The sequence below is a fragment of the Spermophilus citellus genome (genome assembly GCF_964194105.1).
Source record: "Spermophilus citellus genome assembly, chromosome: 4".
Lineage (NCBI taxonomy): Eukaryota > Metazoa > Chordata > Mammalia > Rodentia > Sciuridae > Spermophilus > Spermophilus citellus.
The window spans coordinates 75,383,118-75,527,296 of NC_138185.1; positions in this window are offsets into that span (position 1 = coordinate 75,383,118).

Consider the following 144,179-nt stretch of genomic DNA (forward strand, 5'->3'; position numbering starts at 1 on the left):
GAGTGAAACGACAAAATTCAAACTGTTACTGGAAACGAACGCTTCAACATAGAAGAACGAAATTTGGGGAACCAAGTGGGCTTAGTGTACTGATCATTACCTGAAAGTATCATCCAGTTTGGGTGAAAAAATATTTGCTGAGATTTCTGGAGACTCGTAATTTTTGGAAGCTTGCAACCCCTTTCAATGAAAGTGTTTCTCGCCAGTCACTGCTTAGGGCTACAAGAAAAGGTAACAAAACATAGAGTTAGAATGTGAAACTGCTTTACTGTGTCAAGTTTCAAGAAGCTAGCACAAACCGTGTTTGATTTAGAGTTCCAAATACATCTATCAATATAGGAGAAAACAGAGTGAAATGCCAGAATGGAAACTGTTACTGGAAACAAACGCTTCAACATAGAAGAACGAAATTTGGAGAACCAAGTGGGCTTAGTGTACTGATCATTACCTGAAAGTATCATCCAGTTTGGGTGAAAAAATATTTGCTGAGATTTCTGGAGACTCGTAATTTTTGGAAGCTTGCAACCCCTTTTAATGAAAGTGTTTCTAGCCAGTCACTGCTTAAAGCTACATGAAAAGGAAACAAAAAATAGAGTTATAATCTGAAACTGCTTTACTGTGTCAAGTTTCAAGAAGCTGTCACAAACCGTGTTTGATTTAGAGATAAAAATACATCTATCAATATAGGAGAAAACAGAGTGAAATGCCAGAATGGAAACTGTTACTGGAAACGAACGCTTCAACATAGAAGAACGAAATTTGGAGAACCAAGTGGGCTTAGTGTACTGATCATTACCTGAAAGTATCATCCAGTTTGGGTGAAAAAATATTTGCTGAGATTTCTGGAGACTCGTAATTTTTGGAAGCTTGCAACCCCTTTCAATGAAAGTGTTTCTTGCCAGTCACTGCTTAGGGCTACAAGAAAAGGTAACAAAACATAGAGTTAGAATGTGAAACTGCTTTACTGTGTCAAGTTTCAAGAAGCTAGCACAAACCGTGTTTGATTTAGAGTTCCAAATACATCTATCAATATAGGAGAAAACAGAGTGAAATGCCAGAATGGAAACTGTTACTGGAAACAAACGCTTCAACATAGAAGAACGAAATTTGGAGAACCAAGTGGGCTTAGTGTACTGATCATTACCTGAAAATATCATCCAGTTTGGGTGAAAAAATATTTGCTGAGATTTCTGGAGACTCGTAATTTTTGGAAGCTTGCAACCCCTTTCAATGAAAGTGTTTCTCGCCAGTCACTGCTTAAAGCTACATGAAAAGGAAACAAAACGTAGAGTTAGAATCTGAAACTGCTTTACTGTGTCAAGTTTCAAGGAGCTAGCACAAACCGTGTTTGATTTAGAGTTCCAAATACATCTATCAATATAGGAGAAAACAGAGTGAAACGACAAAATTCAAACTGTTACTGGAAACGAACGCTTCAACATATTAGAACGAAATTTGGGGAACCAAGTGGGCTTAGTGTACTGATCATTACCTGAAAGTATCATCCAGTTTTGGTGAAAAAATATTTGCTGAGATTTCTGGAGACTCGTAATTTTTGGAAGCTTGCAACCCCTTTCAATGAAAGTGTTTCTCGCCAGTCACTGCTTAAAGCTACATGAAAAGGAAACAAAACATAGAGTTAGAATCTGAAACTGCTTTACTGTGTCAAGGTTCAAGAAGCTAGCACAAACCGTGTTTGATTTAGAGTTCCAAATACATCTATCAATATAGGAGAAAACAGAGTGAAATGCCAGAATGGAAACTGTTACTGGAAACGAACGCTTCAACATAGAAGATCGAAATTTGGGGAACCAAGTGGGCTTAGTGTACTGATCATTACCTGAAAGTATCATCCAGTTTGGGTGAAAAAATATTTGCTGAGATTTCTGGAGACTCGTAATTTTTGGAAGCTTGCAACCCCTTTCAATGAAAGTGTTTCTCGCCAGTCACTGCTTAGGGCTACATGAAAAGGAAACAAAACATAGAGTTAGAATGTGAAACTGCTTTACTGTGTCAAGTTTCAAGAAGCTAGCACAAACCGTGTTTGATTTAGAGTTACAAATACATCTATCAATATATGAGAAAACAGAGTGAAACGACAAAATTCAAACTGTTACTGGAAACGAACGCTTCAACATAGAAGAACGAAATTTGGGGAACCAAGTGGGCTTAGTGTACTGATCATTACCTGAAAGTATCATCCAGTTTGGGTGAAAAAATATTTGCTGAGATTTCTGGAGACTCGTAATTTTTGGAAGCTTGCAACCCCTTTCAATGAAAGTGTTTCTCGCCAGTCACTGCTTAAAGCTACATGAAAAGGAAACAAAACATAGGGTTAGAATCTGAAACTGCTTTACTGTGTCAAGTTTCAAAAAGCTAGCACAAACCGTGTTTGATTTAGAGTTCCAAATACATCTATCAGTATAGGAGAAAGCAGAGTGAAACGACAAAATTCAAACTGTTACTGGAAACGAACGCTTCAACATAGAAGAACGAAATTTGGGGAACCAAGTGGGCTTAGTGTACTGATCATTACCAGAAAGTATCATCCAGTTTGGGTGAAAAAATATTTGCTGAGATTTCTGGAGACTCGTAATTTTTGGAAGCTTACAACCCCTTTCAATGAAAGTGTTTCTCGCCAGTCACTGCTTAGGGCTACATGAAAAGGAAACAAAACATAGAGTTAGAATGTGAAACTGCTTTACTGTGTCAAGGTTCAAGAAGCTAGCACAAACCGTGTTTGATTTAGAGTTCCAAATACATCTATCAATATAGGAGAAAACAGAGTGAAATGCCAGAATGGAAACTGTTACTGGAAACGAACGCTTCAACATAGAAGAACGAAATTTGGAGAACCAAGTGGGCTTAGTGTACTGATCATTACCAGAAAGTATCATCCAGTTTGGGTGAAAAAATATTTGCTGAGATTTCTGGAGACTCGTAATTTTTGGAAGCTTGCAACCCCTTTCAATGAAAGTGTTTCTCGCCAGTCACTGATTAAAGCTACATGAAAAGGAAACAAAACATAGAGTTAGAATGTGAAACTGCTTTACTGTGTCAAGTTTCAAGAAGCTAGCACAAACCGTGTTTGATTTAGAGTTCCAAATACATCTATCAATATAGGAGAAAACAGAGTGAAACGACAAAATTCAAACTGTTACTGGAAACGAACGCTTCAACATAGAAGAACGAAATTTGTGGAACCAAGTGGGCTTAGTGTACTGATCATTACCTGAAAGTATCATCCAGTTTGGGTGAAAAAATATTTGCTGAGATTTCTGGAGACTCGTAATTTTTGGAAGCTTGCAACCCCTTTCAATGAAAGTGTTTCTCGCCAGTCACTGCTTAGGGCTACATGAAAAGGAAACAAAACATAGAGTTAGAATCTGAAACTGCTTTACTGTGTCAAGGTTCAAGAAGCTAGCACAAACCGTGTTTGATTTAGAGTTCCAAATACATCTATCAATATAGGAGAAAACAGAGTGAAACGACAAAATTCAAACTGTTACTGGAAACGAATGCTTCAACATAGAAGAACGAATTTGGAGAACCAAGTGGGCTCAGTGTACTGATCATTACCTGAAAGTATCATCCATTTTGGGTGAAAAAATATTTGCTGAGATTTCTGGAGACTCGTAATTTTTGGAAGCTTGCAACCCCTTTCAATGAAAGTGTTTCTCGCCAGTCAGTGCTTAGGGCTACATGAAAATGAATCAAAACATAGAGTTAGAATGTGAAACTGCTTTACTGTGTCAAGTTTCAAAAAGCTAGCACAAACCGTGTTTGATTTAGAGTTCCAAATACATCTATCAATATAGGAGAAAACAGAGTAAAATGCCAGAATGGAAACTGTTACTGGAAACGAACGCTTCAACATAGAAGAACAAAATTTGGAGAACCAAGTGGGCTTAGTGTACTGATCTTTACCTGAAAGTATCATCCAGTTTGGGTGAAAAAATATTTGCTGAGATTTCTGGAGACTCGTAATTTTTGGAAGCTTGCAACCCCTTTCAATGAAAGTGTTTCTCGCCAGTCACTGCTTAAAGCTACATGAAAAGGAAACAAAACATAGAGTTAGAATGTGAAACTGCTTTACTGTGTCAAGTTTCAAGAAGCTAGCACAAACCGTGTTTCATTTAGAGTTCCAAACACATCTATCAATATAGGAGAAAACAGAGTGAAATGCCAGAATGGAAACTGTTACTGGAAACGAACGCTTCAACATAGAAGATCGAAATTTGGGGAACCAAGTGGGCTTAGTGTACTGATCATTACCTGAAAGTATCATCCAGTTTGGGTGAAAAAATATTTGCTGAGATTTCTCTAGACTCGTAATTTTTGAAAGCTTGCAACCCCTTTCAATGAAAGTGTTTCTCGCCAGTCGCTGCTTAAAACTCCATGAAAAAGAAACAAAACGTAGAGTTAGAATCTGAAACTGCTTTACTATGTCAAGTTTCAAGTAGCTAGCACAAACCGTGTTTCATTTAGAGTTCCAAATACATCTATCAATATAGTAGAAAACAGAGTGAAACGACAAAATTCAAACTGTTACTGGAAACGAACGCTTCAACATAGAAGATCGAAATTTGGGGAACCAAGTGTGCTTAGAGTACTGATCATTACCTGAAAGTATCATCCAGTTTGGGTGAAAAATATTTGCTGAGATTTCTGGAGACTCGTAATTTTTGGAAGCTTGCAACCCCTTTCAATGAAAGTGTTTCTCGCCAGTCACTACTTAGGGCTACATGTAAATGAATCAAAACATAGAGTTAGAATGTGAAACTGCTTTACTGTGTCAAGTTTCAAAAAGCTAGCACAAACCGTATTTGATTTAGAGTTCCAAATACATCTATCAATATCGAGAAAACAGAGTGAAATGCCAGAATGCAAACTGTTACTGGAAACGAACGCTTCAACATAGAAGAACAAAATTTGGAGAACCAAGTGGGCTTAGTGTACTGATCTTTACCTGAAAGTATCATCCAGTTTGGGTGAAAAAATATTTGCTGAGATTTCTGGAGACTCGTAATTTTTGGAAGCTTGCAACCCCTTTCAATGAAAGTGTTTCTCGCCAGTCACTGCTTAGGGCTACATGAAAAGGAAACAAAACATAGAGTTAGAATGTGAAACTGCTTTACTCTGTCAAGTTTTAAGAAGCTAGCACAAACCGTGTTTGATTTAGAGTTCCAAATACATCTATCAATATAGGAGAAAACAGAGTGAAAGGACAAAATTCAAACTGTTACTGGAAACGAACGCTTCAACATAGAAGAACGAAATTTGCGGAACCAAGTGGGCTTAGTGTACTGATCATTACCTGAAAGTATCATCCAGTTTGGGTGAAAAATAATTTTGCTGAGATTTCTGGAGACTCGTAATTTTTGGAAGCTTGGCAACCCCTTTCCATGAAAGTGTTTCTCGCCAGTCACTGCTTAAAGCTACATGAAAAGGAAACAAAACATAGAGTTAGAATCTGAAACTGCTTTACTGAGTCAAGTTTCAAGAAGCTAGCACAAACCGTGTTTGATTTAGAGTCCAAATACATCTATCAATATAGGAGAAATCAGAGTGAAACGACAAAATTCAAACTGTTACTGGAAACGAACGCTTCAACATAGAAGAACGAATTTGGAGAACCAAGTGGGCTTAGTGTACTGATCATTACCTGAAAGTATCATCCAGTTTGGGTGAAAAAAATTTTTGCTGAGATTTCTAGAGACTCGTAATTTTTGGAAGCTTCCAACCCCTTTCAATGAAAGTGTTTCTCGACAGTCACTGCTTAAAGCTACATGAAAAGGAAACAAAACATAGAGTTAGAATCTGAAACTGCTTTACTGTGTCAAGTTTCAAGAAGCTAGCACAAACCGTGTTTGATTTAGAGTTCCAAATACATCTATCAATATAGGAGAAAACAGAGTGAAATGCCAGAATGGAAACTGTTACTGGAAACGAACGCTTCAACATAGAAGAACGAAATTTGGAGAACCAAGTGGGCTTAGTGTACTGATCATTACCTGAAATTATCATCCAGTTTGGGTGAAAAAATATTTGCTGAGATTTCTGGAGACTCGTAATTTTTGGAAGCTTGCAACCCCTTTCAATGAAAGTGTTTCTCGCCAGTCACTGATTAAAACTACATGAAAAGGAAACAAAACATAGAGTTAGAATCTGAAACTGCTTTACTGTGTCAAGTTTCAAGAAGCTAGCACAAACCATGTTTGATTTAGAGTTCCAAATACATCTATCAATATAGGAGAAAACAGAGTGAAATGCCAGAATGGAAACTGTTACTGGAAAGAACGCTTCAACATAGAAGATCGAAATTTGGGGAACCAAGTGGGCTTAGTGTACTGATCATTACCTGAAAGTATCATCCAGTTTGGGTGAAAAAATATTTGCTGAGATTTCTGGAGACTCGTAATTTTTGGAAGCTTGCAACCCCTTTCAATGAAAGTGTTTCTCTCCAGTCACTGCTTAGTGCTACAAGAAAAGGTAACAAAACATAGAGTTAGAATGTGAAACTGCTTTACTGTGTCAAGTTTCAAGAAGCTAGCACAAACCGTGTTTGATTTAGAGTTCCAAATACATCTATCAATATAGGAGAAAACAGAATGAAATGCCAGAATGGAAACTGTTACTGGAAACGAACGCTTCAACATAGAAGAACGAAATTTGGAGAACCAAGTGGGCTTAGTGTACTGATCATTACCTGAAAGTATCATCCAGTTTGGGTGAAAAAATATTTGCTGAGATTTCTGGAGACTCCTAATTTTTGGAAGCTTGCAACCCCTTTCAATGCAAGTGTTTCTCGCCAGTCACTGCTTAGGGCTATATGAAAAGGAATCAAAACATAGATTTAGAATGTGAAACTGCTTTACTGTGTCAAGTTTCAAAAAGCTGGCACAAACCGTGTTTGATTTAGAGTTCCAAATACATCTATCAATTATGGAGAAAACAGAGTGAAATGCCAGAATGGAAACTGTTACTGGAAACGAACGCTTCAACATAGAAGTACAAAATTTGGAGAACCAAGTGGGCTTAGTGTACTGATCTTTACCTGAAAGTATCATCCAGTTTGGGTGAAAAAATATTTGCTGAGATTTCTGGAGACTCGTAATTTTTGGAAGCTTGCAACCCCTTTCAATGAAAGTGTTTCTCGCCAGTCACTGCTTAAAGCTACATGAAAAGGAAACAAAACATAGAGTTAGAATGTGAAACTGCTTTACTGTGTCAAGTTTCAAGAAGCTAGCACAAACCGTGTTTCATTTAGAGTTCCAAACACATCTATCAATATAGGAGAAAACAGAGTGAAATGCCAGAATGGAAACTGTTACTGGAAACGAACGCTTCAACATAGAAGATCGAAATTTGGGGAACCAAGTGGGCTTAGTGTACTGATCATTACCTGAAAGTATCATCCAGTTTGGGTGAAAAAATATTTGCTGAGATTTCTGGAGACTCGTAATTTTTGAAAGCTTGCAACCCCTTTCAATGAAAGTGTTTCTCGCCAGTCGCTGCTTAAAACTACATGAAAAAGAAACAAAACGTAGAGTTAGAATCTGAAACTGCTTTACTGTGTCAAGTTTCAAGTAGCTAGCACAAACCGTGTTTGATTTAGAGTTCCAAATACATCTATCAATATAGTAGAAAACAGAGTGAAACGACAAAATTCAAACTGTTACTGGAAACGAACGCTTCAACATAGAAGATCGAAATTTGGGGAACCAAGTGGGCTTAGAGTACTGATCATTACCTGAAAGTATCATCCAGTTTGGGTGAAAAATATTTGCTGAGATTTCTGGAGACTCGTAATTTTTGGAAGCTTGCAACCCCTTTCAATGAAAGTGTTTCTCGCCAGTCACTGATTAAAGCTACATGAAAAGGAAACAAAACATAGAGTTAGAATCTGAAACTGCTTTACTGTGTCAAGTTTCAAGACGCTAGCACAAACCGTGTTTGATTTAGAGTTCCAAATACATCTATCAATATAGGAGAAAACAGAGTGAAATGCCAGAATGCAAACTGTTACTGGAAACGAACGCTTCAACATAGAAGAACAAAATTTGGAGAACCAAGTGGGCTTAGTGTACTGATCTTTACCTGAAAGTATCATCCAGTTTGGGTGAAAAAATATTTGCTGAGATTTCTGGAGACTCGTAATTTTTGGAAGCTTGCAACCCCTTTCAATGAAAGTGTTTCTCGCCAGTCACTGCTTAGGGCTACATGAAAAGGAAACAAAACATAGAGTTAGAATGTGAAACTGCTTTACTCTGTCAAGTTTTAAGAAGCTAGCACAAACCGTGTTTGATTTAGAGTTCCAAATACATCTATCAATATAGGAGAAAACAGAGTGAAACGACAAAATTCAAACTGTTACTGGAAACGAACGCTTCAACATAGAAGAACGAAATTTGGAGAACCAAGTGGGCTTAGTGTACTGATCATTACCTGAAAGTATCATCCAGTTTTGGTGAAAAATAATTTTGCTGAGATTTCTGGAGACTCGTAATTTTTGGAAGCTTGGCAACCCCTTTCCATGAAAGTGTTTCTCGCCAGTCACTGCTTAAAGCTACATGAAAAGGAAACAAAACATAGAGTTAGAATCTGAAACTGCTTTACTGAGTCAAGTTTCAAGAAGCTAGCACAAACCGTGTTTGATTTAGAGTCTAAATACATCTATCAATATAGGAGAAATCAGAGTGAAACGACAAAGTTCAAACTGTTACTGGAAACGAACGCTTCAACATAGAAGAACGAATTTGGAGAACCAAGTGGGCTTAGTGTACTGATCATTACCTGAAAGTATCATCCAGTTTGGGTGAAAAAAATATTTGCTGAGATTTCTAGAGACTCGTAATTTTTGGAAGCTTCCAACCCCTTTCAATGAAAGTGTTTCTCGACAGTCACTGCTTAAAGCTACATGAAAAGGAAACAAAACATAGAGTTAGAATCTGAAACTGCTTTACTGTGTCAAGTTTCAAGAAGCTAGCACAAACCGTGTTTGATTTAGAGTTCCAAATACATCTATCAATATAGGAGAAAACAGAGTGAAATGCCAGAATGGAAACTGTTACTGGAAACGAACGCTTCAACATAGAAGAACGAAATTTGGAGAACCAAGTGGGCTTAGTGTACTGATCATTACCTGAAATTATCATCCAGTTTGGGTGAAAAAATATTTGCTGAGATTTCTGGAGACTCGTAATTTTTGGAAGCTTGCAACCCCTTTCAATGAAAGTGTTTCTCGCCAGTCACTGATTAAAACTACATGAAAAGGAAACAAAACATAGAGTTAGAATCTGAAACTGCTTTACTGTGTCAAGTTTCAAGAAGCTAGCACAAACCATGTTTGATTTAGAGTTCCAAATACATCTATCAATATAGGAGAAAACAGAGTGAAATGCCAGAATGGAAACTGTTACTGGAAACGAACGCTTCAACATAGAAGATCGAAATTTGGGGAACCAAGTGGGCTTAGTGTACTGATCATTACCTGAAAGTATCATCCAGTTTGGGTGAAAAAATATTTGCTGAGATTTCTGGAGACTCGTAATTTTTGGAAGCTTGCAACCCCTTTCAATTAAAGTGTTTCTCTCCAGTCACTGCTTAGGGCTACAAGAAAAGGTAACAAAACATAGAGTTAGAATGTGAAACTGCTTTACTGTGTCAAGTTTCAAGAAGCTAGCACAAACCGTGTTTGATTTAGAGTTCCAAATACATCTATCAATATAGGAGAAAACAGAGTGAAATGCCAGAATGGAAACTGTTACTGGAAATGAACGCTTCAACATAGAAGAACGAAATTTGGAGAACCAAGTGGGCTTAGTGTACTGATCATTACCTGAAAGTATCATCCAGTTTGGGTGAAAAAATATTTGCTGAGATTTCTGGAGACTCGTAATTTTTGGAAGCTTCCAACCCCTTTCAATGAAAGTGTTTCTCCCCAGTCACTGCTTAAAGCTACATGAAAAGGAAACAAAACATAGAGTTAGAATCTGAAACTGCTTTACTGTGTCAAGTTTCAAGAAGCTAGCACAAACCGTGTTTGATTTAGAGTTCCAAATACATCTATCAATATAGGAGAAAACAGAGTGAAACGACAAAATTCAAACTGTTACTGGAAACGAACGCTTCAACATAGAAGAACGAAATTTGGGGAACCAAGTGTGCTTAGTGTACTGATCTTTACCTGAAAGTATCATCCAGTTTGGGTGAAAAAATATTTGCTGAGATTTCTGGAGACTCGTAATTTTTGGAAGCTTGCAACCCCTTTCAATGAAAGTGTTTCTCGCCAGTCACTGCTTAAAGCTACATGAAAAGGAAACAAAACATAGAGTTAGAATCTGAAACTGCTTTACTGTGTCAAGTTTCAAGAAGCTAGCACAAACCGTGTTTGATTTAGAGTTCCAAATACATCTATCAATATAGGAGAAAACAGAGTGAAACGACAAAATTCAAACTGTTACTGGAAACGAACGCTTCAACATAGAAGAACGAAATTTGGGGAACCAAGTGTGCTTAGTGTACTGATCATTACCTGAAAGTATCATCCAGTTTGGGTGAAAAATATTTGCTGAGATTTCTGGAGACTCGTAATTTTTGGAAGCTTGCAACCCCTTTCAATGAAAGTGTTTCTCGCCAGTCACTGCTTAAAGCTACATGAAAAGGAAACAAAACATAGAGTTAGAATCTGAAACTGCTTTACTGTGTCAAGTTTCAAGAAGCTAGCACAAACCGTGTTTGATTTAGAGTTCCAAATACATCTATCAATATAGGAGAAAACAGAGTGAAACGACAAAATTCAAACTGTTCCTGGAAACGAACGCTTCAACATAGAAGAACGAAATTTGGAGAACAAAGTGGGCTTAGTGTACTGATCATTACCTGAAAGTATCATCCAGTTTGGGTGAAAAAATATTTGCTGAGATTTCTGGAGACTCGTAATTTTTGGAAGCTTGCAACCCCTTTCAATGAAAGTGTTTCTCGCCAGTCACTGCTTAGGGCTACATGAAAAGGAAACAAAACATAGAGTTAGAATCTGAAACTGCTTTACTGTGTCAAGTTTCAAGAAGCTAGCACAAACCGTGTTTGATTTAGAGTTCCAAATACATCTATCAATATAGGAGAAAACAGAGTGAAACGACAAAATTTAAACTGTTACTGGAAACGAACACTTCAACATAGAAAAACGAAATTTGGGGAACCCAGTGGGCTTAGTGTACTGATCATTACCTGAAAGTATCATCCAGTTTGGGTGAAAATATATTTGCTGAGATTTCTGGAGACTCGTAATTTTTGGAAGCTTGCAACCCCTTTCAATGCAAGTGTTTCTCGCCAGTCACTGCTTAGGGCTACATGAAAAGGAATCAAAACATAGAGTTAGAATGTGAAACTGCTTTACTGTGTCAAGTTTCAAAAAGCTAGCACAAACCGTGTTTGATTTAGAGTTCCAAATACATCTATCAATATAGGAGAAAACAGAGTGAAATGCCAGAATCGAAACTGTTACTGGAAACGAACGCTTCAACATAGAAGAACGAAATTTGGAGAACCAAGTGGGCTTAGTGTACTGATCATTACCTGAAATTATCATCCAGTTTGGGTGAAAAAATATTTGCTGAGATTTCTGGAGACTCGTAATTTTTGGAAGCTTGCAACCCCTTTCAATGAAAGTGTTTCTCGCCAGTCACTGATTAAAACTACATGAAAAGGAAACAAAACATAGAGTTAGAATCTGAAACTGCTTTACTGTGTCAAGTTTCAAGAAGCTAGCACAAACCATGTTTGATTTAGAGTTCCAAATACATCTATCAATATAGGAGAAAACAGAGTGAAATGCCAGAATGGAAACTGTTACTGGAAAGAACGCTTCAACATAGAAGATCGAAATTTGGGGAACCAAGTGGGCTTAGTGTACTGATCATTACCTGAAAGTATCATCCAGTTTGGGTGAAAAAATATTTGCTGAGATTTCTGGAGACTCGTAATTTTTGGAAGCTTGCAACCCCTTTCAATGAAAGTGTTTCTCTCCAGTCACTGCTTAGTGCTACAAGAAAAGGTAACAAAACATAGAGTTAGAATGTGAAACTGCTTTACTGTGTCAAGTTTCAAGAAGCTAGCACAAACCGTGTTTGATTTAGAGTTCCAAATACATCTATCAATATAGGAGAAAACAGAATGAAATGCCAGAATGGAAACTGTTACTGGAAACGAACGCTTCAACATAGAAGAACGAAATTTGGAGAACCAAGTGGGCTTAGTGTACTGATCATTACCTGAAAGTATCATCCAGTTTGGGTGAAAAAATATTTGCTGAGATTTCTGGAGACTCCTAATTTTTGGAAGCTTGCAACCCCTTTCAATGCAAGTGTTTCTCGCCAGTCACTGCTTAGGGCTATATGAAAAGGAATCAAAACATAGAGTTAGAATGTGAAACTGCTTTACTGTGTCAAGTTTCAAAAAGCTAGCACAAACCGTGTTTGATTTAGAGTTCCAAATACATCTATCAATTATGGAGAAAACAGAGTGAAATGCCAGAATGGAAACTGTTACTGGAAACGAACGCTTCAACATAGAAGTACAAAATTTGGAGAACCAAGTGGGCTTAGTGTACTGATCTTTACCTGAAAGTATCATCCAGTTTGGGTGAAAAAATATTTGCTGAGATTTCTGGAGACTCGTAATTTTTGGAAGCTTGCAACCCCTTTCAATGAAAGTGTTTCTCGCCAGTCACTGCTTAAAGCTACATGAAAAGGAAACAAAACATAGAGTTAGAATGTGAAACTGCTTTACTGTGTCAAGTTTCAAGAAGCTAGCACAAACCGTGTTTCATTTAGAGTTCCAAACACATCTATCAATATAGGAGAAAACAGAGTGAAATGCCAGAATGGAAACTGTTACTGGAAACGAACGCTTCAACATAGAAGATCGAAATTTGGGGAACCAAGTGGGCTTAGTGTACTGATCATTACCTGAAAGTATCATCCAGTTTGGGTGAAAAAATATTTGCTGAGATTTCTGGAGACTCGTAATTTTTGAAAGCTTGCAACCCCTTTCAATGAAAGTGTTTCTCGCCAGTCGCTGCTTAAAACTACATGAAAAAGAAACAAAACGTAGAGTTAGAATCTGAAACTGCTTTACTGTGTCAAGTTTCAAGTAGCTAGCACAAACCGTGTTTGATTTAGAGTTCCAAATACATCTATCAATATAGTAGAAAACAGAGTGAAACGACAAAATTCAAACTGTTACTGGAAACGAACGCTTCAACATAGAAGATCGAAATTTGGGGATCCAAGTGTGCTTAGAGTACTGATCATTACCTGAAAGTATCATCCAGTTTGGGTGAAAAATATTTGCTGAGATTTCTGGAGACTCGTAATTTTTGGAAGCTTGCAACCCCTTTCAATGAAAGTGTTTCTCGCCAGTCACTGATTAAAGCTACATGAAAAGGAAACAAAACATAGAGTTAGAATCTGAAACTGCTTTACTGTGTCAAGTTTCAAGACGCTAGCACAAACCGTGTTTGATTTAGAGTTCCAAATACATCTATCAATATAGGAGAAAACAGAGTGAAATGCCAGAATGCAAACTGTTACTGGAAACGAACGCTTCAACATAGAAGAACAAAATTTGGAGAACCAAGTGGGCTTAGTGTACTGATCTTTACCTGAAAGTATCATCCAGTTTGGGTGAAAAAATATTTGCTGAGATTTCTGGAGACTCGTAATTTTTGGAAGCTTGCAACCCCTTTCAATGAAAGTGTTTCTCGCCAGTCACTGCTTAGGGCTACATGAAAAGGAAACAAAACATAGAGTTAGAATGTGAAACTGCTTTACTCTGTCAAGTTTTAAGAAGCTAGCACAAACCGTGTTTGATTTAGAGTTCCAAATACATCTATCAATATAGGAGAAAACAGAGTGAAACGACAAAATTCAAACTGTTACTGGAAACGAACGCTTCAACATAGAAGAACGAAATTTGGAGAACCAAGTGGGCTTAGTGTACTGATCATTACCTGAAAGTATCATCCAGTTTTGGTGAAAAATAATTTTGCTGAGATTTCTGGAGACTCGTAATTTTTGGAAGCTTGGCAACCCCTTTCCATGAAAGTGTTTCTCGCAAGTCACTGCTTAAAGCTACATGAAAAGGAAACAAAACATAGAGTTAGAATCTGAAACTGCTTTACTGAGTCAAGTTTCAAGAAGCTAGCACAAACCGTGTTTGATTTAGAGTCCAAATACATCTATCAATATAGGAGAAATCAGAGTGAAACGACAAAGTTCAAACTGTTACTGGAAACGAACGCTTCAACATAGAAGAACGAATTTGGAGAACCAAGTGGGCTTAGTGTACTGATCATTACCTGAAAGTATCATCCAGTTTGGGTGAAAAAAATATTTGCTGAGATTTCTAGAGACTCGTAATTTTTGGAAGCTTCCAACCCCTTTCAATGAAAGTGTTTCTCGACAGTCACTGCTTAAAGCTACATGAAAAGGAAACAAAACATAGAGTTAGAATCTGAAACTGCTTTACTGTGTCAAGTTTCAAGAAGCTAGCACAAACCGTGTTTGATTTAGAGTTCCAAATACATCTATCAATATAGGAGAAAACAGAGTGAAATGCCAGAATCGAAACTGTTACTGGAAACGAACGCTTCAACATAGAAGAACGAAATTTGGAGAACCAAGTGGGCTTAGTGTACTGATCATTACCTGAAATTATCATCCAGTTTGGGTGAAAAAATATTTGCTGAGATTTCTGGAGACTCGTAATTTTTGGAAGCTTGCAACCCCTTTCAATGAAAGTGTTTCTCGCCAGTCACTGATTAAAACTACATGAAAAGGAAACAAAACATAGAGTTAGAATCTGAAACTGCTTTACTGTGTCAAGTTTCAAGAAGCTAGCACAAACCATGTTTGATTTAGAGTTCCAAATACATCTATCAATATAGGAGAAAACAGAGTGAAATGCCAGAATGGAAACTGTTACTGGAAAGAACGCTTCAACATAGAAGATCGAAATTTGGGGAACCAAGTGGGCTTAGTGTACTGATCATTACCTGAAAGTATCATCCAGTTTGGGTGAAAAAATATTTGCTGAGATTTCTGGAGACTCGTAATTTTTGGAAGCTTGCAACCCCTTTCAATGAAAGTGTTTCTCTTCAGTCACTGCTTAGGGCTACAAGAAAAGGTAACAAAACATAGAGTTAGAATGTGAAACTGCTTTACTGTGTCAAGTTTCAAGAAGCTAGCACAAACCGTGTTTGATTTAGAGTTCCAAATACATCTATCAATATAGGAGAAAACAGAGTGAAATGCCAGAATGGAAACTGTTACTGGAAATGAACGCTTCAACATAGAAGAACGAAATTTGGAGAACCAAGTGGGCTTAGTGTACTGATCATTACCTGAAAGTATCATCCAGTTTGGGTGAAAAAATATTTGCTGAGATTTCTGGAGACTCGTAATTTTTGGAAGCTTCCAACCCCTTTCAATGAAAGTGTTTCTCCCCAGTCACTGCTTAAAGCTACATGAAAAGGAAACAAAACATAGAGTTAGAATCTGAAACTGCTTTACTGTGTCAAGTTTCAAGAAGCTAGCACAAACCGTGTTTGATTTAGAGTTCCAAATACATCTATCAATATAGGAGAAAACAGAGTGAAACGACAAAATTCAAACTGTTACTGGAAACGAACGCTTCAACATAGAAGAACGAAATTTGGAGAACCAAGTGGGCTTAGTGTACTGATCATTACCTGAAAGTATCATCCAGTTTGGGTGAAAAAATATTTGCTGAGATTTCTGGAGACTCGTAATTTTTGGAAGCTTGCAACCCCTTTCAATGAAAGTGTTTCTCGCCAGTCACTGCTTAGGGCTACATGAAAAGGAAACAAAACATAGAGTTAGAATCTGAAACTGCTTTACTGTGTCAAGTTTCAAGAAGCTAGCACAAACCGTGTTTGATTTAGAGTTCCAAATACATCTATCAATATAGGAGAAAACAGAGTGAAACGACAAAATTCAAACTGTTACTGGAAACGAACGCTTCAACATAGAAGAACGAAATTTGGGGAACCAAGTGTGCTTAGTGTACTGATCATTACCTGAAAGTATCATCCAGTTTGGGTGAAAAATATTTGCTGAGATTTCTGGAGACTCGTAATTTTTGGAAGCTTGCAACCCCTTTCAATGAAAGTGTTTCTCGCCAGTCACTGCTTAAAGCTACATGAAAAGGAAACAAAACATAGAGTTAGAATCTGAAACTGCTTTACTGTGTCAAGTTTCAAGAAGCTAGCACAAACCGTGTTTGATTTAGAGTTCCAAATACATCTATCAATATAGGAGAAAACAGAGTGAAACGACAAAATTCAAACTGTTCCTGGAAACGAACGCTTCAACATAGAAGAACGAAATTTGGAGAACCAAGTGGGCTTAGTGTACTGATCATTACCTGAAAGTATCATCCAGTTTGGGTGAAAAAATATTTGCTGAGATTTCTGGAGACTCGTAATTTTTGGAAGCTTGCAACCCCTTTCAATGAAAGTGTTTCTCGCCAGTCACTGCTTAGGGCTACATGAAAAGGAAACAAAACATAGAGTTAGAATCTGAAACTGCTTTACTGTGTCAAGTTTCAAGAAGCTAGCACAAACCGTGTTTGATTTAGAGTTCCAAATACATCTATCAATATAGGAGAAAACAGAGTGAAACGACAAAATTTAAACTGTTACTGGAAACGAACACTTCAACATAGAAAAACGAAATTTGGGGAACCCAGTGGGCTTAGTGTACTGATCATTACCTGAAAGTATCATCCAGTTTGGGTGAAAATATATTTGCTGAGATTTCTGGAGACTCGTAATTTTTGGAAGCTTGCAACCCCTTTCAATGCAAGTGTTTCTCGCCAGTCACTGCTTAGGGCTACATGAAAAGGAATCAAAACATAGAGTTAGAATGTGAAACTGCTTTACTGTGTCAAGTTTCAAAAAGCTAGCACAAACCGTGTTTGATTTAGAGTTCCAAATACATCTATCAATTATGGAGAAAACAGAGTGAAATGCCAGAATGGAAACTGTTACTGGAAACGAACGCTTCAACATAGAAGTACAATATTTGGAGAACCAAGTGGGCTTAGTGTACTGATCTTTACCTGAAAGTATCATCCAGTTTGGGTGAAAAAATATTTGCTGAGATTTCTGGAGACTCGTAATTTTTGGAAGCTTGCAACCCCTTTCAATGAAAGTGTTTCTCGCCAGTCACTGCTTAAAGCTACATGAAAAGGAAACAAAACATAGAGTTAGAATGTGAAACTGCTTTACTGTGTCAAGTTTCAAGAAGCTAGCACAAACCGTGTTTGATTTAGAGTTCCAAATACATCTATCAATATAGGAGAAAACAGAGTGAAATGCCAGAATGGAAACTGTTACTGGAAACGAACGCTTCAACATAGAAGATCGAAATTTGGGGAACCAAGTGGGCTTAGTGTACTGATCATTACATGAAAGTATCATCCAGTTTGGGTGAAAAAATATTTGCTGAGATTTCTGGAGACTCGTAATTTTTGAAAGCTTGCAACCCCTTTCAATGAAAGTGTTTCTCGCCAGTCGCTGCTTAAAACTACATGAAAAAGAAACAAAACGTAGAGTTAGAATCTGAAACTGCTTTACTGTGTCAAGTTTCAAGTAGCTAGCACAAACCGTGTTTGATTTAGAGTTCCAAATACATCTATCAATATAGGAGAAAACAGAGTGAAACGACAAAATTCAAACTGTTACTGGAAACGAACGCTTCAACATAGAAGAACGAAATTTGGGGAAACCAAGTGGGCTTAGTGTACTGATCATTACCTGAAAGTATCATCCAGTTTGGGTGAAAAAATATTTGCTGAGATTTCTGGAGACTCGTAATTTTTGGAAGCTTGCAACCCCTTTCAATGAAAGTGTTCCTCGCCAGTCACTGCTTAGAGCTACATGAAAAAGAAACAAAACATAGAGTTAGAATGTGAAACTGCTTTACTGTGTCAAGTTTCAAGAAGCTAGCACAAACCGTGTTTGATTTAGAGTTCCAAATACATCTATCAATATAGGAGAAAACAGAGTGAAATGCCAGAATGGAAACTGTTACTGGAAACGAACGCTTCAACATAGAAGAACGAAATTTGGAGAACCAAGTGGGCTTAGTGTACTGATCATTACCTGAAAGTATCATCCAGTTTGGGTGAAAAAATATTTGCTGAGATTTCTGGATACTCGTAAATTTTGGAAGCTTGCAACCCCTTTCAATGAAAGTGTTTCTCGCCAGTCACTGCTTAAAGCTACATGAAAAGGAAACAAAACATAGAGTTAGAATGTGAAACTGCTTTACTGTGTCAAGTTTCAAGAAGCTAGCACAAACCGTGTTTGATTTAGAGTTCCAAATACATCTATCAATATAGGAGAAAACAGAGTGAAATGCCAGAATGGAAACTTTTACTGGAAACGAACGCTTCAACATAGAAGATCGAAATTTGGGGAACCAAGTGGGCTTAGTGTACTGATCATTACCTGAAAGTATCATCCAGTTTGGGTGAAAAAATGTTTGCTTAGATTTCTGGAGACTCGTAATTTTTGGAAGCTTGCAACCCCTTTCAATGAAAGTGTTTCTCGCCAGTCACTGCTTAGGGCTACATGAAAAGGAAACAAAACATAGAGTTAGAATCTGAAACTGCTTTACTGTGTCAAGTTTCAAGAAGCTAGTGCAAACCGTGTTTGATTTAGAGTTCCAAATACATCTATCAATATAGGAGAAAACAGAATGAAACGACAAAATTCAAACTGTTACTGGAAACGAACGCTTCAACATAGAAGAACGAAATTTGGGGAAGCAAGTGGACTTAGTGTACTGATCATTACCTGAAAGTATCATCCAGTTTGGGTGAAAAAATATTTGCTGAGATTTCTGGAGACTCGTAATTTTTGGAAGCTTGCAACCCCTTTCAATGAAAGTGTTTCTCGCCAGTCACTGCTTAGGGCTACATGAAAAGGAAACAAAACATAGAGTTAGAATGTGAAACTGCTTTACTGTGTCAAGTTTCAAGAAGCTAGCACAAACCGTGTTTGATTTAGAGTTCCAAATACATCTATAAATATAGGAGAAAACAGAGTGAAATGCCAGAATGGAAACTGTTACTGGAAACGAACGCTTCAACATAGAAGAACGAAATTTGGAGAACCAAGTGGGCTTAGTGTACTGATTATTACCTGAAAGTATCATCCAGTTTGGGTGAAAAAATATTTGCTGAGATTTCTGGAGACTCGTAATTTTTGGAAGCTTGCAACCCCTTTCAATGAAAGTGTTTCTCGCCAGTCACTGCTTAAATCTACATGAAAAGGAAACAAAACATAGAGTTAGAATGTGAAACTGCTTTACTGTGTCAAGTTTCAAGAAGCTAGCACAAACCGTGTTTGATTTAGAGTTCCAAATACATCTATAAATATAGGAGAAAACAGAGTGAAATGCCAGAATGGAAACTGTTACTGGAAACGAACGCTTCAACATAGAAGAACGAAATTTGGAGAACCAAGTGGGCTTAGTGTACTGATTATTACCTGAAAGTATCATCCAGTTTGGGTGAAAAAATGTTTGCTTAGATTTCTGGAGACTCGTAATTTTTGGAAGCTTGCAACCCCTTTCAATTAAAGTGTTTTTCGCCAGTCACTGCTTAGGGCTACATGAAAAGGAAACAAAACATAGAGTTAGAATCTGAAACTGCTTTACTGTGTCAAGTTTCAAGAAGCTAGCGCAAACCGTGTTTGATTTAGAGTTCCAAATACATCTATCAATATAGGAGAAAACAGAGTGAAACGACAAAATTCAAACTGTTACTGGAAACGAACGCTTCAACATAGAAGAACGAAATTTGGGGAACCAAGTGGGTTTAGTGTACTGATCATTACCTGAAAGTATCATCCAGTTTGGGTGAAAAAATATTTGCTGAGATTTCTGGAGACTCGTAATTTTTGGAAGCTTGCAACCCCTTTCAATGAAAGTGTTTCTCGCCAGTCACTGCTTAAAGCTACATGAAAAGGAAACAAAACATAGAGTTAGAATCTGAAACTGCTTTACTGTGTCAAGTTTCAAGAAGCTAGCACAAACCGTGTTTGATTTAGAGTTCCAAATACATCTATCAATATAGGAGAAAACAGAGTGAAATGACAAAATTCAAACTGTTACTGGAAACGAACGCTTCAACATAGAAGAACGAATTTGGAGAACCAAGTGGGCTTAGTGTACTGATTATTACCTGAAAGTATCATCCAGTTTGGGTGAAAAAATATTTGCTGAGATTTCTGGAGACTCGTAATTTTTGGAAGCTTGCAACCCCTTTCAATGAAAGTGTTTCTCGCCAGTCACTGCTTAGGGCTACATGAAAAGGAAACAAAACATAGAGTTAGAATCTGAAACTGCTTTACTGTGTCAAGTTTCAAAAAGCTAGCACAAACCGTGTTTGATTTAGAGTTCCAAATACATCTATCAATATAAGAGAAAACAGAGTGAAACGACAAAATTCAAACTGTTACTGGAAACGAATGCTTCAACATAGAAAAACGAAATATGGGGAACCAAGTGGGCTTAGTGTACTGATCATTACCTGAAAGTATCATCCAGTTTGGGTGAAAAAATATTTGCTGAGATTTCTGGAGACTCGTAATTTTTGGAAGCTTGCAACCCCTTTCAATGAAAGTGTTTTTCGCCAGTCACTGCTTAGGGCTACATGAAAATGAATCAAAACATAGAGTTAGAATGTGAAACTGCTTTACTGTGTCAAGTTTCAAGAAGCTAGCACAAAGCGTGTTTGATTTAGAGTTCCAAATACATCTATCAATATAGGAGAAAACAGAGTGAAATGCCAGAATGGAAACTGTTACTGGAAACGAACGCTTCAACATAGAAGAACAAAATTTGGAGAACCAAGTGGGCTTAGTGTACTGATCTTTACCTGAAAGTATCATCCAGTTTGGGTGAAAAAATATTTGCTGAGATTTCTGGAGACTCGTAATTTTTGGAAGCTTGCAACCCCTTTCAATGAAAGTGTTTCTCGCCAGTCACTGCTTAGGGCTACATGAAAAGGAAACAAAACATAGAGTTAGAATGTGAAACTGCTTTACTATGTCAAGTTTCAAGAAGCTAGCACAAACCATGTTTGATTTAGAGTTCCAAATACATCTATCAATATAGGAGAAAACAGAGTGAAACGACAAAATTCAAACTGTTACTGGAAACGAACACTTCAACATAGAAAAACGAAATTTTTAGAACCAAGTGGGCTTAGTGTACTGATCATTACCTGAAAGTATCATCCAGTTTGGGTGAAAAAATATTTGCTGAGATTTCTGGAGACTCGTAATTTTTGGAAGCTTGCAACCCCTTTCAATGCAAGTGTTTCTCGCCAGTCACTGCTTAGGGCTACATGAAAAGGAATCAAAACATAGAGTTAGAATGTGAAACTGCTTTACTGTGTCAAGTTTCAAAAAGCTAGCACAAACCGTGTTTGATTTAGAGTTCCAAATACATCTATCAATTATGGAGAAAACAGAGTGAAATGCCAGAATGGAAACTGTTACTGGAAACGAACGCTTCAACATAGAAGTACAAAATTTGGAGAACCAAGTGGGCTTAGTGTACTGATCTTTACCTGAAAGTATCATCCAGTTTGGGTGAAAAAATATTTGCTGAGATTTCTGGAGATTCGTAATTTTTGGAAGCTTGCAACCCCTTTCAATGAAAGTTTTCTCGCCAGTCACTGCTTAAAGCTACATGAAAAGGAAACAAAACATAGAGTTAGAATGTGAAACTGCTTTACTGTGTCAAGTTTCAAGAAGCTAGCACAAACCGTGTTTCATTTAGAGTTCCAAACACATCTATCAATATAGGAGAAAACAGAGTGAAATGCCAGAATGGAAACTGTTACTGGAAACGAACGCTTCAACATAGAAGATCGAAATTTGGGGAACCAAGTGGGCTTAGTGTACTGATCATTACCTGAAAGTATCATCCAGTTTGGGTGAAAAAATATTTGCTGAGATTTCTGGAGACTCGTAATTTTTGAAAGCTTGCAACCCCTTTCAATGAAAGTGTTTCTCGCCAGTCACTGCTTAAAACTACATGAAAAAGAAACAAAACGTAGAGTTAGAATCTGAAACTGCTTTACTATGTCAAGTTTCAAGTAGCTAGCACAAACCGTGTTTCATTTAGAGTTCCAAATACATCTATCAATATAGTAGAAAACAGAGTGAAACGACAAAATTCAAACTGTTACTGGAAACGAACGCTTCAACATAGAAGATCGAAATTTGGGGAACCAAGTGTGCTTAGAGTACTGATCATTACCTGAAAGTATCATCCAGTTTGGGTGAAAAATATTTGCTGAGATTTCTGGAGACTCGTAATTTTTGGAAGCTTGCAACCCCTTTCCATGAAAGTGTTTCTCGCCAGTCACTGATTAAAGCTACATGAAAAGGAAACAAAACATAGAGTTAGAATCTGAAACTGCTTTACTGTGTCAAGTTTCAAGAAGCTAGCACAAACCGTGTTTGATTTAGAGTTCCAAATACATCTATCAATATAGGAGAAAACAGAGTGAAATGCCAGAATGGAAACTGTTACTGGAAACGAACGCTTCAACATAGAAGATCGAAATTTGGGGAACCAAGTGGGCTTAGTGTACTGATCATTACCTGAAAGTATCATCCAGTTTGGGTGAAAAAATATTTGCTGAGATTTCTGGAGACTCGTAATTTTTGGAAGCTTGCAACCCCTTTCAATGAAAGTGTTTCTCGCCAGTCACTGCTTAGGGCTACATGTAAATGAATCAAAACATAGAGTTAGAATGTGAAACTGCTTTACTGTGTCAAGTTTCAAAAAGCTAGCACAAACCGTATTTGATTTAGAGTTCCAAATACATCTATCAATATCGAGAAAACAGAGTGAAATGCCAGAATGCAAACTGTTACTGGAAACGAACGCTTCAACATAGAAGAACAAAATTTGGAGAACCAAGTGGGCTTAGTGTACTGATCTTTACCTGAAAGTATCATCCAGTTTGGGTGAAAAAATATTTGCTGAGATTTCTGGAGACTCGTAATTTTTGGAAGCTTGCAACCCCTTTCAATGAAAGTGTTTCTCGCCAGTCACTGCTTAGGGCTACATGAAAAGGAAACAAAACATAGAGTTAGAATGTGAAACTGCTTTACTCTGTCAAGTTTTAAGAAGCTAGCACAAACCGTGTTTGATTTAGAGTTCCAAATACATCTATCAATATAGGAGAAAACAGAGTGAAACGACAAAATTCAAACTGTTACTGGAAACGAACGCTTCAACATAGAAGAACGAATTTGGAGAACCAAGTGGGCTTAGTGTACTGATCATTACCTGAAAGTATCATCCAGTTTGGGTGAAAAAAATATTTGCTGAGATTTCTAGAGACTCGTAATTTTTGGAAGCTTCCAACCCCTTTCAATGAAAGTGTTTCTCGACAGTCACTGCTTAAAGCTACATGAAAAGGAAAAAAAACATAGAGTTAGAATCTGAAACTGCTTTACTGTGTCAAGTTTCAAGAAGCTAGCACAAACCGTGTTTGATTTAGAGTTCCAAATACATCTATCAATATAGGAGAAAACAGAGTGAAATGCCAGAATGGAAACTGTTACTGGAAACGAACGCTTCAACATAGAAGAACGAAATTTGGAGAACCAAGTGGGCTTAGTGTACTGATCATTACCTGAAATTATCATCCAGTTTGGATGAAAAAATATTTGCTGAGATTTCTGGAGACTCGTAATTTTTGGAAGCTTGCAACCCCTTTCAATGAAAGTGTTTCTCGCCAGTCACTGATTTAACTACATGAAAAGGAAACAAAACATAGAGTTAGAATCTGAAACTGCTTTACTGTGTCAAGTTTCAAGAAGCTAGCACAAACCATGTTTGATTTAGAGTTCCAAATACATCTATCAATATAGGAGAAAACAGAGTGAAATGCCAGAATGGAAACTGTTACTGGAAAGAACGCTTCAACATAGAAGATCGAAATTTGGGGAACCAAGTGGGCTTAGTGTAGTGATCATTACCTGAAAGTATCATCCAGTTTGGGTGAAAAAATATTTGCTGAGATTTCTGGAGACTCGTAATTTTTGGAAGCTTGCAACCCCTTTCAATGAAAGTGTTTCTCGCCAGTCACTGCTTAGGGCTACATGAAAAGGAAACAAAACATAGAGTTAGAATCTGAAACTGCTTTACTGTGTCAAGTTTCAAGAAGCTAGCACAAACCGTGTTTGATTTAGAGTTCCAAATACATCTATCAATATAGGAGAAAACAGAGTGAAACGACAAAATTCAAACTGTTACTGGAAACGAACACTTCAACATAGAAAAACGAAATTTGGGGAACCCAGTGGGCTTAGTGTACTGATCATTACCTGAAAGTATCATCCAGTTTGGGTGAAAATATATTTGCTGAGATTTCTGGAGACTCGTAATTTTTGGAAGCTTGCAACCCCTTTCAATGCAAGTGTTTCTCGCCAGTCACTGCTTAGGGCTACATGAAAAGGAATCAAAACATAGAGTTAGAATGTGAAACTGCTTTACTGTGTCAAGTTTCAAAAAGCTAGCACAAACCGTGTTTGATTTAGAGTTCCAAATACATCTATCAATTATGGAGAAAACAGAGTGAAATGCCAGAATGGAAACTGTTACTGGAAACGAACGCTTCAACATAGAAGTACAATATTTGGAGAACCAAGTGGGCTTAGTGTACTGATCTTTACCTGAAAGTATCATCCAGTTTGGGTGAAAAAATATTTGCTGAGATTTCTGGAGACTCGTAATTTTTGGAAGCTTGCAACCCCTTTCAATGAAAGTGTTTCTCGCCAGTCACTGCTTAAAGCTACATGAAAAGGAAACAAAACATAGAGTTAGAATGTGAAACTGCTTTACTGTGTCAAATTTCAAGAAGCTAGCACAAACCGTGTTTGATTTAGAGTTCCAAATACATCTATCAATATAGGAGAAAACAGAGTGAAATGCCAGAATGGAAACTGTTACTGGAAACGAACGCTTCAACATAGAAGATCGAAATTTGGGGAACCAAGTGGGCTTAGTGTACTGATCATTACCTGAAAGTATCATCCAGTTTGGGTGAAAAAATATTTGCTGAGATTTCTGGAGACTCGTAATTTTTGAAAGCTTGCAACCCCTTTCAATGAAAGTGTTTCTCGCCATTCGCTGCTTAAAACTACATGAAAAAGAAACAAAACGTAGAGTTAGAATCTGAAACTGCTTTACTGTGTCAAGTTTCAAGTAGCTAGCACAAACCGTGTTTGATTTAGAGTTCCAAATACATCTATCAATATAGTAGAAAACAGAGTGAAACGACAAAATTCAAACTGTTACTGGAAACGAATGCTTCAACATAGAAGAACGAAATTTGGGGAACCAAGTGTGCTTAGTGTACTGATCATTACCTGAAAGTATCATCCAGTTTGGGTGAAAAATATTTGCTGAGATTTCTGGAGACTCGTAATTTTTGGAAGCTTGCAACCCCTTTCAATGAAAGTGTTTCTCTCCAGTCACTGCTTAGGGCTACATGAAAAGGAAACAAAACATAGAGTTAGAATGTGAAACTGCTTTACTGTGTCATGTTTCAAGAAGCTAGCACAAACCGTGTTTGATTCAGAGTTCCAAATACATCTATCAATATAGGAGAAAACAGAGTGAAACGACAAAATTCAAACTGTTACTGGAAACGAACGCTTCAACATAGAAGAACAAAATTTGGGGAACCAAGTGGGCTTAGTGTACTGATCATTACCTGAAAGTATCATCCAGTTTGGGTGAAAAAATATTTGCTGAGATTTCTGGAGACTCATAATTTTTGGAAGCTTGCAACCCCTTTCAATGAAAGTGTTTCTCGCCAGTCACTGCTTAGGGCTACATGAAAATGAATCAAAACATAGAGTTAGAATGTGAAACTGCTTTACTGTGTCAAGTTTCAAGAAGCTAGCACAAAGCGTGTTTGATTTAGAGTTCCAAATACATCTATCAATATAGGAGAAAACAGAGTGAAATGCCAGAATGGAAACTGTTACTGGAAACGAACGCTTCAACATAGAAGAACAAAATTTGGAGAACCAAGTGGGCTCAGTGTACTGATCTTTACCTGAAAGTATCATCCAGTTTGGGTGAAAAAATATTTGCTGAGATTTCTGGAGACTCGTAATTTTTGGAAGCTTGCAACCCCTTTCAATGAAAGTGTTTCTCGCCAGTCACTGCTTAGGGCTACATGAAAAGGAAACAAAACATAGAGTTAGAATGTGAAACTGCTTTACTCTGTCAAGTTTTAAGAAGCTAGCACAAACCGTGTTTGATTTAGAGTTCCAAATACATCTATCAATATAGGAGAAAACAGAGTGAAAAGACAAAATTCAAACTGTTACTGGAAACGAACGCTTCAACATAGAAGAACAAAATTTGCGGAACCAAGTGGGCTAAGTGTACTGATCATTACCTGAAAGTATCATCCTGTTTTTGTGAAAAAATATTTGCTGAGATTTCTGGAGACACGTAATTTTTGGAAGCTTGGCAACCCCTTTCCATGAAAGTGTTCCTCGCCAGTCACTGCTTAAAGCTACATGAAAAGGAAACAAAACATAGAGTTAGAATCTGAAACTGCTTTACTGTGTCAAGTTTCAAGAAGCTAGCACAAACCGTGTTTGATTTAGAGTTCCAAATACATCTATCAATATAGGAGAAAACAGAGTGAAATGACAAAATTCAAACTGTTACTGGAAACGAACGCTTCAACATAGAAGAACGAATTTGGAGAACCAAGTGGGCTTAGTGTACTGATCATTACCTGAAAGTATCATCCAGTTTGGGTGAAAAAATATTTGCTGAGATTTCTAGAGACTCGTAATTTTTGGAAGCTTGCAACCCCTTTCAATGAAAGTGTTTCTCGCCAGTCACTGCTTAAAGCTACATGAAAAGGAAACAAAACATAGAGTTAGAATGTGAAACAGCTTTACTGTGTCAAGTTTCAAGAAGCTAGCACAAACCGTGTTTGATTTAGAGTTCCAAATACATCTATCAATATAGGAGAAAACAGAGTGAAATGCCAGAATGGAAACTGTTACTGGAAACGAACGCTTCAACATAGAAGAACGAAATTTGGAGAACCAAGTGGGCTTAGTGTACTGATCATTACCTGAAAGTATCATCCAGTTTGGGTGAAAAAATATTTGCTGAGATTTCTGGAGACTCGTAATTTTTGGAAGCTTGCAACCCCTTTCAATGAAAGTGTTTCTCGCCAGTCACTGATTAAAGCTACATGAAAAGGAAACAAAACATAGAGTTAGAATCTGAAACTGCTTTACTGTGTCAAGTTTCAAGAAGCTAGCACAAACCGTGTTTGATTTAGAGTTCCAAATACATCTATCAATATAGGAGAAAACAGAGTGAAATGCCAGAATGGAAACTGTTACTGGAAAGAACGCTTCAACATAGAAGATCGAAATTTGGGGAACCAAGTGGGCTTAGTGTACTGATCATTACCTGAAAGTATCATCCAGTTTGGGTGAAAAAATATTTGCTGAGATTTCTGGAGACTCGTAATTTTTGGAAGCTTGCAACCCCTTTCAATGAAAGTGTTTCTCGCCAGTCACTGCTTAGGGCTACATGAAAAGGAATCAAAACATAGAGTTAGAATGTGAAACTGCTTTACTGTGTCAAGTTTCAAAAAGCTAGCACAAACCGTGTTTGATTTAGAGTTCCAAATACATCTATCAATTATGGAGAAAACAGAGTGAAATGCCAGAATGGAAACTGTTACTGGAAACGAACGCTTCAACATAGAAGTACAAAATTTGGGGAACCAAGTGGGCTTAGTGTACTGATCATTACCTGAAAGTATCATCCAGTTTGGGTGAAAAAATATTTGCTGAGATTTCTGGAGACTCGTAATTTTTGGAAGCTTGCAACCCCTTTCAATTAAAGTGTTTCTCGCCAGTCACTGCTTAAAGCTACATGAAAAGGAAACAAAACATAGAGTTAGAATCTGAAACTGCTTTACTGTGTCAAGGTTCAAGAAGCTAGCACAAACCGTGTTTGATTTAGAGTTCCAAATACATCTATCAATATAGGAGAAAACAGAGTGAAACGACAAAATTCAAACTGTTACTAGAAACGAACGCTTCAACATAGAAGAACGAAATTTGGGGAACCAAGTGGGCTTAGTGTACTGATCATTACCTGAAAGTATCATCCAGTTTGGGTGAAAAAATATTTGCTGAGATTTCTGGAGACTCGTAATTTTTGGAAGCTTGCAACCCCTTTCAATGAAAGTGTTTCTCGCCAGTCACTGCTTAAAGCTACATGAAAAGGAAACAAAACATAGACTTAGAATCTGAAACTGCTTTACTGTGTCAAGTTTCAAGAAGCTAGCACAAACCGTGTTTGATTTAGAGTTCCAAATACATCTATCAATATAGGAGAAAACAGAGTGAAACGACAAAATTCAAACTATTACTGGAAACGAACACTTCAACATAGAAAAACGAAATTTGGAGAACCAAGTGGGCTTAGTGTACTGATCATTACCTGAAAGTATCATCCAGTTTGGGTGAAAAAATATTTGCTGAGATTTCTGGAGACTCGTAATTTTTGGAAGCTTGCAACCCCTTTCAATGCAAGTGTTTCTCGCCAGTCACTGCTTAGGGCTACATGAAAAGGAATCAAAACATAGAGTTAGAATGTGAAACTGCTTTACTGTGTCAAGTTTCAAAAAGCTAGCACAAACCGTGTTGGATTTAGAGTTCCAAATACATCTATCAATTATGGAGAAAACAGAGTGAAATGCCAGAATGGAAACTGTTACTGGAAACGAACGCTTCAACATAGAAGTACAAAATTTGGAGAACCAAGTGGGCTTAGTGTACTGATCTTTACCTGAAAGTATCATCCAGTTTGGGTGAAAAAATATTTGCTGAGATTTCTGGAGACTCGTAATTTTTGGAAGCTTGCAACCCCTTTCAATGAAAGTGTTTCTCGCCAGTCACTGCTTAAAGCTACATGAAAAGGAAACAAAACATAGAGTTAGAATGTGAAACTGCTTTACTGTGTCAAGTTTCAAGAAGCTAGCACAAACCGTGTTTCATTTAGAGTTCCAAACACATCTATCAATATAGGAGAAAACAGAGTGAAATGCCAGAATGGAAACTGTTACTGGAAACGAACGCTTCAACATAGAAGATCAAAATTTGGGGAACCAAGTGGGCTTAGTGTACTGATCATTACCTGAAAGTATCATCCAGTTTGGGTGAAAAAATATTTGCTGAGATTTCTAGAGACTCGTAATTTTTGAAAGCTTGCAACCCCTTTCAATGAACGTGTTTCTCGCCAGTCGCTGCTTAAAACTACATGAAAAAGAAACAAAACGTAGAGTTAGAATCTGAAACTGCTTTAGTATGTCAAGTTTCAAGTAGCTAGCACAAACCGTGTTTCATTTAGAGTTCCAAATACATCTATCAATATAGTAGAAAACAGAGTGAAACGACAAAATTCAAACTGTTACTGGAAACGAACGCTTCAACATAGAAGATCGAAATTTGGGGAACCAAGTGTGCTTAGTGTACTGATCATTACCTGAAAGTATCATCCAGTTTGGGTGAAAAATATTTGCTGAGATTTCTGGAGACTCGTAATTTTTGGAAGCTTGCAACCCCTTTCAATTAAAGTGTTTCTCTCCAGTCACTGCTTAGGGCTACATGAAAAGGAAACAAAACATAGAGTTAGAATGTGAAACAGCTTTACTGTGTCAAGTTTCAAGAAGCTAGCACAAACCGTGTTTGATTTAGAGTTCCAAATACATCTATCAATATAGGAGAAAACAGAGTGAAACGACAAAATTCAAACTGTTACTGGAAACGAACGCTTCAACATAGAAGAACGAAATTTGGGGAACCAAGTGGGCTTAGTGTACTGATCATTACCTGAAAGTATCATCCAGTTTGGGTGAAAAAATATTTGCTGAGATTTCTGGAGACTCGTAATTTTTGGAAGCTTGCAACCCCTTTCAATGAAAGTGTTTCTCGCCAGTCACTGCTTAGGGCTACATGAAAAGGAAACAAAACATAGAGTTAGAATCTGAAACTGCTTTACTGTGTCAAGTTTCAAAAAGCTAGCACAAACCGTGTTTGATTTAGAGTTCCAAATACATCTATCAATATAAGAGAAAACAGAGTGAAACGACAAAATTCAAACTGTTACTGGAAACGAACGCTTCAACATAGAAAAACGAAATATGGGGAACCAAGTGGGCTTAGTGTACTGATCATTACCTGAAAGTATCATCCAGTTTGGGTGAAAAAATATTTGCTGAGATTTCTGGAGACTCGTAATTTTTGGAAGCTTGCAACCCCTTTCAATGAAAGTGTTTCTCGCCAGTCACTGCTTAGGGCTACATGAAAATGAATCAAAACATAGAGTTAGAATGTGAAACTGCTTTACTGTGTCAAGTTTCAAGAAGCTAGCACAAAGCGTGTTTGATTTAGAGTTCCAAATACATCTATCAATATAGGAGAAAACAGAGTGAAATGCCAGAATGGAAACTGTTACTGGAAACGAACGCTTCAACATAGAAGAACAAAATTTGGAGAACCAAGTGGGCTTAGTGTACTGATCTTTACCTGAAAGTATCATCCAGTTTGGGTGAAAAAATATTTGCTGAGATTTCTGGAGACTCGTAATTTTTGGAAGCTTGCAACCCCTTTCAATGAAAGTGTTTCTCGCCAGTCACTGCTTAGGGCTACATGAAAAGGAAACAAAACATAGAGTTAGAATGTGAAACTGCTTTACTCTGTCAAGTTTTAAGAAGCTAGCACAAACCGTGTTTGATTTAGAGTTCCAAATACATCTATCAATATAGGAGAAAACAGAGTGAAACGACAAAATTCAAACTGTTACTGGAAACGAACGCTTCAACATAGAAGAACAAAATTTGCGGAACCAAGTGGGCTAAGTGTACTGATCATTACCTGAAAGTATCATCCTGTTTGGGTGAAAAAATATTTGCTGAGATTTCTGGAGACTCGTAATTTTTGGTAGCTTGGCAACCCCTTTCCATGAAAGTGTTCCTCGCCAGTCACTGCTTAAAGCTACATGAAAAGGAAACAAAACATAGAGTTAGAATCTGAAACTGCTTTACTGTGTCAAGTTTCAAGAAGCTAGCACAAACCGTGTTTGATTTAGAGTTCCAAATACATCTATCAATATAGGAGAAAACAGAGTGAAACGACAAAATTCAAACTGTTACTGGAAACGAACGCTTCAACATAGAAGAACGAATTTGGAGAACCAAGTGGGCTTAGTGTACTGATCATTACCTGAAAGTATCATCCAGTTTGGGTGAAAAAATATTTGCTGAGATTTCTAGAGACTCGTAATTTTTGGAAGCTTGCAACCCCTTTCAATGAAAGTGTTTCTCGCCAGTCACTGCTTAAAGCTACATGAAAAGGAAACAAAACATAGAGTTAGAATGTGAAACTGCTTTACTGTGTCAAGTTTCAAGAAGCTAGCACAAACCGTGTTTGATTTAGAGTTCCAAATACATCTATCAATATAGGAGAAAACAGAGTGAAATGCCAGAATGGAAACTGTTACTGGAAACGAACGCTTCAACATAGAAGAACGAAATTTGGAGAACCAAGTGGGCTTAGTGTACTGATCATTACCTGAAAGTATCATCCAGTTTGGGTGAAAAAATATTTGCTGAGATTTCTGGAGACTCGTAATTTTTGGAAGCTTGCAACCCCTTTCAATGAAAGTGTTTCTCGCCAGTCACTGATTACAGCTACATGAAAAGGAAACAAAACATAGAGTTAGAATCTGAAACTGCTTTACTGTGTCAAGTTTCAAGAAGCTAGCACAAACCGTGTTTGATTTAGAGTTCCAAATACATCTATCAATATAGGAGAAAACAGAGTGAAATGCCAGAATGGAAACTGTTACTGGAAAGAACGCTTCAACATAGAAGATCGAAATTTGGGGAACCAAGTGGGCTTAGTGTACTGATCATTACCTGAAAGTATCATCCAGTTTGGGTGAAAAAAATATTTGCTGAGATTTCTGGAGACTCGTAATTTTTGGAAGCTTGCAACCCCTTTCAATGAAAGTGTTTCTCGCCAGTCACTGCTTAGGGCTACATGAAAAGGAATCAAAACATAGAGTTAGAATGTGAAACTGCTTTACTGTGTCAAGTTTCAAAAAGCTAGCACAAACCGTGTTTGATTTAGAGTTCCAAATACATCTATCAATTATGGAGAAAACAGAGTGAAATGCCAGAATGGAAACTGTTACTGGAAACGAACGCTTCAACATAGAAGTACAAAATTTGGGGAACCAAGTGGGCTTAGTGTACTGATCATTACCTGAAAGTATCATCCAGTTTGGGTGAAAAAATATTTGCTGAGATTTCTGGAGACTCGTAATTTTTGGAAGCTTGCAACCCCTTTCAATTAAAGTGTTTCTCGCCAGTCACTGCTTAAAGCTACATGAAAAGGAAACAAAACATAGAGTTAGAATATGAAACTGCTTTACTGTGTCAAGGTTCAAGAAGCTAGCACAAACCGTGTTTGATTTAGAGTTCCAAATACATCTATCAATATAGGAGAAAACAGAGTGAAACGACAAAATTCAAACTTTTACTAGAAACGAACGCTTCAACATAGAAGAACGAAATTTGGGGAACCAAGTGGGCTTAGTGTACTGATCATTACCTGAAAGTATCATCCAGTTTGGGTGAAAAAATATTTGCTGAGATTTCTGGAGACTCGTAATTTTTGGAAGCTTGCAACCCCTTTCAATGAAAGTGTTTCTCGCCAGTCACTGCTTAAAGCTACATGAAAAGGAAACAAAACATAGAGTTAGAATCTGAAACTGCTTTACTGTGTCAAGTTTCAAGAAGCTAGCACAAACCGTGTTTGATTTAGAGTTCCAAATACATCTATCAATATAGGAGAAAACAGAGTGAAACGACAAAATTCAAACTGTTACTGGAAACGAACGCTTCAACATAGAAGAACGAAATTTGGGGAACCAAGTGGGCTTAGTGTACTGATCATTACCTGAAAGTATCATCCAGTTTGGGTGAAAAAATATTTGCTGAGATTTCTGGAGACTCGTAATTTTTGGAAGCTTCCAACCCCTTTCAATGAAAGTGTTTCTCGCCAGTCACTGCTTAGGGCTACATGAAAAGGAAACAAAACATAGAGTTAGAATCTGAAACTGCTTTACTGTGTCAAGTTTCAAGAAGCTAGCACAAACCGTGTTTGATTTAGAGTTCCAAATACATCTATCAATATAGGAGAAAACAGAGTGAAACGACAAAATTCAAACTGTTACTGGAAACGAACACTTCAACATAGAAAAACGAAATTTGGAGAACCAAGTGGGCTTAGTGTACTGATCATTACCTGAAAGTATCATCCAGTTTGGGTGAAAAAATATTTGCTGAGATTTCTGGAGACTCGTAATTTTTGGTAGCTTGCAACCCCTTTCAATGCAAGTGTTTCTCGCCAGTCACTACTTAGGGCTACATGAAAAGGAATCAAAACATAGAGTTAGAATGTGAAACTGCTTTACTGTGTCAAGTTTCAAAAAGCTAGCACAAACCGTGTTGGATTTAGAGTTCCAAATACATCTATCAATTATGGAGAAAACAGAGTGAAATGCCAGAATGGAAACTGTTACTGGAAACGAACGCTTCAACATAGAAGTACAAAATTTGGAGAACCAAGTGGGCTTAGTGTACTGATCTTTACCTGAAAGTATCATCCAGTTTGGGTGAAAAAATATTTGCTGAGATTTCTGGAGACTCGTAATTTTTGGAAGCTTGCAACCCCTTTCAATGAAAGTGTTTCTCGCCAGTCACTGCTTAAAGCTACATGAAAAGGAAACAAAACATAGAGTTAGAATGTGAAACTGCTTTACTGTGTCAAGTTTCAAGAAGCTATCACAAACCGTGTTTCATTTAGAGTTCCAAACACATCTATCAATATAGGAGAAAACAGAGTGAAATGCCAGAATGGAAACTGTTACTGGAAACGAACGCTTCAACATAGAAGATCGAAATTTGGGGAACCAAGTGGGCTTAGTGTACTGATCATTACCTGAAAGTATCATCCAGTTTGGGTGAAAAAATATTTGCTGAGATTTCTGGAGACTCGTAATTTTTGAAAGCTTGCAACCCCTTTCAATGAAAGTGTTTCTCGCCAGTCGCTGCTTAAAACTACATGAAAAAGAAACAAAACGTAGAGTTAGAATCTGAAACTGCTTTACTATGTCAAGTTTCAAGTAGCTAGCACAAACCGTGTTTCATTTAGAGTTCCAAATACATCTATCAATATAGTAGAAAACAGAGTGAAACGACAAAATTCAAACTGTTACTGGAAACGAACGCTTCAACATAGAAGAACGAAATTTGGAGAACCAAGTGTGCTTAGAGTACTGATCATTACCTGAAAGTATCATCCAGTTTGGGTGAAAAATATTTGCTGAGATTTCTGGAGACTCGTAATTTTTGGAAGCTTGCAACCCCTTTCAATGAAAGTGTTTCTCGCCAGTCACTGCTTAGGGCTACATGAAAAGGAAACAAAACATAGAGTTAGAATCTGAAACTGCTTTACTGTGTCAAGTTTCAAGAAGCTAGCACAAACCGTGTTTGATTTAGAGTTCCAAATACATCTATCAATATAGGAGAAAACAGAGTGAAACGACAAAATTCAAACTGTTACTGGAAACGAACGCTTCAACATAGAAAAACAAAATTTGGGGAACCAAGTGGGCTTAGTGTACTGATCATTACCTGAAAGTATCATCTAGTTTGGGTGAAAAAATATTTGCTGAGATTTCTGGAGACTCGTAATTTTTGGAAGCTTGCAACCCCTTTCAATGAAAGTGTTTCTCGCCAGTCACTGCTTAGGGCTACATGAAAAGGAAACAAAACATAGAGTTAGAATCTGAAAATGCTTTACTGTGTCAAGTTTCAAGAAGCTAGCACAAACCATGTTTGATTTAGAGTTCCAAATACATCTATCAATATAGGAGAAAACAGAGTGAAACGACAAAATTCAAACTGTTACTGGAAACGAACACTTCAACATAGAAAAACGAAATTTGGAGAACCAAGTGGGCTTAGTGTACTGATCATTACCTGAAAGTATCATCCAGTTTGGGTGAAAAAATATTTGCTGAGATTTCTGGAGACTCGTAATTTTTGGAAGCTTGCAACCCCTTTCAATGCAAGTGTTTCTCGCCAGTCACTGCTTAGGGCTACATGAAAAGGAATCAAAACATAGAGTTAGAATGTGAAACTGCTTTACTGTGTCAAGTTTCAAAAAGCTAGCACAAACCGTGTTTGATTTAGAGTTCCAAATACATCTATCAATTATTGAGAAAACAGAGTGAAATGCCAGAATGGAAACTGTTACTGGAAACGAACGCTTCAACATAGAAGTACAAAATTTGGAGAACCAAGTGGGCTTAGTGTACTGATCTTTACCTGAAAGTATCATCCAGTTTGGGTGAAAAAATATTTGCTGAGATTTCTGGAGACTCGTAATTTTTGGAAGCTTGCAACCCCTTTCAATGAAAGTGTTTCTCGCCAGTCACTGCTTAAAGCTACATGAAAAGGAAACAAAACATAGAGTTAGAATGTGAAACTGCTTTACTGTGTCAAGTTTCAAGAAGCTAGCACAAACCGTGTTTCATTTAGAGTTCCAAACACATCTATCAATATAGGAGAAAACAGAGTGAAATGCCAGAATGGAAACTGTTACTGGAAACGAACGCTTCAACATAGAAGATCGAAATTTGGGGAACCAAGTGGGCTTAGTGTACTGATCATTACCTGAAAGTATCATCCAGTTTGGGTGAAAAAATATTTGCTGAGATTTCTGGAAACTCGTAATTTTTGAAAGCTTGCAACCCCTTTCAATGAAAGTGTTTTTCGCCAGTCGCTGCTTAAAACTTCATGAAAAAGAAACAAAACGTAGAGTTAGAATCTGAAACTGCTTTACTATGTCAAGTTTCAAGTAGCTAGCACAAACCGTGTTTCATTTAGAGTTCCAAATACATCTATCAATATAGTAGAAAACAGAGTGAAACGACAAAATTCAAACTGTTACTGGAAACGAACGCTTCAACATAGAAGATCGAAATTTGGGGAACCAAGTGTGCTTAGAGTACTGATCATTACCTGAAAGTATCATCCAGTTTGGGTGAAAAATATTTGCTGAGATTTCTGGAGACTCGTAATTTTTGGAAGCTTGCAACCCCTTTCAATGAAAGTGTTTCTCGCCAGTCACTGATTAAAGCTACATGAAAAGGAAACAAAACATAGAGTTAGAATCTGAAACTGCTTTACTGAGTCAAGTTTCAAGAAGCTAGCACAAACCGTGTTTGATTTAGAGTCCAAATACATCTATCAATATAGGAGAAATCAGAGTGAAACGACAAAATTCAAACTGTTACTGGAAACGAACGCTTCAACATAGAAGAACGAATTTGGAGAACCAAGTGGGCTTAGTGTACTGATCATTACCTGAAAGTATCATCCAGTTTGGGTGAAAAAAATATTTGCTGAGATTTCTAGAGACTCGTAATTTTTGGAAGCTTCCAACCCCTTTCAATGAAAGTGTTTCTCGCCAGTCACTGCTTAAAGCTACATGAAAAGGAAACAAAACATAGAGTTAGAATCTGAAAATGCTTTACTGTGTCAAGTTTCAAGAAGCTAGCACAAACCGTGTTTGATTTAGAGTTCCAAATACATCTATCAATATAGGAGAAAACAGAGTGAAATGCCAGAATGGAAACTGTTACTGGAAACGAACGCTTCAACATAGAAGAACGAAATTTGGAGAACCAAGTGGGCTTAGTGTACTGATCATTACCTGAAAGTATCATCCAGTTTGGGTGAAAAAATATTTGCTGAGATTTCTGGAGACTCCTAATTTTTGGAAGCTTGCAACCCCTTTCAATGCAAGTGTTTCTCGCCAGTCACTGCTTAGGGCTACATGAAAAGGAATCAAAACATAGAGTTAGAATGTGAAACTGCTTTACTGTGTCAAGTTTCAAAAAGCTAGCACAAACCGTGTTGGATTTAGAGTTCCAAATACATCTATCAATTATGGAGAAAACAGAGTGAAATGCCAGAATGGAAACTGTTACTGGAAACGAACGCTTCAACATAGAAGAACAAAATTTGGAGAACCAAGTGGGCTTAGTGTACTGATCTTTACCTGAAAGTATCATCCAGTTTGGGTGAAAAAATATTTGCTGAGATTTCTGGAGACTCGTAATTTTTGGAAGCTTCCAACCCCTTTCAATGAAAGTGTTTCTCCCCAGTCACTGCTTAAAGCTACATGAAAAGGAAACAAAACATAGAGTTAGAATCTGAAACTGCTTTACTCTGTCAAGTTTTAAGAAGCTAGCACAAACCGTGTTTGATTTAGAGTTCCAAATACATCTATCAATATAGGAGAAAACAGAGTGAAACGACAAAATTCAAACTGTTACTGGAAACGAACGCTTCAACATAGAAGAACGAAATTTGCGGAACCAAGTGGGCTGAGTGTACTGATCATTACCTGAAAGTATCATCCAGTTTGGGTGAAAAATAATTTTGCTGAGATTTCTGGAGACTCGTAATTTTTGGAAGCTTGGCAACCCCTTTCCATGAAAGTGTTTCTCGCCAGTCACTGATTAAAGCTACATGAAAAGGAAACAAAACATAGAGTTAGAATCTGAAACTGCTTTACTGAGTCAAGTTTCAAGAAGCTAGCACAAACCGTGTTTGATTTAGAGTCCAAATACATCTATCAATATAGGAGAAATCAGAGTGAAACGACAAAATTCAAACTGTTACTGGAAACGAACGCTTCAACATAGAAGAACGAATTTGGAGAACCAAGTGGGCTTAGTGTACTGATCATTACCTGAAAGTATCATCCAGTTTGGGTGAAAAAAATATTTGCTGAGATTTCTAGAGACTCGTAATTTTTGGAAGCTTCCAACCCCTTTCAATGAAAGTGTTTCTCGCCAGTCACTGCTTAAAGCTACATGAAAAGGAAACAAAACATAGAGTTAGAATCTGAAAATGCTTTACTGTGTCAAGTTTCAAGAAGCTAGCACAAACCGTGTTTGATTTAGAGTTCCAAATACATCTATCAATATAGGAGAAAACAGAGTGAAATGCCAGAATGGAAACTGTTACTGGAAACGAACGCTTCAACATAGAAGAACGAAATTTGGAGAACCAAGTGGGCTTAGTGTACTGATCATTACCTGAAAGTATCATCCAGTTTGGGTGAAAAAATATTTGCTGAGATTTCTGGAGACTCCTAATTTTTGGAAGCTTGCAACCCCTTTCAATGCAAGTGTTTCTCGCCAGTCACTGCTTAGGGCTACATGAAAAGGAATCAAAACATAGAGTTAGAATGTGAAACTGCTTTACTGTGTCAAGTTTCAAAAAGCTAGCACAAACCGTGTTGGATTTAGAGTTCCAAATACATCTATCAATTATGGAGAAAACAGAGTGAAATGCCAGAATGGAAACTGTTACTGGAAACGAACGCTTCAACATAGAAGAACAAAATTTGGAGAACCAAGTGGGCTTAGTGTACTGATCTTTACCTGAAAGTATCATCCAGTTTGGGTGAAAAAATATTTGCTGAGATTTCTGGAGACTCGTAATTTTTGGAAGCTTCCAACCCCTTTCAATGAAAGTGTTTCTCCCCAGTCACTGCTTAAAGCTACATGAAAAGGAAACAAAACATAGAGTTAGAATCTGAAACTGCTTTACTCTGTCAAGTTTTAAGAAGCTAGCACAAACCGTGTTTGATTTAGAGTTCCAAATACATCTATCAATATAGGAGAAAACAGAGTGAAACGACAAAATTCAAACTGTTACTGGAAACGAACGCTTCAACATAGAAGAACGAAATTTGCGGAACCAAGTGGGCTGAGTGTACTGATCATTACCTGAAAGTATCATCCAGTTTGGGTGAAAAATAATTTTGCTGAGATTTCTGGAGACTCGTAATTTTTGGAAGCTTGGCAACCCCTTTCCATGAAAGTGTTTCTCGCCAGTCACTGATTAAAGCTACATGAAAAGGAAACAAAACATAGAGTTAGAATCTGAAACTGCTTTACTGAGTCAAGTTTCAAGAAGCTAGCACAAACCGTGTTTGATTTAGAGTCCAAATACATCTATCAATATAGGAGAAATCAGAGTGAAACGACAAAATTCAAACTGTTACTGGAAACGAACGCTTCAACATAGAAGAACGAATTTGGAGAACCAAGTGGGCTTAGTGTACTGATCATTACCTGAAAGTATCATCCAGTTTGGGTGAAAAAAATATTTGCTGAGATTTCTAGAGACTCGTAATTTTTGGAAGCTTCCAACCCCTTTCAATGAAAGTGTTTCTCGACAGTCACTGCTTAAAGCTACATGAAAAGGAAACAAAACATAGAGTTAGAATCTGAAACTGCTTTACTGTGTCAAGTTTCAAGAAGCTAGCACAAACCGTGTTTGATTTAGAGTTCCAAATACATCTATCAATATAGGAGAAAACAGAGTGAAATGCCAGAATGGAAACTGTTACTGGAAACGAACGCTTCAACATAGAAGAACGAAATTTGGAGAACCAAGTGGGCTTAGTGTACTGATCACTACCTGAAATTATCATCCAGTTTGGGTGAAAAAATATTTGCTGAGATTTCTGGAGAATCGTAATTTTTGGAAGCTTGCAACCCCTTTCAATGAAAGTGTTTCTCGCCAGTCACTGATTAAAACTACATGAAAAGGAAACAAAACATAGAGTTAGAATCTGAAACTGCTTTACTGTGTCAAGTTTCAAGAAGCTAGCACAAACCGTGTTTGATTTAGAGTTCCAAATACATCTATCAATATAGGAGAAAACAGAGTGAAATGCCAGAATGGAAACTGTTACTGGAAAGAACGCTTCAACATAGAAGATCGAAATTTGGGGAACCAAGTGGGCTTAGTGTACTGATCATTACCTGAAAGTATCATCCAGTTTGGGTGAAACAATATTTGCTGAGATTTCTGGAGACTCGTAATTTTTGGAAGCTTGCAACCCCTTTCAATGAAAGTGTTTCTCTCCAGTCACTGCTTAGGGCTACAAGAAAAGGTAACAAAACATAGAGTTAGAATGTGAAACTGCTTTACTGTGTCAAGTTTCAAGAAGCTAGCACAAACCGTGTTTGATTTAGAGTTCCAAATACATCTATCAATATAGGAGAAAACAGAGTGAAATGCCAGAATGGAAACTGTTACTGGAAACGAACGCTTCAACATAGAAGAACGAAATTTGGAGAACCAAGTGGGCTTAGTGTACTGATCATTACCTGAAAGTATCATCCAGTTTGGGTGAAAAAATATTTGCTGAGATTTCTGGAGACTCGTAATTTTTGGAAGCTTCCAACCCCTTTCAATGAAAGTGTTTCTCCCCAGTCACTGCTTAAAGCTACATGAAAAGGAAACAAAACATAGAGTTAGAATCTGAAACTGCTTTACTGTGTCAAGGTTCAAGAAGCTAGCACAAACCGTGTTTGATTTAGAGTTCCAAATACATCTATCAATATAGGAGAAAACAGAGTGAAACGACAAAATTCAAACTGTTACTGGAAACGAACGCTTCAACATAGAAGAACGAAATTTGGAGAACCAAGTGGGCTTAGTGTACTGATCATTACCTGAAAGTATCATCCAGTTTGGGTGAAAAAATATTTGCTGAGATTTCTGGAGACTCGTAATTTTTGGAAGCTTGCAACCCCTTTCAATGAAAGTGTTTCTCGCCAGTCACTGCTTAGGGCTACATGAAAAGGAATCAAAACTTAGAGTTAGAATGTGAAACTGCTTTACTGTGTCAAGTTTCAAAAAGCTAGCACAAACCGTGTTTGATTTAGAGTTCCAAATACATCTATCAATATAGGAGAAAACAGAGTGAAACGACAAAATTCAAACTGTTACTGGAAACGAACGCTTCAACATAGAAGAACGAAATTTGGGGAACCAAGTGTGCTTAGTGTACTGATCTTTACCTGAAAGTATCATCCAGTTTGGGTGAAAAAATATTTGCTGAGATTTCTGGAGACTCGTAATTTTTGGAAGCTTGCAACCCCTTTCAATTAAAGTGTTTCTCGCCAGTCACTGCTTAAAGCTACATGAAAAGGAAACAAAACATAGAGTTAGAATGTGAAACTGCTTTACTGTGTCAAGTTTCAAGAAGCTAGCACAAACCGTGTTTGATTTAGAGTTCCAAATACATCTATCAATATAGGAGAAAACAGAGTGAAACGACAAAATTCAAACTGTTACTGGAAACGAACGCTTCAACATAGAAGAACGAAATTTGGGGAACCAAGTGTGCTTAGTGTACTGATCATTACCTGAAAGTATCATCCAGTTTGGGTGAAAAATATTTGCTGAGATTTCTGGAGACTCGTAATTTTTGGAAGCTTGCAACCCCTTTCAATGAAAGTGTTTCTCGCCAGTCATTGCTTAAAGCTACATGAAAAGGAAACAAAACATAGAATTAGAATCTGAAACTGCTTTACTGTGTCAAGTTTCAAGAAGCTAGCACAAACCGTGTTTGATTTAGAGTTCCAAATACATCTATCAATATAGGAGAAAACAGAGTGAAATGCCAGAATGGAAACTGTTACTGGAAACGAACGCTTCAACATAGAAGAACGAAATTTGGAGAACCAAGTGGCCTTAGTGTACTGATCATTACCTGAAAGTATCATCCAGTTTGGGTGAAAAAATATTTGCTGAGATTTCTGGAGACTCGTAATTTTTGGAAGCTTGCAACCCCTTTCAATGCAAGTGTTTCTCGCCAGTCACTGCTTAGGGCTACATGAAAAGGAATCAAAACATAGAGTTAGAATGTGAAACTGCTTTACTGTGTCAAGTTTCAAAAAGCTAGCACAAACCGTGTTGGATTTAGAGTTCCAAATACATCTATCAATTATGGAGAAAACAGAGTGAAATGCCAGAATGGAAACTGTTACTGGAAACGAACGCTTCAACATAGAAGAACAAAATTTGGAGAACCAAGTGGGCTTAGTGTACTGATCTTTACCTGAAAGTATCATCCAGTTTGGGTGAAAAAATATTTGCTGAGATTTCTGGAGACTCGTAATTTTTGGAAGCTTCCAACCCCTTTCAATGAAAGTGTTTCTCCCCAGTCACTGCTTAAAGCTACATGAAAAGGAAACAAAACATAGAGTTAGAATCTGAAACTGCTTTACTCTGTCAAGTTTTAAGAAGCTAGCACAAACCGTGTTTGATTTAGAGTTCCAAATACATCTATCAATATAGGAGAAAACAGAGTGAAACGACAAAATTCAAACTGTTACTGGAAACGAACGCTTCAACATAGAAGAACGAAATTTGCGGAACCAAGTGGGCTGAGTGTACTGATCATTACCTGAAAGTATCATCCAGTTTGGGTGAAAAATAATTTTGCTGAGATTTCTGGAGACTCGTAATTTTTGGAAGCTTGGCAACCCCTTTCCATGAAAGTGTTTCTCGCCAGTCACTGATTAAAGCTACATGAAAAGGAAACAAAACATAGAGTTAGAATCTGAAACTGCTTTACTGAGTCAAGTTTCAAGAAGCTAGCACAAACCGTGTTTGATTTAGAGTCCAAATACATCTATCAATATAGGAGAAATCAGAGTGAAACGACAAAATTCAAACTGTTACTGGAAACGAACGCTTCAACATAGAAGAACGAATTTGGAGAACCAAGTGGGCTTAGTGTACTGATCATTACCTGAAAGTATCATCCAGTTTGGGTGAAAAAAATATTTGCTGAGATTTCTAGAGACTCGTAATTTTTGGAAGCTTCCAACCCCTTTCAATGAAAGTGTTTCTCGACAGTCACTGCTTAAAGCTACATGAAAAGGAAACAAAACATAGAGTTAGAATCTGAAACTGCTTTACTGTGTCAAGTTTCAAGAAGCTAGCACAAACCGTGTTTGATTTAGAGTTCCAAATACATCTATCAATATAGGAGAAAACAGAGTGAAATGCCAGAATGGAAACTGTTACTGGAAACGAACGCATCAACATAGAAGAACGAAATTTGGAGAACCAAGTGGGCTTAGTGTACTGATCACTACCTGAAATTATCATCCAGTTTGGGTGAAAAAATATTTGCTGAGATTTCTGGAGACTCGTAATTTTTGGAAGCTTGCAACCCCTTTCAATGAAAGTGTTTCTCGCCAGTCACTGATTAAAACTACATGAAAAGGAAACAAAACATAGAGTTAGAATCTGAAACTGCTTTACTGTGTCAAGTTTCAAGAAGCTAGCACAAACCGTGTTTGATTTAGAGTTCCAAATACATCTATCAATATAGGAGAAAACAGAGTGAAATGCCAGAATGGAAACTGTTACTGGAAAGAACGCTTCAACATAGAAGATCGAAATTTGGGGAACCAAGTGGGCTTAGTGTACTGATCATTACCTGAAAGTATCATCCAGTTTGGGTGAAAAAATATTTGCTGAGATTTCTGGAGACTCGTAATTTTTGGAAGCTTGCAACCCCTTTCAATGAAAGTGTTTCTCTCCAGTCACTGCTTAGGGCTACAAGAAAAGGTAACAAAACATAGAGTTAGAATGTGAAACTGCTTTACTGTGTCAAGTTTCAAGAAGCTAGCACAAACCGTGTTTGATTTAGAGTTCCAAATACATCTATCAATATAGGAGAAAACAGAGTGAAATGCCAGAATGGAAACTGTTACTGGAAACGAACGCTTCAACATAGAAGAACGAAATTTGGAGAACCAAGTGGGCTTAGTGTACTGATCATTACCTGAAAGTATCATCCAGTTTGGGTGAAAAAATATTTGCTGAGATTTCTGGAGACTCGTAATTTTTGGAAGCTTCCAACCCCTTTCAATGAAAGTGTTTCTCCCCAGTCACTGCTTAAAGCTACATGAAAAGGAAACAAAACATAGAGTTAGAATCTGAAACTGCTTTACTGTGTCAAGGTTCAAGAAGCTAGCACAAACCGTGTTTGATTTAGAGTTCCAAATACATCTATCAATATAGGAGAAAACAGAGTGAAACGACAAAATTCAAACTGTTACTGGAAACGAACGCTTCAACATAGAAGAACGAAATTTGGAGAACCAAGTGGGCTTAGTGTACTGATCATTACCTGAAAGTATCATCCAGTTTGGGTGAAAAAATATTTGCTGAGATTTCTGGAGACTCGTAATTTTTGGAAGCTTGCAACCCCTTTCAATGAAAGTGTTTCTCGCCAGTCACTGCTTAGGGCTACATGAAAAGGAATCAAAACTTAGAGTTAGAATGTGAAACTGCTTTACTGTGTCAAGTTTCAAAAAGCTAGCACAAACCGTGTTTGATTTAGAGTTCCAAATACATCTATCAATATAGGAGAAAACAGAGTGAAACGACAAAATTCAAACTGTTACTGGAAACGAACGCTTCAACATAGAAGAACGAAATTTGGGGAACCAAGTGTGCTTAGTGTACTGATCTTTACCTGAAAGTATCATCCAGTTTGGGTGAAAAAATATTTGCTGAGATTTCTGGAGACTCGTAATTTTTGGAAGCTTGCAACCCCTTTCAATTAAAGTGTTTCTCGCCAGTCACTGCTTAAAGCTACATGAAAAGGAAACAAAACATAGAGTTAGAATGTGAAACTGCTTTACTGTGTCAAGTTTCAAGAAGCTAGCACAAACCGTGTTTGATTTAGAGTTCCAAATACATCTATCAATATAGGAGAAAACAGAGTGAAACGACAAAATTCAAACTGTTACTGGAAACGAACGCTTCAACATAGAAGAACGAAATTTGGGGAACCAAGTGTGCTTAGTGTACTGATCATTACCTGAAAGTATCATCCAGTTTGGGTGAAAAATATTTGCTGAGATTTCTGGAGACTCGTAATTTTTGGAAGCTTGCAACCCCTTTCAATGAAAGTGTTTCTCGCCAGTCATTGCTTAAAGCTACATGAAAAGGAAACAAAACATAGAATTAGAATCTGAAACTGCTTTACTGTGTCAAGTTTCAAGAAGCTAGCACAAACCGTGTTTGATTTAGAGTTCCAAATACATCTATCAATATAGGAGAAAACAGAGTGAAACGACAAAATTCAAACTGTTCCTGGAAACGAACGCTTCAACATAGAAGAACGAAATTTGGAGAACCAAGTGGGCTTAGTGTACTGATCATTACCTGAAAGTATCATCCAGTTTGGGTGAAAAAATATTTGCTGAGATTTCTGGAGACTCGTAATTTTTGGAAGCTTGCAACCCCTTTCAATGAAAGTGTTTCTCGCCAGTCACTGCTTAGGGCTACATGAAAAGGAAACAAAACATAGAGTTAGAATCTGAAACTGCTTTACTGTGTCAAGTTTCAAGAAGCTAGCACAAACCGTGTTTGATTTAGAGTTCCAAATACATCTATCAATATAGGAGAAAACAGAGTGAAACGACAAAATTCAAACTGTTACTGGAAACGAACACTTCAACATAGAAAAACGAAATTTGGGGAACCCAGTGGGCTTAGTGTACTGATCATTACCTGAAAGTATCATCCAGTTTGGGTGAAAATATATTTGCTGAGATTTCTGGAGACTCGTAATTTTTGGAAGCTTGCAACCCCTTTCAATGCAAGTGTTTCTCGCCAGTCACTGCTTAGGGCTACATGAAAAGGAATCAAAACATAGAGTTAGAATGTGAAACTGCTTTACTGTGTCAAGTTTCAAAAAGCTAGCACAAACCGTGTTTGATTTAGAGTTCCAAATACATCTATCAATTATGGAGAAAACAGAGTGTAATGCCAGAATGGAAACTGTTACTGGAAACGAACGCTTCAACATAGAAGTACAATATTTGGAGAACCAAGTGGGCTTAGTGTACTGATCTTTACCTGAAAGTATCATCCAGTTTGGGTGAAAAAATATTTGCTGAGATTTCTGGAGACTCGTAATTTTTGGAAGCTTGCAACCCCTTTCAATGAAAGTGTTTCTCGCCAGTCACTGCTTAAAGCTACATGAAAAGGAAACAAAACATAGAGTTAGAATGTGAAACTGCTTTACTGTGTCAAGTTTCAAGAAGCTAGCACAAACCGTGTTTGATTTAGAGTTCCAAATACATCTATCAATATAGGAGAAAACAGAGTGAAATGCCAGAATGGAAACTGTTACTGGAAACGAACGCTTCAACATAGAAGATCGAAATTTGGGGAACCAAGTGGGCTTAGTGTACTGATCATTACCTGAAAGTATCATCCAGTTTGGGTGAAAAAATATTTGCTGAGATTTCTGGAGACTCGTAATTTTTGAAATCTTGCAACCCCTTTCAATGAAAGTGTTTCTCGCCAGTCGCTGCTTAAAACTACATGAAAAAGAAACAAAACGTAGAGTTAGAATCTGAAACTGCTTTACTGTGTCAAGTTTCAAGTAGCTAGCACAAACCGTGTTTGATTTAGAGTTCCAAATACATCTATCAATATAGTAGAAAACAGAGTGAAACGACAAAATTCAAACTGTTACTGGAAACGAATGCTTCAACATAGAAGAACGAAATTTGGGGAACCAAGTGTGCTTAGTGTACTGATCATTACCTGAAAGTATCATCCAGTTTGGGTGAAAAATATTTGCTGAGATTTCTGGAGACTCGTAATTTTTGGAAGCTTGCAACCCCTTTCAATGAAAGTGTTTCTCTCCAGTCACTGCTTAGGGCTACATGAAAAGGAAACAAAACATAGAGTTAGAATGTGAAACTGCTTTACTGTGTCAAGTTTCAAGAAGCTAGCACAAACCGTGTTTGATTTAGAGTTCCAAATACATCTATCAATATAGGAGAAAACAGAGTGAAACGACAAAATTCAAACTGTTACTGGAAACGAACGCTTCAACATAGAAGAACGAAATTTGGGGAACCAAGTGGGCTTAGTGTACTGATCATTACCTGAAAGTATCATCCAGTTTGGGTGAAAAAATATTTGCTGAGATTTCTGGAGACTCGTAATTTTTGGAAGCTTGCAACCCCTTTCAATGAAAGTGTTTCTCGCCAGTCACTGCTTAAAGCTACATGAAAAGGAAACAAAACATAGAGTTAGAATCTGAAACTGCTTTACTGTGTCAAGTTTCAAGAAGCTAGCACAAACCGTGTTTGATTTAGAGTTCCAAATACATCTATCAATATAGGAGAAAACAGAGTGAAACGACAAAATTCAAACTGTTACTGGAAACGAACGCTTCAACATAGAAGAACGAAATTTGGGGAACCAAGTGGGCTTAGTGTACTGATCATTACCTGAAAGTATCATCCAGTTTGGGTGAAAAAATATTTGCTGAGATTTCTGGAGACTCGTAATTTTTGGAAGCTTCCAACCCCTTTCAATGAAAGTGTTTCTCGCCAGTCACTGCTTAGGGCTACATGAAAAGGAAACAAAACATAGAGTTAGAATCTGAAACTGCTTTACTGTGTCAAGTTTCAAGAAGCTAGCACAAACCGTGTTTGATTTAGAGTTCCAAATACATCTATCAATATAGGAGAAAACAGAGTGAAACGACAAAATTCAAACTGTTACTGGAAACGAACACTTCAACATAGAAAAACGAAATTTGGAGAACCAAGTGGGCTTAGTGTACTGATCATTACCTGAAAGTATCATACAGTTTGGGTGAAAAAATATTTGCTGAGATTTCTGGAGACTCGTAATTTTTGGAAGCTTGCAACCCCTTTCAATGCAAGTGTTTCTCGCCAGTCACTGCTTAGGGCTACATGAAAAGGAATCAAAACATAGAGTTAGAATGTGAAACTGCTTTACTGTGTCAAGTTTCAAAAAGCTAGCACAAACCGTGTTGGATTTAGAGTTCCAAATACATCTATCAATTATGGAGAAAACAGAGTGAAATGCCAGAATGGAAACTGTTACTGGAAACGAACGCTTCAACATAGAAGTACAAAATTTGGAGAACCAAGTGGGCTTAGTGTACTGATCTTTACCTGAAAGTATCATCCAGTTTGGGTGAAAAAATATTTGCTGAGATTTCTGGAGACTCGTAATTTTTGGAAGCTTGCAACCCCTTTCAATGAAAGTGTTTCTCGCCAGTCACTGCTTAAAGCTACATGAAAAGGAAACAAAACATAGAGTTAGAATGTGAAACTGCTTTACTGTGTCAAGTTTCAAGAAGCTATCACAAACCGTGTTTCATTTAGAGTTCCAAACACATCTATCAATATAGGAGAAAACAGAGTGAAATGCCAGAATGGAAACTGTTACTGGAAACGAACGCTTCAACATAGAAGATCAAAATTTGGGGAACCAAGTGGGCTTAGTGTACTGATCATTACCTGAAAGTATCATCCAGTTTGGGTGAAAAAATATTTGCTGAGATTTCTGGAGACTCGTAATTTTTGAAAGCTTGCAACCCCTTTCAATGAAAGTGTTTCTCGCCAGTCGCTGCTTAAAACTACATGAAAAAGAAACAAAACGTAGAGTTAGAATCTGAAACTGCTTTACTATGTCAAGTTTCAAGTAGCTAGCACAAACCGTGTTTGATTTAGAGTTCCAAATACATCTATCAATATAGTAGAAAACAGAGTGAAACGACAAAATTCAAACTGTTACTGGAAACGAACGCTTCAACATAGAAGAACGAAATTTGGAGAACCAAGTGTGCTTAGAGTACTGATCATTACCTGAAAGTATCATCCAGTTTGGGTGAAAAATATTTGCTGAGATTTCTGGAGACTCGTAATTTTTGGAAGCTTGCAACCCCTTTCAATGAAAGTGTTTCTCGCCAGTCACTGCTTAGGGCTACATGAAAAGGAAACAAAACATAGAGTTAGAATCTGAAACTGCTTTACTGTGTCAAGTTTCAAGAAGCTAGCACAAACCGTGTTTGATTTAGAGTTCCAAATACATCTATCAATATAGGAGAAAACAGAGTGAAACGACAAAATTCAAACTGTTACTGGAAACGAACGCTTCAACATAGAAAAACAAAATTTGGGGAACCAAGTGGGCTTAGTGTACTGATCATTACCTGAAAGTATCATCTAGTTTGGGTGAAAAAATATTTGCTGAGATTTCTGGAGACTCGTAATTTTTGGAAGCTTGCAACCCCTTTCAATGAAAGTGTTTCTCGCCAGTCACTGCTTAGGGCTACATGAAAAGGAAACAAAACATAGAGTTAGAATCTGAAACTGCTTTACTGTGTCAAGTTTCAAGAAGCTAGCACAAACCATGTTTGATTTAGAGTTCCAAATACATCTATCAATATAGGAGAAAACAGAGTGAAATGCCAGAATGGAAACTGTTACTGGAAACGAACGCTTCAACATAGAAGAACGAAATTTGGAGAACCAAGTGGGCTTAGTGTACTGATCATTACCTGAAAGTATCATCCAGTTTGGGTGAAAAAATATTCGCTGAGATTTCTGGAGACTCGTAATTTTTGGAAGCTTGCAACCCCTTTCAATGCAAGTGTTTCTCGCCAGTCACTGCTTAGGGCTACATGAAAAGGAATCAAAACATAGAGTTAGAATGTGAAACTGCTTTACTGTGTCAAGTTTCAAAAAGCTAGCACAAACCGTGTTTGATTTAGAGTTCCAAATACATCTATCAATTATGGAGAAAACAGAGTGAAATGCCAGAATGGAAACTGTTACTGGAAACGAACGCTTCAACATAGAAGTACAAAATTTGGAGAACCAAGTGGGCTTAGTGTACTGATCTTTACCTGAAAGTATCATCCAGTTTGGGTGAAAAAATATTTGCTGAGATTTCTGGAGACTCGTAATTTTTGGAAGCTTGCAACCCCTTTCAATGAAAGTGTTTCTCGCCAGTCACTGCTTAAAGCTACATGAAAAGGAAACAAAACATAGAGTTAGAATGTGAAACTGCTTTACTGTGTCAAGTTTCAAGAAGCTAGCACAAACCGTGTTTCATTTAGAGTTCCAAACACATCTATCAATATAGGAGAAAACAGAGTGAAATGCCAGAATGGAAACTGTTACTGGAAACGAACGCTTCAACATAGAAGATCGAAATTTGGGGAACCAAGTGGGCTTAGTGTACTGATCATTACCTGAAAGTATCATCCAGTTTGGGTGAAAAAATATTTGCTGAGATTTCTGGAGACTCGTAATTTTTGAAAGCTTGCAACCCCTTTCAATGAAAGTGTTTCTCGCCAGTCGCTGCTTAAAACTACATGAAAAAGAAACAAAACGTAGAGTTAGAATCTGAAACTGCTTTACTATGTCAAGTTTCAAGTAGCTAGCACAAACCGTGTTTCATTTAGAGTTCCAAATACATCTATCAATATAGTAGAAAACAGAGTGAAACGACAAAATTCAAACTGTTACTGGAAACGAACGCTTCAACATAGAAGATCGAAATTTGGGGAACCAAGTGTGCTTAGAGTACTGATCATTACCTGAAAGTATCATCCAGTTTGGGTGAAAAATATTTGCTGAGATTTCTGGAGACTCGTAATTTTTGGAAGCTTGCAACCCCTTTCAATGAAAGTGTTTCTCGCCAGTCACTGATTAAAGCTACATGAAAAGGAAACAAAACATAGAGTTAGAATCTGAAACTGCTTTACTGAGTCAAGTTTCAAGAAGCTAGCACAAACCGTGTTTGATTTAGAGTCCAAATACATCTATCAATATAGGAGAAATCAGAGTGAAACGACAAAATTCAAACTGTTACTGGAAACGAACGCTTCAACATAGAAGAACGAATTTGGACAACCAAGTGGGCTTAGTGTACTGATCATTACCTGAAAGTATCATCCAGTTTGGGTGAAAAAAATATTTGCTGAGATTTCTAGAGACTCGTAATTTTTGGAAGCTTCCAACCCCTTTCAATGAAAGTGTTTCTCGACAGTCACTGCTTAAAGCTACATGAAAAGGAAACAAAACATAGAGTTAGAATCTGAAACTGCTTTACTGTGTCAAGTTTCAAGAAGCTAGCACAAACCGTGTTTGATTTAGAGTTCCAAATACATCTATCAATATAGGAGAAAACAGAGTGAAATGCCAGAATGGAAACTGTTACTGGAAACGAACGCTTCAACATAGAAGAATGAAATTTGGAGAACCAAGTGGGCTTAGTGTACTGATCATTACCTGAAATTATCATCCAGTTTGGGTGAAAAAATATTTGCTGAGATTTCTGGAGACTCGTAATTTTTGGAAGCTTGCAACCCCTTTCAATGAAAGTGTTTCTCGCCAGTCACTGATTAAAACTACATGAAAAGGAAACAAAACATAGAGTTAGAATCTGAAACTGCTTTACTGTGTCAAGTTTCAAGAAGCTAGCACAAACCGTGTTTGATTTAGAGTTCCAAATACATCTAGCAATATAGGAGAAAACAGAGTGAAATGCCAGAATGGAAACTGTTACTGGAAAGAACGCTTCAACATAGAAGATCGAAATTTGGGGAACCAAGTGGGCTTAGTGTACTGATCATTACCTGAAAGTATCATCCAGTTTGGGTGAAAAAATATTTGCTGAGATTTCTGGAGACTCGTAATTTTTGGAAGCTTGCAACCCCTTTCAATGAAAGTGTTTCTCTCCAGTCACTGCTTAGGGCTACAAGAAAAGGTAACAAAACATAGAGTTAGAATGTGAAACTGCTTTACTGTGTCAAGTTTCAAGAAGCTAGCACAAACCGTGTTTGATTTAGAGTTCCAAATACATCTATCAATTATGGAGAAAACAGAGTGAAATGCCAGAATGGAAACTGTTACTGGAAACGAACGCTTCAACATAGAAGTACAAAATTTGGAGAACCAAGTGGGCTTAGTGTACTGATCTTTACCTGAAAGTATCATCCAGTTTGGATGAAAAAATATTTGCTGAGATTTCTGGAGACTCGTAATTTTTGGAAGCTTGCAACCCCTTTCAATGAAAGTGTTTCTCGCCAGTCACTGCTTAAAGCTACATGAAAAGGAAACAAAACATAGAGTTAGAATGTGAAACTGCTTTACTGTGTCAAGTTTCAAGAAGCTAGCACAAACCGTGTTTCATTTAGAGTTCCAAACACATCTATCAATATAGGAGAAAACAGAGTGAAATGCCAGAATGGAAACTGTTACTGGAAACGAACGCTTCAACATAGAAGATCGAAATTTGGGGAACCAAGTGGGCTTAGTGTACTGATCATTACCTGAAAGTATCATCCAGTTTGGGTGAAAAAATATTTGCTGAGATTTCTGGAGACTCGTAATTTTTGAAAGCTTGCAACCCCTTTCAATGAAAGTGTTTCTCGCCACTCGCTGCTTAAAACTACATGAAAAAGAAACAAAACGTAGAGTTAGAATCTGAAACTGCTTTACTATGTCAAGTTTCAAGTAGCTAGCACAAACCGTGTTTCATTTAGAGTTCCAAATACATCTATCAATATAGTAGAAAACAGAGTGAAACGACAAAATTCAAACTGTTACTGGAAACGAACGCTTCAACATAGAAGATCGAAATTTGGGGAACCAAGTGTGCTTAGAGTACTGATCATTACCTGAAAGTATCATCCAGTTTGGGTGAAAAATATTTGGTGAGATTTCTGGAGACTCGTAATTTTTGGAAGCTTGCAACCCCTTTCAATGAAAGTGTTTCTCGCCAGTCACTGATTAAAGCTACATGAAAAGGAAACAAAACATAGAGTTAGAATCTGAAACTGCTTTACTGTGTCAAGTTTCAAGAAGCTAGCACAAACCGTGTTTGATTTAGAGTTCCAAATACATCTATCAATATAGGAGAAAACAGAGTGAAATGCCAGAATGGAAACTGTTACTGGAAACGAACGCTTCAACATAGAAGAACAAAATTTGGAGAACCAAGTGGGCTTAGTGTACTGATCTTTACCTGAAAGTATCATCCAGTTTGGGTGAAAAAATATTTGCTGAGATTTCTGGAGACTCGTAATTTTTGGAAGCTTGCAACCCCTTTCAATGAAAGTGTTTCTCGCCAGTCACTGCTTAGGGCTACATGAAAAGGAAACAAAACATAGAGTTAGAATGTGAAACTGCTTTACTCTGTCAAGTTTTAAGAAGCTAGCACAAACCGTGTTTGATTTAGAGTTCCAAATACATCTATCAATATAGGAGAAAACAGAGTGAAACGACAAAATTCAAACTGTTACTGGAAACGAACGCTTCAACATAGAAGAACGAAATTTGCGGAACCAAGTGGGCTGAGTGTACTGATCATTACCTGAAAGTATCATCCAGTTTGGGTGAAAAATAATTTTGCTGAGATTTCTGGAGACTCGTAATTTTTGGAAGCTTGGCAACCCCTTTCCATGAAAGTGTTTCTCGCCAGTCACTGCTTAAAGCTACATGAAAAGGAAACAAAACATAGAGTTAGAATCTGAAACTGCTTTACTGAGTCAAGTTTCAAGAAGCTAGCACAAACTGTGTTTGATTTAGAGTCCAAATACATCTATCAATATAGGAGAAATCAGAGTGAAACGACAAAATTCAAACTGTTACTGGAAACGAACGCTTCAACATAGAAGAACGAATTTGGAGAACCAAGTGGGCTTAGTGTACTGATCATTACCTGAAAGTATCATCCAGTTTGGGTGAAAAAAATATTTGCTGAGATTTCTAGAGACTCGTAATTTTTGGAAGCTTCCAACCCCTTTCAATGAAAGTGTTTCTCGACAGTCACTGCTTAAAGCTACATGAAAAGGAAACAAAACATAGAGTTAGAATCTGAAACTGCTTTACTGTGTCAAGTTTCAAGAAGCTAGCACAAACCGTGTTTGATTTAGAGTTCCAAATACATCTATCAATATAGGAGAAAACAGAGTGAAATGCCAGAATGGAAACTGTTACTGGAAACGAACGCTTCAACATAGAAGAACGAAATTTGGAGAACCAAGTGGGCTTAGTGTACTGATCACTACCTGAAATTATCATCCAGTTTGGGTGAAAAAATATTTGCTGAGATTTCTGGAGACTCGTAATTTTTGGAAGCTTGCAACCCCTTTCAATGAAAGTGTTTCTCGCCAGTCACTGATTAAAACTACATGAAAAGGAAACAAAACATAGAGTTAGAATCTGAAACTGCTTTACTGTGTCAAGTTTCAAGAAGCTAGCACAAACCGTGTTTGATTTAGAGTTCCAAATACATCTATCAATATAGGAGAAAACAGAGTGAAATGCCAGAATGGAAACTGTTACTGGAAAGAACGCTTCAACATAGAAGATCGAAATTTGGGGAACCAAGTGGGCTTAGTGTACTGATCATTACCTGAAAGTATCATCCAGTTTGGGTGAAAAAATATTTGCTGAGATTTCTGGAGACTCGTAATTTTTGGAAGCTTGCAACCCCTTTCAATGAAAGTGTTTCTCTCCAGTCACTGCTTAGGGCTACAAGAAAAGGTAACAAAACATAGAGTTAGAATGTGAAACTGCTTTACTGTGTCAAGTTTCAAGAAGCTAGCACAAACCGTGTTTGATTTAGAGTTCCAAATACATCTATCAATATAGGAGAAAACAGAGTGAAATGCCAGAATGGAAACTGTTACTGGAAACGAACGCTTCAACATAGAAGAACGAAATTTGGAGAACCAAGTGGGCTTAGTGTACTGATCATTACCTGAAAGTATCATCCAGTTTGGGTGAAAAAATATTTGCTGAGATTTCTGGAGACTCGTAATTTTTGGAAGCTTCCAACCCCTTTCAATGAAAGTGTTTCTCCCCAGTCACTGCTTAAAGCTACATGAAAAGGAAACAAAACATAGAGTTAGAATCTGAAACTGCTTTACTGTGTCAAGTTTCAAGAAGCTAGCACAAACCGTGTTTGATTTAGAGTTCCAAATACATCTATCAATATAGGAGAAAACAGAGTGAAACGACAAATTTCAAACTGTTACTGGAAACGAACGCTTCAACATAGAAGAACGAAATTTGGAGAACCAAGTGGGCTTAGTGTACTGATCATTACCTGAAAGTATCATCCAGTTTGGGTGAAAAAATATTTGCTGAGATTTCTGGAGACTCGTAATTTTTGGAAGCTTGCAACCCCTTTCAATGAAAGTGTTTCTCGCCAGTCACTGCTTAGGGCTACATGAAAAGGAATCAAAACTTAGAGTTAGAATGTGAAACTGCTTTACTGTGTCAAGTTTCAAAAAGCTAGCACAAACCGTGTTTGATTTAGAGTTCCAAATACATCTATCAATATAGGAGAAAACAGAGTGAAACGACAAAATTCAAACTGTTACTGGAAACGAACGCTTCAACATAGAAGAACGAAATTTGGGGAACCAAGTGTGCTTAGTGTACTGATCTTTACCTGAAAGTATCATCCAGTTTGGGTGAAAAAATATTTGCTGAGATTTCTGGAGACTCGTAATTTTTGGAAGCTTGCAACCCCTTTCAATTAAAGTGTTTCTCGCCAGTCACTGCTTAAAGCTACATGAAAAGGAAACAAAACATAGAGTTAGAATGTGAAACTGCTTTACTGTGTCAAGTTTCAAGAAGCTAGCACAAACCGTGTTTGATTTAGAGTTCCAAATACATCTATCAATATAGGAGAAAACAGAGTGAAACGACAAAATTCAAACTGTTACTGGAAACGAACGCTTCAACATAGAAGAACGAAATTTGGGGAACCAAGTGTGCTTAGTGTACTGATCATTACCTGAAAGTATCATCCAGTTTGGGTGAAAAATATTTGCTGAGATTTCTGGAGACTCGTAATTTTTGGAAGCTTGCAACCCCTTTCAATGAAAGTGTTTCTCGCCAGTCACTGCTTAAAGCTACATGAAAAGGAAACAAAACATAGAATTAGAATCTGAAACTGCTTTACTGTGTCAAGTTTCAAGAAGCTAGCACAAACCGTGTTTGATTTAGAGTTCCAAATACATCTATCAATATAGGAGAAAACAGAGTGAAACGACAAAATTCAAACTGTTCCTGGAAACGAACGCTTCAACATAGAAGAACGAAATTTGGAGAACCAAGTGGGCTTAGTGTACTGATCATTACCTGAAAGTATCATCCAGTTTGGGTGAAAAAATATTTGCTGAGATTTCTGGAGACTCGTAATTTTTGGAAGCTTGCAACCCCTTTCAATGAAAGTGTTTCTCGCCAGTCACTGCTTAGGGCTACATGAAAAGGAAACAAAACATAGAGTTAGAATCTGAAACTGCTTTACTGTGTCAAGTTTCAAGAAGCTAGCACAAACCGTGTTTGATTTAGAGTTCCAAATACATCTATCAATATAGGAGAAAACAGAGTGAAACGACAAAATTCAAACTGTTACTGGAAACGAACACTTCAACATAGAAAAACGAAATTTGGGGAACCCAGTGGGCTTAGTGTACTGATCATTACCTGAAAGTATCATCCAGTTTGGGTGAAAATATATTTGCTGAGATTTCTGGAGACTCGTAATTTTTGGAAGCTTGCAACCCCTTTCAATGCAAGTGTTTCTCGCCAGTCACTGCTTAGGGCTACATGAAAAGGAATCAAAACATAGAGTTAGAATGTGAAACTGCTTTACTGTGTCAAGTTTCAAAAAGCTAGCACAAACCGTGTTTGATTTAGAGTTCCAAATACATCTATCAATTATGGAGAAAACAGAGTGTAATGCCAGAATGGAAACTGTTACTGGAAACGAACGCTTCAACATAGAAGAACAAAATTTGGAGAACCAAGTGGGCTTAGTGTACTGATCTTTACCTGAAAGTATCATCCAGTTTGGGTGAAAAAATATTTGCTGAGATTTCTGGAGACTCGTAATTTTTGGAAGCTTGCAACCCCTTTCAATGAAAGTGTTTCTCGCCAGTCACTGCTTAAAGCTACATGAAAAGGAAACAAAACATAGAGTTAGAATGTGAAACTGCTTTACTGTGTCAAGTTTCAAGAAGCTAGCACAAACCGTGTTTGATTTAGAGTTCCAAATACATCTATCAATATAGGAGAAAACAGAGTGAAATGCCAGAATGGAAACTGTTACTGGAAACGAACGCTTCAACATAGAAGATTGAAATTTGGGGAACCAAGTGGGCTTAGTGTACTGATCATTACCTGAAAGTATCATGCAGTTTGGGTGAAAAAATATTTGCTGAGATTTCTGGAGACTCGTAATTTTTGAAAGCTTTCAACCCCTTTCAATGAAAGTGTTTCTCGCCAGTCGCTGCTTAAAACTACATGAAAAAGAAACAAAACGTAGAGTTAGAATCTGAAACTGCTTTACTGTGTCAAGTTTCAAGTAGCTAGCACAAACCGTGTTTGATTTAGAGTTCCAAATACATCTATCAATATAGTAGAAAACAGAGTGAAACGACAAAATTCAAACTGTTACTGGAAACGAATGCTTCAACATAGAAGAACGAAATTTGGGGAACCAAGTGTGCTTAGTGTACTGATCATTACCTGAAAGTATCATCCAGTTTGGGTGAAAAAATATTTGCTGAGATTTCTGGAGACTCGTAATTTTTGGAAGCTTGCAACCCCTTTCAATGAAAGTGTTTCTCTCCAGTCACTGCTTAGGGCTACATGAAAAGGAAACAAAACATAGAGTTAGAATGTGAAACTGCTTTACTGTGTCAAGTTTCAAGAAGCTAGCACAAACCGTGTTTGATTTAGAGTTCCAAATACATCTATCAATATAGGAGAAAACAGAGTGAAACGACAAAATTCAAACTGTTACTGGAAACGAACGCTTCAACATAGAAGAACGAAATTTGGGGAACCAAGTGGGCTTAGTGTACTGATCATTACCTGAAAGTATCATCCAGTTTGGGTGAAAAAATATTTGCTGAGATTTCTGGAGACTCGTAATTTTTGGAAGCTTGCAACCCCTTTCAATGAAAGTGTTTCTCGCCAGTCACTGCTTAAAGCTACATGAAAAGGAAACAAAACATAGAGTTAGAATCTGAAACTGCTTTACTGTGTCAAGTTTCAAGAAGCTAGCACAAACCGTGTTTGATTTAGAGTTCCAAATACATCTATCAATATAGGAGAAAACAGAGTGAAATGACAAAATTCAAACTGTTACTGGAAACGAACGCTTCAACATAGAAGAACGAATTTGGAGAACCAAGTGGGCTTAGTGTACTGATTATTACCTGAAAGTATCATCCAGTTTGGGTGAAAAAATATTTGCTGAGATTTCTGGAGACTCGTAATTTTTGGAAGCTTGCAACCCCTTTCAATGAAAGTGTTTCTCGCCAGTCACTGCTTAGGGCTACATGAAAAGGAAACAAAACATAGAGTTAGAATCTGAAACTGCTTTACTGTGTCAAGTTTCAAAAAGCTAGCACAAACCGTGTTTGATTTAGAGTTCCAAATACATCTATCAATATAAGAGAAAACAGAGTGAAACGACAAAATTCAAACTGTTACTGGAAACGAACACTTCAACATAGAAAAACGAAATTTGGGGAACCCAGTGGGCTTAGTGTACTGATCATTACCTGAAAGTATCATCCAGTTTGGGTGAAAATATATTTGCTGAGATTTCTGGAGACTCGTAATTTTTGGAAGCTTGCAACCCCTTTCAATGCAAGTGTTTCTCGCCAGTCACTGCTTAGGGCTACATGAAAAGGAATCAAAACATAGAGTTAGAATGTGAAACTGCTTTACTGTGTCAAGTTTCAAAAAGCTAGCACAAACCGTGTTTGATTTAGAGTTCCAAATACATCTATCAATTATGGAGAAAACAGAGTGTAATGCCAGAATGGAAACTGTTACTGGAAACGAACGCTTCAACATAGAAGTACAATATTTGGAGAACCAAGTGGGCTTAGTGTACTGATCTTTACCTGAAAGTATCATCCAGTTTGGGTGAAAAAATATTTGCTGAGATTTCTGGAGACTCGTAATTTTTGGAAGCTTGCAACCCCTTTCAATGAAAGTGTTTCTCGCCAGTCACTGCTTAAAGCTACATGAAAAGGAAACAAAACATAGAGTTAGAATGTGAAACTGCTTTACTGTGTCAAGTTTCAAGAAGCTAGCACAAACCGTGTTTGATTTAGAGTTCCAAATACATCTATCAATATAGGAGAAAACAGAGTGAAATGCCAGAATGGAAACTGTTACTGGAAACGAACGCTTCAACATAGAAGATTGAAATTTGGGGAACCAAGTGGGCTTAGTGTACTGATCATTACCTGAAAGTATCATGCAGTTTGGGTGAAAAAATATTTGCTGAGATTTCTGGAGACTCGTAATTTTTGAAAGCTTTCAACCCCTTTCAATGAAAGTGTTTCTCGCCAGTCGCTGCTTAAAACTACATGAAAAAGAAACAAAACGTAGAGTTAGAATCTGAAACTGCTTTACTGTGTCAAGTTTCAAGTAGCTAGCACAAACCGTGTTTGATTTAGAGTTCCAAATACATCTATCAATATAGTAGAAAACAGAGTGAAACGACAAAATTCAAACTGTTACTGGAAACGAATGCTTCAACATAGAAGAACGAAATTTGGGGAACCAAGTGTGCTTAGTGTACTGATCATTACCTGAAAGTATCATCCAGTTTGGGTGAAAAAATATTTGCTGAGATTTCTGGAGACTCGTAATTTTTGGAAGCTTGCAACCCCTTTCAATGAAAGTGTTTCTCTCCAGTCACTGCTTAGGGCTACATGAAAAGGAAACAAAACATAGAGTTAGAATGTGAAACTGCTTTACTGTGTCAAGTTTCAAGAAGCTAGCACAAACCGTGTTTGATTTAGAGTTCCAAATACATCTATCAATATAGGAGAAAACAGAGTGAAACGACAAAATTCAAACTGTTACTGGAAACGAACGCTTCAACATAGAAGAACGAAATTTGGGGAACCAAGTGGGCTTAGTGTACTGATCATTACCTGAAAGTATCATCCAGTTTGGGTGAAAAAATATTTGCTGAGATTTCTGGAGACTCGTAATTTTTGGAAGCTTGCAACCCCTTTCAATGAAAGTGTTTCTCGCCAGTCACTGCTTAAAGCTACATGAAAAGGAAACAAAACATAGAGTTAGAATCTGAAACTGCTTTACTGTGTCAAGTTTCAAGAAGCTAGCACAAACCGTGTTTGATTTAGAGTTCCAAATACATCTATCAATATAGGAGAAAACAGAGTGAAATGACAAAATTCAAACTGTTAATGGAAACGAACGCTTCAACATAGAAGAACGAATTTGGAGAACCAAGTGGGCTTAGTGTACTGATTATTACCTGAAAGTATCATCCAGTTTGGGTGAAAAAATATTTGCTGAGATTTCTGGAGACTCGTAATTTTTGGAAGCTTGCAACCCCTTTCAATGAAAGTGTTTCTCGCCAGTCACTGCTTAGGGCTACATGAAAAGGAAACAAAACATAGAGTTAGAATCTGAAACTGCTTTACTGTGTCAAGTTTCAAAAAGCTAGCACAAACCGTGTTTGATTTAGAGTTCCAAATACATCTATCAATATAAGAGAAAACAGAGTGAAACGACAAAATTCAAACTGTTACTGGAAACGAACGCTTCAACATAGAAAAACGAAATATGGGGAACCAAGTGGGCTTAGTGTACTGATCATTACCTGAAAGTATCATCCAGTTTGGGTGAAAAAATATTTGCTGAGATTTCTGGAGACTCGTAATTTTTGGAAGCTTGCAACCCCTTTCAATGAAAGTGTTTCTCGCCAGTCACTGCTTAGGGCTACATGAAAATGAATCAAAACATAGAGTTAGAATGTGAAACTGCTTTACTGTGTCAAGTTTCAAGAAGCTAGCACAAAGCGTGTTTGATTTAGAGTTCCAAATACATCTATCAATATAGGAGAAAACAGAGTGAAATGCCAGAATGGAAACTGTTACTGGAAACGAACGCTTCAACATAGAAGAACAAAATTTGGAGAACCAAGTGGGCTTAGTGTACTGATCTTTACCTGAAAGTATCATCCAGTTTGGGTGAAAAAATATTTGCTGAGATTTCTGGAGACTCGTAATTTTTGGAAGCTTGCAACCCCTTTCAATGCAAGTGTTTCTCGCCAGTCACTGCTTAGGGCTACATGAAAAGGAAACAAAACATAGAGTTAGAATGTGAAACTGCTTTACTCTGTCAAGTTTTAAGAAGCTAGCACAAACCGTGTTTGATTTAGAGTTCCAAATACATCTATCAATATAGGAGAAAACAGAGTGAAACGACAAAATTCAAACTGTTACTGGAAACGAACGCTTCAACATAGAAGAACAAAATTTGCGGAACCAAGTGGGCTAAGTGTACTGATCATTACCTGAAAGTATCATCCTGTTTGGGTGAAAAAATATTTGCTGAGATTTCTGGAGACTCGTAATTTTTGGAAGCTTGGCAACCCCTTTCCATGAAAGTGATTCTCGCCAGTCACTGCTTAAAGCTACATGAAAAGGAAACAAAACATAGAGTTAGAATCTGAAACTGCTTTACTGTGTCAAGTTTCAAGAAGCTAGCACAAACCGTGTTTGATTTAGAGTTCCAAATACATCTATCAATATAGGAGAAAACAGAGTGAAACGACAAAATTCAAACTGTTACTGGAAACGAACGCTTCAACATAGAAGAACGAATTTGGAGAACCAAGTGGGCTTAGTGTACTGATCATTACCTGAAAGTATCATCCAGTTTGGGTGAAAAAATATTTGCTGAGATTTCTAGAGACTCGTAATTTTTGGAAACTTGCAACCCCTTTCAATGAAAGTGTTTCTCGCCAGTCACTGCTTAAAGCTACATGAAAAGGAAACAAAACATAGAGATAGAATCTGAAACTGCTTTACTGTGTCAAGGTTCAAGAAGCTAGCACAAACCGTGTTTGATTTAGAGTTCCAAATACATCTATCAATATAGGAGAAAACAGAGTGAAACGACAAAATTCAAACTGTTACTGGAAACGAACGCTTCAACATAGAAGAACGAAATTTGGGGAACCAAGTGTGCTAAGTGTACTGATCATTACCTGAAAGTATCATCCAGTTTGGGTGAAAAATATTTGCTGAGATTTCTGGAGACTCGTAATTTTTGGAAGCTTGCAACCCCTTTCAATGAAAGTGTTTCTCGCCAGTCACTGCTTAGGGCTACATGAAAAGGAAACAAAACATAGAGTTAGAATGTGAAACTGCTTTACTGTGTCAAGTTTCAAGAAGCTAGCACAAACCGTGTTTGATTTAGAGTTCCAAATACATCTATCAATATAGGAGAAAACAGAGTGAAATGCCAGAATGGAAACTGTTACTGGAAACGAACGCTTCAACATAGAAGAACGAAATTTGGGGAACCAAGTGGGCTTAGTGTACTGATCATTACCAGAAAGTATCATCCAGTTTGGGTGAAAAAATATTTGCTGAGATTTCTGGAGACTCGTAATTTTTGGAAGCTTGCAACCCCTTTCAATGAAAGTGTTTCTCGCCAGTCACTGCTTAAAGCTACAAGAAAAGGAAACAAAACATAGAGTTAGAATCTGAAACTGCTTTACTGTGTCAAGGTTCAAGAAGCTAGCACAAACCGTGTTTGATTTAGAGTTCCAAATACATCTATCAATATAGGAGAAAACAGAGTGAAATGCCAGAATGGAGACTGTTACTGGAAACGAACGCTTCAACATAGAAGAACGAAATTTGGGGAACCAAGTGGGCTTAGTGTACTGATCATTACCTGAAAGTATCATCCAGTTTGGGTGAAAAAATATTTGCTGAGATTTCTGGAGACTCGTAATTTTTGGAAGCTTGCAACCCCTTTCAATGAAAGTGTTTCTCGCCAGTCACTGCTTAGGGCTACATGAAAAGGAAACAAAACATAGAGTTAGAATGTGAAACTGCTTTACTCTGTCAAGTTTCAAGAAGCTAGCACAAACCGTGTTTGATTTAGAGTTCCAAATACATCTATCAATATAGGAGAAAACAGAGTGAAACGACAAAATTCAAACTGTTACTGGAAACGAACGCTTCAACATAGAAGAACGAAATTTGGGGAACCAAGTGGGCTTAGTGTACTGATCATTACCTGAAAGTATCATCCAATTTGGGTGAAAAAATATTTGCTGAGATTTCTGGAGACTCGTAATTTTTGGAAGCTTGCAACCCCTTTCAATGAAAGTGTTTCTCACCAGTCACTGCTTAAAGCTACATGAAAAGGAAACAAACATAGAGTTAGAATCTGAAACTGCTTTACTTTGTCAAGGTTCAAGAAGCTAGCACAATCCGTGTTTGATTTAGAGTTCCAAATACATCTATCAATATAGGAGAAAAAAGAGTGAAACGGCAAAATTCAAACTGTTACTGGAAACGAACGCTTCAACATAGAAGAACGAAATTTGGGGAACCAAGTGGGCTTAGTGTACTGATCATTACCTGAAAGTATCATCCAGTTTGGGTGAAAAAATATTTGCTGAGATTTCTGGAGACTCGTAATTTTTGGAAGCTTGCAACCCCTTTCAATGAAAGTGTTTCTCGCCAGTCACTGCTTAAAGCTACATGAAAAGGAAACAAAACAAAAAGTTAGAATCTGAAACTGCTTTACTGTGTCAAGGTTCAAGAAGCTAGCACAAACCGTGTTTGATTTAGAGTTCCAAATACATCTATCAATATAGGAGAAAACAGAGTGAAATGCCAGAATGGAAACTGTTACTGGAAACGAACGCTTCAACATAGAAGATCGAAATTTGGGGAACCAAGTGGGCTTAGTGTACTGATCATTACCTGAAAGTATCATCCAGTTTGGGTAAAAAAATATTTGCTGAGATTTCTGGAGACTCGTAATTTTTGGAAGCTTGCAACCCCTTTCAATGAAAGTGTTTCTCGCCAGTCACTGCTTAGGGCTACATGAAAAGGAAACAAAACATAGAGTTAGAATCTGAAACTGCTTTACTGTGTCAAGGTTCAAGAAGCTAGCACAAACCGTGTTTGATTTAGAGTTCCAAATACATCTATCAATATAGGAGAAAACAGAGTGAAACGACAAAATTCAAACTGTTACTGGAAAAGAACGCTTCAACATAGAAGATCGAAATTTGGGGAACCAAGTGGGCTTAGTGTACTGATCATTACCTGAAAGTATCATCCAGTTTGGGTGAAAAAATATTTCCTGAGATTTCTGGAGACTCGTAATTTTTGGAAGCTTGCAACCCCTTTCAATGAAAGTGTTTCTCGCCAGTCACTGCTTAGGGCTACATGAAAAGGAAACAAAACATAGAGTTAGAATCTGAAACTGCTTTACTGTGTCAAGTTTCAAGAAGCTAGCACAAACCGTGTTTGATTTAGAGTTCCAAATACATCTATCAATATAGGAGAAAACAGAGTGAAACGACAAAATTCAAACTGTTACTGGAAACGAACGCTTCAACATAGAAGAACGAAATTTGGGGAACCAAGTGGGCTTAGTGTACTGATCATTACCTGAAAGTATCATCCAGTTTGGGTGAAAAAATATTTGCTGAGATTTCTGGAGACTCGTAATTTTTGGAAGCTTGCAACCCCTTTCAATGAAAGTGTTTCTCGCCAGTCACTGCTTAGGGCTACATGAAAAGGAAACAAAACATAGAGTTAGAATCTGAAACTGCTTTACTGTGTCAAGGTTCAAGAAGCTAGCACAAACCGTGTTTGATTTAGAGTTCCAAATACATCTATCAATATAGGAGAAAACAGAGTGAAACGACAAAATTCAAACTGTTACTGGAAACGAATGCTTCAACATAGAAGAACAAAATTTGGAGAACCAAGTGGGCTTAGTGTACTGATCTTTACCTGAAAGTATCATCCACTTTGGGTGAAAAAATATTTGCTGAGATTTCTGGAGACTCGTAATTTTTGGAAGCTTGCAACCCCTTTCAATGAAAGTGTTTTTCGCCAGTCACTGCTTAAAGCTATATGAAAAGGAAACAAAACATAGAGTTAGAATGTGAAACTGCTTTACTGTGTCAAGGTTCAAGAAGCTAGCACAAACCGTGTTTGATTTAGAGTTCCAAATACATCTATCAATATAGGAGAAAACAGAGTGAAATGCCAGAATGGAAACTGTTACTGGAAACGAACGCTTCAACATAGAAGAACGAAATTTGGAGAACCAAGTGGGCTTAGTGTACTGATCATTACCAGAAAGTATCATCCAGTTTGGGTGAAAAAATATTTGCTGACATTTCTGGAGACTCGTAATTTTTGGAAGCTTGCAACCCCTTTCAATGAAAGTGTTTCTCGCCAGTCACTGCTTAGGGCTACATGAAAAGGAAACAAAACATAGAGTTAGAATCTGAAACTGCTTTACTGTGTCAAGTTTCAAGAAGCTAGCACAAACCGTGTTTGATTTAGAGTTCCAAATACATCTATCAATATAGGAGAAAACAGAGTGAAACGACAAAATTCAAACTGTTACTGGAAACGAACGCTTCAACATAGAAGAACGAAATTTGGGGAACCAAGTGGGCTTAGTGTACTGATCATTACCTGAAAGTATCATCCAGTTTGGGTGAAAAAATATTTGCTGAGATTTCTGGAGACTCGTAATTTTTGGAAGCTTGCAACCCCTTTCAATGAAAGTGTTTCTCGCCAGTCACTGCTTAGGGCTACATGAAAAGGAAACAAAACATAGAGTTAGAATCTGAAACTGCTTTACTGTGTCAAGGTTCAAGAAGCTAGCACAAACCGTGTTTGATTTAGAGTTCCAAATACATCTATCAATATAGGAGAAAACAGAGTGAAACGACAAAATTCAAACTGTTACTGGAAACGAATGCTTCAACATAGAAGAACAAAATTTGGAGAACCAAGTGGGCTTAGTGTACTGATCTTTACCTGAAAGTATCATCCACTTTGGGTGAAAAAATATTTGCTGAGATTTCTGGAGACTCGTAATTTTTGGAAGCTTGCAACCCCTTTCAATGAAAGTGTTTTTCGCCAGTCACTGCTTAAAGCTATATGAAAAGGAAACAAAACATAGAGTTAGAATGTGAAACTGCTTTACTGTGTCAAGGTTCAAGAAGCTAGCACAAACCGTGTTTGATTTAGAGTTCCAAATACATCTATCAATATAGGAGAAAACAGAGTGAAATGCCAGAATGGAAACTGTTACTGGAAACGAACATTTCAACATAGAAGATCGAAATTTGGGGAACCAATTGGGCTTAGTGTACTGATCATTACCTGAAAGTATCATCCAGTTTGGGTGAAAAAATATTTGCTGAGATTTCTGGAGACTCGTAATTTTTGGAAGCTTGCAACCCCTTTCAATGAAAGTGTTTCTCGCCAGTCACTGCTTAAAGCTACATGAAAAGGAAACAAAACATAGAGTTAGAATCTGAAACTGCTTTACTGTGTCAAGGTTCAAGAAGCTAGCACAAACCGTGTTTGATTTAGAGTTCCAAATACATCTATCAATATAGGAGAAAACAGAGTGAAACGACAAAATTCAAACTGTTACTGGAAACGAACGCTTCAACATAGAAGAACGAAATTTGTGGAACCAAGTGGGCTTAGTGTGCTGATCATTACCTGAAAGTATCATCCAGTTTGGGTGAAAAAATATTTGCTGAGATTTCTGGAGACTCGTAATTTTTGGAAGCTTGCAACCCCTTTCAATGAAAGTGATTCTCGCCAGTCACTGCTTAAAGGTACATGAAAAGGAAACAAAACATAGAGTTAGAATCTGAAACTGCTTTACTGTGTCAAGGTTCAAGAAGCTAGCACAAACCGTGTTTGATTTAGAGTTCCAAATACATCTATCAATATAGGAGAAAACAGAGTGAAACGACAAAATTCAAACTGTTACTGGAAACGAACGCTTCAACATAGAAGAACGAAATTTGTGGAACCAAGTGGGCTTAGTGTACTGATCATTACCTGAAAGTAGCATCCAGTTTGGGTGAAAAAATATTTGCTGAGATTTCTGGAGACTCGTAATTTTTGGAAGCTTGCAACCCCTTTCAATGAAAGTGTTTCTCGCCAGTCACTGCTTAAAGCTACATGAAAAGGAAACAAAACATAGAGTTAGAATCTGAAACTGCTTTACTGTGTCAAGTTTCAAGTAGCTAGCACAAACCGTGTTTGATTTAGAGTTCCAAATACATCTATCAATATAGGAGAAAACAGAGTGAAACGACAAAATTCAAACTGTTACTGGAAACGAACGCTTCAACATAGAAGAACGAAATTTGGGGAACCAAGTGTGCTAAGTGTACTGATCATTACCTGAAAGTATCATCCAGTTTGGGTGAAAAATATTTGCTGAGATTTCTGGAGACTCGTAATTTTTGGAAGCTTGCAACCCCTTTCAATGAAAGTGTTTCTCGCCAGTCACTGCTTAGGGCTACATGAAAAGGAAACAAAACCTAGAGTTAGAATGTGAAACTGCTTTACTGTGTCAAGTTTCAAGAAGCTAGCACAAACCGTGTTTGATTTAGAGTTCCAAATACATCTATCAATATAGGAGAAAACAGAGTGAAATGCCAGAATGGAAACTGTTACTGGAAACGAACATTTCAACATAGAAGATCGAAATTTGGGGAACCAATTGGGCTTCGTGTACTGATCATTACCTGAAAGTATCATCCAGTTTGGGTGAAAAAATATTTGCTGAGATTTCTGGAGACTCGTAATTTTTGGAAGCTTGCAACCCCTTTCAATGAAAGTGTTTCTCGCCAGTCACTGCTTAGGGCTACATGAAAAGGAATCAAAACATAGAGTTAGAATGTGAAACTGCTTTACTGTGTCAAGTTTCAAAAAGCTAGCACAAACCGTGTTTGATTTAGAGTTCCAAATACATCTATCAATTATGGAGAAAACAGAGTGAAATGCCAGAATGGAAACTGTTACTGGAAACGAACGTTTCAACATAGAAGTACGAAATTTGGGGAACCAAGTGGGCTTAGTGTACTGATCTTTACCTGAAAGTATCATCCAGTTTGGGTGAAAAAATATTTGCTGAGATTTCTGGAGACTCGTAATTTTTGGAAGCTTGCAACCCCTTTCAATGAAAGTGTTTCTCGCCAGTCACTGCTTAAAGCTACATGAAAAGGAAACAAAACATAGAGTTAGAATCTGAAACTGCTTTACTGTGTCAAGGTTCAAGAAGCTAGCACAAACCCTGTTTGATTTAGAGTTCCAAATACATCTATCAATATAGGAGAAAACAGAGTGAAACGACAAAATTCAAACTGTTACTGGAAACGAACGCTTCAACATAGAAGAACGAAATTTGTGGAACCAAGTGGGCTTAGTGTACTGATCATTACCTGAAAGTATCATCCAGTTTGGGTGAAAAAATATTTGCTGAGATTTCTGGAGACTCGTAATTTTTGGAAGCTTGCAACCCCTTTCAATGAAAGTGTTTCTCGCCAGTCACTGCTTAAAGCTACATGAAAAGGAAACAAAACATAGAGTTAGAATCTGAAACTGCTTTACTGTGTCAAGTTTCAAGTAGCTAGCACAAACCGTGTTTGATTTAGAGTTCCAAATACATCTATCAATATAGGAGAAAACAGAGTGAAACGACAAAATTCAAACTGTTACTGGAAACGAACGCTTCAACATAGAAGAACGAAATTTGGGGAACCAAGTGTGCTAAGTGTACTGATCATTTCCTGAAAGTATCATCCAGTTTGGGTGAAAAATATTTGCTGAGATTTCTGGAGACTCGTAATTTTTGGAAGCTTGCAACCCCTTTCAATGAAAGTGTTTCTCGCCAGTCACTGCTTAGGGCTACATGAAAAGGAAACAAAACATAGAGTTAGAATGTGAAACTGCTTTACTGTGTCAAGTTTCAAGAAGCTAGCACAAACCGTGTTTGATTTAGAGTTCCAAATACATCTATCAATATAGGAGAAAACAGAGTGAAACGACAAAATTCAAACTGTTACTGGAAACGAACGCTTCAACATAGAAGAACGAAATTTGGGGAACCAAGTGTGCTAAGTGTACTGATCATTACCTGAAAGTATCATCCAGTTTGGGTGAAAAATATTTGCTGAGATTTCTGGAGACTCGTAATTTTTGGAAGCTTGCAACCCCTTTCAATGAAAGTGTTTCTCGCCAGTCACTGCTTAGGGCTACATGAAAAGGAATCAAAACATAGAGTTAGAATCTGAAACTGCTTTACTGTGTGAAGTTTCAAAAAGCTAGCACAAACCGTGTTTGATTTAGAGTTCCAAATACATCTATCAATTATGGAGAAAACAGAGTGAAATGCCAGAATGGAAACTGTTACTGGAAACGAACGCTTCAACATAGAAGTACGAAATTTGGGGAACCAAGTGGGCTTAGTGTACTGATCTTTACCTGAAAGTATCATCCAGTTTGGGCGAAAAAATATTTGCTGAGATTTCTGGAGACTCGTAATTTTTGGAAGCTTGCAACCCCTTTCAATGAAAGTGTTTCTCGCCAGTCACTGCTTAAAGCTACATGAAAAGGAAACAAAACATAGAGTTAGAATCTGAAACTGCTTTACTGTGTCAAGGTTCAAGAAGCTAGCACAAACCGTGTTTGATTTAGAGTTCCAAATACATCTATCAATATAGGAGAAAACAGAGTGAAACGACAAAATTCAAACTGTTACTGGCAACGAACGCTTCAACATAGAAGAACGAAATTTGTGGAACCAAGTGGGCTTAGTGTACTGATCATTACCTGAAAGTATCATCCAGTTTGGGTGAAAAAATATTTGCTGAGATTTCTGGAGACTCGTAATTTTTGGAAGCTTGCAACCCCTTTCAATGAAAGTGTTTCTCGCCATTCACTGCTTAATGCTACATGAAAAGGAAACAAAACATAGAGTTAGAATCTGAAACTGCTTTACTGTGTCAAGTTTCAAGTAGCTAGCACAAACCGTGTTTGATTTAGAGTTCCAAATACATCTATCAATATAGGAGAAAACAGAGTGAAACGACAAAATTCAAACTGTTACTGGAAACGAACGCTTCAACATAGAAGAACGAAATTTGGGGAACCAAGTGTGCTAAGTGTACTGATCATTACCTGAAAGTATCATCCAGTTTGGGTGAAAAATATTTCCTGAGATTTCTGGAGACTCGTAATTTTTGAAAGCTCGCAACCCCTTTCAATGAAAGTGTTTCTAGCCAGTCAGTGCCTAGGGCTACATGAAAAGGAAACAAAACATAGAGTTAGAATGTGAAACTGCTTTACTGTGTCAAGTTTCAAGAAGCTAGCACAAACCGTGTTTGATTTAGAGTTCCAAATACATCTATCAATATAGGAGAAAACAGAGTGAAATGCCAGAATGGAAACTGTTACTGGAAACGAACGCTTCAACATAGAAGAACAAAATTTGGAGAACCAAGTGGGCTTAGTGTACTGATCTTTACCTGAAAGTATCATCCACTTTGGGTGAAAAAATATTTGCTGAGATTTCTGGAGACTCGTAATTTTTGGAAGCTTGCAACCCCTTTCAATGAAAGTGTTTCTCGCCAGTCACTGCTTAAAGCTACATGAAAAGGAAACAAAACATAGAGTTAGAATCTGAAACTGCTTTACTGTGTCAAGGTTCAAGAAGCTAGCACAAACCCTGTTTGATTTAGAGTTCCAAATACATCTATCAATATAGGAGAAAACAGAGTGAAATGCCAGAATGGAAACTGTTACTGGAAACGAACGCTTCAACATAGAAGATCGAAATTTGGGGAACCAAGTGGGCTTAGTGTACTGATCATTACCTGAAAGTATCATCCAGTTTGGGTGAAAAAATATTTGCTGAGATTTCTGGAGACTCGTAATTTTTGGAAGCTTGCAACCCCTTTCAATGAAAGTGTTTCTCGCCAGTCACTGCTTAAAGCTACATGAAAAGGAAACAAAACATAGAGTTAGAATCTGAAACTGCTTTACTGTGTCAAGTTTCAAGTAGCTAGCACAAACCGTGTTTGATTTAGAGTTCCAAATACATCTATCAATATAGGAGAAAACAGAGTGAAACGACAAAATTCAAACTGTTACTGGAAACGAACGCTTCAACATAGAAGAACGAAATTTGGGGAACCAAGTGTGCTAAGTGTACTGATCATTACTTGAAAGTATCATCCAGTTTGGGTGAAAAATATTTGCTGACATTTCTGGAGACTCGTAATTTTTGGAAGCTTGCAACCCCTTTCAATTAAAGTGTTTCTCGCCAGTCACTGCTTAGGGCTACATGAAAAGGAAACAAAACATAGAGTTAGAATGTGAAACTGCTTTACTGTGTCAAGTTTCAAGAAGCTAGCACAAACCGTGTTTGATTTAGAGTTCCAAATACATCTATCAATATAGGAGAAAACGGAGTGAAACGACAAAATTCAAACTGTTACTGGAAAACGAACGCTTCAACATAGAAGAACGAAATTTGGGGAACCAAGTGGGCTTAGTGTACTGATCATTACCTGAAAGTATCATCCAGTTTGGGTGAAAAAATATTTGCTGAGATTTCTGGAGACTCGTAATTTTTGGAAGCTTGCAACCCCTTTCAATGAAAGTGTTTCTCGCCAGTCACTGCTCAGGGCTACATGAAAAGGAACCAAAACATAGAGTTAGAATGTGAAACTGCTTTACTGTGTCAAGTTTCAAGAAGCTAGCACAAACCATGTTTGATTTAGAGTTCCAAATACATCTATTAATATAGGAGAAAACAGAGTGAAACGACAAAATTCAAACTGTTACTGGAAACGAACGCTTCAACATAGAAGATCGAAATTTGGGGAACCAAGTGGGCTTAGTGTACTGATCATTACCTGAAAGTATCATCCAGTTTGGGTGAAAAAATATTTGCTGAGATTTCTGGAGACTCGTAATTTTTGGAAGCTTGCAACCCCTTTCAATGAAAGTGTTTCTCGCCAGTCACTGCTTAGGGCTACATGAAAAGGAATCAAGACATAGAGTTAGAATGTGAAACTGCTTTACTGTGTCAAGTTTCAAAAAGCTAGCACAAACCGTGTTTGATTTAGAGTTCCAAATACATCTATCAATTATGGAGAAAACAGAGTGAAATGCCAGAATGGAAACTGTTACTGGAAAAGAACGCTTCAACATAGAAGTACGAAATTTGGGAAACCAAGTGGGCTTAGTGTACTGATCTTTACCTGAAAGTATCATCCAGTTTGGGTGAAAAAATATTTGCTGAGATTTCTGGAGACTCGTAATTTTTGGAAGCTTGCAACCCCTTTCAATGAAAGTGTTTCTCGCCAGTCACTGCTTAAAGCTACATGAAAAGGCAACAAAACATAGAGTTAGAATCTGAAACTGCTTTACTGTGTCAAGGTTCAAGAAGCTAGCACAAACCGTATTTGATTTAGAGTTCCAAATACATCTATCAATATAGGAGAAAACAGAGTGAAACGACAAAATTCAAACTGTTACTAGAAACGAACGCTTCAACATAGAAGAACGAAATTTGTGGAACCAAGTGGGCTTAGTGTACTGATCATTACCTGAAAGTAGCATCCAGTTTGGGTGAAAAAATATTTGCTGAGATTTCTGGAGACTCGTAATTTTTGGAAGCTTGCAACCCCTTTCAATGAAAGTGTTTCTCGCCAGTCACTGCTTAAAGCTACATGAAAAGGAAACAAAACATAGAGTTAGAATCTGAAACTGCTTTACTGTGTCAAGTTTCAAGTAGCTAGCACAAACCGTGTTTGATTTAGAGTTCCAAATACATCTATCAATATAGGAGAAAACAGAGTGAAACGACAAAATTCAAACTGTTACTGGAAACGAACGCTTCAACATAGAAGAACGAAATTTGGGGAACCAAGTGTGCTAAGTGTACTGATCATTACCTGAAAGTATCATCCAGTTTGGGTGAAAAATATTTGCTGAGATTTCTGGAGACTCGTAATTTTTGGAAGCTTGCAACCCCTTTCAATGAAAGTGTTTCTCGCCAGTCACTGCTTAGGGCTACATGAAAAGGAAACAAAACCTAGAGTTAGAATGTGAAACTGCTTTACTGTGTCAAGTTTCAAGAAGCTAGCACAAACCGTGTTTGATTTAGAGTTCCAAATACATCTATCAATATAGGAGAAAACAGAGTGAAATGCCAGAATGGAAACTGTTACTGGAAACGAACATTTCAACATAGAAGATCGAAATTTGGGGAACCAATTGGGCTTCGTGTACTGATCATTACCTGAAAGTATCATCCAGTTTGGGTGAAAAAATATTTGCTGAGATTTCTGGAGACTCGTAATTTTTGGAAGCTTGCAACCCCTTTCAATGAAAGTGTTTCTCGCCAGTCACTGCTTAGGGCTACATGAAAAGGAATCAAAACATAGAGTTAGAATGTGAAACTGCTTTACTGTGTCAAGTTTCAAAAAGCTAGCACAAACCGTGTTTGATTTAGAGTTCCAAATACATCTATCAATTATGGAGAAAACAGAGTGAAATGCCAGAATGGAAACTGTTACTGGAAACGAACGTTTCAACATAGAAGTACGAAATTTGGGGAACCAAGTGGGCTTAGTGTACTGATCTTTACCTGAAAGTATCATCCAGTTTGGGTGAAAAAATATTTGCTGAGATTTCTGGAGACTCGTAATTTTTGGAAGCTTGCAACCCCTTTCAATGAAAGTGTTTCTCGCCAGTCACTGCTTAAAGCTACATGAAAAGGAAACAAAACATAGAGTTAGAATCTGAAACTGCTTTACTGTGTCAAGGTTCAAGAAGCTAGCACAAACCCTGTTTGATTTAGAGTTCCAAATACATCTATCAATATAGGAGAAAACAGAGTGAAACGACAAAATTCAAACTGTTACTGGAAACGAACGCTTCAACATAGAAGAACGAAATTTGTGGAACCAAGTGGGCTTAGTGTACTGATCATTACCTGAAAGTATCATCCAGTTTGGGTGAAAAAATATTTGCTGAGATTTCTGGAGACTCGTAATTTTTGGAAGCTTGCAACCCCTTTCAATGAAAGTGTTTCTCGCCAGTCACTGCTTAAAGCTACATGAAAAGGAAACAAAACATAGAGTTAGAATCTGAAACTGCTTTACTGTGTCAAGTTTCAAGTAGCTAGCACAAACCGTGTTTGATTTAGAGTTCCAAATACATCTATCAATATAGGAGAAAACAGAGTGAAACGACAAAATTCAAACTGTTACTGGAAACGAACGCTTCAACATAGAAGAACGAAATTTGGGGAACCAAGTGTGCTAAGTGTACTGATCATTTCCTGAAAGTATCATCCAGTTTGGGTGAAAAATATTTGCTGAGATTTCTGGAGACTCGTAATTTTTGGAAGCTTGCAACCCCTTTCAATGAAAGTGTTTCTCGCCAGTCACTGCTTAGGGCTACATGAAAAGGAAACAAAACATAGAGTTAGAATGTGAAACTGCTTTACTGTGTCAAGTTTCAAGAAGCTAGCACAAACCGTGTTTGATTTAGAGTTCCAAATACATCTATCAATATAGGAGAAAACAGAGTGAAACGACAAAATTCAAACTGTTACTGGAAACGAACGCTTCAACATAGAAGAACGAAATTTGGGGAACCAAGTGTGCTAAGTGTACTGATCATTACCTGAAAGTATCATCCAGTTTGGGTGAAAAATATTTGCTGAGATTTCTGGAGACTCGTAATTTTTGGAAGCTTGCATCCCCTTTCAATGAAAGTGTTTCTCGCCAGTCACTGCTTAGGGCTACATGAAAAGGAATCAAAACATAGAGTTAGAATCTGAAACTGCTTTACTGTGTGAAGTTTCAAAAAGCTAGCACAAACCGTGTTTGATTTAGAGTTCCAAATACATCTATCAATTATGGAGAAAACAGAGTGAAATGCCAGAATGGAAACTGTTACTGGAAACGAACGCTTCAACATAGAAGTACGAAATTTGGGGAACCAAGTGGGCTTAGTGTACTGATCTTTACCTGAAAGTATCATCCAGTTTGGGCGAAAAAATATTTGCTGAGATTTCTGGAGACTCGTAATTTTTGGAAGCTTGCAACCCCTTTCAATGAAAGTGTTTCTCGCCAGTCACTGCTTAAAGCTACATGAAAAGGAAACAAAACATAGAGTTAGAATCTGAAACTGCTTTACTGTGTCAAGGTTCAAGAAGCTAGCACAAACCGTGTTTGATTTAGAGTTCCAAATACATCTATCAATATAGGAGAAAACAGAGTGAAACGACAAAATTCAAACTGTTACTGGCAACGAACGCTTCAACATAGAAGAACGAAATTTGTGGAACCAAGTGGGCTTAGTGTACTGATCATTACCTGAAAGTATCATCCAGTTTGGGTGAAAAAATATTTGCTGAGATTTCTGGAGACTCGTAATTTTTGGAAGCTTGCAACCCCTTTCAATGAAAGTGTTTCTCGCCATTCACTGCTTAATGCTACATGAAAAGGAAACAAAACATAGAGTTAGAATCTGAAACTGCTTTACTGTGTCAAGTTTCAAGTAGCTAGCACAAACCGTGTTTGATTTAGAGTTCCAAATACATCTATCAATATAGGAGAAAACAGAGTGAAACGACAAAATTCAAACTGTTACTGGAAACGAACGCTTCAACATAGAAGAACGAAATTTGGGGAACCAAGTGTGCTAAGTGTACTGATCATTACCTGAAAGTATCATCCAGTTTGGGTGAAAAATATTTCCTGAGATTTCTGGAGACTCGTAATTTTTGAAAGCTCGCAACCCCTTTCAATGAAAGTGTTTCTAGCCAGTCAGTGCCTAGTGCTACATGAAAAGGATACAAAACATAGAGTTAGAATGTGAAACTGCTTTACTGTGTCAAGTTTCAAGAAGCTAGCACAAACCGTGTTTGATTTAGAGTTCCAAATACATCTATCAATATAGGAGAAAACAGAGTGAAATGCCAGAATGGAAACTGTTACTGGAAACGAACGCTTCAACATAGAAGAACAAAATTTGGAGAACCAAGTGGGCTTAGTGTACTGATCTTTACCTGAAAGTATCATCCACTTTGGGTGAAAAAATATTTGCTGAGATTTCTGGAGACTCGTAATTTTTGGAAGCTTGCAACCCCTTTCAATGAAAGTGTTTCTCGCCAGTCACTGCTTAAAGCTACATGAAAAGGAAACAAAACATAGAGTTAGAATCTGAAACTGCTTTACTGTGTCAAGGTTCAAGAAGCTAGCACAAACCCTGTTTGATTTAGAGTTCCAAATACATCTATCAATATAGGAGAAAACAGAGTGAAATGCCAGAATGGAAACTGTTACTGGAAACGAACGCTTCAACATAGAAGATCGAAATTTGGGGAACCAAGTGGGCTTAGTGTACTGATCATTACCTGAAAGTATCATCCAGTTTGGGTGAAAAAATATTTGCTGAGATTTCTGGAGACTCGTAATTTTTGGAAGCTTGCAACCCCTTTCAATGAAAGTGTTTCTCGCCAGTCACTGCTTAAAGCTACATGAAAAGGAAACAAAACATAGAGTTAGAATCTGAAACTGCTTTACTGTGTCAAGTTTCAAGTAGCTAGCACAAACCGTGTTTGATTTAGAGTTCCAAATACATCTATCAATATAGGAGAAAACAGAGTGAAACGACAAAATTCAAACTGTTACTGGAAACGAACGCTTCAACATAGAAGAACGAAATTTGGGGAACCAAGTGTGCTAAGTGTACTGATCATTACTTGAAAGTATCATCCAGTTTGGGTGAAAAATATTTGCTGACATTTCTGGAGACTCGTAATTTTTGGAAGCTTGCAACCCCTTTCAATTAAAGTGTTTCTCGCCAGTCACTGCTTAGGGCTACATGAAAAGGAAACAAAACATAGAGTTAGAATGTGAAACTGCTTTACTGTGTCAAGTTTCAAGAAGCTAGCACAAACCGTGTTTGATTTAGAGTTCCAAATACATCTATCAATATAGGAGAAAACGGAGTGAAACGACAAAATTCAAACTGTTACTGGAAAACGAACGCTTCAACATAGAAGAACGAAATTTGGGGAACCAAGTGGGCTTAGTGTACTGATCATTACCTGAAAGTATCATCCAGTTTGGGTGAAAAAATATTTGCTGAGATTTCTGGAGACTCGTAATTTTTGGAAGCTTGCAACCCCTTTCAATGAAAGTGTTTCTCGCCAGTCACTGCTCAGGGCTACATGAAAAGGAACCAAAACATAGAGTTAGAATGTGAAACTGCTTTACTGTGTCAAGTTTCAAGAAGCTAGCACAAACCATGTTTGATTTAGAGTTCCAAATACATCTATTAATATAGGAGAAAACAGAGTGAAACGACAAAATTCAAACTGTTACTGGAAACGAACGCTTCAACATAGAAGATCGAAATTTGGGGAACCAAGTGGGCTTAGTGTACTGATCATTACCTGAAAGTATCATCCAGTTTGGGTGAAAAAATATTTGCTGAGATTTCTGGAGACTCGTAATTTTTGGAAGCTTGCAACCCCTTTCAATGAAAGTGTTTCTCGCCAGTCACTGCTTAGGGCTACATGAAAAGGAATCAAGACATAGAGTTAGAATGTGAAACTGCTTTACTGTGTCAAGTTTCAAAAAGCTAGCACAAACCGTGTTTGATTTAGAGTTCCAAATACATCTATCAATTATGGAGAAAACAGAGTGAAATGCCAGAATGGAAACTGTTACTGGAAAAGAACGCTTCAACATAGAAGTACGAAATTTGGGAAACCAAGTGGGCTTAGTGTACTGATCTTTACCTGAAAGTATCATCCAGTTTGGGTGAAAAAATATTTGCTGAGATTTCTGGAGACTCGTAATTTTTGGAAGCTTGCAACCCCTTTCAATGAAAGTGTTTCTCGCCAGTCACTGCTTAAAGCTACATGAAAAGGCAACAAAACATAGAGTTAGAATCTGAAACTGCTTTACTGTGTCAAGGTTCAAGAAGCTAGCACAAACCGTATTTGATTTAGAGTTCCAAATACATCTATCAATATAGGAGAAAACAGAGTGAAACGACAAAATTCAAACTGTTACTAGAAACGAACGCTTCAACATAGAAGAACGAAATTTGGAGAACCAAGGGGGCTTAGTGTACTGATCATTACCTGAAAGTATCATCCAGTTTGGGTGAAAAAATATTTGCTGAGATTTCTGGAGACTCGTAATTTTTGGAAGCTTGCAACCCCTTTCAATGAAAGTGTTTCTCGCCAGTCACTGCTTAGGGCTACATGAAAAGGAAACAAAACATAGAGTTAGAATCTGAAACTGCTTTACTGTGTCAAGTTTCAAGAATCTAGCACAAACCATGTTTGATTTAGAGTTCCAAATACATCTATCAATATAGGAGAAAACAGAGTGAAACGACAAAATTCAAACTGTTACTGGAAACGAACACTTCAACATAGAAAAACGAAATTTGGAGAACCAAGTGGGCTTAGTGTACTGATCATTACCTGAAAGTATCATCCAGTTTGGGTGAAAAAATATTTGCTGAGATTTCTGGAGACTCGTAATTTTTGGAAGCTTGCAACCCCTTTCAATGCAAGTGTTTCTCGCCAGTCACTGCTTAGGGCTACATGAAAAGGAATCAAAACATAGAGTTAGAATGTGAAACTGCTTTACTGTGTCAAGTTTCAAAAAGCTAGCACAAACCGTGTTTGATTTAGAGTTCCAAATACATCTATCAATTATGGAGAAAACAGAGTGAAATGCCAGAATGGAAACTGTTACTGGAAACGAACGCTTCAACATAGAAGTACAAAATTTGGAGAACCAAGTGGGCTTAGTGTACTGATCTTTACCTGAAAGTATCATCCAGTTTGGGTGAAAAAATATTTGCTGAGATTTCTGGAGACTCGTAATTTTTGGAAGCTTGCAACCCCTTTCAATGAAAGTGTTTCTCGCCAGTCACTGCTTAAAGCTACATGAAAAGGAAACAAAACATAGAGTTAGAATGTGAAACTGCTTTACTGTGTCAAGTTTCAAGAAGCTAGCACAAACCGTGTTTCATTTAGAGTTCCAAACACATCTATCAATATAGGAGAAAACAGAATGAAATCCCAGAATGGAAACTGTTACTGGAAACGAACGCTTCAACATAGAAGATCGAAATTTGGGGAACCAAGTGGGCTTAGTGTACTGATCATTACCTGAAAGTATCATCCAGTTTGGGTGAAAAAATATTTGCTGAGATTTCTGGAGACTCGTAATTTTTGAAAGCTTGCAACCCCTTTCAATGAAAGTGTTTCTCGCCAGTCGCTGCTTAAAACTACATGAAAAAGAAACAAAACGTAGAGTTAGAATCTGAAACTGCTTTACTATGTCAAGTTTCAAGTAGCTAGCACAAACCGTGTTTCATTTAGAGTTCCAAATACATCTATCAATATAGTAGAAAACAGAGTGAAACGACAAAATTCAAACTGTTACTGGAAACGAACGCTTCAACATAGAAGATCGAAATTTGGGGAACCAAGTGTGCTTAGAGTACTGATCATTACCTGAAAGTATCATCCAGTTTGGGTGAAAAATATTTGCTGAGATTTCTGGAGACTCGTAATTTTTGGAAGCTTGCAACCCCTTTCAATGAAAGTGTTTCTCGCCAGTCACTGATTAAAGCTACATGAAAAGGAAACAAAACATAGAGTTAGAATCTGAAACTGCTTTACTGTGTCAAGTTTCAAGAAGCTAGCACAAACCGTGTTTGATTTAGAGTTCCAAATACATCTATCAATATAGGAGAAAACAGAGTGAAATGCCAGAATGGAAACTGTTACTGGAAACGAACGCTTCAACATAGAAGATCGAAATTTGGGGAACCAAGTGGGCTTAGTGTACTGATCATTACCTGAAAGTATCATCCAGTTTGGGTGAAAAAATATTTGCTGAGATTTCTGGAGACTCGTAATTTTTGGAAGCTTGCAACCCCTTTCAATGAAAGTGTTTCTCGCCAGTCACTGTTTAGGGCTACATGTAAATGAATCAAAACATAGAGTTAGAATGTTAAACTGCTTTACTGTGTCAAGTTTCAAAAAGCTAGCACAAACCGTATTTGATTTAGAGTTCCAAATACATCTATCAATATCGAGAAAACAGAGTGAAATGCCAGAATGCAAACTGTTACTGGAAACGAACGCTTCAACATAGAAGAACAAAATTTGGAGAACCAAGTGGGCTTAGTGTACTGATCTTTACCTGAAAGTATCATCCAGTTTGGGTGAAAAAATATTTGCTGAGATTTCTGGAGACTCGTAATTTTTGGAAGCTTGCAACCCCTTTCAATGAAAGTGTTTCTCGCCAGTCACTGCTTAGGGCTACATGAAAAGGAAACAAAACATAGAGTTAGAATGTGAAACTGCTTTACTCTGTCAAGTTTTAAGAAGCTAGCACAAACCGTGTTTGATTTAGAGTTCCAAATACATCTATCAATATAGGAGAAAACAGAGTGAAACGACAAAATTCAAACTGTTACTGGAAACGAACGCTTCAACATAGAAGAACGAAATTTGCGGAACCAAGTGGGCTTAGTGTACTGATCATTACCTGAAAGTGTCATCCAGTTTGGGTGAAAAATAATTTTGCTGAGATTTCTGGAGACTCGTAATTTTTGGAAGCTTGGCAACCCCTTTCCATGAAAGTGTTTCTCGCCAGTCACTGCTTAAAGCTACATGAAAAGGAAACAAAACATAGAGTTAGAATCTGAAACTGCTTTACTGTGTCAAGTTTCAAGAAGCTAGCACAAACCATGTTTGATTTAGAGTTCCAAATACATCTATCAATATAGGAGAAAACAGAGTGAAACGACAAAATTCAAACTGTTACTGGAAACGAACACTTCAACATAGAAAAACGAAATTTGGAGAACCAAGTGGGCTTAGTGTACTGATCATTACCTGAAAGTATCATCCAGTTTGGGTGAAAAAATATTTGCTGAGATTTCTGGAGACTCGTAATTTTTGGAAGCTTGCAACCCCTTTCAATGCAAGTGTTTCTCGCCAGTCACTGCTTAGGGCTACATGAAAAGGAATCAAAACATAGAGTTAGAATGTGAAACTGCTTTACTGTGTCAAGTTTCAAAAAGCTAGCACAAACCGTGTTTGATTTAGAGTTCCAAATACATCTATCAATTATGGAGAAAACAGAGTGAAATGCCAGAATGGAAACTGTTACTGGAAACGAACGCTTCAACATAGAAGTACAAAATTTGGAGAACCAAGTGGGCTTAGTGTACTGATCTTTACCTGAAAGTATCATCCAGTTTGGGTGAAAAAATATTTGCTGAGATTTCTGGAGACTCGTAATTTTTGGAAGCTTGCAACCCCTTTCAATGAAAGTGTTTCTCGCCAGTCACTGCTTAAAGCTACATGAAAAGGAAACAAAACATAGAGTTAGAATGTGAAACTGCTTTACTGTGTCAAGTTTCAAGAAGCTAGCACAAACCGTGTTTCATTTAGAGTTCCAAACACATCTATCAATATAGGAGAAAACAGAGTGAAATGCCAGAATGGAAACTGTTACTGGAAACGAACGCTTCAACATAGAAGATCGAAATTTGGGGAACCAAGTGGGCTTAGTGTACTGATCATTACCTGAAAGTATCATCCAGTTTGGGTGAAAAAATATTTGCTGAGATTTCTCTAGACTCGTAATTTTTGAAAGCTTGCAACCCCTTTCAATGAAAGTGTTTCTCGCCAGTCGCTGCTTTAAACTCCATGAAAAAGAAACAAAACGTAGAGTTAGAATCTGAAACTGCTTTACTATGTCAAGTTTCAAGTAGCTAGCACAAACCGTGTTTCATTTAGAGTTCCAAATACATCTATCAATATAGTAGAAAACAGAGTGAAACGACAAAATTCAAACTGTTACTGGAAACGAACGCTTCAACATAGAAGATCGAAATTTGGGGAACCAAGTGTGCTTAGAGTACTGATCATTACCTGAAAGTATCATCCAGTTTGGGTGAAAAATATTTGCTGAGATTTCTGGAGACTCGTAATTTTTGGAAGCTTGCAACCCCTTTCAATGAAAGTGTTTCTCGCCAGTCACTGCTTAAAGCTACATGAAAAGGAAACAAAACATAGAGTTAGAATCTGAAACTGCTTTACTGTGTCAAGTTTCAAGAAGCTAGCACAAACCGTGTTTGATTTAGAGTTCCAAATACATCTATCAATATAGGAGAAAACAGAGTGAAACGACAAAATTCAAACTGTTACTGGAAACGAACGCTTCAACATAGAAGAACAAAATTTGGGGAACCAAGTGGGCTTAGTGTACTGATCATTACCTGAAAGTATCATCCAGTTTGGGTGAAAAAATATTTGCTGAGATTTCTGGAGACTCGTAATTTTTGGAAGCTTCCAACCCCTTTCAATGAAAGTGTTTCTCGCCAGTCACTGCTTAAAGCTACATGAAAAGGAAACAAAACATAGAGTTAGAATCTGAAACTGCTTTACTGTGTCAAGTTTCAAGAAGCTAGCACAAACCGTGTTTGATTTAGAGTTCCAAATACATCTATCAATATAGGAGAAAACAGAGTGAAACGACAAAATTCAAACTGTTACTGGAAACGAACGCTTCAACATAGAAGAACGAAATTTGGAGAACCAAGTGGGCTTAGTGTACTGATCATTACCTGAAAGTATCATCCAGTTTGGGTGAAAAAATATTTGGTGAGATTTCTGGAGACTCGTAATTTTTGGAAGCTTGCAACCCCTTTCAATGAAAGTGTTTCTCGCCAGTCACTGCTTAGGGCTACATGAAAAGGAAACAAAACATAGAGTTAGAATCTGAAACTGCTTTACTGTGTCAAGTTTCAAGAATCTAGCACAAACCATGTTTGATTTAGAGTTCCAAATACATCTATCAATATAGGAGAAAACAGAGTGAAACGACAAAATTCAAACTGTTACTGGAAACGAACACTTCAACATAGAAAAACGAAATTTGGAGAACCAAGTGGGCTTAGTGTACTGATCATTACCTGAAAGTATCATCCAGTTTGGGTGAAAAAATATTTGCTGAGATTTCTGGAGACTCGTAATTTTTGGAAGCTTGCAACCCCTTTCAATGCAAGTGTTTCTCGCCAGTCACTGCTTAGGGCTACATGAAAAGGAATCAAAACATAGAGTTAGAATGTGAAACTGCTTTACTGTGTCAAGTTTCAAAAAGCTAGCACAAACCGTGTTTGATTTAGAGTTCCAAATACATCTATCAATTATGGAGAAAACAGAGTGAAATGCCAGAATGGAAACTGTTACTGGAAACGAACGCTTCAACATAGAAGTACAAAATTTGGAGAACCAAGTGGGCTTAGTGTACTGATCTTTACCTGAAAGTATCATCCAGTTTGGGTGAAAAAATATTTGCTGAGATTTCTGGAGACTCGTAATTTTTGGAAGCTTGCAACCCCTTTCAATGAAAGTGTTTCTCGCCAGTCACTGCTTAAAGCTACATGAAAAGGAAACAAAACATAGAGTTAGAATGTGAAACTGCTTTACTGTGTCAAGTTTCAAGAAGCTAGCACAAACCGTGTTTCATTTAGAGTTCCAAACACATCTATCAATATAGGAGAAAACAGAATGAAATGCCAGAATGGAAACTGTTACTGGAAACGAACGCTTCAACATAGAAGATCGAAATTTGGGGAACCAAGTGGGCTTAGTGTACTGATCATTACCTGAAAGTATCATCCAGTTTGGGTGAAAAAATATTTGCTGAGATTTCTGGAGACTCGTAATTTTTGAAAGCTTGCAACCCCTTTCAATGAAAGTGTTTCTCGCCAGTCGCTGCTTAAAACTACATGAAAAAGAAACAAAACGTAGAGTTAGAATCTGAAACTGCTTTACTATGTCAAGTTTCAAGTAGCTAGCACAAACCGTGTTTCATTTAGAGTTCCAAATACATCTATCAATATAGTAGAAAACAGAGTGAAACGACAAAATTCAAACTGTTACTGGAAACGAACGCTTCAACATAGAAGATCGAAATTTGGGGAACCAAGTGTGCTTAGAGTACTGATCATTACCTGAAACTATCATCCAGTTTGGGTGAAAAATATTTGCTGAGATTTCTGGAGACTCGTAATTTTTGGAAGCTTGCAACCCCTTTCAATGAAAGTGTTTCTCGCCAGTCACTGATTAAAGCTACATGAAAAGGAAACAAAACATAGAGTTAGAATCTGAAACTGCTTTACTGTGTCAAGTTTCAAGAAGCTAGCACAAACCGTGTTTGATTTAGAGTTCCAAATACATCTATCAATATAGGAGAAAACAGAGTGAAATGCCAGAATGGAAACTGTTACTGGAAACGAACGCTTCAACATAGAAGATCGAAATTTGGGGAACCAAGTGGGCTTAGTGTACTGATCATTACCTGAAAGTATCATCCAGTTTGGGTGAAAAAATATTTGCTGAGATTTCTGGAGACTCGTAATTTTTGGAAGCTTGCAACCCCTTTCAATGAAAGTGTTTCTCGCCAGTCACTGTTTAGGGCTACATGTAAATGAATCAAAACATAGAGTTAGAATGTGAAACTGCTTTACTGTGTCAAGTTTCAAAAAGCTAGCACAAACCGTATTTGATTTAGAGTTCCAAATACATCTATCAATATCGAGAAAACAGAGTGAAATGCCAGAATGCAAACTGTTACTGGAAACGAACGCTTCAACATAGAAGAACAAAATTTGGAGAACCAAGTGGGCTTAGTGTACTGATCTTTACCTGAAAGTATCATCCAGTTTGGGTGAAAAAATATTTGCTGAGATTTCTGGAGACTCGTAATTTTTGGAAGCTTGCAACCCCTTTCAATGAAAGTGTTTCTCGCCAGTCACTGCTTAGGGCTACATGAAAAGGAAACAAAACATAGAGTTAGAATGTGAAACTGCTTTACTCTGTCAAGTTTTAAGAAGCTAGCACAAACCGTGTTTGATTTAGAGTTCCAAATACATCTATCAATATAGGAGAAAACAGAGTGAAACGACAAAATTCAAACTGTTACTGGAAACGAACGCTTCAACATAGAAGAACGAAATTTGCGGAACCAAGTGGGCTTAGTGTACTGATCATTACCTGAAAGTATCATCCAGTTTGGGTGAAAAATAATTTTGCTGAGATTTCTGGAGACTCGTAATTTTTGGAAGCTTGGCAACCCCTTTCCATGAAAGTGTTTCTCGCCAGTCACTGCTTAAAGCTACATGAAAAGGAAACAAAACATAGAGTTAGAATCTGAAACTGCTTTACTGTGTCAAGTTTCAAGAAGCTAGCACAAACCATGTTTGATTTAGAGTTCCAAATACATCTATCAATATAGGAGAAAACAGAGTGAAACGACAAAATTCAAACTGTTACTGGAAACGAACACTTCAACATAGAAAAACGAAATTTGGAGAACCAAGTGGGCTTAGTGTACTGATCATTACCTGAAAGTATCATCCAGTTTGGGTGAAAAAATATTTGCTGAGATTTCTGGAGACTCGTAATTTTTGGAAGCTTGCAACCCCTTTCAATGCAAGTGTTTCTCGCCAGTCACTGCTTAGGGCTACATGAAAAGGAATCAAAACATAGAGTTAGAATGTGAAACTGCTTTACTGTGTCAAGTTTCAAAAAGCTAGCACAAACCGTGTTTGATTTAGAGTTCCAAATACATCTATCAATTATGGAGAAAACAGAGTGAAATGCCAGAATGGAAACTGTTACTGGAAACGAACGCTTCAACATAGAAGTACAAAATTTGGAGAACCAAGTGGGCTTAGTGTACTGATCTTTACCTGAAAGTATCATCCAGTTTGGGTGAAAAAATATTTGCTGAGATTTCTGGAGACTCGTAATTTTTGGAAGCTTGCAACCCCTTTCAATGAAAGTGTTTCTCGCCAGTCACTGCTTAAAGCTACATGAAAAGGAAACAAAACATAGAGTTAGAATGTGAAACTGCTTTACTGTGTCAAGTTTCAAGAAGCTAGCACAAACCGTGTTTCATTTAGAGTTCCAAACACATCTATCAATATAGGAGAAAACAGAGTGAAATGCCAGAATGGAAACTGTTACTGGAAACGAACGCTTCAACATAGAAGATCGAAATTTGGGGAACCAAGTGGGCTTAGTGTACTGATCATTACCTGAAAGTATCATCCAGTTTGGGTGAAAAAATATTTGCTGAGATTTCTCTAGACTCGTAATTTTTGAAAGCTTGCAACCCCTTTCAATGAAAGTGTTTCTCGCCAGTCGCTGCTTAAAACTCCATGAAAAAGAAACAAAACGTAGAGTTAGAATCTGAAACTGCTTTACTATGTCAAGTTTCAAGTAGCTAGCACAAACCGTGTTTCATTTAGAGTTCCAAATACATCTATCAATATAGTAGAAAACAGAGTGAAACGACAAAATTCAAACTGTTACTGGAAACGAACGCTTCAACATAGAAGATCGAAATTTGGGGAACCAAGTGTGCTTAGAGTACTGATCATTACCTGAATGTATCATCCAGTTTGGGTGAAAAATATTTGCTGAGATTTCTGGAGACTCGTAATTTTTGGAAGCTTGCAACCCCTTTCAATGAAAGTGTTTCTCGCCAGTCACTGCTTAGGGCTACATGTAAATGAATCAAAACATAGAGTTAGAATGTGAAACTGCTTTACTGTGTCAAGTTTCAAAAAGCTAGCACAAACCGTATTTGATTTAGAGTTCCAAATACATCTATCAATATCGAGAAAACAGAGTGAAATGCCAGAATGCAAACTGTTACTGGAAACGAACGCTTCAACATAGAAGAACAAAATTTGGAGAACCAAGTGGGCTTAGTGTACTGATCTTTACCTGAAAGTATCATCCAGTTTGGGTGAAAAAATATTTGCTGAGATTTCTGGAGACTCGTAATTTTTGGAAGCTTGCAACCCCTTTCAATGAAAGTGTTTCTCGCCAGTCACTGCTTAGGGCTACATGAAAAGGAAACAAAACATAGAGTTAGAATGTGAAACTGCTTTACTCTGTCAAGTTTTAAGAAGCTAGCACAAACCGTGTTTGATTTAGAGTTCCAAATACATCTATCAATATAGGAGAAAACAGAGTGAAAGGACAAAATTCAAACTGTTACTGGAAACGAACGCTTCAACATAGAAGAACGAAATTTGCGGAACCAAGTGGGCTTAGTGTACTGATCATTACCTGAAAGTATCATCCAGTTTGGGTGAAAAATAATTTTGCTGAGATTTCTGGAGACTCGTAATTTTTGGAAGCTTGGCAACCCCTTTCCATGAAAGTGTTTCTCGCCAGTCACTGCTTAAAGCTACATGAAAAGGAAACAAAACATAGAGTTAGAATCTGAAACTGCTTTACTGAGTCAAGTTTCAAGAAGCTAGCACAAACCGTGTTTGATTTAGAGTCCAAATACATCTATCAATATAGGAGAAATCAGAGTGAAACGACAAAATTCAAACTGTTACTGGAAACGAACGCTTCAACATAGAAGAACGAATTTGGAGAACCAAGTGGGCTTAGTGTACTGATCATTACCTGAAAGTATCATCCAGTTTGGGTGAAAAAAATTTTTGCTGAGATTTCTAGAGACTCGTAATTTTTGGAAGCTTCCAACCCCTTTCAATGAAAGTGTTTCTCGACAGTCACTGCTTAAAGCTACATGAAAAGGAAACAAAACATAGAGTTAGAATCTGAAACTGCTTTACTGTGTCAAGTTTCAAGAAGCTAGCACAAACCGTGTTTGATTTAGAGTTCCAAATACATCTATCAATATAGGAGAAAACAGAGTGAAATGCCAGAATGGAAACTGTTACTGGAAACGAACGCTTCAACATAGAAGAACGAAATTTGGAGAACCAAGTGGGCTTAGTGTACTGATCATTACCTGAAATTATCATCCAGTTTGGGTGAAAAAATATTTGCTGAGATTTCTGGAGACTCGTAATTTTTGGAAGCTTGCAACCCCTTTCAATGAAAGTGTTTCTCGCCAGTCACTGATTAAAACTACATGAAAAGGAAACAAAACATAGAGTTAGAATCTGAAACTGCTTTACTGTGTCAAGATTCAAGAAGCTAGCACAAACCATGTTTGATTTAGAGTTCCAAATACATCTATCAATATAGGAGAAAACAGAGTGAAATGCCAGAATGGAAACTGTTACTGGAAAGAACGCTTCAACATAGAAGATCGAAATTTGGGGAACCAAGTGGGCTTAGTGTACTGATCATTACCTGAAAGTATCATCCAGTTTGGGTGAAAAAATATTTGCTGAGATTTCTGGAGACTCGTAATTTTTGGAAGCTTGCAACCCCTTTCAATGAAAGTGTTTCTCTCCAGTCACTGCTTAGTGCTACAAGAAAAGGTAACAAAACATAGAGTTAGAATGTGAAACTGCTTTACTGTGTCAAGTTTCAAGAAGCTAGCACAAACCGTGTTTGATTTAGAGTTCCAAATACATCTATCAATATAGGAGAAAACAGAATGAAATGCCAGAATGGAAACTGTTACTGGAAACGAACGCTTCAACATAGAAGAACGAAATTTGGAGAACCAAGTGGGCTTAGTGTACTGATCATTACCTGAAAGTATCATCCAGTTTGGGTGAAAAAATATTTGCTGAGATTTCTGGAGACTCCTAATTTTTGGAAGCTTGCAACCCCTTTCAATGCAAGTGTTTCTCGCCAGTCACTGCTTAGGGCTATATGAAAAGGAATCAAAACATAGATTTAGAATGTGAAACTGCTTTACTGTGTCAAGTTTCAAAAAGCTGGCACAAACCGTGTTTGATTTAGAGTTCCAAATACATCTATCAATTATGGAGAAAACAGAGTGAAATGCCAGAATGGAAACTGTTACTGGAAACGAACGCTTCAACATAGAAGTACAAAATTTGGAGAACCAAGTGGGCTTAGTGTACTGATCTTTACCTGAAAGTATCATCCAGTTTGGGTGAAAAAATATTTGCTGAGATTTCTGGAGACTCGTAATTTTTGGAAGCTTGCAACCCCTTTCAATGAAAGTGTTTCTCGCCAGTCACTGCTTAAAGCTACATGAAAAGGAAACAAAACATAGAGTTAGAATGTGAAACTGCTTTACTGTGTCAAGTTTCAAGAAGCTAGCACAAACCGTGTTTCATTTAGAGTTCCAAACACATCTATCAATATAGGAGAAAACAGAGTGAAATGCCAGAATGGAAACTGTTACTGGAAACGAACGCTTCAACATAGAAGATCGAAATTTGGGGAACCAAGTGGGCTTAGTGTACTGATCATTACCTGAAAGTATCATCCACTTTGGGTGAAAAAATATTTGCTGAGATTTCTGGAGACTCGTAATTTTTGGAAGCTTGCAACCCCTTTCAATGAAAGTGTTTCTCGCCAGTCGCTGCTTAAAACTACATGAAAAAGAAACAAAACGTAGAGTTAGAATCTGAAACTGCTTTACTGTGTCAAGTTTCAAGTAGCTAGCACAAACCGTGTTTGATTTAGAGTTCCAAATACATCTATCAATATAGTAGAAAACAGAGTGAAACGACAAAATTCAAACTGTTACTGGAAACGAACGCTTCAACATAGAAGATCGAAATTTGGGGAACCAAGTGGGCTTAGAGTACTGATCATTACCTGAAAGTATCATCCAGTTTGGGTGAAAAATATTTGCTGAGATTTCTGGAGACTCGTAATTTTTGGAAGCTTGCAACCCCTTTCAATGAAAGTGTTTCTCGCCAGTCACTGATTAAAGCTACATGAAAAGGAAACAAAACATAGAGTTAGAATCTGAAACTGCTTTACTGTGTCAAGTTTCAAGACGCTAGCACAAACCGTGTTTGATTTAGAGTTCCAAATACATCTATCAATATAGGAGAAAACAGAGTGAAATGCCAGAATGCAAACTGTTACTGGAAACGAACGCTTCAACATAGAAGAACAAAATTTGGAGAACCAAGTGGGCTTAGTGTACTGATCTTTACCTGAAAGTATCATCCAGTTTGGGTGAAAAAATATTTGCTGAGATTTCTGGAGACTCGTAATTTTTGGAAGCTTGCAACCCCTTTCAATGAAAGTGTTTCTCGCCAGTCACTGCTTAGGGCTACATGAAAAGGAAACAAAACATAGAGTTAGAATGTGAAACTGCTTTACTCTGTCAAGTTTTAAGAAGCTAGCACAAACCGTGTTTGATTTAGAGTTCCAAATACATCTATCAATATAGGAGAAAACAGAGTGAAACGACAAAATTCAAACTGTTACTGGAAACGAACGCTTCAACATAGAAGAACGAAATTTGGAGAACCAAGTGGGCTTAGTGTACTGATCATTACCTGAAAGTATCATCCAGTTTTGGTGAAAAATAATTTTGCTGAGATTTCTGGAGACTCGTAATTTTTGGAAGCTTGGCAACCCCTTTCCATGAAAGTGTTTCTCGCCAGTCACTGCTTAAAGCTACATGAAAAGGAAACAAAACATAGAGTTAGAATCTGAAACTGCTTTACTGAGTCAAGTTTCAAGAAGCTAGCACAAACCGTGTTTGATTTAGAGTCTAAATACATCTATCAATATAGGAGAAATCAGAGTGAAACGACAAAGTTCAAACTGTTACTGGAAACGAACGCTTCAACATAGAAGAACGAATTTGGAGAACCAAGTGGGCTTAGTGTACTGATCATTACCTGAAAGTATCATCCAGTTTGGGTGAAAAAAATATTTGCTGAGATTTCTAGAGACTCGTAATTTTTGGAAGCTTCCAACCCCTTTCAATGAAAGTGTTTCTCGACAGTCACTGCTTAAAGCTACATGAAAAGGAAACAAAACATAGAGTTAGAATCTGAAACTGCTTTACTGTGTCAAGTTTCAAGAAGCTAGCACAAACCGTGTTTGATTTAGAGTTCCAAATACATCTATCAATATAGGAGAAAACAGAGTGAAATGCCAGAATGGAAACTGTTACTGGAAACGAACGCTTCAACATAGAAGAACGAAATTTGGAGAACCAAGTGGGCTTAGTGTACTGATCATTACCTGAAATTATCATCCAGTTTGGGTGAAAAAATATTTGCTGAGATTTCTGGAGACTCGTAATTTTTGGAAGCTTGCAACCCCTTTCAATGAAAGTGTTTCTCGCCAGTCACTGATTAAAACTACATGAAAAGGAAACAAAACATAGAGTTAGAATCTGAAACTGCTTTACTGTGTCAAGTTTCAAGAAGCTAGCACAAACCATGTTTGATTTAGAGTTCCAAATACATCTATCAATATAGGAGAAAACAGAGTGAAATGCCAGAATGGAAACTGTTACTGGAAAGAACGCTTCAACATAGAAGATCGAAATTTGGGGAACCAAGTGGGCTTAGTGTACTGATCATTACCTGAAAGTATCATCCAGTTTGGGTGAAAAAATATTTGCTGAGATTTCTGGAGACTCGTAATTTTTGGAAGCTTGCAACCCCTTTCAATGAAAGTGTTTCTCTCCAGTCACTGCTTAGGGCTACAAGAAAAGGTAACAAAACATAGAGTTAGAATGTGAAACTGCTTTACTGTGTCAAGTTTCAAGAAGCTAGCACAAACCGTGTTTGATTTAGAGTTCCAAATACATCTATCAATATAGGAGAAAACAGAGTGAAATGCCAGAATGGAAACTGTTACTGGAAATGAACGCTTCAACATAGAAGAACGAAATTTGGAGAACCAAGTGGGCTTAGTGTACTGATCATTACCTGAAAGTATCATGCAGTTTGGGTGAAAAAATATTTGCTGAGATTTCTGGAGACTCGTAATTTTTGGAAGCTTCCAACCCCTTTCAATGAAAGTGTTTCTCCCCAGTCACTGCTTAAAGCTACATGAAAAGGAAACAAAACATAGAGTTAGAATCTGAAACTGCTTTACTGTGTCAAGTTTCAAGAAGCTAGCACAAACCGTGTTTGATTTAGAGTTCCAAATACATCTATCAATATAGGAGAAAACAGAGTGAAACGACAAAATTCAAACTGTTACTGGAAACGAACGCTTCAACATAGAAGAACGAAATTTGGAGAACCAAGTGGGCTTAGTGTACTGATCATTACCTGAAAGTATCATCCAGTTTGGGTGAAAAAATATTTGCTGAGATTTCTGGAGACTCGTAATTTTTGGAAGCTTGCAACCCCTTTCAATGAAAGTGTTTCTCGCCAGTCACTGCTTAGGGCTACATGAAAAGGAATCAAAACTTAGAGTTAGAATGTGAAACTGCTTTACTGTGTCAAGTTTCAAAAAGCTAGCACAAACCGTGTTTGATTTAGAGTTCCAAATACATCTATCAATATAGGAGAAAACAGAGTGAAACGACAAAATTCAAACTGTTACTGGAAACGAACGCTTCAACATAGAAGAACGAAATTTGGGGAACCAAGTGTGCTTAGTGTACTGATCTTTACCTGAAAGTATCATCCAGTTTGGGTGAAAAAATATTTGCTGAGATTTCTGGAGACTCGTAATTTTTGGAAGCTTGCAACCCCTTTCAATGAAAGTGTTTCTCGCCAGTCACTGCTTAAAGCTACATGAAAAGGAAACAAAACATAGAGTTAGAATCTGAAACTGCTTTACTGTGTCAAGTTTCAAGAAGCTAGCACAAACCGTGTTTGATTTAGAGTTCCAAATACATCTATCAATATAGGAGAAAACAGAGTGAAATGACAAAATTCAAACTGTTACTGGAAACGAACGCTTCAACATAGAAGAACGAAATTTGGGGAACCAAGTGTGCTTAGTGTACTGATCATTACCTGAAAGTATCATCCAGTTTGGGTGAAAAATATTTGCTGAGATTTCTGGAGACTCGTAATTTTTGGAAGCTTGCAACCCCTTTCAATGAAAGTGTTTCTCGCCAGTCACTGCTTAAAGCTACATGAAAAGGAAACAAAACATAGAGTTAGAATCTGAAACTGCTTTACTGTGTCAAGTTTCAAGAAGCTAGCACAAACCGTGTTTGATTTAGAGTTCCAAATACATCTATCAATATAGGAGAAAACAGAGTGAAACGACAAAATTCAAACTGTTCCTGGAAACGAACGCTTCAACATAGAAGAACGAAATTTGGAGAACAAAGTGGGCTTAGTGTACTGATCATTACCTGAAAGTATCATCCAGTTTGGGTGAAAAAATATTTGCTGAGATTTCTGGAGACTCGTAATTTTTGGAAGCTTGCAACCCCTTTCAATGAAAGTGTTTCTCGCCAGTCACTGCTTAGGGCTACATGAAAAGGAAACAAAACATAGAGTTAGAATCTGAAACTGCTTTACTGTGTCAAGTTTCAAGAAGCTAGCACAAACCGTGTTTGATTTAGAGTTCCAAATACATCTATCAATATAGGAGAAAACAGAGTGAAACGACAAAATTTAAACTGTTACTGGAAACGAACACTTCAACATAGAAAAACGAAATTTGGGGAACCCAGTGGGCTTAGTGTACTGATCATTACCTGAAAGTATCATCCAGTTTGGGTGAAAATATATTTGCTGAGATTTCTGGAGACTCGTAATTTTTGGAAGCTTGCAACCCCTTTCAATGCAAGTGTTTCTCGCCAGTCACTGCTTAGGGCTACATGAAAAGGAATCAAAACATAGAGTTAGAATGTGAAACTGCTTTACTGTGTCAAGTTTCAAAAAGCTAGCACAAACCGTGTTTGATTTAGAGTTCCAAATACATCTATCAATATAGGAGAAAACAGAGTGAAATGCCAGAATCGAAACTGTTACTAGAAACGAACGCTTCAACATAGAAGAACGAAATTTGGAGAACCAAGTGGGCTTAGTGTACTGATCATTACCTGAAATTATCATCCAGTTTGGGTGAAAAAATATTTGCTGAGATTTCTGGAGACTCGTAATTTTTGGAATCTTGCAACCCCTTTCAATGAAAGTGTTTCTCGCCAGTCACTGATTAAAACTACATGAAAAGGAAACAAAACATAGAGTTAGAATCTGAAACTGCTTTACTGTGTCAAGTTTCAAGAAGCTAGCACAAACCATGTTTGATTTAGAGTTCCAAATACATCTATCAATATAGGAGAAAACAGAGTGAAATGCCAGAATGGAAACTGTTACTGGAAAGAACGCTTCAACATAGAAGATCGAAATTTGGGGAACCAAGTGGGCTTAGTGTACTGATCATTACCTGAAAGTATCATCCAGTTTGGGTGAAAAAATATTTGCTGAGATTTCTGGAGACTCGTAATTTTTGGAAGCTTGCAACCCCTTTCAATGAAAGTGTTTCTCTCCAGTCACTGCTTAGTGCTACAAGAAAAGGTAACAAAACATAGAGTTAGAATGTGAAACTGCTTTACTGTGTCAAGTTTCAAGAAGCTAGCACAAACCGTGTTTGATTTAGAGTTCCAAATACATCTATCAATATAGGAGAAAACAGAATGAAATGCCAGAATGGAAACTGTTACTGGAAACGAACGCTTCAACATAGAAGAACGAAATTTGGAGAACCAAGTGGGCTTAGTGTACTGATCATTACCTGAAAGTATCATCCAGTTTGGGTGAAAAAATATTTGCTGAGATTTCTGGAGACTCCTAATTTTTGGAAGCTTGCAACCCCTTTCAATGCAAGTGTTTCTCGCCAGTCACTGCTTAGGGCTATATGAAAAGGAATCAAAACATAGAGTTAGAATGTGAAACTGCTTTACTGTGTCAAGTTTCAAAAAGCTAGCACAAACCGTGTTTGATTTAGAGATCCAAATACATCTATCAATTATGGAGAAAACAGAGTGAAATGCCAGAATGGAAACTGTTACTGGAAACGAACGCTTCAACATAGAAGTACAAAATTTGGAGAACCAAGTGGGCTTAGTGTACTGATCTTTACCTGAAAGTATCATCCAGTTTGGGTGAAAAAATATTTGCTGAGATTTCTGGAGACTCGTAATTTTTGGAAGCTTGCAACCCCTTTCAATGAAAGTGTTTCTCGCCAGTCACTGCTTAAAGCTACATGAAAAGGAAACAAAACATAGAGTTAGAATGTGAAACTGCTTTACTTTGTCAAGTTTCAAGAAGCTAGCACAAACCGTGTTTCATTTAGAGTTCCAAACACATCTATCAATATAGGAGAAAACAGAGTGAAATGCCAGAATGGAAACTGTTACTGGAAACGAACGCTTCAACATAGAAGATCGAAATTTGGGGAACCAAGTGGGCTTAGTGTACTGATCATTACCTGAAAGTATCATCCAGTTTGGGTGAAAAAATATTTGCTGAGATTTCTGGAGACTCGTAATTTTTGAAAGCTTGCAACCCCTTTCAATGAAAGTGTTTCTCGCCAGTCGCTGCTTAAAACTACATGAAAAAGAAACAAAACGTAGAGTTAGAATCTGAAACTGCTTTACTGTGTCAAGTTTCAAGTAGCTAGCACAAACCGTGTTTGATTTAGAGTTCCAAATACATCTATCAATATAGTAGAAAACAGAGTGAAACGACAAAATTCAAACTGTTACTGGAAACGAACGCTTCAACATAGAAGATCGAAATTTGGGGAACCAAGTGTGCTTAGAGTACTGATCATTACCTGAAAGTATCATCCAGTTTGGGTGAAAAATATTTGCTGAGATTTCTGGAGACTCGTAATTTTTGGAAGCTTGCAACCCCTTTCAATGAAAGTGTTTCTCGCCAGTCACTGATTAAAGCTACATGAAAAGGAAACAAAACATAGAGTTAGAATCTGAAACTGCTTTACTGTGTCAAGTTTCAAGACGCTAGCACAAACCGTGTTTGATTTAGAGTTCCAAATACATCTATCAATATAGGAGAAAACAGAGTGAAATGCCAGAATGCAAACTGTTACTGGAAACGAACGCTTCAACATAGAAGAACAAAATTTGGAGAACCAAGTGGGCTTAGTGTACTGATCTTTACCTGAAAGTATCATCCAGTTTGGGTGAAAAAATATTTGCTGAGATTTCTGGAGACTCGTAATTTTTGGAAGCTTGCAACCCCTTTCAATGAAAGTGTTTCTCGCCAGTCACTGCTTAGGGCTACATGAAAAGGAAACAAAACATAGAGTTAGAATGTGAAACTGCTTTACTCTGTCAAGTTTTAAGAAGCTAGCACAAACCGTGTTTGATTTAGAGTTCCAAATACATCTATCAATATAGGAGAAAACAGAGTGAAACGACAAAATTCAAACTGTTACTGGAAACGAACGCTTCAACATAGAAGAACGAAATTTGGAGAACCAAGTGGGCTTAGTGTACTGATCATTACCTGAAAGTATCATCCAGTTTTGGTGAAAAATAATTTTGCTGAGATTTCTGGAGACTCGTAATTTTTGGAAGCTTGGCAACCCCTTTCCATGAAAGTGTTTCTCGCCAGTCACTGCTTAAAGCTACATGAAAAGGAAACAAAACATAGAGTTAGAATCTGAAACTGCTTTACTGAGTCAAGTTTCAAGAAGCTAGCACAAACCGTGTTTGATTTAGAGTCCAAATACATCTATCAATATAGGAGAAATCAGAGTGAAACGACAAAGTTCAAACTGTTACTGGAAACGAACGCTTCAACATAGAAGAACGAATTTGGAGAACCAAGTGGGCTTAGTGTACTGATCATTACCTGAAAGTATCATCCAGTTTGGGTGAAAAAAATATTTGCTGAGATTTCTAGAGACTCGTAATTTTTGGAAGCTTCCAACCCCTTTCAATGAAAGTGTTTCTCGACAGTCACTGCTTAAAGCTACATGAAAAGGAAACAAAACATAGAGTTAGAATCTGAAACTGCTTTACTGTGTCAAGTTTCAAGAAGCTAGCACAAACCGTGTTTGATTTAGAGTTCCAAATACATCTATCAATATAGGAGAAAACAGAGTGAAATGCCAGAATGGAAACTGTTACTGGAAACGAACGCTTCAACATAGAAGAACGAAATTTGGAGAACCAAGTGGGCTTAGTGTACTGATCATTACCTGAAATTATCATCCAGTTTGGGTGAAAAAATATTTGCTGAGATTTCTGGAGACTCGTAATTTTTGGAAGCTTGCAACCCCTTTCAATGAAAGTGTTTCTCGCCAGTCACTGATTAAAACTACATGAAAAGGAAACAAAACATAGAGTTAGAATCTGAAACTGCTTTACTGTGTCAAGTTTCAAGAAGCTAGCACAAACCATGTTTGATTTAGAGTTCCAAATACATCTATCAATATAGGAGAAAACAGAGTGAAATGCCAGAATGGAAACTGTTACTGGAAAGAACGCTTCAACATAGAAGATCGAAATTTGGGGAACCAAGTGGGCTTAGTGTACTGATCATTACCTGAAAGTATCATCCAGTTTGGGTGAAAAAATATTTGCTGAGATTTCTGGAGACTCGTAATTTTTGGAAGCTTGCAACCCCTTTCAATGAAAGTGTTTCTCTTCAGTCACTGCTTAGGGCTACAAGAAAAGGTAACAAAACATAGAGTTAGAATGTGAAACTGCTTTACTGTGTCAAGTTTCAAGAAGCTAGCACAAACCGTGTTTGATTTAGAGTTCCAAATACATCTATCAATATAGGAGAAAACAGAGTGAAATGCCAGAATGGAAACTGTTACTGGAAATGAACGCTTCAACATAGAAGAACGAAATTTGGAGAACCAAGTGGGCTTAGTGTACTGATCATTACCTGAAAGTATCATCCAGTTTGGGTGAAAAAATATTTGCTGAGATTTCTGGAGACTCGTAATTTTTGGAAGCTTCCAACCCCTTTCAATGAAAGTGTTTCTCCCCAGTCACTGCTTAAAGCTACATGAAAAGGAAACAAAACATAGAGTTAGAATCTGAAACTGCTTTACTGTGTCAAGTTTCAAGAAGCTAGCACAAACCGTGTTTGATTTAGAGTTCCAAATACATCTATCAATATAGGAGAAAACAGAGTGAAACGACAAAATTCAAACTGTTACTGGAAACGAACGCTTCAACATAGAAGAACGAAATTTGGAGAACCAAGTGGGCTTAGTGTACTGATCATTACCTGAAAGTATCATCCAGTTTGGGTGAAAAAATATTTGCTGAGATTTCTGGAGACTCGTAATTTTTGGAAGCTTGCAACCCCTTTCAATGAAAGTGTTTCTCGCCAGTCACTGCTTAGGGCTACATGAAAAGGAAACAAAACATAGAGTTAGAATCTGAAACTGCTTTACTGTGTCAAGTTTCAAGAAGCTAGCACAAACCGTGTTTGATTTAGAGTTCCAAATACATCTATCAATATAGGAGAAAACAGAGTGAAACGACAAAATTCAAACTGTTACTGGAAACGAACGCTTCAACATAGAAGAACGAAATTTGGGGAACCAAGTGTGCTTAGTGTACTGATCATTACCTGAAAGTATCATCCAATTTGGGTGAAAAATATTTGCTGAGATTTCTGGAGACTCGTAATTTTTGGAAGCTTGCAACCCCTTTCAATGAAAGTGTTTCTCGCCAGTCACTGCTTAAAGCTACATGAAAAGGAAACAAAACATAGAGTTAGAATCTGAAACTGCTTTACTGTGTCAAGTTTCAAGAAGCTAGCACAAACCGTGTTTGATTTAGAGTTCCAAATACATCTATCAATATAGGAGAAAACAGAGTGAAACGACAAAATTCAAACTGTTCCTGGAAACGAACGCTTCAACATAGAAGAACGAAATTTGGAGAACCAAGTGGGCTTAGTGTACTGATCATTACCTGAAAGTATCATCCAGTTTGGGTGAAAAAATATTTGCTGAGATTTCTGGAGACTCGTAATTTTTGGAAGCTTGCAACCCCTTTCAATGAAAGTGTTTCTCGCCAGTCACTGCTTAGGGCTACATGAAAAGGAAACAAAACATAGAGTTAGAATCTGAAACTGCTTTACTGTGTCAAGTTTCAAGAAGCTAGCACAAACCGTGTTTGATTTAGAGTTCCAAATACATCTATCAATATAGGAGAAAACAGAGTGAAACGACAAAATTTAAACTGTTACTGGAAACGAACACTTCAACATAGAAAAACGAAATTTGGGGAACCCAGTGGGCTTAGTGTACTGATCATTACCTGAAAGTATCATCCAGTTTGGGTGAAAATATATTTGCTGAGATTTCTGGAGACTCGTAATTTTTGGAAGCTTGCAACCCCTTTCAATGCAAGTGTTTCTCGCCAGTCACTGCTTAGGGCTACATGAAAAGGAATCAAAACATAGAGTTAGAATGTGAAACTGCTTTACTGTGTCAAGTTTCAAAAAGCTAGCACAAACCGTGTTTGATTTAGAGTTCCAAATACATCTATCAATTATGGAGAAAACAGAGTGAAATGCCAGAATGGAAACTGTTACTGGAAACGAACGCTTCAACATAGAAGTACAATATTTGGAGAACCAAGTGGGCTTAGTGTACTGATCTTTACCTGAAAGTATCATCCAGTTTGGGTGAAAAAATATTTGCTGAGATTTCTGGAGACTCGTAATTTTTGGAAGCTTGCAACCCCTTTCAATGAAAGTGTTTCTCGCCAGTCACTGCTTAAAGCTACATGAAAAGGAAACAAAACATAGAGTTAGAATGTGAAACTGCTTTACTGTGTCAAGTTTCAAGAAGCTAGCACAAACCGTGTTTGATTTAGAGTTCCAAATACATCTATCAATATAGGAGAAAACAGAGTGAAATGCCAGAATGGAAACTGTTACTGGAAACGAACGCTTCAACATAGAAGATCGAAATTTGGGGAACCAAGTGGGCTTAGTGTACTGATCATTACATGAAAGTATCATCCAGTTTGGGTGAAAAAATATTTGCTGAGATTTCTGGAGACTCGTAATTTTTGAAAGCTTGCAACCCCTTTCAATGAAAGTGTTTCTCGCCAGTCGCTGCTTAAAACTACATGAAAAAGAAACAAAACGTAGAGTTAGAATCTGAAACTGCTTTACTGTGTCAAGTTTCAAGTAGCTAGCACAAACCGTGTTTGATTTAGAGTTCCAAATACATCTATCAATATAGGAGAAAACAGAGTGAAACGACAAAATTCAAACTGTTACTGGAAACGAACGCTTCAACATAGAAGAACGAAATTTGGGGAAACCAAGTGGGCTTAGTGTACTGATCATTACCTGAAAGTATCATCCAGTTTGGGTGAAAAAATATTTGCTGAGATTTCTGGAGACTCGTAATTTTTGGAAGCTTGCAACCCCTTTCAATGAAAGTGTTCCTCGCCAGTCACTGCTTAGAGCTACATGAAAAAGAAACAAAACATAGAGTTAGAATGTGAAACTGCTTTACTGTGTCAAGTTTCAAGAAGCTAGCACAAACCGTGTTTGATTTAGAGTTCCAAATACATCTATCAATATAGGAGAAAACAGAGTGAAATGCCAGAATGGAAACTGTTACTGGAAACGAACGCTTCAACATAGAAGAACGAAATTTGGAGAACCAAGTGGGCTTAGTGTACTGATCATTACCTGAAAGTATCATCCAGTTTGGGTGAAAAAATATTTGCTGAGATTTCTGGATACTCGTAAATTTTGGAAGCTTGCAACCCCTTTCAATGAAAGTGTTTCTCGCCAGTCACTGCTTAAAGCTACATGAAAAGGAAACAAAACATAGAGTTAGAATGTGAAACTGCTTTACTGTGTCAAGTTTCAAGAAGCTAGCACAAACCGTGTTTGATTTAGAGTTCCAAATACATCTATCAATATAGGAGAAAACAGAGTGAAATGCCAGAATGGAAACTTTTACTGGAAACGAACGCTTCAACATAGAAGATCGAAATTTGGGGAACCAAGTGGGCTTAGTGTACTGATCATTACCTGAAAGTATCATCCAGTTTGGGTGAAAAAATGTTTGCTTAGATTTCTGGAGACTCGTAATTTTTGGAAGCTTGCAACCCCTTTCAATGAAAGTGTTTCTCGCCAGTCACTGCTTAGGGCTACATGAAAAGGAAACAAAACATAGAGTTAGAATCTGAAACTGCTTTACTGTGTCAAGTTTCAAGAAGCTAGTGCAAACCGTGTTTGATTTAGAGTTCCAAATACATCTATCAATATAGGAGAAAACAGAATGAAACGACAAAATTCAAACTGTTACTGGAAACGAACGCTTCAACATAGAAGAACGAAATTTGGGGAAGCAAGTGGACTTAGTGTACTGATCATTACCTGAAAGTATCATCCAGTTTGGGTGAAAAAATATTTGCTGAGATTTCTGGAGACTCGTAATTTTTGGAAGCTTGCAACCCCTTTCAATGAAAGTGTTTCTCGCCAGTCACTGCTTAGGGCTACATGAAAAGGAAACAAAACATAGAGTTAGAATGTGAAACTGCTTTACTGTGTCAAGTTTCAAGAAGCTAGCACAAACCGTGTTTGATTTAGAGTTCCAAATACATCTATAAATATAGGAGAAAACAGAGTGAAATGCCAGAATGGAAACTGTTACTGGAAACGAACGCTTCAACATAGAAGAACGAAATTTGGAGAACCAAGTGGGCTTAGTGTACTGATTATTACCTGAAAGTATCATCCAGTTTGGGTGAAAAAATATTTGCTGAGATTTCTGGAGACTCGTAATTTTTGGAAGCTTGCAACCCCTTTCAATGAAAGTGTTTCTCGCCAGTCACTGCTTAAATCTACATGAAAAGGAAACAAAACATAGAGTTAGAATGTGAAACTGCTTTACTGTGTCAAGTTTCAAGAAGCTAGCACAAACCGTGTTTGATTTAGAGTTCCAAATACATCTATAAATATAGGAGAAAACAGAGTGAAATGCCAGAATGGAAACTGTTACTGGAAACGAACGCTTCAACATAGAAGAACGAAATTTGGAGAACCAAGTGGGCTTAGTGTACTGATTATTACCTGAAAGTATCATCCAGTTTGGGTGAAAAAATGTTTGCTTAGATTTCTGGAGACTCGTAATTTTTGGAAGCTTGCAACCCCTTTCAATTAAAGTGTTTTTCGCCAGTCACTGCTTAGGGCTACATGAAAAGGAAACAAAACATAGAGTTAGAATCTGAAACTGCTTTACTGTGTCAAGTTTCAAGAAGCTAGCGCAAACCGTGTTTGATTTAGAGTTCCAAATACATCTATCAATATAGGAGAAAACAGAGTGAAACGACAAAATTCAAACTGTTACTGGAAACGAACGCTTCAACATAGAAGAACGAAATTTGGGGAACCAAGTGGGTTTAGTGTACTGATCATTACCTGAAAGTATCATCCAGTTTGGGTGAAAAAATATTTGCTGAGATTTCTGGAGACTCGTAATTTTTGGAAGCTTGCAACCCCTTTCAATGAAAGTGTTTCTCGCCAGTCACTGCTTAAAGCTACATGAAAAGGAAACAAAACATAGAGTTAGAATCTGAAACTGCTTTACTGTGTCAAGTTTCAAGAAGCTAGCACAAACCGTGTTTGATTTAGAGTTCCAAATACATCTATCAATATAGGAGAAAACAGAGTGAAATGACAAAATTCAAACTGTTACTGGAAACGAACGCTTCAACATAGAAGAACGAATTTGGAGAACCAAGTGGGCTTAGTGTACTGATTATTACCTGAAAGTATCATCCAGTTTGGGTGAAAAAATATTTGCTGAGATTTCTGGAGACTCGTAATTTTTGGAAGCTTGCAACCCCTTTCAATGAAAGTGTTTCTCGCCAGTCACTGCTTAGGGCTACATGAAAAGGAAACAAAACATAGAGTTAGAATCTGAAACTGCTTTACTGTGTCAAGTTTCAAAAAGCTAGCACAAACCGTGTTTGATTTAGAGTTCCAAATACATCTATCAATATAAGAGAAAACAGAGTGAAACGACAAAATTCAAACTGTTACTGGAAACGAACGCTTCAACATAGAAAAACGAAATACGGGGAACCAAGTGGGCTTAGTGTACTGATCATTACCTGAAAGTATCATCCAGTTTGGGTGAAAAAATATTTGCTGAGATTTCTGGAGACTCGTAATTTTTGGAAGCTTGCAACCCCTTTCAATGAAAGTGTTTCTCGCCAGTCACTGCTTAGGGCTACATGAAAATGAATCAAAACATAGAGTTAGAATGTGAAACTGCTTTACTGTGTCAAGTTTCAAGAAGCTAGCACAAAGCGTGTTTGATTTAGAGTTCCAAATACATCTATCAATATAGGAGAAAACAGAGTGAAATGCCAGAATGGAAACTGTTACTGGAAACGAACGCTTCAACATAGAAGAACAAAATTTGGAGAACCAAGTGGGCTTAGTGTACTGATCTTTACCTGAAAGTATCATCCAGTTTGGGTGAAAAAATATTTGCTGAGATTTCTGGAGACTCGTAATTTTTGGAAGCTTGCAACCCCTTTCAATGAAAGTGTTTCTCGCCAGTCACTGCTTAGGGCTACATGAAAAGGAAACAAAACATAGAGTTAGAATGTGAAACTGCTTTACTCTGTCAAGTTTCAAGAAGCTAGCACAAACCATGTTTGATTTAGAGTTCCAAATACATCTATCAATATAGGAGAAAACAGAGTGAAACGACAAAATTCAAACTGTTACTGGAAACGAACACTTCAACATAGAAAAACGAAATTTTTAGAACCAAGTGGGCTTAGTGTACTGATCATTACCTGAAAGTATCATCCAGTTTGGGTGAAAAAATATTTGCTGAGATTTCTGGAGACTCGTAATTTTTGGAAGCTTGCAACCCCTTTCAATGCAAGTGTTTCTCGCCAGTCACTGCTTAGGGCTACATGAAAAGGAATCAAAACATAGAGTTAGAATGTGAAACTGCTTTACTGTGTCAAGTTTCAAAAAGCTAGCACAAACCGTGTTTGATTTAGAGTTCCAAATACATCTATCAATTATGGAGAAAACAGAGTGAAATGCCAGAATGGAAACTGTTACTGGAAACGAACGCTTCAACATAGAAGTACAAAATTTGGAGAACCAAGTGGGCTTAGTGTACTGATCTTTACCTGAAAGTATCATCCAGTTTGGGTGAAAAAATATTTGCTGAGATTTCTGGAGACTCGTAATTTTTGGAAGCTTGCAACCCCTTTCAATGAAAGTTTTCTCGCCAGTCACTGCTTAAAGCTACATGAAAAGGAAACAAAACATAGAGTTAGAATGTGAAACTGCTTTACTGTGTCAAGTTTCAAGAAGCTAGCACAAACCGTGTTTGATTTAGAGTTCCAAATACATCTATCAATATAGGAGAAAACAGAGTGAAATGCCAGAATGGAAACTGTTACTGGAAACGAACGCTTCAACATAGAAGATCGAAATTTGGGGAACCAAGTGGGCTTAGTGTACTGATCATTACCTGAAAGTATCATCCAGTTTGGGTGAAAAAATATTTGCTGAGATTTCTGGAGACTCGTAATTTTTGGAAGCTTGCAACCCCTTTCAATGAAAGTGTTTCTCGCCAGTCACTGTTTAGGGCTACATGTAAATGAATCAAAACATAGAGTTAGAATGTTAAACTGCTTTACTGTGTCAAGTTTCAAAAAGCTAGCACAAACCGTATTTGATTTAGAGTTCCAAATACATCTATCAATATCGAGAAAACAGAGTGAAATGCCAGAATGCAAACTGTTACTGGAAACGAACGCTTCAACATAGAAGAACAAAATTTGGAGAACCAAGTGGGCTTAGTGTACTGATCTTTACCTGAAAGTATCATCCAGTTTGGGTGAAAAAATATTTGCTGAGATTTCTGGAGACTCGTAATTTTTGGAAGCTTGCAACCCCTTTCAATGAAAGTGTTTCTCGCCAGTCACTGCTTAGGGCTACATGAAAAGGAAACAAAACATAGAGTTAGAATGTGAAACTGCTTTACTGTGTCAAGTTTCAAGAAGCTAGCACAAACCGTGTTTGATTTAGAGTTCCAAATACATCTATCAATATAGGAGAAAACAGAGTGAAATGCCAGAATGGAAACTGTTACTGGAAACGAACGCTTCAACATAGAAGATCGAAATTTGGGGAACCAAGTGGGCTTAGTGTACTGATCATTACATGAAAGTATCATCCAGTTTGGGTGAAAAAATATTTGCTGAGATTTCTGGAGACTCGTAATTTTTGAAAGCTTGCAACCCCTTTCAATGAAAGTGTTTCTCGCCAGTCGCTGCTTAAAACTACATGAAAAAGAAACAAAACGTAGAGTTAGAATCTGAAACTGCTTTACTGTGTCAAGTTTCAAGTAGCTAGCACAAACCGTGTTTGATTTAGAGTTCCAAATACATCTATCAATATAGGAGAAAACAGAGTGAAACGACAAAATTCAAACTGTTACTGGAAACGAACGCTTCAACATAGAAGAACGAAATTTGGGGAAACCAAGTGGGCTTAGTGTACTGATCATTACCTGAAAGTATCATCCAGTTTGGGTGAAAAAATATTTGCTGAGATTTCTGGAGACTCGTAATTTTTGGAAGCTTGCAACCCCTTTCAATGAAAGTGTTCCTCGCCAGTCACTGCTTAGAGCTACATGAAAAAGAAACAAAACATAGAGTTAGAATGTGAAACTGCTTTACTGTGTCAAGTTTCAAGAAGCTAGCACAAACCGTGTTTGATTTAGAGTTCCAAATACATCTATCAATATAGGAGAAAACAGAGTGAAATGCCAGAATGGAAACTGTTACTGGAAACGAACGCTTCAACATAGAAGAACGAAATTTGGAGAACCAAGTGGGCTTAGTGTACTGATCATTACCTGAAAGTATCATCCAGTTTGGGTGAAAAAATATTTGCTGAGATTTCTGGATACTCGTAAATTTTGGAAGCTTGCAACCCCTTTCAATGAAAGTGTTTCTCGCCAGTCACTGCTTAAAGCTACATGAAAAGGAAACAAAACATAGAGTTAGAATGTGAAACTGCTTTACTGTGTCAAGTTTCAAGAAGCTAGCACAAACCGTGTTTGATTTAGAGTTCCAAATACATCTATCAATATAGGAGAAAACAGAGTGAAATGCCAGAATGGAAACTTTTACTGGAAACGAACGCTTCAACATAGAAGATCGAAATTTGGGGAACCAAGTGGGCTTAGTGTACTGATCATTACCTGAAAGTATCATCCAGTTTGGGTGAAAAAATGTTTGCTTAGATTTCTGGAGACTCGTAATTTTTGGAAGCTTGCAACCCCTTTCAATGAAAGTGTTTCTCGCCAGTCACTGCTTAGGGCTACATGAAAAGGAAACAAAACATAGAGTTAGAATCTGAAACTGCTTTACTGTGTCAAGTTTCAAGAAGCTAGTGCAAACCGTGTTTGATTTAGAGTTCCAAATACATCTATCAATATAGGAGAAAACAGAATGAAACGACAAAATTCAAACTGTTACTGGAAACGAACGCTTCAACATAGAAGAACGAAATTTGGGGAAGCAAGTGGACTTAGTGTACTGATCATTACCTGAAAGTATCATCCAGTTTGGGTGAAAAAATATTTGCTGAGATTTCTGGAGACTCGTAATTTTTGGAAGCTTGCAACCCCTTTCAATGAAAGTGTTTCTCGCCAGTCACTGCTTAGGGCTACATGAAAAGGAAACAAAACATAGAGTTAGAATGTGAAACTGCTTTACTGTGTCAAGTTTCAAGAAGCTAGCACAAACCGTGTTTGATTTAGAGTTCCAAATACATCTATAAATATAGGAGAAAACAGAGTGAAATGCCAGAATGGAAACTGTTACTGGAAACGAACGCTTCAACATAGAAGAACGAAATTTGGAGAACCAAGTGGGCTTAGTGTACTGATTATTACCTGAAAGTATCATCCAGTTTGGGTGAAAAAATATTTGCTGAGATTTCTGGAGACTCGTAATTTTTGGAAGCTTGCAACCCCTTTCAATGAAAGTGTTTCTCGCCAGTCACTGCTTAAATCTACATGAAAAGGAAACAAAACATAGAGTTAGAATGTGAAACTGCTTTACTGTGTCAAGTTTCAAGAAGCTAGCACAAACCGTGTTTGATTTAGAGTTCCAAATACATCTATAAATATAGGAGAAAACAGAGTGAAATGCCAGAATGGAAACTGTTACTGGAAACGAACGCTTCAACATAGAAGAACGAAATTTGGAGAACCAAGTGGGCTTAGTGTACTGATTATTACCTGAAAGTATCATCCAGTTTGGGTGAAAAAATGTTTGCTTAGATTTCTGGAGACTCGTAATTTTTGGAAGCTTGCAACCCCTTTCAATTAAAGTGTTTTTCGCCAGTCACTGCTTAGGGCTACATGAAAAGGAAACAAAACATAGAGTTAGAATCTGAAACTGCTTTACTGTGTCAAGTTTCAAGAAGCTAGCGCAAACCGTGTTTGATTTAGAGTTCCAAATACATCTATCAATATAGGAGAAAACAGAGTGAAACGACAAAATTCAAACTGTTACTGGAAACGAACGCTTCAACATAGAAGAACGAAATTTGGGGAACCAAGTGGGTTTAGTGTACTGATCATTACCTGAAAGTATCATCCAGTTTGGGTGAAAAAATATTTGCTGAGATTTCTGGAGACTCGTAATTTTTGGAAGCTTGCAACCCCTTTCAATGAAAGTGTTTCTCGCCAGTCACTGCTTAAAGCTACATGAAAAGGAAACAAAACATAGAGTTAGAATCTGAAACTGCTTTACTGTGTCAAGTTTCAAGAAGCTAGCACAAACCGTGTTTGATTTAGAGTTCCAAATACATCTATCAATATAGGAGAAAACAGAGTGAAATGACAAAATTCAAACTGTTACTGGAAACGAACGCTTCAACATAGAAGAACGAATTTGGAGAACCAAGTGGGCTTAGTGTACTGATTATTACCTGAAAGTATCATCCAGTTTGGGTGAAAAAATATTTGCTGAGATTTCTGGAGACTCGTAATTTTTGGAAGCTTGCAACCCCTTTCAATGAAAGTGTTTCTCGCCAGTCACTGCTTAGGGCTACATGAAAAGGAAACAAAACATAGAGTTAGAATCTGAAACTGCTTTACTGTGTCAAGTTTCAAAAAGCTAGCACAAACCGTGTTTGATTTAGAGTTCCAAATACATCTATCAATATAAGAGAAAACAGAGTGAAACGACAAAATTCAAACTGTTACTGGAAACGAACGCTTCAACATAGAAAAACGAAATATGGGGAACCAAGTGGGCTTAGTGTACTGATCATTACCTGAAAGTATCATCCAGTTTGGGTGAAAAAATATTTGCTGAGATTTCTGGAGACTCGTAATTTTTGGAAGCTTGCAACCCCTTTCAATGAAAGTGTTTCTCGCCAGTCACTGCTTAGGGCTACATGAAAATGAATCAAAACATAGAGTTAGAATGTGAAACTGCTTTACTGTGTCAAGTTTCAAGAAGCTAGCACAAAGCGTGTTTGATTTAGAGTTCCAAATACATCTATCAATATAGGAGAAAACAGAGTGAAATGCCAGAATGGAAACTGTTACTGGAAACGAACGCTTCAACATAGAAGAACAAAATTTGGAGAACCAAGTGGGCTTAGTGTACTGATCTTTACCTGAAAGTATCATCCAGTTTGGGTGAAAAAATATTTGCTGAGATTTCTGGAGACTCGTAATTTTTGGAAGCTTGCAACCCCTTTCAATGAAAGTGTTTCTCGCCAGTCACTGCTTAGGGCTACATGAAAAGGAAACAAAACATAGAGTTAGAATGTGAAACTGCTTTACTCTGTCAAGTTTCAAGAAGCTAGCACAAACCATGTTTGATTTAGAGTTCCAAATACATCTATCAATATAGGAGAAAACAGAGTGAAACGACAAAATTCAAACTGTTACTGGAAACGAACACTTCAACATAGAAAAACGAAATTTTTAGAACCAAGTGGGCTTAGTGTACTGATCATTACCTGAAAGTATCATCCAGTTTGGGTGAAAAAATATTTGCTGAGATTTCTGGAGACTCGTAATTTTTGGAAGCTTGCAACCCCTTTCAATGCAAGTGTTTCTCGCCAGTCACTGCTTAGGGCTACATGAAAAGGAATCAAAACATAGAGTTAGAATGTGAAACTGCTTTACTGTGTCAAGTTTCAAAAAGCTAGCACAAACCGTGTTTGATTTAGAGTTCCAAATACATCTATCAATTATGGAGAAAACAGAGTGAAATGCCAGAATGGAAACTGTTACTGGAAACGAACGCTTCAACATAGAAGTACAAAATTTGGAGAACCAAGTGGGCTTAGTGTACTGATCTTTACCTGAAAGTATCATCCAGTTTGGGTGAAAAAATATTTGCTGAGATTTCTGGAGACTCGTAATTTTTGGAAGCTTGCAACCCCTTTCAATGAAAGTTTTCTCGCCAGTCACTGCTTAAAGCTACATGAAAAGGAAACAAAACATAGAGTTAGAATGTGAAACTGCTTTACTGTGTCAAGTTTCAAGAAGCTAGCACAAACCGTGTTTGATTTAGAGTTCCAAATACATCTATCAATATAGGAGAAAACAGAGTGAAATGCCAGAATGGAAACTGTTACTGGAAACGAACGCTTCAACATAGAAGATCGAAATTTGGGGAACCAAGTGGGCTTAGTGTACTGATCATTACCTGAAAGTATCATCCAGTTTGGGTGAAAAAATATTTGCTGAGATTTCTGGAGACTCGTAATTTTTGGAAGCTTGCAACCCCTTTCAATGAAAGTGTTTCTCGCCAGTCACTGTTTAGGGCTACATGTAAATGAATCAAAACATAGAGTTAGAATGTTAAACTGCTTTACTGTGTCAAGTTTCAAAAAGCTAGCACAAACCGTATTTGATTTAGAGTTCCAAATACATCTATCAATATCGAGAAAACAGAGTGAAATGCCAGAATGCAAACTGTTACTGGAAACGAACGCTTCAACATAGAAGAACAAAATTTGGAGAACCAAGTGGGCTTAGTGTACTGATCTTTACCTGAAAGTATCATCCAGTTTGGGTGAAAAAATATTTGCTGAGATTTCTGGAGACTCGTAATTTTTGGAAGCTTGCAACCCCTTTCAATGAAAGTGTTTCTCGCCAGTCACTGCTTAGGGCTACATGAAAAGGAAACAAAACATAGAGTTAGAATGTGAAACTGCTTTACTCTGTCAAGTTTTAAGAAGCTAGCACAAACCGTGTTTGATTTAGAGTTCCAAATACATCTATCAATATAGGAGAAAACAGAGTGAAACGACAAAATTCAAACTGTTACTGGAAACGAACGCTTCAACATAGAAGAACGAAATTTGCGGAACCAAGTGGGCTTAGTGTACTGATCATTACCTGAAAGTATCATCCAGTTTGGGTGAAAAATAATTTTGCTGAGATTTCTGGAGACTCGTAATTTTTGGAAGCTTGGCAACCCCTTTCCATGAAAGTGTTTCTCGCCAGTCACTGCTTAAAGCTACATGAAAAGGAAACAAAACATAGAGTTAGAATCTGAAACTGCTTTACTGTGTCAAGTTTCAAGAAGCTAGCACAAACCATGTTTGATTTAGAGTTCCAAATACATCTATCAATATAGGAGAAAACAGAGTGAAACGACAAAATTCAAACTGTTACTGGAAACGAACACTTCAACATAGAAAAACGAAATTTGGAGAACCAAGTGGGCTTAGTGTACTGATCATTACCTGAAAGTATCATCCAGTTTGGGTGAAAAAATATTTGCTGAGATTTCTGGAGACTCGTAATTTTTGGAAGCTTGCAACCCCTTTCAATGCAAGTGTTTCTCGCCAGTCACTGCTTAGGGCTACATGAAAAGGAATCAAAACATAGAGTTAGAATGTGAAACTGCTTTACTGTGTCAAGTTTCAAAAAGCTAGCACAAACCGTGTTTGATTTAGAGTTCCAAATACATCTATCAATTATGGAGAAAACAGAGTGAAATGCCAGAATGGAAACTGTTACTGGAAACGAACGCTTCAACATAGAAGTACAAAATTTGGAGAACCAAGTGGGCTTAGTGTACTGATCTTTACCTGAAAGTATCATCCAGTTTGGGTGAAAAAATATTTGCTGAGATTTCTGGAGACTCGTAATTTTTGGAAGCTTGCAACCCCTTTCAATGAAAGTGTTTCTCGCCAGTCACTGCTTAGGGCTACATGAAAAGGAAACAAAACATAGAGTTAGAATGTGAAACTGCTTTACTGTGTCAAGTTTCAAGAAGCTAGCACAAACCGTGTTTGATTTAGAGTTCCAAATACATCTATCAATATAGGAGAAAACAGAGTGAAATGCCAGAATGGAAACTGTTACTGGAAACGAACGCTTCAACATAGAAGATCGAAATTTGGGGAACCAAGTGGGCTTAGTGTACTGATCATTACATGAAAGTATCATCCAGTTTGGGTGAAAAAATATTTGCTGAGATTTCTGGAGACTCGTAATTTTTGAAAGCTTGCAACCCCTTTCAATGAAAGTGTTTCTCGCCAGTCGCTGCTTAAAACTACATGAAAAAGAAACAAAACGTAGAGTTAGAATCTGAAACTGCTTTACTGTGTCAAGTTTCAAGTAGCTAGCACAAACCGTGTTTGATTTAGAGTTCCAAATACATCTATCAATATAGGAGAAAACAGAGTGAAACGACAAAATTCAAACTGTTACTGGAAACGAACGCTTCAACATAGAAGAACGAAATTTGGGGAAACCAAGTGGGCTTAGTGTACTGATCATTACCTGAAAGTATCATCCAGTTTGGGTGAAAAAATATTTGCTGAGATTTCTGGAGACTCGTAATTTTTGGAAGCTTGCAACCCCTTTCAATGAAAGTGTTCCTCGCCAGTCACTGCTTAGAGCTACATGAAAAAGAAACAAAACATAGAGTTAGAATGTGAAACTGCTTTACTGTGTCAAGTTTCAAGAAGCTAGCACAAACCGTGTTTGATTTAGAGTTCCAAATACATCTATCAATATAGGAGAAAACAGAGTGAAATGCCAGAATGGAAACTGTTACTGGAAACGAACGCTTCAACATAGAAGAACGAAATTTGGAGAACCAAGTGGGCTTAGTGTACTGATCATTACCTGAAAGTATCATCCAGTTTGGGTGAAAAAATATTTGCTGAGATTTCTGGATACTCGTAAATTTTGGAAGCTTGCAACCCCTTTCAATGAAAGTGTTTCTCGCCAGTCACTGCTTAAAGCTACATGAAAAGGAAACAAAACATAGAGTTAGAATGTGAAACTGCTTTACTGTGTCAAGTTTCAAGAAGCTAGCACAAACCGTGTTTGATTTAGAGTTCCAAATACATCTATCAATATAGGAGAAAACAGAGTGAAATGCCAGAATGGAAACTTTTACTGGAAACGAACGCTTCAACATAGAAGATCGAAATTTGGGGAACCAAGTGGGCTTAGTGTACTGATCATTACCTGAAAGTATCATCCAGTTTGGGTGAAAAAATGTTTGCTTAGATTTCTGGAGACTCGTAATTTTTGGAAGCTTGCAACCCCTTTCAATGAAAGTGTTTCTCGCCAGTCACTGCTTAGGGCTACATGAAAAGGAAACAAAACATAGAGTTAGAATCTGAAACTGCTTTACTGTGTCAAGTTTCAAGAAGCTAGTGCAAACCGTGTTTGATTTAGAGTTCCAAATACATCTATCAATATAGGAGAAAACAGAATGAAACGACAAAATTCAAACTGTTACTGGAAACGAACGCTTCAACATAGAAGAACGAAATTTGGGGAAGCAAGTGGACTTAGTGTACTGATCATTACCTGAAAGTATCATCCAGTTTGGGTGAAAAAATATTTGCTGAGATTTCTGGAGACTCGTAATTTTTGGAAGCTTGCAACCCCTTTCAATGAAAGTGTTTCTCGCCAGTCACTGCTTAGGGCTACATGAAAAGGAAACAAAACATAGAGTTAGAATGTGAAACTGCTTTACTGTGTCAAGTTTCAAGAAGCTAGCACAAACCGTGTTTGATTTAGAGTTCCAAATACATCTATAAATATAGGAGAAAACAGAGTGAAATGCCAGAATGGAAACTGTTACTGGAAACGAACGCTTCAACATAGAAGAACGAAATTTGGAGAACCAAGTGGGCTTAGTGTACTGATTATTACCTGAAAGTATCATCCAGTTTGGGTGAAAAAATATTTGCTGAGATTTCTGGAGACTCGTAATTTTTGGAAGCTTGCAACCCCTTTCAATGAAAGTGTTTCTCGCCAGTCACTGCTTAAATCTACATGAAAAGGAAACAAAACATAGAGTTAGAATGTGAAACTGCTTTACTGTGTCAAGTTTCAAGAAGCTAGCACAAACCGTGTTTGATTTAGAGTTCCAAATACATCTATAAATATAGGAGAAAACAGAGTGAAATGCCAGAATGGAAACTGTTACTGGAAACGAACGCTTCAACATAGAAGAACGAAATTTGGAGAACCAAGTGGGCTTAGTGTACTGATTATTACCTGAAAGTATCATCCAGTTTGGGTGAAAAAATGTTTGCTTAGATTTCTGGAGACTCGTAATTTTTGGAAGCTTGCAACCCCTTTCAATTAAAGTGTTTTTCGCCAGTCACTGCTTAGGGCTACATGAAAAGGAAACAAAACATAGAGTTAGAATCTGAAACTGCTTTACTGTGTCAAGTTTCAAGAAGCTAGCGCAAACCGTGTTTGATTTAGAGTTCCAAATACATCTATCAATATAGGAGAAAACAGAGTGAAATGACAAAATTCAAACTGTTACTGGAAACGAACGCTTCAACATAGAAGAACGAAATTTGGGGAACCAAGTGGGTTTAGTGTACTGATCATTACCTGAAAGTATCATCCAGTTTGGGTGAAAAAATATTTGCTGAGATTTCTGGAGACTCGTAATTTTTGGAAGCTTGCAACCCCTTTCAATGAAAGTGTTTCTCGCCAGTCACTGCTTAAAGCTACATGAAAAGGAAACAAAACATAGAGTTAGAATCTGAAACTGCTTTACTGTGTCAAGTTTCAAGAAGCTAGCACAAACCGTGTTTGATTTAGAGTTCCAAATACATCTATCAATATAGGAGAAAACAGAGTGAAATGACAAAATTCAAACTGTTACTGGAAACGAACGCTTCAACATAGAAGAACGAATTTGGAGAACCAAGTGGGCTTAGTGTACTGATTATTACCTGAAAGTATCATCCAGTTTGGGTGAAAAAATATTTGCTGAGATTTCTGGAGACTCGTAATTTTTGGAAGCTTGCAACCCCTTTCAATGAAAGTGTTTCTCGCCAGTCACTGCTTAGGGCTACATGAAAAGGAAACAAAACATAGAGTTAGAATCTGAAACTGCTTTACTGTGTCAAGTTTCAAAAAGCTAGCACAAACCGTGTTTGATTTAGAGTTCCAAATACATCTATCAATATAAGAGAAAACAGAGTGAAACGACAAAATTCAAACTGTTACTGGAAACGAACGCTTCAACATAGAAAAACGAAATATGGGGAACCAAGTGGGCTTAGTGTACTGATCATTACCTGAAAGTATCATCCAGTTTGGGTGAAAAAATATTTGCTGAGATTTCTGGAGACTCGTAATTTTTGGAAGCTTGCAACCCCTTTCAATGAAAGTGTTTCTCGCCAGTCACTGCTTAGGGCTACATGAAAATGAATCAAAACATAGAGTTAGAATGTGAAACTGCTTTACTGTGTCAAGTTTCAAGAAGCTAGCACAAAGCGTGTTTGATTTAGAGTTCCAAATACATCTATCAATATAGGAGAAAACAGAGTGAAATGCCAGAATGGAAACTGTTACTGGAAACGAACGCTTCAACATAGAAGAACAAAATTTGGAGAACCAAGTGGGCTTAGTGTACTGATCTTTACCTGAAAGTATCATCCAGTTTGGGTGAAAAAATATTTGCTGAGATTTCTGGAGACTCGTAATTTTTGGAAGCTTGCAACCCCTTTCAATGAAAGTGTTTCTCGCCAGTCACTGCTTAGGGCTACATGAAAAGGAAACAAAACATAGAGTTAGAATGTGAAACTGCTTTACTCTGTCAAGTTTCAAGAAGCTAGCACAAACCATGTTTGATTTAGAGTTCCAAATACATCTATCAATATAGGAGAAAACAGAGTGAAACGACAAAATTCAAACTGTTACTGGAAACGAACACTTCAACATAGAAAAACGAAATTTTTAGAACCAAGTGGGCTTAGTGTACTGATCATTACCTGAAAGTATCATCCAGTTTGGGTGAAAAAATATTTGCTGAGATTTCTGGAGACTCGTAATTTTTGGAAGCTTGCAACCCCTTTCAATGCAAGTGTTTCTCGCCAGTCACTGCTTAGGGCTACATGAAAAGGAATCAAAACATAGAGTTAGAATGTGAAACTGCTTTACTGTGTCAAGTTTCAAAAAGCTAGCACAAACCGTGTTTGATTTAGAGTTCCAAATACATCTATCAATTATGGAGAAAACAGAGTGAAATGCCAGAATGGAAACTGTTACTGGAAACGAACGCTTCAACATAGAAGTACAAAATTTGGAGAACCAAGTGGGCTTAGTGTACTGATCTTTACCTGAAAGTATCATCCAGTTTGGGTGAAAAAATATTTGCTGAGATTTCTGGAGACTCGTAATTTTTGGAAGCTTGCAACCCCTTTCAATGAAAGTTTTCTCGCCAGTCACTGCTTAAAGCTACATGAAAAGGAAACAAAACATAGAGTTAGAATGTGAAACTGCTTTACTGTGTCAAGTTTCAAGAAGCTAGCACAAACCGTGTTTGATTTAGAGTTCCAAATACATCTATCAATATAGGAGAAAACAGAGTGAAATGCCAGAATGGAAACTGTTACTGGAAACGAACGCTTCAACATAGAAGATCGAAATTTGGGGAACCAAGTGGGCTTAGTGTACTGATCATTACCTGAAAGTATCATCCAGTTTGGGTGAAAAAATATTTGCTGAGATTTCTGGAGACTCGTAATTTTTGGAAGCTTGCAACCCCTTTCAATGAAAGTGTTTCTCGCCAGTCACTGTTTAGGGCTACATGTAAATGAATCAAAACATAGAGTTAGAATGTTAAACTGCTTTACTGTGTCAAGTTTCAAAAAGCTAGCACAAACCGTATTTGATTTAGAGTTCCAAATACATCTATCAATATCGAGAAAACAGAGTGAAATGCCAGAATGCAAACTGTTACTGGAAACGAACGCTTCAACATAGAAGAACAAAATTTGGAGAACCAAGTGGGCTTAGTGTACTGATCTTTACCTGAAAGTATCATCCAGTTTGGGTGAAAAAATATTTGCTGAGATTTCTGGAGACTCGTAATTTTTGGAAGCTTGCAACCCCTTTGAATGAAAGTGTTTCTCGCCAGTCACTGCTTAGGGCTACATGAAAAGGAAACAAAACATAGAGTTAGAATGTGAAACTGCTTTACTCTGTCAAGTTTTAAGAAGCTAGCACAAACCGTGTTTGATTTAGAGTTCCAAATACATCTATCAATATAGGAGAAAACAGAGTGAAACGACAAAATTCAAACTGTTACTGGAAACGAACGCTTCAACATAGAAGAACGAAATTTGCGGAACCAAGTGGGCTTAGTGTACTGATCATTACCTGAAAGTATCATCCAGTTTGGGTGAAAAATAATTTTGCTGAGATTTCTGGAGACTCGTAATTTTTGGAAGCTTGGCAACCCCTTTCCATGAAAGTGTTTCTCGCCAGTCACTGCTTAAAGCTACATGAAAAGGAAACAAAACATAGAGTTAGAATCTGAAACTGCTTTACTGTGTCAAGTTTCAAGAAGCTAGCACAAACCATGTTTGATTTAGAGTTCCAAATACATCTATCAATATAGGAGAAAACAGAGTGAAACGACAAAATTCAAACTGTTACTGGAAACGAACACTTCAACATAGAAAAACGAAATTTGGAGAACCAAGTGGGCTTAGTGTACTGATCATTACCTGAAAGTATCATCCAGTTTGGGTGAAAAAATATTTGCTGAGATTTCTGGAGACTCGTAATTTTTGGAAGCTTGCAACCCCTTTCAATGCAAGTGTTTCTCGCCAGTCACTGCTTAGGGCTACATGAAAAGGAATCAAAACATAGAGTTAGAATGTGAAACTGCTTTACTGTGTCAAGTTTCAAAAAGCTAGCACAAACCGTGTTTGATTTAGAGTTCCAAATACATCTATCAATTATGGAGAAAACAGAGTGAAATGCCAGAATGGAAACTGTTACTGGAAACGAACGCTTCAACATAGAAGTACAAAATTTGGAGAACCAAGTGGGCTTAGTGTACTGATCTTTACCTGAAAGTATCATCCAGTTTGGGTGAAAAAATATTTGCTGAGATTTCTGGAGACTCGTAATTTTTGGAAGCTTGCAACCCCTTTCAATGAAAGTGTTTCTCGCCAGTCACTGCTTAAAGCTACATGAAAAGGAAACAAAACATAGAGTTAGAATGTGAAACTGCTTTACTGTGTCAAGTTTCAAGAAGCTAGCACAAACCGTGTTTCATTTAGAGTTCCAAACACATCTATCAATATAGGAGAAAACAGAGTGAAATGCCAGAATGGAAACTGTTACTGGAAACGAACGCTTCAACATAGAAGATCGAAATTTGGGGAACCAAGTGGGCTTAGTGTACTGATCATTACCTGAAAGTATCATCCAGTTTGGGTGAAAAAATATTTGCTGAGATTTCTCTAGACTCGTAATTTTTGAAAGCTTGCAACCCCTATCAATGAAAGTGTTTCTCGCCAGTCGCTGCTTAAAACTCCATGAAAAAGAAACAAAACGTAGAGTTAGAATCTGAAACTGCTTTACTATGTCAAGTTTCAAGTAGCTAGCACAAACCGTGTTTCATTTAGAGTTCCAAATACATCTATCAATATAGTAGAAAACAGAGTGAAACGACAAAATTCAAACTGTTACTGGAAACGAACGCTTCAACATAGAAGATCGAAATTTGGGGAACCAAGTGTGCTTAGAGTACTGATCATTACCTGAAAGTATCATCCAGTTTGGGTGAAAAATATTTGCTGAGATTTCTGGAGACTCGTAATTTTTGGAAGCTTGCAACCCCTTTCAATGAAAGTGTTTCTCGCCAGTCACTGCTTAAAGCTACATGAAAAGGAAACAAAACATAGAGTTAGAATCTGAAACTGCTTTACTGTGTCAAGTTTCAAGAAGCTAGCACAAACCGTGTTTGATTTAGAGTTCCAAATACATCTATCAATATAGGAGAAAACAGAGTGAAACGACAAAATTCAAACTGTTACTGGAAACGAACGCTTCAACATAGAAGAACAAAATTTGGGGAACCAAGTGGGCTTAGTGTACTGATCATTACCTGAAAGTATCATCCAGTTTGGGTGAAAAAATATTTGCTGAGATTTCTGGAGACTCGTAATTTTTGGAAGCTTCCAACCCCTTTCAATGAAAGTGTTTCTCGCCAGTCACTGCTTAAAGCTACATGAAAAGGAAACAAAACATAGAGTTAGAATCTGAAACTGCTTTACTGTGTCAAGTTTCAAGAAGCTAGCACAAACCGTGTTTGATTTAGAGTTCCAAATACATCTATCAATATAGGAGAAAACAGAGTGAAACGACAAAATTCAAACTGTTACTGGAAACGAACGCTTCAACATAGAAGAACGAAATTTGGAGAACCAAGTGGGCTTAGTGTACTGATCATTACCTGAAAGTATCATCCAGTTTGGGTGAAAAAATATTTGCTGAGATTTCTGGAGACTCGTAATTTTTGGAAGCTTGCAACCCCTTTCAATGAAAGTGTTTCTCGCCAGTCACTGCTTAGGGCTACATGAAAAGGAAACAAAACATAGAGTTAGAATCTGAAACTGCTTTACTGTGTCAAGTTTCAAGAATCTAGCACAAACCATGTTTGATTTAGAGTTCCAAATACATCTATCAATATAGGAGAAAACAGAGTGAAACGACAAAATTCAAACTGTTACTGGAAACGAACACTTCAACATAGAAAAACGAAATTTGGAGAACCAAGTGGGCTTAGTGTACTGATCATTACCTGAAAGTATCATCCAGTTTGGGTGAAAAAATATTTGCTGAGATTTCTGGAGACTCGTAATTTTTGGAAGCTTGCAACCCCTTTCAATGCAAGTGTTTCTCGCCAGTCACTGCTTAGGGCTACATGAAAAGGAATCAAAACATAGAGTTAGAATGTGAAACTGCTTTACTGTGTCAAGTTTCAAAAAGCTAGCACAAACCGTGTTTGATTTAGAGTTCCAAATACATCTATCAATTATGGAGAAAACAGAGTGAAATGCCAGAATGGAAACTGTTACTGGAAACGAACGCTTCAACATAGAAGTACAAAATTTGGAGAACCAAGTGGGCTTAGTGTACTGATCTTTACCTGAAAGTATCATCCAGTTTGGGTGAAAAAATATTTGCTGAGATTTCTGGAGACTCGTAATTTTTGGAAGCTTGCAACCCCTTTCAATGAAAGTGTTTCTCGCCAGTCACTGCTTAAAGCTACATGAAAAGGAAACAAAACATAGAGTTAGAATGTGAAACTGCTTTACTGTGTCAAGTTTCAAGAAGCTAGCACAAACCGTGTTTCATTTAGAGTTCCAAACACATCTATCAATATAGGAGAAAACAGAATGAAATGCCAGAATGGAAACTGTTACTGGAAACGAACGCTTCAACATAGAAGATCGAAATTTGGGGAACCAAGTGGGCTTAGTGTACTGATCATTACCTGAAAGTATCATCCAGTTTGGGTGAAAAAATATTTGCTGAGATTTCTGGAGACTCGTAATTTTTGAAAGCTTGCAACCCCTTTCAATGAAAGTGTTTCTCGCCAGTCGCTGCTTAAAACTACATGAAAAAGAAACAAAACGTAGAGTTAGAATCTGAAACTGCTTTACTATGTCAAGTTTCAAGTAGCTAGCACAAACCGTGTTTCATTTAGAGTTCCAAATACATCTATCAATATAGTAGAAAACAGAGTGAAACGACAAAATTCAAACTGTTACTGGAAACGAACGCTTCAACATAGAAGATCGAAATTTGGGGAACCAAGTGTGCTTAGAGTACTGATCATTACCTGAAACTATCATCCAGTTTGGGTGAAAAATATTTGCTGAGATTTCTGGAGACTCGTAATTTTTGGAAGCTTGCAACCCCTTTCAATGAAAGTGTTTCTCGCCAGTCACTGATTAAAGCTACATGAAAAGGAAACAAAACATAGAGTTAGAATCTGAAACTGCTTTACTGTGTCAAGTTTCAAGAAGCTAGCACAAACCGTGTTTGATTTAGAGTTCCAAATACATCTATCAATATAGGAGAAAACAGAGTGAAATGCCAGAATGGAAACTGTTACTGGAAACGAACGCTTCAACATAGAAGATCGAAATTTGGGGAACCAAGTGGGCTTAGTGTACTGATCATTACCTGAAAGTATCATCCAGTTTGGGTGAAAAAATATTTGCTGAGATTTCTGGAGACTCGTAATTTTTGGAAGCTTGCAACCCCTTTCAATGAAAGTGTTTCTCGCCAGTCACTGTTTAGGGCTACATGTAAATGAATCAAAACATAGAGTTAGAATGTGAAACTGCTTTACTGTGTCAAGTTTCAAAAAGCTAGCACAAACCGTATTTGATTTAGAGTTCCAAATACATCTATCAATATCGAGAAAACAGAGTGAAATGCCAGAATGCAAACTGTTACTGGAAACGAACGCTTCAACATAGAAGAACAAAATTTGGAGAACCAAGTGGGCTTAGTGTACTGATCTTTACCTGAAAGTATCATCCAGTTTGGGTGAAAAAATATTTGCTGAGATTTCTGGAGACTCGTAATTTTTGGAAGCTTGCAACCCCTTTCAATGAAAGTGTTTCTCGCCAGTCACTGCTTAGGGCTACATGAAAAGGAAACAAAACATAGAGTTAGAATGTGAAACTGCTTTACTCTGTCAAGTTTTAAGAAGCTAGCACAAACCGTGTTTGATTTAGAGTTCCAAATACATCTATCAATATAGGAGAAAACAGAGTGAAACGACAAAATTCAAACTGTTACTGGAAACGAACGCTTCAACATAGAAGAACGAAATTTGCGGAACCAAGTGGGCTTAGTGTACTGATCATTACCTGAAAGTATCATCCAGTTTGGGTGAAAAATAATTTTGCTGAGATTTCTGGAGACTCGTAATTTTTGGAAGCTTGGCAACCCCTTTCCATGAAAGTGTTTCTCGCCAGTCACTGCTTAAAGCTACATGAAAAGGAAACAAAACATAGAGTTAGAATCTGAAACTGCTTTACTGTGTCAAGTTTCAAGAAGCTAGCACAAACCATGTTTGATTTAGAGTTCCAAATACATCTATCAATATAGGAGAAAACAGAGTGAAACGACAAAATTCAAACTGTTACTGGAAACGAACACTTCAACATAGAAAAACGAAATTTGGAGAACCAAGTGGGCTTAGTGTACTGATCATTACCTGAAAGTATCATCCAGTTTGGGTGAAAAAATATTTGCTGAGATTTCTGGAGACTCGTAATTTTTGGAAGCTTGCAACCCCTTTCAATGCAAGTGTTTCTCGCCAGTCACTGCTTAGGGCTACATGAAAAGGAATCAAAACATAGAGTTAGAATGTGAAACTGCTTTACTGTGTCAAGTTTCAAAAAGCTAGCACAAACCGTGTTTGATTTAGAGTTCCAAATACATCTATCAATTATGGAGAAAACAGAGTGAAATGCCAGAATGGAAACTGTTACTGGAAACGAACGCTTCAACATAGAAGTACAAAATTTGGAGAACCAAGTGGGCTTAGTGTACTGATCTTTACCTGAAAGTATCATCCAGTTTGGGTGAAAAAATATTTGCTGAGATTTCTGGAGACTCGTAATTTTTGGAAGCTTGCAACCCCTTTCAATGAAAGTGTTTCTCGCCAGTCACTGCTTAAAGCTACATGAAAAGGAAACAAAACATAGAGTTAGAATGTGAAACTGCTTTACTGTGTCAAGTTTCAAGAAGCTAGCACAAACCGTGTTTCATTTAGAGTTCCAAACACATCTATCAATATAGGAGAAAACAGAATGAAATGCCAGAATGGAAACTGTTACTGGAAACGAACGCTTCAACATAGAAGATCGAAATTTGGGGAACCAAGTGGGCTTAGTGTACTGATCATTACCTGAAAGTATCATCCAGTTTGGGTGAAAAAATATTTGCTGAGATTTCTGGAGACTCGTAATTTTTGAAAGCTTGCAACCCCTTTCAATGAAAGTGTTTCTCGCCAGTCGCTGCTTAAAACTACATGAAAAAGAAACAAAACGTAGAGTTAGAATCTGAAACTGCTTTACTATGTCAAGTTTCAAGTAGCTAGCACAAACCGTGTTTCATTTAGAGTTCCAAATACATCTATCAATATAGTAGAAAACAGAGTGAAACGACAAAATTCAAACTGTTACTGGAAACGAACGCTTCAACATAGAAGATCGAAATTTGGGGAACCAAGTGTGCTTAGAGTACTGATCATTACCTGAAACTATCATCCAGTTTGGGTGAAAAATATTTGCTGAGATTTCTGGAGACTCGTAATTTTTGGAAGCTTGCAACCCCTTTCAATGAAAGTGTTTCTCGCCAGTCACTGATTAAAGCTACATGAAAAGGAAACAAAACATAGAGTTAGAATCTGAAACTGCTTTACTGTGTCAAGTTTCAAGAAGCTAGCACAAACCGTGTTTGATTTAGAGTTCCAAATACATCTATCAATATAGGAGAAAACAGAGTGAAATGCCAGAATGGAAACTGTTACTGGAAACGAACGCTTCAACATAGAAGATCGAAATTTGGGGAACCAAGTGGGCTTAGTGTACTGATCATTACCTGAAAGTATCATCCAGTTTGGGTGAAAAAATATTTGCTGAGATTTCTGGAGACTCGTAATTTTTGGAAGCTTGCAACCCCTTTCAATGAAAGTGTTTCTCGCCAGTCACTGTTTAGGGCTACATGTAAATGAATCAAAACATAGAGTTAGAATGTGAAACTGCTTTACTGTGTCAAGTTTCAAAAAGCTAGCACAAACCGTATTTGATTTAGAGTTCCAAATACATCTATCAATATCGAGAAAACAGAGTGAAATGCCAGAATGCAAACTGTTACTGGAAACGAACGCTTCAACATAGAAGAACAAAATTTGGAGAACCAAGTGGGCTTAGTGTACTGATCTTTACCTGAAAGTATCATCCAGTTTGGGTGAAAAAATATTTGCTGAGATTTCTGGAGACTCGTAATTTTTGGAAGCTTGCAACCCCTTTCAATGAAAGTGTTTCTCGCCAGTCACTGCTTAGGGCTACATGAAAAGGAAACAAAACATAGAGTTAGAATGTGAAACTGCTTTACTCTGTCAAGTTTTAAGAAGCTAGCACAAACCGTGTTTGATTTAGAGTTCCAAATACATCTATCAATATAGGAGAAAACAGAGTGAAACGACAAAATTCAAACTGTTACTGGAAACGAACGCTTCAACATAGAAGAACGAAATTTGCGGAACCAAGTGGGCTTAGTGTACTGATCATTACCTGAAAGTATCATCCAGTTTGGGTGAAAAATAATTTTGCTGAGATTTCTGGAGACTCGTAATTTTTGGAAGCTTGGCAACCCCTTTCCATGAAAGTGTTTCTCGCCAGTCACTGCTTAAAGCTACATGAAAAGGAAACAAAACATAGAGTTAGAATCTGAAACTGCTTTACTGTGTCAAGTTTCAAGAAGCTAGCACAAACCATGTTTGATTTAGAGTTCCAAATACATCTATCAATATAGGAGAAAACAGAGTGAAACGACAAAATTCAAACTGTTACTGGAAACGAACACTTCAACATAGAAAAACGAAATTTGGAGAACCAAGTGGGCTTAGTGTACTGATCATTACCTGAAAGTATCATCCAGTTTGGGTGAAAAAATATTTGCTGAGATTTCTGGAGACTCGTAATTTTTGGAAGCTTGCAACCCCTTTCAATGCAAGTGTTTCTCGCCAGTCACTGCTTAGGGCTACATGAAAAGGAATCAAAACATAGAGTTAGAATGTGAAACTGCTTTACTGTGTCAAGTTTCAAAAAGCTAGCACAAACCGTGTTTGATTTAGAGTTCCAAATACATCTATCAATTATGGAGAAAACAGAGTGAAATGCCAGAATGGAAACTGTTACTGGAAACGAACGCTTCAACATAGAAGTACAAAATTTGGAGAACCAAGTGGGCTTAGTGTACTGATCTTTACCTGAAAGTATCATCCAGTTTGGGTGAAAAAATATTTGCTGAGATTTCTGGAGACTCGTAATTTTTGGAAGCTTGCAACCCCTTTCAATGAAAGTGTTTCTCGCCAGTCACTGCTTAAAGCTACATGAAAAGGAAACAAAACATAGAGTTAGAATGTGAAACTGCTTTACTGTGTCAAGTTTCAAGAAGCTAGCACAAACCGTGTTTCATTTAGAGTTCCAAACACATCTATCAATATAGGAGAAAACAGAGTGAAATGCCAGAATGGAAACTGTTACTGGAAACGAACGCTTCAACATAGAAGATCGAAATTTGGGGAACCAAGTGGGCTTAGTGTACTGATCATTACCTGAAAGTATCATCCAGTTTGGGTGAAAAAATATTTGCTGAGATTTCTCTAGACTCGTAATTTTTGAAAGCTTGCAACCCCTTTCAATGAAAGTGTTTCTCGCCAGTCGCTGCTTAAAACTCCATGAAAAAGAAACAAAACGTAGAGTTAGAATCTGAAACTGCTTTACTATGTCAAGTTTCAAGTAGCTAGCACAAACCGTGTTTCATTTAGAGTTCCAAATACATCTATCAATATAGTAGAAAACAGAGTGAAACGACAAAATTCAAACTGTTACTGGAAACGAACGCTTCAACATAGAAGATCGAAATTTGGGGAACCAAGTGTGCTTAGAGTACTGATCATTACCTGAATGTATCATCCAGTTTGGGTGAAAAATATTTGCTGAGATTTCTGGAGACTCGTAATTTTTGGAAGCTTGCAACCCCTTTCAATGAAAGTGTTTCTCGCCAGTCACTGCTTAGGGCTACATGTAAATGAATCAAAACATAGAGTTAGAATGTGAAACTGCTTTACTGTGTCAAGTTTCAAAAAGCTAGCACAAACCGTATTTGATTTAGAGTTCCAAATACATCTATCAATATCGAGAAAACAGAGTGAAATGCCAGAATGCAAACTGTTACTGGAAACGAACGCTTCAACATAGAAGAACAAAATTTGGAGAACCAAGTGGGCTTAGTGTACTGATCTTTACCTGAAAGTATCATCCAGTTTGGGTGAAAAAATATTTGCTGAGATTTCTGGAGACTCGTAATTTTTGGAAGCTTGCAACCCCTTTCAATGAAAGTGTTTCTCGCCAGTCACTGCTTAGGGCTACATGAAAAGGAAACAAAACATAGAGTTAGAATGTGAAACTGCTTTACTCTGTCAAGTTTTAAGAAGCTAGCACAAACCGTGTTTGATTTAGAGTTCCAAATACATCTATCAATATAGGAGAAAACAGAGTGAAAGGACAAAATTCAAACTGTTACTGGAAACGAACGCTTCAACATAGAAGAACGAAATTTGCGGAACCAAGTGGGCTTAGTGTACTGATCATTACCTGAAAGTATCATCCAGTTTGGGTGAAAAATAATTTTGCTGAGATTTCTGGAGACTCGTAATTTTTGGAAGCTTGGCAACCCCTTTCCATGAAAGTGTTTCTCGCCAGTCACTGCTTAAAGCTACATGAAAAGGAAACAAAACATAGAGTTAGAATCTGAAACTGCTTTACTGAGTCAAGTTTCAAGAAGCTAGCACAAACCGTGTTTGATTTAGAGTCCAAATACATCTATCAATATAGGAGAAATCAGAGTGAAACGACAAAATTCAAACTGTTACTGGAAACGAACGCTTCAACATAGAAGAACGAATTTGGAGAACCAAGTGGGCTTAGTGTACTGATCATTACCTGAAAGTATCATCCAGTTTGGGTGAAAAAAATTTTTGCTGAGATTTCTAGAGACTCGTAATTTTTGGAAGCTTCCAACCCCTTTCAATGAAAGTGTTTCTCGACAGTCACTGCTTAAAGCTACATGAAAAGGAAACAAAACATAGAGTTAGAATCTGAAACTGCTTTACTGTGTCAAGTTTCAAGAAGCTAGCACAAACCGTGTTTGATTTAGAGTTCCAAATACATCTATCAATATAGGAGAAAACAGAGTGAAATGCCAGAATGGAAACTGTTACTGGAAACGAACGCTTCAACATAGAAGAACGAAATTTGGAGAACCAAGTGGGCTTAGTGTACTGATCATTACCTGAAATTATCATCCAGTTTGGGTGAAAAAATATTTGCTGAGATTTCTGGAGACTCGTAATTTTTGGAAGCTTGCAACCCCTTTCAATGAAAGTGTTTCTCGCCAGTCACTGATTAAAACTACATGAAAAGGAAACAAAACATAGAGTTAGAATCTGAAACTGCTTTACTGTGTCAAGTTTCAAGAAGCTAGCCAAACCATGTTTGATTTAGAGTTCCAAATACATCTATCAATATAGGAGAAAACAGAGTGAAATGCCAGAATGGAAACTGTTACTGGAAAGAACGCTTCAACATAGAAGATCGAAATTTGGGGAACCAAGTGGGCTTAGTGTACTGATCATTACCTGAAAGTATCATCCAGTTTGGGTGAAAAAATATTTGCTGAGATTTCTGGAGACTCGTAATTTTTGGAAGCTTGCAACCCCTTTCAATGAAAGTGTTTCTCTCCAGTCACTGCTTAGTGCTACAAGAAAAGGTAACAAAACATAGAGTTAGAATGTGAAACTGCTTTACTGTGTCAAGTTTCAAGAAGCTAGCACAAACCGTGTTTGATTTAGAGTTCCAAATACATCTATCAATATAGGAGAAAACAGAATGAAATGCCAGAATGGAAACTGTTACTGGAAACGAACGCTTCAACATAGAAGAACGAAATTTGGAGAACCAAGTGGGCTTAGTGTACTGATCATTACCTGAAAGTATCATCCAGTTTGGGTGAAAAAATATTTGCTGAGATTTCTGGAGACTCCTAATTTTTGGAAGCTTGCAACCCCTTTCAATGCAAGTGTTTCTCGCCAGTCACTGCTTAGGGCTATATGAAAAGGAATCAAAACATAGATTTAGAATGTGAAACTGCTTTACTGTGTCAAGTTTCAAAAAGCTGGCACAAACCGTGTTTGATTTAGAGTTCCAAATACATCTATCAATTATGGAGAAAACAGAGTGAAATGCCAGAATGGAAACTGTTACTGGAAACGAACGCTTCAACATAGAAGTACAAAATTTGGAGAACCAAGTGGGCTTAGTGTACTGATCTTTACCTGAAAGTATCATCCAGTTTGGGTGAAAAAATATTTGCTGAGATTTCTGGAGACTCGTAATTTTTGGAAGCTTGCAACCCCTTTCAATGAAAGTGTTTCTCGCCAGTCACTGCTTAAAGCTACATGAAAAGGAAACAAAACATAGAGTTAGAATGTGAAACTGCTTTACTGTGTCAAGTTTCAAGAAGCTAGCACAAACCGTGTTTCATTTAGAGTTCCAAACACATCTATCAATATAGGAGAAAACAGAGTGAAATGCCAGAATGGAAACTGTTACTGGAAACGAACGCTTCAACATAGAAGATCGAAATTTGGGGAACCAAGTGGGCTTAGTGTACTGATCATTACCTGAAAGTATCATCCAGTTTGGGTGAAAAAATATTTGCTGAGATTTCTGGAGACTCGTAATTTTTGAAAGCTTGCAACCCCTTTCAATGAAAGTGTTTCTCGCCAGTCGCTGCTTAAAACTACATGAAAAAGAAACAAAACGTAGAGTTAGAATCTGAAACTGCTTTACTGTGTCAAGTTTCAAGTAGCTAGCACAAACCGTGTTTGATTTAGAGTTCCAAATACATCTATCAATATAGTAGAAAACAGAGTGAAACGACAAAATTCAAACTGTTACTGGAAACGAACGCTTCAACATAGAAGATCGAAATTTGGGGAACCAAGTGGGCTTAGAGTACTGATCATTACCTGAAAGTATCATCCAGTTTGGGTGAAAAATATTTGCTGAGATTTCTGGAGACTCGTAATTTTTGGAAGCTTGCAACCCCTTTCAATGAAAGTGTTTCTCGCCAGTCACTGATTAAAGCTACATGAAAAGGAAACAAAACATAGAGTTAGAATCTGAAACTGCTTTACTGTGTCAAGTTTCAAGACGCTAGCACAAACCGTGTTTGATTTAGAGTTCCAAATACATCTATCAATATAGGAGAAAACAGAGTGAAATGCCAGAATGCAAACTGTTACTGGAAACGAACGCTTCAACATAGAAGAACAAAATTTGGAGAACCAAGTGGGCTTAGTGTACTGATCTTTACCTGAAAGTATCATCCAGTTTGGGTGAAAAAATATTTGCTGAGATTTCTGGAGACTCGTAATTTTTGGAAGCTTGCAACCCCTTTCAATGAAAGTGTTTCTCGCCAGTCACTGCTTAGGGCTACATGAAAAGGAAACAAAACATAGAGTTAGAATGTGAAACTGCTTTACTCTGTCAAGTTTTAAGAAGCTAGCACAAACCGTGTTTGATTTAGAGTTCCAAATACATCTATCAATATAGGAGAAAACAGAGTGAAACGACAAAATTCAAACTGTTACTGGAAACGAACGCTTCAACATAGAAGAACGAAATTTGGAGAACCAAGTGGGCTTAGTGTACTGATCATTACCTGAAAGTATCATCCAGTTTTGGTGAAAAATAATTTTGCTGAGATTTCTGGAGACTCGTAATTTTTGGAAGCTTGGCAACCCCTTTCCATGAAAGTGTTTCTCGCCAGTCACTGCTTAAAGCTACATGAAAAGGAAACAAAACATAGAGTTAGAATCTGAAACTGCTTTACTGAGTCAAGTTTCAAGAAGCTAGCACAAACCGTGTTTGATTTAGAGTCTAAATACATCTATCAATATAGGAGAAATCAGAGTGAAACGACAAAGTTCAAACTGTTACTGGAAACGAACGCTTCAACATAGAAGAACGAATTTGGAGAACCAAGTGGGCTTAGTGTACTGATCATTACCTGAAAGTATCATCCAGTTTGGGTGAAAAAAATATTTGCTGAGATTTCTAGAGACTCGTAATTTTTGGAAGCTTCCAACCCCTTTCAATGAAAGTGTTTCTCGACAGTCACTGCTTAAAGCTACATGAAAAGGAAACAAAACATAGAGTTAGAATCTGAAACTGCTTTACTGTGTCAAGTTTCAAGAAGCTAGCACAAACCGTGTTTGATTTAGAGTTCCAAATACATCTATCAATATAGGAGAAAACAGAGTGAAATGCCAGAATGGAAACTGTTACTGGAAACGAACGCTTCAACATAGAAGAACGAAATTTGGAGAACCAAGTGGGCTTAGTGTACTGATCATTACCTGAAATTATCATCCAGTTTGGGTGAAAAAATATTTGCTGAGATTTCTGGAGACTCGTAATTTTTGGAAGCTTGCAACCCCTTTCAATGAAAGTGTTTCTCGCCAGTCACTGATTAAAACTACATGAAAAGGAAACAAAACATAGAGTTAGAATCTGAAACTGCTTTACTGTGTCAAGTTTCAAGAAGCTAGCACAAACCATGTTTGATTTAGAGTTCCAAATACATCTATCAATATAGGAGAAAACAGAGTGAAATGCCAGAATGGAAACTGTTACTGGAAAGAACGCTTCAACATAGAAGATCGAAATTTGGGGAACCAAGTGGGCTTAGTGTACTGATCATTACCTGAAAGTATCATCCAGTTTGGGTGAAAAAATATTTGCTGAGATTTCTGGAGACTCGTAATTTTTGGAAGCTTGCAACCCCTTTCAATGAAAGTGTTTCTCTCCAGTCACTGCTTAGGGCTACAAGAAAAGGTAACAAAACATAGAGTTAGAATGTGAAACTGCTTTACTGTGTCAAGTTTCAAGAAGCTAGCACAAACCGTGTTTGATTTAGAGTTCCAAATACATCTATCAATATAGGAGAAAACAGAGTGAAATGCCAGAATGGAAACTGTTACTGGAAATGAACGCTTCAACATAGAAGAACGAAATTTGGAGAACCAAGTGGGCTTAGTGTACTGATCATTACCTGAAAGTATCATCCAGTTTGGGTGAAAAAATATTTGCTGAGATTTCTGGAGACTCGTAATTTTTGGAAGCTTGCAACCCCTTTCAATGAAAGTGTTTCTCGCCAGTCACTGCTTAGGGCTACATGAAAAGGAATCAAAACTTAGAGTTAGAATGTGAAACTGCTTTACTGTGTCAAGTTTCAAAAAGCTAGCACAAACCGTGTTTGATTTAGAGTTCCAAATACATCTATCAATATAGGAGAAAACAGAGTGAAACGACAAAATTCAAACTGTTACTGGAAACGAACGCTTCAACATAGAAGAACGAAATTTGGGGAACCAAGTGTGCTTAGTGTACTGATCTTTACCTGAAAGTATCATCCAGTTTGGGTGAAAAAATATTTGCTGAGATTTCTGGAGACTCGTAATTTTTGGAAGCTTGCAACCCCTTTCAATGAAAGTGTTTCTCGCCAGTCACTGCTTAAAGCTACATGAAAAGGAAACAAAACATAGAGTTAGAATCTGAAACTGCTTTACTGTGTCAAGTTTCAAGAAGCTAGCACAAACCGTGTTTGATTTAGAGTTCCAAATACATCTATCAATATAGGAGAAAACAGAGTGAAACGACAAAATTCAAACTGTTACTGGAAACGAACGCTTCAACATAGAAGAACGAAATTTGGGGAACCAAGTGTGCTTAGTGTACTGATCATTACCTGAAAGTATCATCCAGTTTGGGTGAAAAATATTTGCTGAGATTTCTGGAGACTCGTAATTTTTGGAAGCTTGCAACCCCTTTCAATGAAAGTGTTTCTCGCCAGTAACTGCTTAAAGCTACATGAAAAGGAAACAAAACATAGAGTTAGAATCTGAAACTGCTTTACTGTGTCAAGTTTCAAGAAGCTAGCACAAACCGTGTTTGATTTAGAGTTCCAAATACATCTATCAATATAGGAGAAAACAGAGTGAAACGACAAAATTCAAACTGTTCCTGGAAACGAACGCTTCAACATAGAAGAACGAAATTTGGAGAACAAAGTGGGCTTAGTGTACTGATCATTACCTGAAAGTATCATCCAGTTTGGGTGAAAAAATATTTGCTGAGATTTCTGGAGACTCGTAATTTTTGGAAGCTTGCAACCCCTTTCAATGAAAGTGTTTCTCGCCAGTCACTGCTTAGGGCTACATGAAAAGGAAACAAAACATAGAGTTAGAATCTGAAACTGCTTTACTGTGTCAAGTTTCAAGAAGCTAGCACAAACCGTGTTTGATTTAGAGTTCCAAATACATCTATCAATATAGGAGAAAACAGAGTGAAACGACAAAATTTAAACTGTTACTGGAAACGAACACTTCAACATAGAAAAACGAAATTTGGGGAACCCAGTGGGCTTAGTGTACTGATCATTACCTGAAAGTATCATCCAGTTTGGGTGAAAATATATTTGCTGAGATTTCTGGAGACTCGTAATTTTTGGAAGCTTGCAACCCCTTTCAATGCAAGTGTTTCTCGCCAGTCACTGCTTAGGGCTACATGAAAAGGAATCAAAACATAGAGTTAGAATGTGAAACTGCTTTACTGTGTCAAGTTTCAAAAAGCTAGCACAAACCGTGTTTGATTTAGAGTTCCAAATACATCTATCAATATAGGAGAAAACAGAGTGAAATGCCAGAATCGAAACTGTTACTGGAAACGAACGCTTCAACATAGAAGAACGAAATTTGGAGAACCAAGTGGGCTTAGTGTACTGATCATTACCTGAAATTATCATCCAGTTTGGGTGAAAAAATATTTGCTGAGATTTCTGGAGACTCGTAATTTTTGGAAGCTTGCAACCCCTTTCAATGAAAGTGTTTCTCGCCAGTCACTGATTAAAACTACATGAAAAGGAAACAAAACATAGAGTTAGAATCTGAAACTGCTTTACTGTGTCAAGTTTCAAGAAGCTAGCACAAACCATGTTTGATTTAGAGTTCCAAATACATCTATCAATATAGGAGAAAACAGAGTGAAATGCCAGAATGGAAACTGTTACTGGAAAGAACGCTTCAACATAGAAGATCGAAATTTGGGGAACCAAGTGGGCTTAGTGTACTGATCATTACCTGAAAGTATCATCCAGTTTGGGTGAAAAAATATTTGCTGAGATTTCTGGAGACTCGTAATTTTTGGAAGCTTGCAACCCCTTTCAATGAAAGTGTTTCTCTCCAGTCACTGCTTAGTGCTACAAGAAAAGGTAACAAAACATAGAGTTAGAATGTGAAACTGCTTTACTGTGTCAAGTTTCAAGAAGCTAGCACAAACCGTGTTTGATTTAGAGTTCCAAATACATCTATCAATATAGGAGAAAACAGAATGAAATGCCAGAATGGAAACTGTTACTGGAAACGAACGCTTCAACATAGAAGAACGAAATTTGGAGAACCAAGTGGGCTTAGTGTACTGATCATTACCTGAAAGTATCATCCAGTTTGGGTGAAAAAATATTTGCTGAGATTTCTGGAGACTCCTAATTTTTGGAAGCTTGCAACCCCTTTCAATGCAAGTGTTTCTCGCCAGTCACTGCTTAGGGCTATATGAAAAGGAATCAAAACATAGAGTTAGAATGTGAAACTGCTTTACTGTGTCAAGTTTCAAAAAGCTAGCACAAACCGTGTTTGATTTAGAGTTCCAAATACATCTATCAATTATGGAGAAAACAGAGTGAAATGCCAGAATGGAAACTGTTACTGGAAACGAACGCTTCAACATAGAAGTACAAAATTTGGAGAACCAAGTGGGCTTAGTGTACTGATCTTTACCTGAAAGTATCATCCAGTTTGGGTGAAAAAATATTTGCTGAGATTTCTGGAGACTCGTAATTTTTGGAAGCTTGCAACCCCTTTCAATGAAAGTGTTTCTCGCCAGTCACTGCTTAAAGCTACATGAAAAGGAAACAAAACATAGAGTTAGAATGTGAAACTGCTTTACTGTGTCAAGTTTCAAGAAGCTAGCACAAACCGTGTTTCATTTAGAGTTCCAAACACATCTATCAATATAGGAGAAAACAGAGTGAAATGCCAGAATGGAAACTGTTACTGGAAACGAACGCTTCAACATAGAAGATCGAAATTTGGGGAACCAAGTGGGCTTAGTGTACTGATCATTACCTGAAAGTATCATCCAGTTTGGGTGAAAAAATATTTGCTGAGATTTCTGGAGACTCGTAATTTTTGAAAGCTTGCAACCCCTTTCAATGAAAGTGTTTCTCGCCAGTCGCTGCTTAAAACTACATGAAAAAGAAACAAAACGTAGAGTTAGAATCTGAAACTGCTTTACTGTGTCAAGTTTCAAGTAGCTAGCACAAACCGTGTTTGATTTAGAGTTCCAAATACATCTATCAATATAGTAGAAAACAGAGTGAAACGACAAAATTCAAACTGTTACTGGAAACGAACGCTTCAACATAGAAGATCGAAATTTGGGGAACCAAGTGTGCTTAGAGTACTGATCATTACCTGAAAGTATCATCCAGTTTGGGTGAAAAATATTTGCTGAGATTTCTGGAGACTCGTAATTTTTGGAAGCTTGCAACCCCTTTCAATGAAAGTGTTTCTCGCCAGTCACTGATTAAAGCTACATGAAAAGGAAACAAAACATAGAGTTAGAATCTGAAACTGCTTTACTGTGTCAAGTTTCAAGACGCTAGCACAAACCGTGTTTGATTTAGAGTTCCAAATACATCTATCAATATAGGAGAAAACAGAGTGAAATGCCAGAATGCAAACTGTTACTGGAAACGAACGCTTCAACATAGAAGAACAAAATTTGGAGAACCAAGTGGGCTTAGTGTACTGATCTTTACCTGAAAGTATCATCCAGTTTGGGTGAAAAAATATTTGCTGAGATTTCTGGAGACTCGTAATTTTTGGAAGCTTGCAACCCCTTTCAATGAAAGTGTTTCTCGCCAGTCACTGCTTAGGGCTACATGAAAAGGAAACAAAACATAGAGTTAGAATGTGAAACTGCTTTACTCTGTCAAGTTTTAAGAAGCTAGCACAAACCGTGTTTGATTTAGAGTTCCAAATACATCTATCAATATAGGAGAAAACAGAGTGAAACGACAAAATTCAAACTGTTACTGGAAACGAACGCTTCAACATAGAAGAACGAAATTTGGAGAACCAAGTGGGCTTAGTGTACTGATCATTACCTGAAAGTATCATCCAGTTTTGGTGAAAAATAATTTTGCTGAGATTTCTGGAGACTCGTAATTTTTGGAAGCTTGGCAACCCCTTTCCATGAAAGTGTTTCTCGCCAGTCACTGCTTAAAGCTACATGAAAAGGAAACAAAACATAGAGTTAGAATCTGAAACTGCTTTACTGAGTCAAGTTTCAAGAAGCTAGCACAAACCGTGTTTGATTTAGAGTCCAAATACATCTATCAATATAGGAGAAATCAGAGTGAAACGACAAAGTTCAAACTGTTACTGGAAACGAACGCTTCAACATAGAAGAACGAATTTGGAGAACCAAGTGGGCTTAGTGTACTGATCATTACCTGAAAGTATCATCCAGTTTGGGTGAAAAAAATATTTGCTGAGATTTCTAGAGACTCGTAATTTTTGGAAGCTTCCAACCCCTTTCAATGAAAGTGTTTCTCGACAGTCACTGCTTAAAGCTACATGAAAAGGAAACAAAACATAGAGTTAGAATCTGAAACTGCTTTACTGTGTCAAGTTTCAAGAAGCTAGCACAAACCGTGTTTGATTTAGAGTTCCAAATACATCTATCAATATAGGAGAAAACAGAGTGAAATGCCAGAATGGAAACTGTTACTGGAAACGAACGCTTCAACATAGAAGAACGAAATTTGGAGAACCAAGTGGGCTTAGTGTACTGATCATTACCTGAAATTATCATCCAGTTTGGGTGAAAAAATATTTGCTGAGATTTCTGGAGACTCGTAATTTTTGGAAGCTTGCAACCCCTTTCAATGAAAGTGTTTCTCGCCAGTCACTGATTAAAACTACATGAAAAGGAAACAAAACATAGAGTTAGAATCTGAAACTGCTTTACTGTGTCAAGTTTCAAGAAGCTAGCACAAACCATGTTTGATTTAGAGTTCCAAATACATCTATCAATATAGGAGAAAACAGAGTGAAATGCCAGAATGGAAACTGTTACTGGAAAGAACGCTTCAACATAGAAGATCGAAATTTGGGGAACCAAGTGGGCTTAGTGTACTGATCATTACCTGAAAGTATCATCCAGTTTGGGTGAAAAAATATTTGCTGAGATTTCTGGAGACTCGTAATTTTTGGAAGCTTGCAACCCCTTTCAATGAAAGTGTTTCTCTTCAGTCACTGCTTAGGGCTACAAGAAAAGGTAACAAAACATAGAGTTAGAATGTGAAACTGCTTTACTGTGTCAAGTTTCAAGAAGCTAGCACAAACCGTGTTTGATTTAGAGTTCCAAATACATCTATCAATATAGGAGAAAACAGAGTGAAATGCCAGAATGGAAACTGTTACTGGAAATGAACGCTTCAACATAGAAGAACGAAATTTGGAGAACCAAGTGGGCTTAGTGTACTGATCATTACCTGAAAGTATCATCCAGTTTGGGTGAAAAAATATTTGCTGAGATTTCTGGAGACTCGTAATTTTTGGAAGCTTCCAACCCCTTTCAATGAAAGTGTTTCTCCCCAGTCACTGCTTAAAGCTACATGAAAAGGAAACAAAACATAGAGTTAGAATCTGAAACTGCTTTACTGTGTCAAGTTTCAAGAAGCTAGCACAAACCGTGTTTGATTTAGAGTTCCAAATACATCTATCAATATAGGAGAAAACAGAGTGAAACGACAAAATTCAAACTGTTACTGGAAACGAACGCTTCAACATAGAAGAACGAAATTTGGAGAACCAAGTGGGCTTAGTGTACTGATCATTACCTGAAAGTATCATCCAGTTTGGGTGAAAAAATATTTGCTGAGATTTCTGGAGACTCGTAATTTTTGGAAGCTTGCAACCCCTTTCAATGAAAGTGTTTCTCGCCAGTCACTGCTTAGGGCTACATGAAAAGGAAACAAAACATAGAGTTAGAATCTGAAACTGCTTTACTGTGTCAAGTTTCAAGAAGCTAGCACAAACCGTGTTTGATTTAGAGTTCCAAATACATCTATCAATATAGGAGAAAACAGAGTGAAACGACAAAATTCAAACTGTTACTGGAAACGAACGCTTCAACATAGAAGAACGAAATTTGGGGAACCAAGTGTGCTTAGTGTACTGATCATTACCTGAAAGTATCATCCAATTTGGGTGAAAAATATTTGCTGAGATTTCTGGAGACTCGTAATTTTTGGAAGCTTGCAACCCCTTTCAATGAAAGTGTTTCTCGCCAGTCACTGCTTAAAGCTACATGAAAAGGAAACAAAACATAGAGTTAGAATCTGAAACTGCTTTACTGTGTCAAGTTTCAAGAAGCTAGCACAAACCGTGTTTGATTTAGAGTTCCAAATACATCTATCAATATAGGAGAAAACAGAGTGAAACGACAAAATTCAAACTGTTCCTGGAAACGAACGCTTCAACATAGAAGAACGAAATTTGGAGAACCAAGTGGGCTTAGTGTACTGATCATTACCTGAAAGTATCATCCAGTTTGGGTGAAAAAATATTTGCTGAGATTTCTGGAGACTCGTAATTTTTGGAAGCTTGCAACCCCTTTCAATGAAAGTGTTTCTCGCCAGTCACTGCTTAGGGCTACATGAAAAGGAAACAAAACATAGAGTTAGAATCTGAAACTGCTTTACTGTGTCAAGTTTCAAGAAGCTAGCACAAACCGTGTTTGATTTAGAGTTCCAAATACATCTATCAATATAGGAGAAAACAGAGTGAAACGACAAAATTTAAACTGTTACTGGAAACGAACACTTCAACATAGAAAAACGAAATTTGGGGAACCCAGTGGGCTTAGTGTACTGATCATTACCTGAAAGTATCATCCAGTTTGGGTGAAAATATATTTGCTGAGATTTCTGGAGACTCGTAATTTTTGGAAGCTTGCAACCCCTTTCAATGCAAGTGTTTCTCGCCAGTCACTGCTTAGGGCTACATGAAAAGGAATCAAAACATAGAGTTAGAATGTGAAACTGCTTTACTGTGTCAAGTTTCAAAAAGCTAGCACAAACCGTGTTTGATTTAGAGTTCCAAATACATCTATCAATTATGGAGAAAACAGAGTGAAATGCCAGAATGGAAACTGTTACTGGAAACGAACGCTTCAACATAGAAGTACAATATTTGGAGAACCAAGTGGGCTTAGTGTACTGATCTTTACCTGAAAGTATCATCCAGTTTGGGTGAAAAAATATTTGCTGAGATTTCTGGAGACTCGTAATTTTTGGAAGCTTGCAACCCCTTTCAATGAAAGTGTTTCTCGCCAGTCACTGCTTAAAGCTACATGAAAAGGAAACAAAACATAGAGTTAGAATGTGAAACTGCTTTACTGTGTCAAGTTTCAAGAAGCTAGCACAAACCGTGTTTGATTTAGAGTTCCAAATACATCTATCAATATAGGAGAAAACAGAGTGAAATGCCAGAATGGAAACTGTTACTGGAAACGAACGCTTCAACATAGAAGATCGAAATTTGGGGAACCAAGTGGGCTTAGTGTACTGATCATTACATGAAAGTATCATCCAGTTTGGGTGAAAAAATATTTGCTGAGATTTCTGGAGACTCGTAATTTTTGAAAGCTTGCAACCCCTTTCAATGAAAGTGTTTCTCGCCAGTCGCTGCTTAAAACTACATGAAAAAGAAACAAAACGTAGAGTTAGAATCTGAAACTGCTTTACTGTGTCAAGTTTCAAGTAGCTAGCACAAACCGTGTTTGATTTAGAGTTCCAAATACATCTATCAATATAGGAGAAAACAGAGTGAAACGACAAAATTCAAACTGTTACTGGAAACGAACGCTTCAACATAGAAGAACGAAATTTGGGGAAACCAAGTGGGCTTAGTGTACTGATCATTACCTGAAAGTATCATCCAGTTTGGGTGAAAAAATATTTGCTGAGATTTCTGGAGACTCGTAATTTTTGGAAGCTTGCAACCCCTTTCAATGAAAGTGTTCCTCGCCAGTCACTGCTTAGAGCTACATGAAAAAGAAACAAAACATAGAGTTAGAATGTGAAACTGCTTTACTGTGTCAAGTTTCAAGAAGCTAGCACAAACCGTGTTTGATTTAGAGTTCCAAATACATCTATCAATATAGGAGAAAACAGAGTGAAATGCCAGAATGGAAACTGTTACTGGAAACGAACGCTTCAACATAGAAGAACGAAATTTGGAGAACCAAGTGGGCTTAGTGTACTGATCATTACCTGAAAGTATCATCCAGTTTGGGTGAAAAAATATTTGCTGAGATTTCTGGATACTCGTAAATTTTGGAAGCTTGCAACCCCTTTCAATGAAAGTGTTTCTCGCCAGTCACTGCTTAAAGCTACATGAAAAGGAAACAAAACATAGAGTTAGAATGTGAAACTGCTTTACTGTGTCAAGTTTCAAGAAGCTAGCACAAACCGTGTTTGATTTAGAGTTCCAAATACATCTATCAATATAGGAGAAAACAGAGTGAAATGCCAGAATGGAAACTTTTACTGGAAACGAACGCTTCAACATAGAAGATCGAAATTTGGGGAACCAAGTGGGCTTAGTGTACTGATCATTACCTGAAAGTATCATCCAGTTTGGGTGAAAAAATGTTTGCTTAGATTTCTGGAGACTCGTAATTTTTGGAAGCTTGCAACCCCTTTCAATGAAAGTGTTTCTCGCCAGTCACTGCTTAGGGCTACATGAAAAGGAAACAAAACATAGAGTTAGAATCTGAAACTGCTTTACTGTGTCAAGTTTCAAGAAGCTAGTGCAAACCGTGTTTGATTTAGAGTTCCAAATACATCTATCAATATAGGAGAAAACAGAATGAAACGACAAAATTCAAACTGTTACTGGAAACGAACGCTTCAACATAGAAGAACGAAATTTGGGGAAGCAAGTGGACTTAGTGTACTGATCATTACCTGAAAGTATCATCCAGTTTGGGTGAAAAAATATTTGCTGAGATTTCTGGAGACTCGTAATTTTTGGAAGCTTGCAACCCCTTTCAATGAAAGTGTTTCTCGCCAGTCACTGCTTAGGGCTACATGAAAAGGAAACAAAACATAGAGTTAGAATGTGAAACTGCTTTACTGTGTCAAGTTTCAAGAAGCTAGCACAAACCGTGTTTGATTTAGAGTTCCAAATACATCTATAAATATAGGAGAAAACAGAGTGAAATGCCAGAATGGAAACTGTTACTGGAAACGAACGCTTCAACATAGAAGAACGAAATTTGGAGAACCAAGTGGGCTTAGTGTACTGATTATTACCTGAAAGTATCATCCAGTTTGGGTGAAAAAATATTTGCTGAGATTTCTGGAGACTCGTAATTTTTGGAAGCTTGCAACCCCTTTCAATGAAAGTGTTTCTCGCCAGTCACTGCTTAAATCTACATGAAAAGGAAACAAAACATAGAGTTAGAATGTGAAACTGCTTTACTGTGTCAAGTTTCAAGAAGCTAGCACAAACCGTGTTTGATTTAGAGTTCCAAATACATCTATAAATATAGGAGAAAACAGAGTGAAATGCCAGAATGGAAACTGTTACTGGAAACGAACGCTTCAACATAGAAGAACGAAATTTGGAGAACCAAGTGGGCTTAGTGTACTGATTATTACCTGAAAGTATCATCCAGTTTGGGTGAAAAAATGTTTGCTTAGATTTCTGGAGACTCGTAATTTTTGGAAGCTTGCAACCCCTTTCAATTAAAGTGTTTTTCGCCAGTCACTGCTTAGGGCTACATGAAAAGGAAACAAAACATAGAGTTAGAATCTGAAACTGCTTTACTGTGTCAAGTTTCAAGAAGCTAGCGCAAACCGTGTTTGATTTAGAGTTCCAAATACATCTATCAATATAGGAGAAAACAGAGTGAAACGACAAAATTCAAACTGTTACTGGAAACGAACGCTTCAACATAGAAGAACGAAATTTGGGGAACCAAGTGGGTTTAGTGTACTGATCATTACCTGAAAGTATCATCCAGTTTGGGTGAAAAAATATTTGCTGAGATTTCTGGAGACTCGTAATTTTTGGAAGCTTGCAACCCCTTTCAATGAAAGTGTTTCTCGCCAGTCACTGCTTAAAGCTACATGAAAAGGAAACAAAACATAGAGTTAGAATCTGAAACTGCTTTACTGTGTCAAGTTTCAAGAAGCTAGCACAAACCGTGTTTGATTTAGAGTTCCAAATACATCTATCAATATAGGAGAAAACAGAGTGAAATGACAAAATTCAAACTGTTACTGGAAACGAACGCTTCAACATAGAAGAACGAATTTGGAGAACCAAGTGGGCTTAGTGTACTGATTATTACCTGAAAGTATCATCCAGTTTGGGTGAAAAAATATTTGCTGAGATTTCTGGAGACTCGTAATTTTTGGAAGCTTGCAACCCCTTTCAATGAAAGTGTTTCTCGCCAGTCACTGCTTAGGGCTACATGAAAAGGAAACAAAACATAGAGTTAGAATCTGAAACTGCTTTACTGTGTCAAGTTTCAAAAAGCTAGCACAAACCGTGTTTGATTTAGAGTTCCAAATACATCTATCAATATAAGAGAAAACAGAGTGAAACGACAAAATTCAAACTGTTACTGGAAACGAACGCTTCAACATAGAAAAACGAAATATGGGGAACCAAGTGGGCTTAGTGTACTGATCATTACCTGAAAGTATCATCCAGTTTGGGTGAAAAAATATTTGCTGAGATTTCTGGAGACTCGTAATTTTTGGAAGCTTGCAACCCCTTTCAATGAAAGTGTTTCTCGCCAGTCACTGCTTAGGGCTACATGAAAATGAATCAAAACATAGAGTTAGAATGTGAAACTGCTTTACTGTGTCAAGTTTCAAGAAGCTAGCACAAAGCGTGTTTGATTTAGAGTTCCAAATACATCTATCAATATAGGAGAAAACAGAGTGAAATGCCAGAATGGAAACTGTTACTGGAAACGAACGCTTCAACATAGAAGAACAAAATTTGGAGAACCAAGTGGGCTTAGTGTACTGATCTTTACCTGAAAGTATCATCCAGTTTGGGTGAAAAAATATTTGCTGAGATTTCTGGAGACTCGTAATTTTTGGAAGCTTGCAACCCCTTTCAATGAAAGTGTTTCTCGCCAGTCACTGCTTAGGGCTACATGAAAAGAAAACAAAACATAGAGTTAGAATGTGAAACTGCTTTACTCTGTCAAGTTTCAAGAAGCTAGCACAAACCATGTTTGATTTAGAGTTCCAAATACATCTATCAATATAGGAGAAAACAGAGTGAAACGACAAAATTCAAACTGTTACTGGAAACGAACACTTCAACATAGAAAAACGAAATTTTTAGAACCAAGTGGGCTTAGTGTACTGATCATTACCTGAAAGTATCATCCAGTTTGGGTGAAAAAATATTTGCTGAGATTTCTGGAGACTCGTAATTTTTGGAAGCTTGCAACCCCTTTCAATGCAAGTGTTTCTCGCCAGTCACTGCTTAGGGCTACATGAAAAGGAATCAAAACATAGAGTTAGAATGTGAAACTGCTTTACTGTGTCAAGTTTCAAAAAGCTAGCACAAACCGTGTTTGATTTAGAGTTCCAAATACATCTATCAATTATGGAGAAAACAGAGTGAAATGCCAGAATGGAAACTGTTACTGGAAACGAACGCTTCAACATAGAAGTACAAAATTTGGAGAACCAAGTGGGCTTAGTGTACTGATCTTTACCTGAAAGTATCATCCAGTTTGGGTGAAAAAATATTTGCTGAGATTTCTGGAGACTCGTAATTTTTGGAAGCTTGCAACCCCTTTCAATGAAAGTTTTCTCGCCAGTCACTGCTTAAAGCTACATGAAAAGGAAACAAAACATAGAGTTAGAATGTGAAACTGCTTTACTGTGTCAAGTTTCAAGAAGCTAGCACAAACCGTGTTTCATTTAGAGTTCCAAACACATCTATCAATATAGGAGAAAACAGAGTGAAATGCCAGAATGGAAACTGTTACTGGAAACGAACGCTTCAACATAGAAGATCGAAATTTGGGGAACCAAGTGGGCTTAGTGTACTGATCATTACCTGAAAGTATCATCCAGTTTGGGTGAAAAAATATTTGCTGAGATTTCTGGAGACTCGTAATTTTTGAAAGCTTGCAACCCCTTTCAATGAAAGTGTTTCTCGCCAGTCACTGCTTAAAACTACATGAAAAAGAAACAAAACGTAGAGTTAGAATCTGAAACTGCTTTACTATGTCAAGTTTCAAGTAGCTAGCACAAACCGTGTTTCATTTAGAGTTCCAAATACATCTATCAATATAGTAGAAAACAGAGTGAAACGACAAAATTCAAACTGTTACTGGAAACGAACGCTTCAACATAGAAGATCGAAATTTGGGGAACCAAGTGTGCTTAGAGTACTGATCATTACCTGAAAGTATCATCCAGTTTGGGTGAAAAATATTTGCTGAGATTTCTGGAGACTCGTAATTTTTGGAAGCTTGCAACCCCTTTCCATGAAAGTGTTTCTCGCCAGTCACTGATTAAAGCTACATGAAAAGGAAACAAAACATAGAGTTAGAATCTGAAACTGCTTTACTGTGTCAAGTTTCAAGAAGCTAGCACAAACCGTGTTTGATTTAGAGTTCCAAATACATCTATCAATATAGGAGAAAACAGAGTGAAATGCCAGAATGGAAACTGTTACTGGAAACGAACGCTTCAACATAGAAGATCGAAATTTGGGGAACCAAGTGGGCTTAGTGTACTGATCATTACCTGAAAGTATCATCCAGTTTGGGTGAAAAAATATTTGCTGAGATTTCTGGAGACTCGTAATTTTTGGAAGCTTGCAACCCCTTTCAATGAAAGTGTTTCTCGCCAGTCACTGCTTAGGGCTACATGTAAATGAATCAAAACATAGAGTTAGAATGTGAAACTGCTTTACTGTGTCAAGTTTCAAAAAGCTAGCACAAACCGTATTTGATTTAGAGTTCCAAATACATCTATCAATATCGAGAAAACAGAGTGAAATGCCAGAATGCAAACTGTTACTGGAAACGAACGCTTCAACATAGAAGAACAAAATTTGGAGAACCAAGTGGGCTTAGTGTACTGATCTTTACCTGAAAGTATCATCCAGTTTGGGTGAAAAAATATTTGCTGAGATTTCTGGAGACTCGTAATTTTTGGAAGCTTGCAACCCCTTTCAATGAAAGTGTTTCTCGCCAGTCACTGCTTAGGGCTACATGAAAAGGAAACAAAACATAGAGTTAGAATGTGAAACTGCTTTACTCTGTCAAGTTTTAAGAAGCTAGCACAAACCGTGTTTGATTTAGAGTTCCAAATACATCTATCAATATAGGAGAAAACAGAGTGAAACGACAAAATTCAAACTGTTACTGGAAACGAACGCTTCAACATAGAAGAACGAATTTGGAGAACCAAGTGGGCTTAGTGTACTGATCATTACCTGAAAGTATCATCCAGTTTGGGTGAAAAAAATATTTGCTGAGATTTCTAGAGACTCGTAATTTTTGGAAGCTTCCAACCCCTTTCAATGAAAGTGTTTCTCGACAGTCACTGCTTAAAGCTACATGAAAAGGAAACAAAACATAGAGTTAGAATCTGAAACTGCTTTACTGTGTCAAGTTTCAAGAAGCTAGCACAAACCGTGTTTGATTTAGAGTTCCAAATACATCTATCAATATAGGAGAAAACAGAGTGAAATGCCAGAATGGAAACTGTTACTGGAAACGAACGCTTCAACATAGAAGAACGAAATTTGGAGAACCAAGTGGGCTTAGTGTACTGATCATTACCTGAAATTATCATCCAGTTTGGGTGAAAAAATATTTGCTGAGATTTCTGGAGACTCGTAATTTTTGGAAGCTTGCAACCCCTTTCAATGAAAGTGTTTCTCGCCAGTCACTGATTTAACTACATGAAAAGGAAACAAAACATAGAGTTAGAATCTGAAACTGCTTTACTGTGTCAAGTTTCAAGAAGCTAGCACAAACCATGTTTGATTTAGAGTTCCAAATACATCTATCAATATAGGAGAAAACAGAGTGAAATGCCAGAATGGAAACTGTTACTGGAAAGAACGCTTCAACATAGAAGATCGAAATTTGGGGAACCAAGTGGGCTTAGTGTAGTGATCATTACCTGAAAGTATCATCCAGTTTGGGTGAAAAAATATTTGCTGAGATTTCTGGAGACTCGTAATTTTTGGAA